The following is a 144,179-nucleotide window of genomic DNA, read 5'->3' on the forward strand; positions in this document are numbered from 1 at the left end:
CAACCAAAAAAATTGTATCTATGAACATTACCCCATTATTAAACAACATCCAAAATGAACTGAAAAATTTAAAGATGACTGAAGTTTCATGGATGGGAAAGGTCATATCATATAAATCTATTATTTTGCCGAAAATTCTATACCTATTCCGATGTTTAACAATAACAATTCCTAAGCCCTGGATCCAGAAACTACAATCTCAGTTATCACTATTCATCTGGAAAAATAAGAAACCTAGAATTTCCCAAAAAATGTTATGTAAACATAAGAGTAATGGAGGCCTAGGTTTACCGAATATTTATTATTATTATTATTATTATTATTTAACTAAGAACTAACAGAGTTAAATAGATGGGTAGAGTGGTGAAAAAGGGACTAACATGTAATCTCAACCCTATTTTAAAATGTGCAATTTTTATTAATATTCAATAAAATGTACCCACAAACAGACACACAAACATATACAGTCATATTAAAAAGTTTGGGCACCCCTATTAATGTTAACCTTTTTTGCTTTATAACAATTTGGGTTTTTGCAGCAGCTATTTCAGTTTCATATATCTAATAACTGATGGACTGAGTAATATTTCTGGATTGAAATGAGGTTTATTGTACTAACAGAAAATGTGCAATCTGCATTTAAACAAAATTTGACCGGTGCAAAAGTATGGGCACCCTTATCAATTTCTTGATTTGAACACTCCTAATTAATTTTACTGACTTACTAAAGCACTAAATTGGTTTTGTAACCTCATTGAGCTTTGAACGTCATAGGCAGGTGTATCCAATCATGAGAAAAGGTATTTAAGGTGGCCACTTGCAAGTTGTTCTCCTATTTGAATCTCCTATGAAGAGTGGCATCATGGCCTCCTCAAAACAACTCTCTAATGATCTGAAAACAAAGATTATTCAACTTAGTTGTTCAGGGGAAGGTACAAAAAGTTCTCTGAGATTTAAACTGTCAGTTTCCACTGTGAGGAACATAGTAAGGAAATGGAAGAACACAGGTACAGTTCTTGTTAAGCCCAGAAGTGTCAGGCCAAGAAAAATATCAGAAAGGCAGAGAAGAATGGTGAGAACAGTCAAGGACAATCCACAGACCACTTCCAAAGACCTGCAGCATCATCTTGCTGCAGATGGTGTCACTGTGCATCGGTCAACAATACAGCGCACTTTGTACAAGGAGAAGCTGTATGGGAGAGTGATGCGAAAGAAGCCGTTTCTGCAAGTACGCCACAAACAGAGTCTCCTGAGGTATGCAAAAGCACATTTGGACAAGCCAGTTACATTTTGGAAGAAGGTCCTGTGGACTGATGAAACAAAGATTGAGTTGTTTGGTCATACAAAAAGGCGTTATGCATGGAGGCAAAAATACACGGCATTCCAAGAAAAGCACTTGCTACCCACAGTAACATTTGGTGGAGGTTCCATCATGCTTTGGGGCTGTGTGGACAATGCCGGCACCGGGAATCTTGTTAAAGTTGAGTGTCGCATGGATTCAACTCCGTATCAGCAGATTCTTGACACTAATGTGCAAGAATCAGTGATGAAGTTGAAGTTACGCAGGGGATGGATATTTCAGCAAGACAATGATCCAAAACACCGCTCCAAATCTACTCAGGCATTCATGCAGAGGAACAATTACAATGTTCTGGAATGGCCATCCCAGTCCCCAGACCTGAATATCATTGAAAATCTGTGGGATGATTTAAAGCGGCTGTCCATGCTACCATCAAACTTAACTGAACTGGAATTGTTTTGTAAACAGGAATGGTCAAATCTACCTTCATCCAGGATCCAGGAACTCATTAAAAGCTACAGGAAGTGACTAGAGGCTGTGATTTTTGCAAAAGGAGGATCTACAAAATATTAATGTCACTTTTATGTTGAGGTGCCCATACTTTTGCACCGGTCAAATTTTGTTTAAATGCGGATTGCACATTTTCTGTTAGCACAATAAACCTCATTTCAATCCAGAAATATTACTCAGTCCATCAGTTATTAGATATATGAAACTGAAATAGCTGTTGCAAAACCCCAAATTGTTATAAAGAAAAAAGGTTAACATTAATAGGGGTGCCCAAACTTTTTCATATGACTGTAAATGAGAATGGATCACATTATCCTTGTAAATAACCAAGGAGTTTTATATACAAACTCACTTTAGGAAAAGGAAGGGAAACTAATATAGCCCTATAAGGCTAGTGTATCCCTACGTAACAACGGAGGGTATGACACCATAAGTTACCGGGCGCCCCATTCCACGTCGGCTCTCCCTCTCCCTGACCCTGATATAGGGGTTTGTCCAGATCAGCGCCATCTTTGTGAAGCTCACAGCGTATGCTGTGTTCTCCACTTTCCCCCTGTCACCCACCAGGATGGATGGGGTGAGTACCGATGCCGGCCAGCAGCACAGTATATGGGGACGCGAGATACAGTGAGGCATTGGTAAACAGCAGGGCATTGGGATACAGTCAGCGGGGCATAGGGATAAAGCCAGTGGGGCACTGGGATACAGCCAGCAGGTCATTGGGATACAGCCAGCGGGGCATTGGGATACAGGGCGGCGCGGGATACAATGGAGCACTATGCAGCTGTCCTTGGTGACACTTTAGACATATTAAAATTACTTTGCGGCCACCAACAAAATGGCTCCGCACTGTGATACTAAACTTCATTTCCCTTATCCTTTTGGAAACACACAGAATGGGAGGGGGAGGTGTGACATCACACACAGGAGAGCAGATTCCACTCACTTATACTGCAGTTGTAATGTGAGCTAGTTCTACGGTAGCTCTACAGCAGGATTTCAGCAGCTGCTCCCCCTAGTGTTTAATAGGGGAAAATATCAAACTTTAATTTTTTTTTATTTTTCCTCAATTAAAAACAAATATTATTTAAACATAACATTAAAATATTAATATTTTATATTTTTTCAGTTATTGAGGTTTTTTTTTGTGATGACACCTTCCCTTTAATGTGTAAAAGTGCCAAAACATTAAAAAAATTATATAAATGTGGTATCGCTGTAATTGTACTGACCCAAAGGATAAAATCATATTTTTCACTTTTACCACATGATAAAAGGCATATAAGAAAAAAACAATTTCTGAAATTGCTGGCTTTTGTTCACTCTGCATCCCAAAAACTGGAATAGAGAGCGATCAAAATATAGAACCCAAAAATGGTACCAATAAAAACATTAACTCATCCCGCAAAAAAACAAGCCCTTTCATGGCTCTGACGGCAGAAAAATGGAAATATTATAGCTCTCAAAATAAGGTAATGCAAAAACTTTTTATTTTGCCAAATAAAGTGTAGTATGATAGTAGCCAAGCATAAAAAATGATATAAACCCAGTATTGCTGTAATTGTACTGACTTGAGGAATAAACCCGCCTAATCATTATACCGTACTGTAAATGGCGTAACAAATAAATGTTCATTCTTTCACCCATAGATCATAGTAAGGCTCAGCTCACATTTATCCTGCACTCTATGCTGAGAACTTATATCTGGATTTCCGTGTAAATCTCTGAAATTACACGATTCAGTTGGAACCCCCAATGGAATTGGATTCTGTATAATGAGGCATATAGAGTCACCTTAGACTATGTGTCCATGCTGCGGAACATTCGCAGAATTTGCTACAATTTTTTCATGGAAATTCCGTGGATTTCCCTGCGGAAAAATCTGTAGCAAGTCAATTATTCCTGAGGTATTTTCCTCGTGATCCTATACTTACCTGCCTTGATTGAAGACACTGGAATCACTTCCTCTGGTGCAGAGGAGCGCGGTGGAGCCAGAAGCGGGCAGCAGAAGGTGGGCGGGGCCTGCACAAGCTCCGGTCATGTGACAGCCGGAGCTAGTTCAAGCCCGCCCACCTTCTCCTGCAAAGTGCAGACAGACACGGCGGAAAGTGAAGTGCTGCGTGATGGAGGTAAGTATGAACTCCAAGATCACTCCAACACTTGTTCTGCATTTAGGATGCAGTGCCGAAGCCATGAAACTGTATCCTCAATGCAGAATGCCAGCAGCATAAAATAGACAAAGGATACAGTTAGGTCCAGAAATATTTGGACAGTGACACAATTTTCGCGAGTTGGGCTCTGCATGCCACCACATTGGATTTGAAATGAAACCTCTACAACAGAATTCAAGTGCAGATTGTAACGTTTAATTTGAAGGTTTGAACAAAATATCTGATAGAAATTGTAGGAATTGTACACATTTCTTTACAAACACTCCACATTTTAGGAGGTCAAAAGTAATTGGACAAATAAACCAAACCCAAACAAAATATTTTTATTTTCAATAGTTTGTTGCGAATCCTTTGGAGGCAATCACTGCCTTAAGTCTGGAACCCATGGACATCACCAAATGCTGGGTTTCCTCCTTCTTAATGCTTTGCCAGGCCTTTACAGCCGCAGCCTTCAGGTCTTGCTTGTTTGTGGGTCTTTCCGTCTTAAGTCTGGATTTGAGCAAGTGAAATGCATGCTCAATTGGGTTAAGATCTGGTGATTGACTTGGCCATTGCAGAATGTTCCACTTTTTAGCACTCATGAACTCCTGGGTAGCTTTGGCTGTATGCTTGGGGTCATTGTCCATCTGTACTATGAAGCGCCGTCCGATCAACTTTGCGGCATTTGGCTGAATCTGGGCTGAAAGTATATCCCGGTACACTTCAGAATTCATCCGGCTACTCTTGTCTGCTGTTATGTCATCAATAAACACAAGTGACCCAGTGCCATTGAAAGCCATGCATGCCCATGCCATCACGTTGACTCCACCATGTTTTACAGAGGATGTGGTGTGCCTTGGATCATGTGCCGTTCCCTTTTGTCTCCAAACTTTTTTCTTCCCATTATTCTGGTACAGGTTGATCTTTGTCTCATCTGTCCATAGAATACTTTTCCAGAACTGAGCTGGCTTCATGAGGTGTTTTTCAGCAAATTTAACTCTGGCCTGTCTATTTTTGGAATTGATGAATGGTTTGCATCTAGATGTGAACCCTTTGTATTTACTTTCATGGAGTCTTCTCTTTACTGTTGACTTAGAGACAGATACACCTACTTCACTGAGAGTGTTCTGGACTTCAGTTGATGTTGTGAACGGGTTCTTCTTCACCAAAGAAAGTATGCGGCGATCATCCACCACTGTTGTCATCCGTGGACGCCCAGGCCTTTTTGAGTTCCCAAGCTCACCAGTCAATTCCTTTTTTCTCAGAATGTACCCGACTGTTGATTTTGCTACTCCAAGCATGTCTGCTATCTCTCTGATGGATTTTTTTTTTTTTTTCAGCCTCAGGATGTTCTGCTTCACCTCAATTGAGAGTTCCTTAGACCGCATGTTGTCTGGTCACAGCAACAGCTTCCAAATGTAAAACCACACACCTGTAATCAACCCCAGACCTTTTAACTACTTCATTGATTACAGGTTAACGAGGGAGACGCCTTCAGAGTTAATTGCAGCCCTTAGAGTCCCTTGTCCAATTACTTTTGGTCCCTTGAAAAAGAGGAGGCTATGCATTACAGAGCTATGACTCCTAAACCCTTTCTCCGATTTGGATGTGAAAACTCTCATATTGCAGCTGGGAGTGTGCACTTTCAGCCTATATTATATATATAATTGTATTTCTGAACATGTTTTTGTAAACAGCTAAAATAACAAAACTTGTGTCACTGTCCAAATATTTCTGGCCCTGACTGTATATCCGCAGGACACTTTCCCTGTGGGCACATAGCCTTAGACGCTCTCTGTCCTATGATCCGTTCGTGCCCGTCGTTTTAGACGAGCATAAAAGTGCAGTTGACCACCTCTTTTGTGCACATCTTAAAAGCCGTACACTGCTAAACCAAAGCCACACAAAGTCCAGAGTATCTCTGCTGACTCATTAGTTGGGATAGGGAAGCACAAACCCGAACTGTAAAGTTTGGGGTCCTGGCACAGATCCAGAACACAGACTTCTCAGGGAATTCTGTGTTACTAGTCGGGTTCTGCCACCCGGATATTGATAGAAATTTTAAAAACAGGAAAAAGAAAGAAAATAAAGAATAAAGCAAGACAGTGTTACTTACCGATCTTCCCCGTGGCTGTAACACTGCTTTCCAGTCCAATCATTAGCTCTCATGCATATTCACTGCTTTCCACGCCCATTGTCAGTCCCGACATCTGTAATTAGTTGCAGTCAGACCGCGCCTCCATCCTCTGTGACAGCGTCTCTGATTGGTTGGAATCACACGTGCCTACTTTTTCTGCTGACTTGCCGTTCTTATAGTGGTGTAAAAATAAATTTAAAGAACGGTGTAGGGTCCCCCATATACTGATATTCAGCACAAATAAAGCAGACAGCTACAGACTGCAGCTCCAGCTGTGCACCAATATACGAAGGACCCCATGGGGCTTTTTTAAATTTAAATTATTTAAAAAAAACTGCATGCTGTTCCGCCAAATTTTGATACGCAGCCAAGATAAAGCGGACATCTGTGGGATGGCATTCTCAGCCTAGGGAGGCCCATCATTATTGGGCAGTCCAAGCCTAAAAATAGCAGCTCTAAGCCGCCCCGGAATTGTCACATCCACTAGATGCGACAATTCCGGCGCTTTACCCGGCTCATCCCGATTACCTTGGTGCGGTGGCAATCGGGGTAATATAAGGGGTTAATGACAGCTGTGATTTGTCAAAATTCACAACTGCCACTGAGGCTTTGATTAGTAGTGGGGAGACCCCTATTACTAACCCTGTAAGTCAAAAGAAATAAGCACAAAACACAGGGAAAAATCCATGGTCAAGTTCGGCTGCTGAACCTGATTTTTTTTGTTAGTCCGTGCTGGTTAACCCAAATATCCACAGGATCGCTCATCACTAGTCGGGGTGTGTCACTTGAATCACGTATTTTGGAGATGTAGATGGAAACTCTGATGTAAGCGCTCAGTGTAGTGCGTAGGATAAATGTGAACTGATCCAAAATGTTGTGGACTTCAAATTGCCACCAATAAAAACTTCTACTGAACCCACAAAAAAACAAGTCCCCACTCGGGTCCATCTACTAATTGGACAACCCCTACTCATTCCCCTTGTTTGCTCCAGTAAAAATATATAAGCCTATACTTGCCTCCGATGCAGCTGTGGTCCAGTAATGTCTGAAGCCAAGATTCCGGGGCCCACGTGACATTCTTATGACATGCGAAACTTACAACCAATCAGCGCCTGGGGTCTGTCTCCCTGCCTTCAGACATTTGAGCAGCATGTGAGCGCTGCAATAACTTCCTGCTAAAATCTCTGAAGGTGGGGAGACAGACCCCAGGTGCTGATTGGTCACGGGGCCTGCGTGTCATAACAGTGTCACATGGGCCCCGGGAAGGCGACTTCAGACATCACTGGAACTGCAGCCACATCACAGGTGAGTAAAGGCGTAAGGCTGGTTTACATGCTTCAATTTCTCGTGCGATCGCATTTGCGATCGCACCCGCCCCCATCGTTTGTGCGATATGGGCAATTTGTTGCCCGTGTCACACAAAGTCGTAAACCCCCGTCACACGTACTTACCTTCCAAACGACCTCGTTGTGGGCGGCGAACATCCTCTTCCTGAAGGGGGAGGGACGTTCGGCGTCACCGCAACGTCACATGGCGGCCGGCCAATAGTAGCGGAGGGGCGGATATGAGCGGGACATACCATCCCGCCCACCTCCTTACTTCCGCATTGCCAGCGGGACGCAGGTAAGCTGCAGTTCAGCGTTCCCGGGGTGTCACACGGAGCGATGTGCGCTGCCCCGGGAACGATGAACAACCAACACAGAGAAGGACGTGCGATTTTTAGAAAATGAGCGACGTGTCAACGAGCAACGATAAAGTGAGTATTTTTGCTCGTTAACAGACGCTCGTAGCTGTCACACGCTACGATATGTCAAACGGCGCCGGATGTGCGTCACTTACAACGTGACCCCGACGACATATCGTTTGATATATCGTAGCGTGTAAAGCCCGCTTTATTTATTTTTACAGAGACGAACAAGGGGAAAGAGTAGTGGACAACCCCTTTAACAAAAATATAAGGGGCTTCCACGTTACTGGTACCACAAAGGCTTTCGAAAAGTGCTTTGCCCCTCCACCCCCCCAAAAGAAATCCAGAAAAATCTGCGCTCCCAAATCAAATGCCCCCTTCCTTCCGAGCCCCTCAATGAGCCTAAACCACAGTTAACATCCACATATTTGGCATTGTTGTAGTGAGGACTGCCCGCTAAACTCACACGGTGCAGGTTTCCAGAAGAACGAGTTGAGCACAATGTACGGGCACTGCAATGTACTGGGCACTGCAAAGGCAGATTTCCATTTTCACTCAGCAACATCCATTGGTGGTGATTTCTGAAAAACATCCATGAATCAAAATCATCACTACACCCATAGATAAATTCCCAGAGGGGTGTAATTTCCAAATTGGGGTTACTTGAAAGGGGTTTTCAGCTCTTCTGGAAAAAGCTGTTTCCATGCTGCCCACTCTCATAGCCTATAGGGGCTGGGATAACCACCCTTCTAAGGGTACGGTTCTACTTGCGTATAGCTTCTGATGTGACAGCATTGGAAGCAATATGCTAATGACCCTCTGCTGCTAACGTCAGCCGAGGGTCATACGACTGGGATGCGATCTTGCGATCGTATCAAAGGCATGGAGAAGAGGGAGGGAGCACTTTCTCCCCATCTCCTCCGCTGCCTGTCTCTCCGTACATGGCACTGCAGATGTTTCACACGCTCCCATAGAGTTGTATACGGGTGCGTGAGCCCAGAATCGCTGCAAAACGCACCATGCTGCGATTAATTTCTCATGCCGATATGGCATAAGAAATCAATTGCAGATGGACACTGCCCCTTAGGCTGGAGTTACACATGCGTGTTACTCGTGCGAGTATCGGATCGCACTGCCCGGCTGGCTTCTCTTCTGCCAGGAGCGGCTCTGCTGTATGTATTTCTATGATGCTGACTCGCTCCTGTCAGGAGAGCCGCGGCCGGTCCGGGCAGTGCGATCCGATACTCGCACGAGTCACACGCAAGTGTGACCCTGGCCATAGTTTTGTACTACAGTGAGAGCAATCCGATGTTTTATCAGATTGCACTCGTCCGTGCAAAACGCAAGTGGAACCGAGGCCTTAGGCCAAGTGCACATGTTGAGTATTTGGTGAGGTTTTTTACCTCAGTATTTCTAGCCAAAACCAGGAGTGTGTGATAAATACAGAAGTGGTGCCGTGTTTCTATAAGGCTAAGTTCACATTTGCGCTAAAATGTATCAGTCACAATCCGCTGCTCTTGTAAACAACGGAATCCGTTTAGCGGATTCCGTTGCTCCCATTGACTTGTATGAGCAGCGGATTGTGACTGATGATGCTGCGTTGCACCCTCCGCCCGACTGATCAGTCGTGGAACAACTGACCGCCGGGCGGGAGGAACGCAGCATGTAACGTTTTTTGAGCAGCGCGATCCGTTGGATTTCGCTGCGCATGCTCTCTGGCTCCCTGCACACGTAACCAGCTTTGGTTGGTTACCTGATATTTACCCTGGTTACGGTGCAAGGAGCCAGCGCTAAGCGGTGTACGCCCGTAACCAAGGTAAATATCGGGTAACCAAGGTAAACATCGGGTGCTTTGCTGTTACCCGATATTTAGTCTGGTTACGTGTGCAGGGAGGCCGACGCTTCCCCGCTCGGCCCCGCCCCCTCCCGCACTCCGCACATGTGTGTACACACACACACACACCTGTCCCCAGCCATGCAGACAAGCACTGCCACTGACACCCTCGTCTGGCTCCGCCCCCTCCCGCACTTCGCATGTGCACACACACACTCACTCACTCACACATACACTCACCTGTCCCCAGCCATGCAGACCGCAGCACTGCCACTGACATCCTCAGCGCCTGGCCCCGCCTTCCGCTCGGCTCCGCCCCCTCCCGCATTCAGCATGTACATCCTCAGCGCCTGGCCCCGCCCCCCGCTCGGCTCCGCCCCCTCCCGCATTCAGCATGTGTATACACACACTCACCTGTCCTGGAGTCCCTGCGGCACTGACGTCCTCAGTGCCACGGCCCCGCTCGGCTCCCCCCCCGAACTCCGCCCCCACACACAACGGAATCCGACAAAGAATTCTGTTCTTTTTCATCCGTTGTACAGCGTTGTACAGCGCATCAGTCACATGCGTCAAGCGACGCATGTGACTGATACAAATCAACGGAAATGTGAACCTAGCCTTATACTTTTCTTCTGATTGTCCCACTCCTAGTTTTGGCTACAAATACTGAGGTAAAAACTCACCAAATACTCAATATGTGCACATGGCCTCAGTAGCAGGATTTCCTATGGATCAGTCGTCTCAGCAGGCGCAGGGCCACCAGGGGGTGCTGTGACGGAGGAAGAGGAGTACGACGCTGAGCCACCAGGGGGTGCTGTGACGGAGGAAGAGGAGCGCTGCGCTGAGCCACCAGGGGGTGCTGTGACGGAGGAAGAGGAGTACGACGCTGAGCCACCAGGGGGTGCTGTGACGGAGGAAGAGGAGCGCTGCGCTGAGCCACCAGGGGGTGCTGTGACGGAGGAAGAGGAGTACGACGCTGAGCCACCAGGGGGTGCTGTGACGGAGGAAGAGGAGCGCTGCGCTGAGCCACCAGGGGGTGCTGTGACGGAGGAAGAGGAGCGCTGCGCTGAGCCACCAGGGGGTGCTGTGAGGAGGAAGAGGAGTACGGCGCTGAGCCGCCAGGGGGCGCTGTGAAGGAGGAGGAGTACGGCGCTGAGCCACCAGGGGGCGCTGTGACGGAGGAAGAGCAGCACGACGCTGAGCCACCAGGGGGCGCTGTGACGGAGGAAGAGCAGCACGGCGCTGAGCCACCAGGGGGCGCTGTGAAGGAGGAAGAGGAGTACGGCGCTGAGCCACCAGGGGGCGCTGTGACGGAGGAGTACTGCGGCTCTGCTGCCAGGGAGAGGCCTGTGTGCTGCCGCCATGGTGCTAGAGGTCTTAGCCCGGGTCATTAAGGTGCAGCTGCCCGCCTATCTAAAGAAGCTGCCGGTCCCGGACAGCCTCGCCGGCTTCATCAGGCTGACAGGTAATATGGCGGCGGCCGTGCGCTCCTGTGTGAGCGGTAATGCTCCTCCTGTGCCCGGTGTTACTCCTGGGCCTCCGCTGCGCTCCTCGTTCTGCTGCTGGGTTATCTCTGGTGAGTGGAGGAGCCGGCTTGTCTGGTGTCCGCATTGTGGCAGCGTCCCTGAGGGATAACAGGCTCTGTGCCTCAGTTCATTCTCTAGAATGAGCTGAACTTGCTCGGAGCTTTCTTCTCAGGTCTCTGACACCTCTGGACTGTCCCATATCTATACATGTAAAAGCATCATCTTTTCTCTGGAGTTTTGTAACCTCAGGAGCCTTTATCTCGTTTCCCCAGCACTTTTGTGTTTTTCTTAAGCAGTTTTGGGACGTCTTTTACTTAGAGCCATTAACAATATGGGTAGGGTATGTTTTTTTTATTTAATAAATAACGCTGACAATACTCCCAAATAGACGCCTCAGTGCGTCCTTCGCCTTCCCAGTGCACAGAGCCGGAGACCCCTGGTCAGCTTCTTCATGTCTGAAAACCTGAAGCCTGAACGTGTGAACAGTCGTTTGCACATAGGAATGAATGGGAAAACTCTTGACTGTTTTGGTAGCTGTTTTTCCACCATGTTGTGCTTTGTTTTTTTTTGTTTTTTTCTTTTTTTTATTTTGTAAGATGCTCCTGATTCAATAAGCAGCGCACACGTGTTAACGAATTGGAAAAGTGGTGTGCACCACGGCAGAATTGTCATTCCAGACCCTGACTGGAGTAAGATATCTGGTATAAGTAACGCTGCAGCCTGTCATGATTAGACAAGCCGAGGTGTTACGCTTCCCTCATTTTGTGGAGCTGGCAGAATCTAGCTTGAAAATTTCTGAACAGGTAAAAATGCTGCAACTTTTCCAAGCAATATATTCCAGAATGCTGCCGACATTGTGATGGTGAATCAGGGCTATAGTCTACAGCTGTGTGTCTGAGACAGGAGAGATCCTCCTTAGAGGGACCCGGTCACCAGACTTTCCCAGTATAATGCATAGTCACCCAACTGAGGCCAGACAGCCCCTCTTCTGGCTGCGTAAGGGTAAGTTCACACTTCTGTTGTTTTGCATCAGTCACAATCCGTCGCCTTGAGGAATTACGGTATCCTGCAAAATTCTTAGCAGGAATCCATTTTTCCCATAGACTTCTATTAGTGACGGATTGTGACTGATGGCCCTGCGTTGCATCTGCCGCGTGACGATCAGTCGTTTACCGATTGACCGGCAGGCGGGAGCAACGCTGAATGTAACGTTTTTTGTGTGCGGCAGATCAGGGGTTTTTTACTGTGAGCATGCACACAGTAAAAAAAAAAACACCATGATCGACTGTAAATTCAGTTCCATTTCCAGCAGCCGGAATGATCAGCTGACCGGCCAGCGGTTGTGAACGATCAGCTGATGATCGGCTGGCGGTGGTGAACGATCAGCTGATGATCGGCTGGCGGTGGTGAACGATCAGCTGATGATCGGCTGGCGGTGGTGAACGATCAGCTGATGATCGGCTGGCGGTGGTGAACGATCAGCTGATGATCGGCCGGCGGTGGTGAACGATCAGCTGATGATCGGCCGGCGGTGGTGAACGATCAGCTGATGATCGGCCGGCGGTGGTGAACGATCAGCTGATGATCGGCCGGCGGTGGTGAACGATCAGCTGATCGTTCACAATAGCCAGTCGCCGGTAAAACAGTAAAAAAAAAAAATGGATATTTTTTTTTCAGCATCAGTCACATCAGTTGTGCCACTATCTGCATTGCATCTGTTGCATCAGTCACACAACTGATTGTGACTGATGCAAAACAGAAGTGTGAACTTAGAAAAATGCAGCCTTAGGCATCTGAGCTTTTCCAGCATATGCACGGATTGTACGTTTCAACCACAATATGAACGCCTTAAACTTCCTCCTTTGGCAAAATCACCTTTTTTTGACATATGTATTTGGATCACAATGAGTCAGTGAATTATCCTCCATAAATAAAGAGCCATGCTCCTGATAGTAGCTAGTCTTTCAAATAACAAGAAAAGTCATCGGATTTGATTTATCAAAGCCATTAACTTTTCTTGCTGAAATTGATGAGGTGGCATGGTGGAGTCAGGTGCTTTGGGTTCTGCACGATCCTGAAATCTTACTCCATACGGGCACTGGAGGGAGATTTCTGGTTTATGTAGCGCTCCAGCTCATCATGAATTAGAGGAGCTGTGGAGTCACACTCTGCTGTACCCCCTATTCTGCCCAAGCTCTACCCATTTCAGCAGAGCTGGGAGAAACAAGTGTGAAAACGCCAAATCTCAATTCTGAGGTAAAATCTGTCTTCGGCCTCCTTCACACATCTGTTTATAAAAAGTACGTGTTGCACAGTCCGTTTTGAACATCCATATGGCCATTCGTGTGACATGTCCGTGTAAATAGGAGCAGAAAAAACGCATGGTACTGAAATTAATGTTTTGTTTGTGTTAAAGATGTTCAAAGGCAAAAAAATGATAGATAAATGCGAGAGTAGATAGCTTGTACAGCTATTTAGTAGAGTCAATAAATAATTTACGGGGAAAAAAATTGGGGTTCCCCCTAATTTTCCTAACCAGCACAGATACAGCAGCAGCAGCTGCGGGCTGCAACCCTCAGCTGTACCTTGGCTGCTTTTGAAAAATAGAGGGGATCCCACACTGTTTTTTTTTTTTTTTAATTATTTGAACAAATAATAAAAAAAACGGTGTTGGGTCGCCCTCATTTCTTCAAAACCAGCCAAGGGACAGCAGACAACTGGGGCCTGATATTTTTAGGGTGGGAATGGCCATGGTTTTTGGCCCTTCCTAGCCTAAAAATAGTAGCCTGCAGTTGCCCCAGAGGTGGCGCATTTATTAGATGCGCCAAGCCTGACGCTGTACTTGGCTCTTCCCGTTGCCCAGGTGTGGTGGCAAACTGGGTGATATATGGGGTTGATGCCAGCTATTAATTGCCAGATGGCATCAAGCCCTGCAATTTTTAATGCATGGGCGTTTATCAGACACCACTAATCCAGTGGAAATATTAAAAAAAAAAATCTGAACATACACCCTCCGACTACAGCCCCCATTCACTAATATATTTAAAATGTATTTAAAAGAAAAAGTCCGCCGTAATCCATAGCGATGTTCCACGACGTTCCCCCAAAATCGAATTTGAAAGACATAAAATGAGAAAATGAGTAAAGAAATATAGACTAGACACCCTTCTTCACCAATTTATTTCCCTGCATAAACCCTAATCCAAGGTCAAGTGTAATCCAAAAGGGGGTCCCACAACTTTCCAAGAGTCGCTGTCCCAGATAATGAAGAACAGATCGTTCATCATTGGCAGGGAGAGCAGTCACTGTAGGCTCACACACTTTTGTGCGAACTACTACAATGAGCTGAGATGACCTCATTAAGTCAGCCCAAGTCACTGCAGCGGGTCACACAGTAGTGTATAATCCGCAGCCGGCATTGACGAGCTGTGACAACATGAGTGAACCACATATGGGCTTGTGCGCACGTTGCGTAATTGCATGCGTCCTGCGTCCCTAGTACAATCTATGTAGATTGTGCATGAGACGTGCACACAATGCTATTATGAACAAAGCGTTTTGGGTGCTAAAAGTTTGACCCAAATCCGTGCGTTCATAAAATGAGCATGTCAATTATTCCGTGCGCTATGGATGCAGATCCCACTCTGTCTATGGTGGGGGCAGCAGCCAGAGCGCATGAAATCGTCATTTTTCTACAAAAAAAACTGCATCCATTATGCAGTCTTTCTGCAGCAATTTGAAGCACACGTGTCAAATCGCTGCAGAATATTCAGCAGTTACGTGCGCATGGGCTCTATGAGTGCCCACGGTTCTCGCGCCAAGTATGGTGAGAGCCCGCGGCAATGAACTTTGGCAAACTCATGAGTTCAACTCAGTTAACTGCTCGCAGTTCTCACACCAAGTATTGCGACAGGGCTCTCGTGGTACTTTGTGTGTGAACAAGCATGGGCGCTGACCTGGGGTGAACACATGCTGTCACTGCCTGCTGCGGCTCACAATCTACTGTGTGACCCGCTGCAGAGACCGGAGCTGACCTCATGAGGGGATTTCAGCTCACTGCAGTAGTTCTCGCACAGATAATTAAAAAAAAAAAAAATTTAAAAAATCAGCGTGGGATCCCCTCAATTTTTCAAACCCAGCCAGGGGACAGCTGTACTTGTGCTGGTTATGAACATTGGGGGGAGACCCCACATCGTTTTTTGTTTTTTTTGTTCAAAAATTATTAATTAATTCTGCTAAATAGACAAGCTATCTCTCTATATCATTCTTTACCTGTTCCATCTATCATTTTTCTAGCTTTACACATCTTTTACACACATAAAACCATTTAATACAGTAATAGCCATTTTATTCCAGAATGCGTCACACACAGCTGTTTCACATGGACGCGGCCCGGGTGAAAGCACTGAGGTGTGAGGATCTCCATTGACTTTAATATGTGTGTGAAAACTGACACCGCATGTACTGGAGACACAGAGGTGTGAAGGATGCCTTCAGTGAAGACTGTCCCATTACTGAGATAGATGACAGTTGTTAGGCTACGTTCACACATCAGTTTTTTGGCTTCAGGCACAATCCGGCATGTGCCTGATGCAACGGATCCGGCGCAGAATATGCAAAAACGGATGTGCCTGATCCTTTTTTTTTTTTTTTTTTTATGGATCCGGTATACCTGATCCGTCAAAAGTCCATTTTTTTGCTGGATCCATTTTTTTCAATAAATTGGAACATGCTCAGTTTAAAAAAAAAACGGATCCAGCGGCCACATCCGGTTTTTGCCGGATCTGGCGTCCATAGTAAATCACGTTTTTTTTCCAGAGACAAAAAAAGTTCAATGAAACGTTCCATCCGGCCGCCGCATTGAGTAATTATGCTGGATCCGCCAAAAGCCGGATGCAACGCAAGGCCATCAGGCACAATCTGGCGCTAATACAAATCAATGGGGATAAAACGGATCCGTTGCCGGATCCGTTTTATCCGGTTTTTTTTTCCGGATTGTGCCTGATGGAAAAAACTGATGTGTGAACGTAGCCTTACTGATGAGATTCTATGAATGAGGGAGGAGTTAGAGGCAGAGCTCCGCCCCCTCCTCCCTCTTTTATCTACATAGAATCTAGTATTTTAGTAATGGGAAAGTCTACACTGAATACAGATTTTACCTCAGAATTGAGAATTTTGATAATGACTGATCAATCCTGGTAGAGAAAGACGCAGATTTCTCTAAGATATATTACAAAGGTGCTTATTTTCATGTGTACTATTGATATTTGAAATAAAACCAGCGGCTACGTGTAGTTATGCTATAGCATTTTTTTTGGGAACTGGAGCTGTATGGCGGCTTATTTTTTTTGCGGGACAAGATGACATTTTCAGCAGCACCATTTTTATTTCCAAATGGCTTTTTGATCGCATTTTATTCTACGTTTTTTTTTTCTGCCCTATGAAGAACAGATATCTTTGCAATTTTTTTTTTTTTTTTCACTGAAGGGATTTACTAGTGATCGTTTTATAGATCGGGTTTTTCCTGATGCAGCTATACCAAATATGTACGTGTTGTATTTTTTTTTACATAAATATACATATTTATTGGCATGTTTTTTCATTTTACTTTTTTTATTTTAATACTTATATTTTTTTTCACTTTTTTTTTTCTTTTCACTTTAGTCCCTATATCAAACATTGACTTTTCTTAGTGTGATCACTGGTGTAATGTATTGCAATACACCAGCAGTGTAAAACATTATACCTGTCAGTGCTGCACTGACACAAGCCTCTTAGACCATGCTCCTGGCATTGTCCAATGGGCATGCTGTAGCTGGCTATCTGAGGTCATCATGACGACCTCGGTTTGCCACAGGGCTGTGGAGTCTGAGTCGTGGAGTCAGAGTCGGAGCTCATTTGGGTGGAGTTGGTATAAAATGCACCGACTCCAACTCCTAAAATATATAATAAATTGGGGACAGTAGTGCAATGCAGAATGTGCTGAATATTTTACTAAATAACATTTAGTATAATGCTTATATTTAAGTGAAAAATGTATTGTAGTACAATGTGAACAGTAGACATTTATTTTTTTTTATGATTTAATAATCAAGATATTTAGACAGCATAAAATATATTTATTGGAATACAACTTTAGAACACAAACTAATAAATTGTAAATATGTAATACACTATGTAATATATATTATACTTACACACACAAGATATATATGTAATCTACTGTATATTACATAGTGTATTACATATTTACAATTTATTACAGTTTGTTCTAAAGTTGTATTCCAATAAATATATTTTATGTTCTATCCAAATATCTTGATTATTGTATCATAAAAATTATTAAATGTCTGATGTTCACATACACATGTTCATGTATTAAAATAAATTTTTCACCTAACTATAAGCAATATATGTCGGAGTCGGAGCAAGAGATATTGAGGAGTCGGAGTCGAAGGTTTGGTTTATCGACTCCACAGCCCTGGTTTGCCATGGCTACTATTGGGTCCCTGTAATCATGTCGTGGGGGACCCGATTGGGTCAGAGAGGGAGTGCGCTCTCTCTTCCAGTCCCCTATATGCTGAAATCGCTGTTGATTGTGGCATTTAGGCCTAAGCCACACAGCATGAAAATTGGTGCGAGTGGAGTGCGAGAAAAAATCGCATTCCACACAGACCAATTCTAGCCTGTGTGTCAGCGCACATGAGCGATTTTCTCAGCCCTAATCGGACCGAGAAAACAATCGCAGCATGCTGCGGGTGTAATGCGAGACTCTTTCTCTCGCACCCATTCAAGTGTATGGGCCGAGAGAAAAACGCACTGCACTCGCGGTACCCGCCCCCCGCAGCTGAGGTCCGTTCGCACTGTCGGACCTCATTCGCAGGGACACTCGCATGACACTCGGCTCTGCTGTACTGCCAGCGTGAGCCGAGTGTCATGTGAGGGGATCACAGTAATCCCCGTGTGGCCCCAGCCTAAGGGGGTTAAACAGCCAGGAGTGGGTTGTCCCTGAGTGTGATAGCCGAAGCGTGGCTACAAGTTATGCCCCTGTGCCCGCATGATCGCCATGATGTGAATTTACTTTATTTTGTGGGAACCCCCTTCCCAAGCGTGTGTGTTAAACTTGCATCAAAAGTTGAAATGGTGTAAGTCTGCAAACAGGGCTGTGGACTCGGTAAGCCAAACCTTCGACTCCGACTCCTCAATTTTCCTTGCACCGACTCCAACTCCACGACTCCGACTCCCACATATATTGCTTATAGTTAAGTGAAAAATGTATTGTAGTACATGAACATGTGTATGTGAACATCAGACATTTTAATAATTTTTATGATACAATAATCAAGATATTTGGATAGAACATAAAATATATTTATTGGAACCTTTTACAACTTTAGAACACAAAAAATTGTAATAAATTGTAAATATGGTAATATATATATATATATATATATATATATATATATATATATATATATATATATATATATATATATATATAAAAATTACATTACATATTTACAATTAGTTTTTGTGTTCTAAAGTTGTATTCCAATAAAATATATTTTATGTTCTATCTAAATATCTTGATTATTGTATCATAAAAAATTATGAAATGTCTGATGTTCACATTGCACTACAATAAATTTTTCACTTAAATATAAGCATTATACCAAATGTTATTATTTAGTATGTTTTTGTTGAAAACTGTTTTTTGCCACTTACACTATGTAATACACTATGTATTACATAACACTATATAATAAACTATAAGTGACAGAAAATAGTTTTCAACAAAAATATAGTAAATAACATTTGTGCACTCTATGAATTTGTTGTAAGACATAGAATTGCCTCCATCAGATCCTCTTTCGCAGATGACCTCAAATCTGACCTAATAATTTTAAGGCTAGAGAAGAACCTCTCTACATTAACTTGGATTTGAGGCAAAGCCGTAACCACATGGGCAACATCTCTAACAATTTCCAGGTATAAAGGAATTGCCTCATGCGCAGTCAGTTTTGATGAACGGTTGAATTTTTCTATTTCTTTGACAGCAAGTGAAAAATTTTACTGAAATCTGGTCAATCTGCTTGCTATAGGAGACCGAGTAAAATCTTTTTCCTTGCGGCAATGCTTTGCCTGCTCCATGTCATCCAAATACTTGTCAAAGTTAAACTCCTCATCTGATGAGGATGAAGATATGGCAGCAGTAGCACTGTCCTCTTGCGCCTGGCAGTCCTGTAGCCACTCGTCCTAACTGCTACCTCACTCAAAGCTTCTTTTCCTTTAGTAAGCTGTTGATCATCAAGCAGTATACGATGACTTGGGTCCACAAACAGCTGCCAGAAGAATTTGATTTTCCAATAGCTGTGTCTCTCTCCGTTTCGTTGAAGCAGAAATGCCATCTGCGATTAAACCTCCTCTTTGGGACAGGCAAAATAGCAAGTTCTTCCACTCCCTTATGAAAATGCCAGGAGTTAAATCCTCAGCTTGTAATTTTTTAGTCACGGTAAATGGGTGATTAAGCAATTCTTTCGATTCAGCCACCTGTGTCCATTGACCTTCAATTAATGTTACTTGAGGGTTCACCATATCTATAAGAAACGATTTTAGTTCAAGCAATCGCTCAGTCATTAAATAAGTGCTGCCTCACAGAGTGGCTTGATCAACAATTGCCCTTTTCCCAGCACGTTTCTTCAAGATGGAATCAATTTTAGGGGTTCTGGGGGCAATAACCAATTTCCTCACTTTTCCAATTAGATTTCAAGCATGTCCGCCCAGTTTCACACATCCGGCTTTTTGCCGGTTTGACGGATGTGGCGCACGCCAATACAGTACAGTGGCAGCGCCACAACTTCCGGGTCACATGAAAGCATGTGAGCGGCGTTTGTCACACTGCCACTGTACTGTATACATTGTACTGGAGTGCGCCGCATCCGCCAAACCGGCGAAAAGCCGGATGTGTGAAACCAGGGTCCCTCTTGCAGACTATATCTCTTATTGCCAGCTGCAGCGTGTGCACAACACAGCGCATGTGATGAATATGAAAGTGTTTTGAAGCAGCTTCAACAAGATCATCTAATCCTAAAGTATCATTTTGCTGTTCTTCTGTTGTAATATCTGTTTGTTCCTCAGTTACATGAACAGCACTGTGGCCTTCCATCCCTAACATACTAAATCCTAAATTTTCTTTTAGCTGTTGTTCATTACTCTCATTCATTAGTGTAATTGTACTTATCATGTTTGAAGCATTGTTCGTTACAATGGCAAGAACCTGTTCTTTTTTGAGTTCGTAATCTTGCAGAACTTTTTCCACTAAGGCCTGAAGAAACTGGCTGGTGTGATGAGCTTTACTATCTTTTATTGCCAGTGTCTTACTAACAATTTCTTTCTTGTTACAAACATATCGAACATTGATGTCAAAATAATTCAGTGAAATGCAGTGACTCTGGCATCCCAACAAAGGCAATGGGTGAAAAGATAGGACATTCAGACACAGCGTTTTGTGAGGATCCTCACAAAGAATGAGCATCTCAGTTTGCGTGGCATTTTTCTAATCTGCTTGTGCTATTGAAAGCATTATTTATGTGATGCGGTTTTTTAAAAAGCTGATCTGCATTTGCAGCTGACAAACGTATCCTCAAAAAACGCAGCGAAAACGCTGTCTGTGAATGTAGCCTTGGATCAGGAATAGAACAGCCATTTATAGGACATTTTATAACTTTCCCAAATTCCTATGAAAAAAAACATTCAGCACATTCTGCATTGCACTACTGTCCCCAATTTATTATATATTTTAGGAGTCGGTGCATTTTATACAGACTCCGACTTCGCCAAAATGAGCTCCGACTCCACAGCCCTGTCTGCAAACAGGAATGAAAAAAGGTAAAAAAAAAAAAAGTTGTAGTTTTTTTTTTTTTTTTTACTTTAAACATTTTTTTTTTAGTTAGACATTTTTTTAAAAAGAAGCATATTTGGTATCGCCATTTTTTGAAAATATAATGTGAATGACATGAGGAGAAAAAAAATCAAGACAACAGAATTGCATTTTTTTCAATCTCTACCTCCCTTAAAAAAAATCAGAAGTTTTTTGTACTAAAAAATGGTATCAATAAAAACATCAGCTGCTATGCTAAAACCAGGTCCTCATAACTGCTAATAAAAATGAGACTCAGAATATGATCTGTGTGTATATGTATACATCTCTGAAATTTGTAAAAAGGAAATACATTATTTTTTTTTCTGCAATTTCACCTCACTTAACGTTTCCCGTTTTCCCAGTACAATGCATTGTAATATGGTTTCATGCAGAAGTATAACTCGTCCCTCCAAAAATAAGCTGTCAAGGCTATGTCGATAGAAGAATACAAAAGTTACAACTCTCACAAGGAAATACGCAATTATTACATTGTGTATAGATTTTTCTTGGTTTGGAATTGTGAATATTGATGCTGTCTAGTGCAATTTTTTAATTTTTTTTTTTTTTAATTATTTTTAGGGTTTTGTGAAATTTGATTCAGAATGACTGTGAATAATCATCTTCCAGTTTACCATTGTGCTTATGTTCTGTCTTTTCTTCTTCAGTTTCTGAATGGCTGCGGTTACTGCCTTTCCTGGGTGTCCTCGCTCTGCTAGGCTACCTGGCAATTCGACCATTCCTGCCAAAGAAAAAGCAACAGAAGGATAGTTTGATTAATCTCAAAATCCAAAAGGAGAACCCAAAAGTGGTGAATGAAATTAATATTGAGGACCTGCATATTGCCAAAGCTGCCTACTGTCGATGCTGGCGTTCTAAAACGGTAAGCTCTAATTATTCCCATCAGCTGCCGGGGTAACGCCAAGTGTCAAGATAATGTACTAGCATATAGATATAGGCTACTATGTTATAGTAAAAAAACAATTGGGATCTAAAAAAAAAAAAAAAAAAAAGTATAAGAAAATTGCAATGAGTTTTATGGTTTTTTTTTTTTTTTTTTAAACCAAACTTTAAATCAATTTTGTAACATCCTACAACCTTTAAAAAAAATGTGCACACTTAAGATTGCTAATGTACATTTTTATTTTTGCCTGTTACCAAAAATGACAATGTAAATTAAATAACAGTAATGTACAGTACATTTTCAGATAAAGTGAACTTAATGGAAACCTGTCAGAACCATGAGCAGTTCTGGGTGCATATTGCTATTCCCTGCCTAAACGTCCCTGTATACACTAGCATAGATAAAGGGATCTTTTGAAAAAGTATTTCTAAAGATCTTTTATCTTATGCTAATGAGCGTGGGGACTAGTCCCAAGGGCGTTATATCCCTCGACTAGTCCACCCTCTTAGCATGTTAGTACACCCACAGGGGTGTACTAACATGCTATTCAATTCAATTCAGCATCACCAGCGCTCGCTGTGACCGCTCTTCTGAATGCAGCGGCACTTCCAGTCATGCGCACTATACCTCTTTGAAGCTGGGACGCGTACACTCGGCTTCATACTGCGCATGACCGGAAGTGCCCTCCATTTAGAAGCGCGGTTACAGCAAACACGGGTACGTGCATCACCGCTGGTGATGCTGAATTGACAAGCATTTTACGCCCCTGTGAGTGTACTAACATGCTAAGAGGGTGGACTAGTTGGGGGATATAACACCCTTGTGATTAGTCCCCGCGCTCATTAGCATAAAATAAAAGATCTTTAGAAATAGGTTTTCTAAAGATCTCTTTATCTATGCTAGTGTATACAGGGACAGTTAGGCAGGGAATAGCAATATGCACCCAGATCTGCTCGTGGTTCTGGTTGCATATTGCACCTGACAGGTTCCCTTTAAAGGGAACCTGTCACTGGATGTTTATTATACTTACCTAACGGTCGGTGCAGAGCAGACTGGTCAGATGGGCATCTCCGTTCTTCGGGTGCCGTGCCTCCTGTTTCGGCCATCTTTATCCTCCTTCTGAAGCTAGTGTGGATGGCGCGTTCTACGACATCTACACTAGCCGACAATGAGGTCCTTAGCAGGCGCACTTTGGTCTGCCCTCAGGGCGGAATTAGTGCAGGAACTAATGCCCTTGCTACTAGTCCCTGGCCTCATTAGCATATCATATAGGATCTACTAGATGCAGGGATTAGAAATAACCCAGAACTGCTCGAAGTTTCCTGACAGGTTCCCTATAAGGCAATGTTGAGGCAACCACAGAAACGTTATTCTGGTGTGTTTTGATTAATTTCTTCTCGCTACGCAGTGTACCAATCAAATTGATTTTATAGTTTGATCGGGCATTTCTGAACGCGGTAATGCCAAATATGTGTTTTTTATTTTATTTTCAATGGGTCAAAAGGGGGGTGACTTTAACTTTTTAGGTTTTTATGTTTTTGTTTCTTTTCCATATTATGTTTTATTTTTTAATTGATTTTACTGTTCCCTCTAGGAGATTTTATGGCTACACACTTTGATCGCTTCTGCTGATCAGAGTAATGCTTCAGCTCGCTCTAATCAGGAGAAATGCTGTTGTGAGTGCTGGAGCTCACAGGAAACACGTCATGGCAGTGACAGGGGTCATCGTCTGACCCCGGCACGGTCATGGAGACCCTTTGGGTCCCGGTATCGCGACACGGGGCCGCCGATGCTGGTGGGAAACTGCACGATCCCCGCCTGAGTGTATTAGATTGTGCTGTCAAAGTTTGACAGCGCGATCTAAGGGATTAACCGACAAGGATGGATCTCCGATCCACCTGCACCTATTAGCTGCACATGTCTACAAATCAGATTCGCAGGCATGTGTGGGGAATAATGCGAGCCTGCATTAAGAGAACAGACACGGCCAAGGACGTACAGGTACATCATTGGTCATGAAGGGGTTAAGGCAGAAAGACACACAAACAAGTAACAACTGAAGACGACAGAGGACGGCAAAGCATCGCAAAGGAGGAAACCCAGCGTTTGGTGACGTCCATGGCTTCCATACTTCAGAAAGGAATCCATTGCCTGCAAAGGATTCTCTAGAAAGTATTAAAAATGAACATTTTATTTATGGTAAATTTGTCCAATTTCTCTTGACCCCTGACATGAAATGAAAGAATGGTTGCAAATCCTAATTTTTACGGAATATTTAGGTTCAACCCCTTTAATTAAACCTAAAAGTCTCCACTTCAATTACATCTCAGGTGTTTAATTTTAAATAAAAAAAAAAAATAGCGTCATGCAGAGCCAAATCATGAAGAGTCAACCACTGTCCAAATATTTCTGGACCTAACTGTATTTTGTGTTTTTCATGGGTTGCTATAGACCACAGACATTTTCCTTTTTAGTTCTTAAATTTCTCCCATTGTCTTGGGAGATGTTAGATTCACAGAGAAAATGCACTATTCCGTGCCCAAAGTTCAGGTTTGTTTTTTTTTAATTTATTTGATGTGTCTTTGTTTCAGGACTAATGGTGAATTGGACCAACATTTCTATTTTGAGACTTCCTGAAAGAGCAGCAGCTACTAACATGCCAGCACAATATTGCATTGTCATAACCACACTGCTGTTTAACCACTTAATGACCCATGATGAAAATGTACTTAAAGTAGCTGTCATATTGCACACCGCAGTATACATTTTCATCATGGTTCTGCATGGTTCATCACTGTTTTCGATCCCGCTGTATTACTCAGCCCCACTTCTACACAACTCTCATGATTGAGGAAAAACTCCCGCTCTGGAAGTTCACACCCTCAGCAAGCTGGATTAACAGTGTGAAATAGTCCCAAACTCAGAATAGCCCTGTAGACCTTTGTGTTTAACTGTTTAAACCTTAAGGTAATCTGTCAACAGATTTTTACTATGCAATGTGAGAGCAGCATGATGTAGGGTCTGAGTCCCTGATTACAGTGATGTGTCCTTTACTAAGCTTTGTTGCTGTTTAAATAAAATCATTGTGTTATCAGCACAGGACTAGTTGTCTCATGCCATGTAGTCCTCCTGCTCTGTGTAACCCCACTCCCACCACTTATTACTACAGTGCTTCTAGAAAGTAGCCACGCACCCACAGTGATGTCGGTAGGGTCATACAGGGCTCAGCATTTTGAGCACTGCTTGTAATGCAGCAGAGAATACAGTGATTGTATCAAAGTAATACATTGCAGACTGTCAAGTGACACATCACTGAAAGCGGGTGTCTGCCCCACATCATTCTGCTCTCCGACTATGTAACAAAAACCTGTTGACAGATTCCCTTTAAGCTGGCCATAGACATTAGATGGCTGCCATTTTCCAAGACCCATAACTCTTCAGTTTTTTTGGTCGAAGTAACTGTTATGGCTTATTTTTTTTTTTTTTTTTGTTGGGTGAGACTGTTTTTGATACAGTTTTTTGATGTTGCATTTTAACTCCTTGTTACATCTTCTTTTTTTTTTTTTTTTTTTTTGCAGTATTGCAGCGATCAGTAAAAAAACGTAATTTTACCATTCTTGAATTTTTTCCGTTCACGATTTAAAATTATTTTTATATCTTAATAGATCTAAATTTTGTGAACTCGGCGATATTAGATCTGTATTTTTTTTTAAAATATATTTAATGGGGGCAGAAGGGGAATCATTTGAACTTTATTTTTTTTAATCTTTTGTCTCTGTATTTTTCAAGGCCCCTAAGACAGAGGTGTATCAAGGCTTTCTGGCACCCAGGGCAAGAATTCAGTTTGGCGCCCCCCACACAGTTTCGGTAGTTGTCATGTGACCGCTCATTCTGTATGATTTGCACACTGTCACATGTGGATGAGCTGCTCTTACTAACCCTCTCAATATTCAATGAAAATCAGAGAAGTAGAAAGAGAAGCGAATTGTCACATGACTAAATATGAAAATCACACATGAAAGGAGAGGCCATGTGATGACTGCTGGAACCAGAATGCAGAGCTGAATCCTGATGGGAGTATATTACATGCTGTTAGGATTGGGCTACAGAGCTCAATATTATAATTAAAGGGGTTGTCCAGGTGTATGATGAAAGTCTGTAGTCACGCTAGGTAACTGCAGACTTCTGAATTCTCTCAACACATGCTCTGCACACTTTTAGAGGTAGAGGGACTTTTAGAGGGAGGGGGGGGGGTAACTGGTGAGTAATATTTGGGTGTAGTGATGTAGTATATGGCAATGTAGTTTTACAGGTCTAGTATATAGGGGTCTAGTGATGTATATGTGGATGTAGTGATGTATATTACAAGTGTATATAGGGGTGTAGTGATGTATATTACAGGTGTATATGGGGGTGTAGTGATGTATATTACAGGTGTATATGGGGGTGCAGTGATGTATATTACAGGTGTATATGGGGGTGCAGTGATGTATATTACAGGTTGTATATGGGGGTGCAGTGATGTATATTACAGGTGTATATAGGGGTGTAGTGATGTATATTACAGGTGTATATGGGGGTGCAGTGATGTATATTACAGGTGTATATGGGGGTGTAGTGATGTAGTATATGGGGATTGTTTGTGTATATATGTATATAGCGTGTGTGTATGTATGTGTGCGTGCGTGCAGAGAGAAAAGCCCGTAACTGCGAGTGGTACTGGAGTTACATCGGGTACCACGTGCTCTCTCCCCGCCCCCTGCAGCGCCATACCGCCATTACAGGGCCTGATTGCGTTTCTCCGGTACCTGTTTGCATACATGTGACAGGTACCGGAGAAAACACGAGTCTGTGAAATAAAAAGATTTTCCATATTTACCTGCTTTCTTCAGCTCTGCTGCCTCCCGCTCCTGACCACTGCTCATTCATTGATTATTCACCGCACTCAGGACCTGGAAGCCGGAGCATCGCGATGACAGCACCGGGCACAGCACCGTTGAGGACATCACCGCAGGGACAGGTGAGTATTCTGCAAGCACAGTGACCTCCAGGAGGTCATCAGAGTTTCCAATGAACTTTGATGACCATCCTGCGACACCCACGCTACAGCTTCATGGGTTCATCAGAGTTCATTGGGAACTGTGACGAGTCCCCGAGATGCTCCGGCTTCCAGGTTCTCAACATACACACACACACACACCTGTATACTCACCCAGCGATGCGGTCCTCAGCGCTGTCCCTGCTTTCAGCTGCTCACTGCAGTGATTATTTAGTGAGTATAATTACCAGCGATAAGGAGCGGGAGGCAGCAGAGCCAGAGACAGCAGTGCTGGAGAGAGGTAAATATAGAAAATCTTTTTATTAAAAAGACCCGTGTTTTCTCTGGTATTTGTCACACTGATGTCACACAGATCACATCAGTGTGCGATCCGTGTGACACCCGTGCTGCCAGAGACAAAAAGGACATGTGTACGTGCAGGGCCACGAGGGGTCACACAGTCCGTAACTTACTGTTTGTATATGAAGGGATAGTATATATGCTATATACAGTATTGGGTAAAACTGAGTTAATTATATTAGTCCGGCCCTCTAAAACCATCCCAATTTCTCATGCGGCCCCATGGGAAAATTAATTGCCCACCTCTACTCTAGAGGCTCTCCGGGTCACACTCCACTCTACACAACACAGAAGAGGTTTTTACAACGTAAGTCTATGTAGTGTCAGAATGAGGCCTAGAACAAGGCTCCATTGACTTACACTGAGAGAGAACAAGGCTTCATAGACTTAAGGCCGCTTTACACGCTGTGATCTCGCTAGCGTGCGTACCCGCCCCCATCGGTTGTGCGTCACGGGCAAATCGCTGCCCGTGGCGCACAGCCGCACAACATCGCTCGGACCCGTCACACTACTTACCTGCCTATCGACGTCGCTGTGACCGGCAATCTGCCTCCTTTCTAAGGGGGCGGTTCGTTCGGCGTCACAGCGACGTCACTAAGCGGGCGCCCAATAGAAGCGGAGGGGAGGAGATGAGCAGCCGTAACATCCCACCCACGTCCTTACTTCCTCATTGCCGGTGGACGCAGGTAAGGAGAGGTTCCTCGTTCCTGTGGTGTCACACATAGCGATGTGTGCTGCAGCAGCAATGATAATTGGGAATAGGGGAGCATGTCAACGATTAATGATTTTGCAACCTTTTTCAATCGCTCATAGGTTTCACACGCAACGACATCGCTAAAGAGGCCGGATGTGCGTCACGAATTCCGTGACCCCAACGACATCGCTTTAGCGATGTCGCTGAGTGTAAAGCGGCCTTTACACAGAGAGAACAAGGCTTCATAGACTTACACTGAGAGAGATCAAGGCTTCTTAGACTTATGCGGGCGTCACACCATGCGATCTATCGTGTGATCGCATGTGCGATCATACCCGCCCCCATCGTTTGTGCGTCACGGGCAAATCGCTGCCTGTGTCGCAAAAAGTCATTTAACCCCCGTCACACGTACTTACGTGCTGAGCGACGTCGTTATGGGCGGCGAACATCCTCTTCCTGAAGGGGGAGGGACGTTCTGCGTTACAGCAACGTCACACAGCGGCCGGCCAATAGAAGCGGAGGGGCGATGATGAGCGGGACGTAAACATCCCGCCCACCTCCTTCCTTCCGCATAGCCGGCGGGAGCCGCGGGACGCAGGTAAGATCTGTTCATCGTTCCCGGGGTGTCAAACGGAGCAGTGTGTGCTACCCCGGGTACGATGAACAACCGGCGCAAAGTAAAATAAATTTTTTTTTTTTTTAAAATAAACGACGAATACACGATTTGTCACAGATTTGCGATCGCTCGTAGGTGTCACACGGGACGACATCGCCAACGAAGCCGGATATGAGTCACGAAAACCGAGACCCCCAACGACCTATCGCACAATAGATCGTCTCGTGTGATGCCCGCATTACACTGAGAGACGTCACTCACACACAAGCAAAGTGATCCACAGAGTCTGAACTAACGTCATGTGACTCAGAGCAGTGCAGCGGTGCTGGACACCGGAGTAGGCACTAGGGGAATATATTAACGCACTGACACTGCAGTACACTAACATTTACACAGGATATAAGGGGGCGGGAGGAATATACTATGCTATGATCACAGACAGTAAGAGGTCATCTTGTGCATATAACACCGGATGTCTGTAGTCACAGCAGATCATATACCAGTCATCTATTCTCCTGTACTGGATGTAATATACTACCTTATGTGCACAGACATCAAATGGTATGTACAGGATAATATGCACTGGTAATATCTGATATTCTGTACTCAGTATAATATGTAACAGTCACATATCCTGTATATAACTTGAAATCCCTGGATACCACATTCTCCTTCAGAGATAGATCAGTCATGCGATGTAATACCAATATGTGATGTCTGAATCACAGTATGTCATATACCAGTCATACACTAATCTGCGTGTGTGAGTGTGTATATATATATATATATATATATATATATATATATATATATATATATATATATATATATATATATATATATATATATATATATATATATATATATATATATATATATATATATATATATATATTAAATATAATTTATTTTTTTTTTATTTACTGATCACACCTGGCCCTGGTTGCAGGACGTCACAGATATAATGTAAGGCACTGTGTATGATGTATAATGTCCTGGAGCCGGGCACAGGAGTTAGATGCTGTATGCTGGTGTCTGCTGTCCCTCACTGAGTTATTGAGCTGGCTGGCCATGCGACCTGATCTGTGCAGAGGCTGGAGCCATAACTCACCAAATTCAAATATGCTTTGTTGGCAGGACCAAAATACAATTAGTGTTGCCAAAGCAAGAGAAATACAGTAAGTGTGGTGGGAGGGGATCAGGGTTATGGGGAGTTGGGGGCACAATTTGGGCTCTGAAAGTCCATTTAGGGGCCTTATGTTCCCCTCAGCTTATGACATGTGGTGACATATTGGGCGGCGATCTCCACTATTGATTCCTCTTCCCCCAGTAGGAAGCGGAGTTTCATGTCTTCGTCCATGGATGGAAAGTCCGGGGTATGGGTGGTAAATTTCTGGAAGTGGGAGGCCCTCACTGCTGAGTATTTGTCACAGTGCAGCAGGAAGTGCACCTCGTCCTCCAGAGCCCCCTGCTGGCAGTGCTGGCACAGTCTGTTCTCTCGCGGCTTGTATGTCTGTCGGGGCCGCCCTGTTTCCACCTGTAGGCTGTGGGCACTCAGTCTGTACAGGCTCAGTGTCTACCTGTCTTTGGGGTGGCGTAACCTTTCCAGATATGGGGCCAGAGTGTAGTCCCTCCGCAGTGACCGGTAGATGGTGAGTTTCTGGGAGTTCTCTAATTCACTCTTCCAGTCCTCTATGTATTGCGTCTTGCAGCTGTCTGAGATCTTTTATTTGGGCTTTTGTCAGGGTGTGTTGCTGACTTTGGCTGTACTGGCTGCCGGGGTTCCTGGCTTGCTCTGGCTCAGCAGGGCTTAATGATGGTAGGAGCTGGGGTTGCTGTTTTGTATGTGCGCCTGGTGTGATAGCGCCCTCTTTTGTATACTGAACCATAAGGGGTATCGGCCCAGCTCTGCCCGACAGGCTATGTTTGAGGTGCTGCGATGGACTTGGAGGAGATATTTACAGAACTCCATGTGGAAGACTTCAGTTGGGCTGGAATCCCACTTTGTGTGGTCTGGGTAGGTCACTGGGCCGCATACCTTGCTGCCATGTAGCAGTATAGGGGTGATGACGCTGTCAAATATCTTGAGCCAGACTCTCACAGGTGGTTTGAGGTGGTACAGTTGTCTTCTGATGGCGTAGAAGGTTCTCCACATCTCAGCGCCTCCACAGACACACAGGAGCCGGCCCTGACCTCCTGCACTGACCATGCGACCTTTTCTCTTCTGTTCTCTGATGAGGAAGCAGCATGGCCGGTGCGCTGGGGACGTCAGGTCAGCAGACGCCCACACAGCACTAAGTATGGCTCTGTCTGAGGCACTAGGCAGGCCTGCAGCAGACAGTCGGGCAGCCTGAAACTGCTGCTAGGGGACCAGCACGGGCGTATTTATCTTTCTGTCTCCCAGGCCAATCTGCCTCTCCAAAGAATAGCAGTCTCCCACCAGGGAGGGCGGCAAACGCAGCTGCCAGGGAGACTCTCAGAGCGCTGCATCAGGCAGCCTGACAGCGTCCCCCTGACAGTTGCGCCCAGGGCAGATGGCCCCGCCAGCCCCCCCTAGATACGCCTCTGCCTAAGATGACTATAACTGTTGATTATCTGATCACTTGAGCGATACACAGCAATGCTATATCGATGTATATTTTAAAAATCATGGTCAAAATCTTGCAATACATGACCCCATGCATCTTCCTTTCAATATGGTGTAGTCGTCCTGTTGTCCCCTTTGTAGAAATGCACCCCCCAAAGTATGTTTCCACCTTTTTGCTTCACCGTTGGGACAGTGTACTTGGGATTGTACTCATCCTTCTTCCTCCAAACACGGCTAGTGGAGTTGATACTAAAAAGTTCTATTTTGGTCTCATCTGACCATATGCCTCCTCTGGATCATCCAGATGGTCATTGGCGAACATTAAAAGGGCCTGGACATGTGCCAGAGTGAGCAGGGGGACCTTTCATGCCCTGCAGGATTTTAATCCATGATGGCATAGTGTGTTACTAACTGTAATCTTTGAGACTGTGGTCCAGACTATATTCAGGTTATTGAGCAGGTCCTCAAGTGTAGTTCTGTGCTGATTCCTGACTTTTCTCAGAATCATCATTACCCCACGAGGTGAGATTTTGCATGGACCCTCAGACTGAGTAAGATTGACAGTCATCTTGTTTCTTCCAATTTCTAATAATTGTTAAACAGTTGTTGCCTTCTCACCAAGTTGCTTGTCTATTGTACTATAGCCCATCCCAGCTTGTGCAGGTCTACAATTTTGTCCCTGGTGTTCTTGGGCCGGCTTCAGACGTCTGTGTTTAATCGGGTACAAGGCGCACACATGATTATGGTCATGCGTGTGTCACGCATATGTCACACGTGTGACATCTGTGTTTGCATACATGTCACATGTACCAGAGAAACACGGGTCTTTTTAAATAGATTTTCTATATTCACCTGTATCCAGCGCTGCTTTCTGTACAGTAGATCTGCTGTCTCCCGCTCCTGACCGCCACTCATTAGTCTCATAAAATATTCACCGCAGTGAGGAGCTGGAAACCGGAGCATTGAGGGGACAGCGCTGGGTACAGCACCGACGAGGACAGCATTACGGGGACAGGTGAGTATTCACAAAGCAGTGTGACATTGGGAACTCTGAGTCCTCGATGCTGTCGCCATGCTCTGGCTCCCAGGTGTGTGTGTGTGTGTGTGTATATATATATGTATATATATATATATATATATATATATATATATATATATATATAATATATATATATATATAATAATTTATAATATTATACACACACACACACACACACACAGACCCCAGACAGGCACACATGGATACACCAATCACGCACCTGGATACTCACCTGTCCCCGGCGATGCGGTCCCTGGCACTGAAGTCCCCGTGTTGCTCCTCATTGCAGTGAATAATGAGCGGGGATCAGAAGTGGGATGCAGCAGAGCCGAAGAAAACTGCGCTGGATACTGGTAAATATAGAATATCTTTTTATTTCAGAGATCCGTGTTTTCTCCGGTACCTGTCACACTGATGTCACACAGATCACATCAGTGTGCGATCCGTGTGACACTCGTGCTGTCTGAGAATAAACTGACATGTCTCCGTGTGTATGTGCGGGACCACGAGTGGTCACGTGAAAACACGACCGTGTTAAAAACGGATGTGACACGTACCTGAAACATGGACGTCTGAAACCGGCCATAGGGCTCGTGTGCACGTTGCGTACTTACATGTATTTACGCTGCGTATTGCACTGCAGTGTAAATTCATGCATCCTGCGTCCCCTGCACAATCTATGTAGATTGTGCTTGAGACGTGCGCACGTTGCTTTTATGAACGCAGCGATTTGGGTGCTAAAATTTTGACCCAAATCCGTGCGTACATAAAAGCAGCATGTCAATTATTTCTGCATTCTGGATGCAGCTCCCACTCTGTCTATGGTGGGGGCAGCATCCCGAGCACATGAAATCGGATTTTTTTTTTTTTTAACAAAAATACTGCATCCATTATGCAGTGTTTCTGCAGCGATTAGAAGCGCACATGTGCTGTCAAATCACTGCAGAATAATCAGCAGGTACGTGCGCATGAGCCCTTAGACAGGTCTTTGGTCTTGGCCATGGTGAAGACGTTAGAGTGTGATTGAGTGTGTGGACAGCTTGTCTTTTATACAGCTTAATAGGTTCACACAGGTGCAATTAATACAGGTAATGAGTGCAGGGTAGAAGGGCTTCTTAAAGAAAAAATAACAGGTCTGTGAGCACTAGAATTCTTCCTGGTTGGTAGGTGATCATATACTACATGCAAATAAAAATGCTAATTAATTATGTAAAAAGCATCATGTGATTTTTTTTTTTTTTTTTTTCTGGGTTTTTTTTTTTTATTATTCTGTCTGTCACAGTTGAAGTGTACATATGATAAAAAATACCTCTCCATTTTTCTTGTAGGTGGGAAAAGTTACAAAATCATCAGTATATCAAATACTTCTTTTCCCCACAGTACGTTGTATTTTGATTGGTGACCTGCTTCAGTTATGCACTGTTTCTGAAAATGTGTTTTCTCTTTTTTCATCCACAGTTCCCAGTCTGTGATGGCTCCCATAACAAGCACAATGAGTTAACTGGAGACAACATTGGTCCACTTATTCTCAAAAAGAAAGAAGTATAATTAATGTCAGCGTGCCATCATTTAGGAATTAGTGACCTGGTCCTGTATAAATCGAATTTTTTTTTTTTTTTTTTTTAAATAATTTCAAGAGTGTGAGTTGTTTCTGTCCACCCTGGCTTGGATCCCTAGCACATTAATGATGGACTGTACCTGGAAAACTCTCTGCCTTATAAAACCTGATACACCGTGCCTAGCCTAAAAGCCATGAACCCCAATTACTGGAAAACTCTGTCCTATCGCTTGCACTTGTAAAATTCTTACAATTTCAAAATGAATCAGAGGCCAGATTTTTTTCTTTACTTACGTCTATTATTATTTCAAGCAGTGAACAACTTTGCATTACAATGAGGCTGATTTCAAGTGATAATATTAAGCACTAATGTAAGTGAAAACTGAGGAATAGATGGTATCTGAGAGCACACAGGTCCTGGTGCCCGCTGCTCTCCCTTGTCTTTTGTAAGTGTGCAACACTTTATGCTTTTAAAGGAGTGTATCATTAGAAAATCACATTGTTTAAAAATCAGGTTTTTGTGCTACATATACTATTTTTTTTTTTATTTTTTTTTTTTTTTTAAAGAATGTGACATGAAAAAAAAAAAAATAGTAATCTTGCAACTTCCACCATGGCCAGTAGAGATTTTTTTAGACTGTGGCTTCCTGTTTTTTTTTTTTTTTTTTTTCTTTTCAGTAAGAGTTTACAGCAGTCTGCCTATCCTTAGAGCCAGGATCTCGCTGACAGGTAACACCTCTATACACAGCTGATAACATTGGATCCACCAACCAGCATAGCTGACCCTGCTCATCCTCCTTTCCAATGACTTATTTTTTATAGAAGATTATTAGATGCTTAAAAACAAATATTACAGGAAGTTGGAGAGAAAATTGCAGTCTAAGGCTGCTTTCACACATCCGGTTTTTGTAGTGCGCCTCAATACGGCTCAAAAACCTATGCAACGGATGTGGCGAAAAAAACTGATCCGTTGCATAAGTTTTTCCATGCGGCCCGTCCGTTTTTTGACGGATGCGGCTTGATACTGAGCATGCACAGTGCAAAAAAAACGCATCCGGCGTCCATAGGCTTGCTTTGTAAATCGCGCCGGATCCATACAAAAAGCGTTCCAGGCAACGTTCCATCCGGCCGCCGCATGGGATAAATATGCCACATCCGGCAAAAAACGGACGCAACGCAAGGCCATGCGGCACAATACGGTGCTAATGCAAGTCTATGCAGAAAAAACGCCACCGGCGGTAAAAAAACCAAAACGGTTGCGTTTTTTCTGTAAAGCGCCGTATTGTGCCGCTCAGCAAAAAACGGGTGTGTGAAAGCAGCCTAATTCTTATTTTTCATAAGATTGTGGTATGGACAAAAATACATAATTAAAGAAATATTAACACAAAAATATGATTTAATAATTTACTGATGACACATTTGTTTTTTTCCTGGGGATAACTCAAAACAGAGGCTTTAGGTAATTATAGTTTTACAGCAATAAGTAGTGGTACAGTGATCAAAGCCAAACCATTCAGGCAAGTAAGTAGGACGTATACAATGCGCGCCATGGCTACTTGTGGTCAGAACTTCACGAAATGGCATACAAATTCCTATATTGCATTTGTGTGTGCAGTGAAAAAAAAAAAAAAAAGCTTTCCTTGTTGTGATCTACAGAGGGTATCAATTACCAGTCGTGCAATGGATACTGCCTTTTGTTTAACCTATTTTTCTAGGAGTTTAGTAGACTAGCTGCATTGTTCCTGAAGTCAGCACTACGTGGTTTATTCAACCGCCGGCTGTTGTCAAAGTGCCGCATCAATAAGTGGGGTTACATTTTTCTAAATGTGTTCTATAATGATGGATTAATATGTAGGAATTTGCTGTTTCTATTATGTAAATAGAATTGTCATCTTTTTTATATTCTAGACCGAAGAGGTTAAAATAAAGCAAGCACCAAAACTGATCATCTTCTGTATTACGACTTTCTTTCTCGCCATGAACAGACATTTGTATAGAGATAGTCTTTAACCCCTTCACGACCTTTGACGGATCTAGCCGTCATGGTGCCCTGGTACTTAAAGACCCATGACGGATACATCCGTCATGGCGAAATCGCGGCCTCAAAGCCCCGTGCACCGCGATCGGTTTTCAAAAACTGTAGATTCGGGAAGGAGAGGACTTGTACCTGACCTCAGGAGGGGTGGTGTCTCCTTCCCGGACCTACGGAGGCTGTGATTGGCTGAGCGGCGTTCGTCAGCCAATCACAGCCAGTGTAATGTTTCAGCCATTTAAAATGGCTGAAGCATTGAAATCCAGCTATGTCAGTGCAGCTGTAGCACTGGCCATTGGCTAGAGCTCGGTGAGCTTTACTGCACCTGCCCCCAGCTCTGATTGGAGAGATCGGCCTTGTGACCGATCTCTCCAAGCACCGTGCATCTGGGACCGGGTGAGCTCGCTGTAGGAGATCGCTCTCCTCAGCTTCTCCCTCTGTGGAATCTGAGGAGAGCGATCCCTGCGGGTCCCCATCTGTGAGTCACAGCCCCCGATCCACCGCTGCCCTCCTCCATCTGCTTCGCCCCTGCTCTCCCGCTGCGCCCCTGCATGTGAAGCCGCTACTCTCCCTCTGCGTCCCTACATGTGACGCTGCTACTTTCCCGCTGCGCCCCTGCATGTTACGCCGCTACTCAGCAGAAAGAGCAGCGGCGTCAGATGCAGGGGGTGGCGCAGCGGGAGGAGAGCAGCGGCGTCAGATGCATGGGGGCATCTGCGCCCCCCCTGCATCTGACGCCGCTGCTTTCTTTCTGCTGCCTCCTTGTATCCGCCGCTGCACCGCCCCTGCATCTGCCGCCGCACTCTCCCCATCCGCCGCCGCCGCACTCTCCCCTTCTGCTGCTGCGCCTCTGCATTTGCCACCTCACTCCCCCATCAGCCTCTGCCCCCTCCCTGATCTGCTGCCTGCTCTCTCCCATCCTCTTAATCCTCTGCCCCCTCCCGAATCTGCTGCAATCCTGCTGCCTAGATCCATTCTGTAAGGTAGCTATCCCCAATCTCCATTCCCACTCTCCTTCCATCCTTCCCCTCTCCCCCCCCTTCCTCCGCCGCTCCTCCATCCGCCGCGCCCTCTCCCATCCTCTGCCGCGCCCTCTTCCATCCCCCATCCATCCTTTTTTTTTTTCATCCCACCTAGTCTCCACCCCCCCCCCTTTTTGCAGCACATCCGTGCGTTCGTCCTGATTTTTTTTCTGTAAACTAAGAAAGAAATACAAATAAACTTAGTCTAGGGCCAGTAAAATTATACTGTAGTAATCGTCAACTACAGTATTTCTTACTGAATATTGTAAGGGTCAGCCCAGTGCCACACATAAGAGCGATGCACAAGTCTCACACCGCATCATCCGGCACGGTCGCTCTCTTCCAGACAGGAGTGAGCGGCTGTGCCGGGTGATGCGATGCGAGATTTGTGCATCGCTCTCACGTGTGGCACTTGCCTTAGTATCAGTTGCAGGCGAATATATATATATATATATATATATATATATATATATATATATATATATATATATATATATATATATATATATATATATATATATATATATATATATATATATATATATATATATATATAATTTATTTTTTTTTTACTGAGGTCTGTATTTTTTATTTTGTCAAACTAATATTTCTTTGTATGGGGGGTATAGTTTCCAACATGGGGTCACATGTGGGGGAGCTCCACTGTTTGGGCACATCAGGGGGATCTCCAAACGCAACATAGTGCGGCTAACGATTCCAGCTAATTTTCCATTTAAAAAGTCAAATGACGCTCCTTCCCTCTGGAGCTCTGCCGTGCGCCCAAACAGTGGTTTTCTGCCACATATGAGGTATCGGCGTACTCAGAACAAATTGCCCAACAAATTTTGCGGTCCATTTTATCCTGTTACCCCTGTACAAATTAAAAAATTGAGCCTAAAATAACATAACATTTTTGTGGAAAAAAAAAGTACTTTTGTTTTTATGCCTCAATGTATGAAGCACTTGAGGGTTCAAAGTGCTCATTACCCATCTAGATTTATGCCATGGGGGGGTCTAGTTCCCAAAATGAGGTCACTTGTGGGGGAGCTCCATTGTTTAGGCACCTCAGGGGGTCTCCAAACGCAACATGGCGTACGCTAATAATTCCAACCAATTTTGCTGTGAAATGGCGCTCCTCTTCTGAGCCCCACAGTGTACAAAAACTATTACTTTCCACCACATATGAGGTATCTGTGTACTCAGGAGAAATTGCACAATACATTTTATGGTGCATTTTTTCCTGATACCCTTGTGGAAAACGAAGCTACCTGGTTGAAATAACAATTTCGTGGTAATTTTTTATTTTTTTATTTTTTTTTTTTTATTTTCACGGCTCAAAGTTATTAACTTTTGTGAAGCCCCCAGAGGTTCAAAGTGCTCAATAAACATCTAGATAAATTCCATGAGGGGTTTAGTTTCCAAAATGGGGTCACTTGTGGGGGAGCTCCCCTGTTTAAGCACCTCAGGGGGTCTCCAAACACAGCATGGTATCCACTAACGATTCCAGACAATTTTGCGTTTGAAACGTCAAATGTCGCTCCTTGCCTTCCGAGCCCTGCTGTGCGCCCAAACATTTGATTTCCACCACATATGAGGTATCTGTGTACTCAGGAGAAAATGCACAATACATTTTATGTTGCAATTTTTCCTCATACCCTTGTGAAAAAAAAGCTACCTGGTTGAAGTAACAATTTTGTGGTAATTCTTTTTTTTTTTATTTTCACGCCTCAGTTATTAACTTTTGTGAAGCCCCCAGAGGTTCAAAGTGCTCAATAAACATCTAGATAAATTCCATGAGGGGTCTAGTTTCCAAAATGGGGTCACTTGTGGGGGAGCTCCTTTGTTTAGGCACCTCAGGGGGTCTCCAAACGCAATATCACATATGCTAATTATTCCAGACAATTTTGCTTTCAAAAATTCAAATGATGCTCCTTCTCTTCCGAGCCTTACCATGCGCCCAAACAATTGATTTCCCCCACATATGAGATATCGGTGTACTCAGGAGAAATTGCACAATTTTATGGTGCATTTTTCCTGATACCCTTGTGAAAATGCTAAATTTTATGGCTAAAGTAACATTTTAGTGTAAAAAAAGTAAAATTTTCATGTTTTCCTTCCACATTGCTTTGGTTGCTGTGAAGCGCCTAAAGGGTTAATAAACTTCTTCGATGTAGTTTTGAGCAGTGTGAGGTGTGCAGATGGGGTCACTTTTGGGTATTTTCTGTCACCTAGGCCTCTCAAAGTCACTCCAAATGTGATGTGGTACCTAAAAAAATTGCGGAAAAACGGAAAAAAAATTTGTTTTGAAAATTGCGCTGGTATAAAGTAGACAAGTGGGAAATGTTATATAGTAACTATTTTCTCATATCTGCACATATAGGGGTTAATTTGTAGGTAAAGGGTTCTTTCACTAGTGATGAGCAAGCACTACCATGCTCAGGTGTTTTGTATTGTGAGCAGGTTGGACGCTTGGATGGGCTCAACTCGAGTACCAAGCATAATGGAAAACTTGAGCATTTTTCCAGAAGGTCTCAAGTTTCCCATTGACTTCCATTATATTCGGAACTAGAGTCGAGCACGTCCAAGCGCCTTACCTGCTCGTGTCTACTACAGAGCATGGTAGTGCTCACTCATCACTATCTGTCGCCACTGAATGACTGATCAAATCAAGCGCAGGTGCTTATTGCATCATGGCATGGCCGTAAACCTCCCCAGCTGCCTATTTTCCATCTATCTCCTCCCTTCTCTCTGTATGAAGCTACAGCCATCAATCAGAGGAGAGGTCGGTACTGAAGGAAAACGCACAGTTGGGAGGGTGTATTTAGTGTGACCACACCATGAAGCACAGAGTGCCTGTACTTGGTTTGAACAGTCATTATGTGCTGGCAATTTGTTCAAAAGATGGTCTGGCTCACTAATATGGTGCTCAGGAGAAAAAAGTCAATATATATAGAAAAAACTCCGGCACACTATGATGTATCAATTATATTTTATTTTCATAAATTGATAGTTCAGATGTAAATAACGTTTCGGCTACTGCCTTCTTCACAACTGAAATTCATATAACAAGACATAATAGAAAAAATCAGTACCAATATTCATTCATTTTTCATATTGATATCTGTCAAATAACATGTAACATTACAATAAATCATTTTACCTAATTGATGTATTTGAATAATATCTGAGAAGAACATCAGACGCATGAAACCATTTGTATCTGGAAAAATAATAATAATGCCCACATTTCAGGAATCATAAGCATCAAAAAGGATATCCTAATATATGTATTAGGAAAAAATTCATATATATTATATATATCTCTCAGAGAGCGTATCACCAATGTCGGTCTGTAAACTCCACAGGGACATTGTTTATGAACCAAATGATTAATCAGAATAAAAATGAAAAAGCGTCATTACCTTCATTTTGACAAACAATATATGCTTATAGTTCTCAAGGGGGAATTGATGAACCGCTATAGAGCTGAAGAAATAAGGTGAAAGAGATACTATCAGTATACCAAAAGAATCAAATGATTACAAAGAAAACCACAGCAGATCTCATAAAAATAGGATCCAGAGTGACAGAGTGCCGCTCAACAAGGGGTTAACAAGGAGAATGAACGTGACATACCTGTTTAGCTGGGGATCAGCGGTGAAGTGCGAGGTGAAGTGACCGCGCTGGGGTTTAAATGTGCTGAAGGGGCGGGCATAATTAATTAATTTCCTGTGTGTGGAACGCATGAGGGTGAATGGCACGCAAGCCGCGCGTGCGCAGTGTACCCGGAAGTGCGCGCATGCGCTGAAGTGCAAATCAAATGGAAGTGAATTACGGCTCCCGGAATTTCATTATAAAGCGAAATTTATCAAGTGCGCATCTGAAAAAGAAAAGAGAAGGTGGATAGGACTTGTTATGACCACAATTAATTCTATATGTACATGCTTATAAAGCAATTTGCATAATCATTAGAAATGAACTTGTATAACTAAATACGTTTAGCCAATATATATGCATATACTATAATGCGATATAAAACAATACATGTCATACATGATAATAAGGAATATGTGCACATATGAGTGTGCAGGCACTTTATGCGTCCGCCCACCCATATGTGCGCCCATGATTCTCATCAACATATCAATAATTATCTAACAAGATTCCACAATAAACTGTACAAAGGCCTCCCATACTTATGAGAAAACCTCAGCAAAAAAAGGTAGAAAAAAGATAGGACGGACCCCACATCAATAATTCTCATACTCCCTATTAAGACCAGACGGGAAAAGGGTATTCAGAGTGTGGATCCAATAGGATTCTCTTTCTTTAAGTTTCTTAATCCTATCACCCCCACGTCTCAAAGGTGGAATATGCTCCAAAACCTGAAATCTCATCTGAGAAATTGTATGTCCATACTGGATGAAATGATGTGGTATGGGCAACATGACTAATTTGCAACGAATAGTGGACTTATGTTTCCCAATGCGGTCTCGGACATGCTGGGTGGTCTCCCCAACATATCCGAGACCGCACGGGCACTTTATCAGATATACTACATATGATGTGTCACAGGTGAAAAAGTCCTTAAGAAGAAGACCCTACCAGTACGAGGGTGGGTACATTGGTTGCCTTTAATAATGTTGGAGCAATGGGGACAATGTAGACAGGGATAATTACCCTGTTTGGGTGTAGATAAGAAAGTTTGTCTGGATTTAACGATTTTTGATCCTATGTCCGCCCTTACCAACATATCTCTAAGATTAGGAGAGCATTTATAGCTAAAGAGAGGGGAAGAGGAGAATTCAGTTATCTGTGGATAAGAATTACGCAGTATTTGCCAATGTCGAAGAATAATGCCTTTTATAATAGGATGAAATGTGTTGACACAAGTTATAAATGGTCCTACCCTTTTTGATCTAATGATTTGAACTGTAACTTGAATGATATGCAGAATCCACTATAGGCAAAGGATAGCCACGTTGTAGAAATTTATTGGACATTTCCTTATGTCGTTCAAGTCGTTGATCCTGGGAAGAGACAATCCTGGCCACTCTTTTATGCTGAGATATTGGTAATGCGTTCTTCAAATGTCGTGGGTGACTACTGGTATAATGTAAAAGGCTATTACGGTCTGTTGGTTTCACATAAATATCCGATGTAATGATACCCTGTGGATTCATATGTACACGTGTATCAAGAAAATTGATAGTAGATGAATCAACATGTTGGGTAAAGGATAAGCCATCAACTCTAGTATTTAGGTGACACAGAAACTCAAAGAGTAATTGGGAACCAGAGAAGACAATAAATATATCATCAATGTACCTTTTGTACATTAAAATATGATTTTGAAATATGGGGTGTTATATACAAATTGGGATTCAAAATGCGTCATGTAAATGTTCGCATAAGGTGGTGCAACATTTGAACCCATAGCTGTTCCTTTAGTCTGTAAATAAAATTGATCTTGAAATAGAGAAAATTTTTTGTGTAAAACAATATCCAGCAAGTCCAGACAAAATTGTGTTTGTAATGAAGAAAAGTCGCTGTGATGCTCCAAAAACCACGACATTGCTTGTATACCAAGATCATGTTGTATACTAGTATACAAAGAATTAACATCAAGAGTGGCGAGGAGTGTATCAGGAGGAAGTGGGCCCAAGGATTTCAATTGCTGTAGAAAATCATCTGTATCTCTTAAATATGAAGGAGTCTTGGATACCAATGGAGTCAAGATACGATCAAGTGTAATAGCTAATGGGGACAATATTGAATCTATTGAAGCCACTATTGGTCGTCCAGGTGGTTGCCATAAATTTTTATGTACCTTTGGCAAGGTGTAAAACAACGGTATAACTGGATTCACTTTGTTTAGGTAGCTAGCCAATTTCGTATCAATTTCACCTGTGACACATCATATGTAGTATATCTGATAAAGTGCCCGTGCGGTCTCGGATATGTTGGGGAGACCACCCAGCATGTCCGAGACCGCATTGGGAAACATAAGTCCACTATTCGTTGCAAATTAGTCATGTTGCCCATACCACATCATTTCATCCAGTATGGACATACAATTTCTCAGATGAGATTTCAGGTTTTGGAGCATATTCCACCTTTGAGACGTGGGGGTGATAGGATTAAGAAACTTAAAGAAAGAGAATCCTATTGGATCCACACTCTGAATACCCTTTTCCCGTCTGGTCTTAATAGGGAGTATGAGAATTATTGATGTGGGGTCCGTCCTATCTTTTTTCTACCTTTTTTTGCTGAGGTTTTCTCATAAGTATGGGAGGCCTTTGTACAGTTTATTGTGGAATCTTGTTAGATAATTATTGATATGTTGATGAGAATCATGGGCGCACATATGGGTGGGCGGACGCATAAAGTGCCTGCACACTCATATGTGCACATATTCCTTATTATCATGTATGACATGTATTGTTTTATATCGCATTATAGTATATGCATATATATTGGCTAAACGTATTTAGTTATATAAGTTCATTTCTAATGATTATGCAAATTGCTTTATAAGCATGTACATATAGAATTAATTGTGGTCATAACAAGTCCTATCCACCTTCTCTTTTCTTTTTCAGATGCGCACTTGATAAATTTCGCTTTATAATGAAATTCCGGGAGCCGTAATTCACTTCCATTTGATTTGCACTTCAGCGCATGCGCGCACTTCCGGGTACACTGCGCACGCGCGGCTTGCGTGCCATTCACCCTCATGCGTTCCACACACAGGAAATTAATTAATTATGCCCGCCCCTTCAGCACATTTAAACCCCAGCGCGGTCACTTCACCTCGCACTTCACCGCTGATCCCCAGCTAAACAGGTATGTCACGTTCATTCTCCTTGTTAACCCCTTGTTGAGCGGCACTCTGTCACTCTGGATCCTATTTTTATGAGATCTGCTGTGGTTTTCTTTGTAATCATTTGATTCTTTTGGTATACTGATAGTATCTCTTTCACCTTATTTCTTCAGCTCTATAGCGGTTCATCAATTCCCCCTTGAGAACTATAAGCATATATTGTTTGTCAAAATGAAGGTAATGACGCTTTTTCATTTTTATTCTGATTAATCATTTGGTTCATAAACAATGTCCCTGTGGAGTTTACAGACCGACATTGGTGATACGCTCTCTGAGAGATATATATAATATATATGAATTTTTTCCTAATACATATATTAGGATATCCTTTTTGATGCTTATGATTCCTGAAATGTGGGCATTATTATTATTTTTCCAGATACAAATGGTTTCATGCGTCTGATGTTCTTCTCAGATATTATTCAAATACATCAATTAGGTAAAATGATTTATTGTAATGTTACATGTTATTTGACAGATATCAATATGAAAAATGAATGAATATTGGTACTGATTTTTTCTATTATGTCTTGTTATATGAATTTCAGTTGTGAAGAAGGCAGTAGCCGAAACGTTATTTACATCTGAACTATCAATTTATGAAAATAAAATATAATTGATACATCATAGTGTGCCGGAGTTTTTTCTATAATTATGTGCTGGCAGTCCCTTTTAACAGTGTTCCAAGGCTGAGTGGAGGCCATACTGAAAGGCCAGCTATGGGGAGGAAATGCACTTTATTCCTTGTGGCAGCGCCCGGCTTTCAGGCAGAGGCGTGTCAGCATGGCTTCACTCACTGCTCAGTATACTGTAAGCGGAGGCTGTAGCATGCCCTAGCACATCGACTGACGGCTCGCTCTGCAGAATATCATTGTCAGTCACTGTGTACTGAACAGTGATTGAAGCTGTGCCAATATGCCTCTTTCTGAAAACCGGAGTTATGTTAATTATCCCCTGATAGCCGTGCTTTTAGTATGGTGGCCACCCAGCTTTGGGACTAACCCCATAATCTGCAGGTTCATAACATTTGGGGATTGTCAAGATTTGTATAGACTAGTAGTTTGCTATGAAAAGTGCTAATTACCATTTTATTTCAATTAGGAAAACATAACCCCTTTTAATTTGATCAGTTTCCACCTTAAATACTGTGGATTATGTGTCACACTCTGCACTTCACTTATAGGCTATGTGCGCACAGTGCGTTTTTCGGGTGCGTTTTTAGTCTCAAAACTGCAGGACTTTGCTTCCCCAGCAAAGTCTGAGTTTTCATTTTTGCTGTCCGCACACATCTGTTTTTTTACCTGCGTTTTTGAGTAAAAAAAAAAAAAAATGGACATGTCAGTTCTTTCCTGCGTTTTCCCCCCATGCAATGCATTGGAAAAACGCAGCAAAACGCAGAGATCAAAAACGCAGCCAAAAACGCACCAAATCGCGGCAAAAACGCATGCGTTTTTGATGCGTTTTTTCGACGCAGGTGCGTTGTTGTGCGTTTTTAGCGGCCAAAAACGCAGCGTCAAAAAGACGCAGTGTGCGAACCTAGCCATAGAGTGAACTTATTTCCATGTAGTTCAGACTCTTATTTTTTCCCTTTTTAGTCTCCATCTTCATGGCTATTCCTCGATACTGTTATAAATCTCATGTATCAGCACAGTACAGCATTGCATCACTAATTGGAGCCATTATCATCACCATATGCTGGGAGGACGTTAATTATCCTTCACTACAGTCTTCTAAATAAACTAATATAAGTATATAATCCAGTGAGGGAGGCTGAACTGTAATCTCATGCAGTCATCATCATCTGTGATATGACCTTCTGCGCAACACCTGTAGAGAACTTCGGTGTACAGTCCATACAGTTGCATCATACAGGTAGTTATTGAGTTACTGAGATTGACTGTCTTTTTTTTTTTTTTGCCCCCCCCAAAAAAGCACTAGGGCTTACATTTGGAGGAGGTCTATTTCTTGGAGAAACACGGTTGGGGGTAAGTTTACCCCCCCAGAAAAGCAGACACCCCCCCACTTCCCGGGAGACTCATACTTACCTGACCCGGACGTCTGCATGGCTCCCAGGTCCTCCCTGTGATCTCCGGTCGGTGCTGCATGCCGTTCTCCCCTGCTGCTGACTGACCCACACAGCCGATCGCAGGCACACACAGCCGATCGCAGGCACACACAGCCGATCGCACACAAAACATCCAGCGCTTACAGCCACAGGGAATGATGAGAGCAAGTCACGTGTCCCGCCGCAGGTCCTGTTCGTTGCGCTCCACTGCACTGCCTCTCAGGATTCTGCAGGCGAGAAGACATCTGTGTCGCTGGATGAGGTGAGTGTGTATGCGATCCGATGTTTGTGTGTGCAATCTGACTGTGTGCAATCTGATGTTTGTGAGTGAGATCTGATTGTGTGTGTGTGAGAGATCTGATAAGTGCGGGTGTGTGATCACTGCAGGTCCTGCCGCTGAGCATCGGGTGAGTGTAATTGCCGGGTGCCGCTGCCTATAATGAAGTGTCCTGCAGTATTTGTAACCTTTTTTAGCTGCATGGAGACATCATTATTGATCCAGGACTAAGGCTTATTTTCAGGGGAGGGCTTATATTTAAGCCTTGCTCCGAAAATGCTGAAAATCCCTGCTAGGGCTTATTTTTGGGGGAGGTCCTATTTTTGGAAAAACACGATAGTGTTGCCTGTTATTTTCTCAGCACTCTAGCCCATAGAATTTTATTGAGCCGCAGCATCTCAGAGTGCAACATACATGGCTTTGATCATTCAACCAGTGCCTGATCCTTGCTGCACACTGTTTGGGCAGCATGTACCAGCTGACAGGTTCTCTTTACACAATATGACCACTTTTCAATGAAATGGATGGGCTGCTCATTTGACCACCTTTTGTTCTTGATTTACAAGGACATGCTGATGACAAACGCCTGGCTCCAGGATTACATGGTCCTATGATGACAGTGGTTTCTTGAGGGCCTTTTCACACATCCAGCTTTTCGCCAGATTGGCGGATCCGGCGCACTCCAGTTCAGTGTATACAGTACAATGGCAGCATGACAAGCTCCGGTCACATGTCATGTGACCAGAGCATGTGACCCGGAAGTTGCCTCGCTGCCATTGTACTGTATACACTGTACTGGAGTGAGCCGGATCCACCAATCCGGCGAAAAGCTGGATGTGTGAAACTAGCCTAAGATGTACTGAGTCTTTATAGATTTAACAGTAATCTTTGTTTCCTCCAAAGATTAACCACGTTGCACATTAAATATCAACTTTTTACAGCGAAATGTCAGAGGAAGCAAGATTTACAGGCATGTAATCAAGGGCTGCACTTAGCAGACTGATGCCATATTTATGAGAATGCAGTCTGTAAGGTCGCCATCCTGAACTTTCAGGGTCTAGGAAACATTGACAAGGAGTTTGTATGTTCTCCCTGTGTTTGCGTGGGTTCCCTCCGGGTACTCCGGTTTCCTCCCACACTCCAAAAACCTACTGATAGGGAATTTAGATTATGAGCCCTAATGGGGACAGTGTTGCCAATGTATGTAAAGCGCTGTGGAATTAATAGCGCTATATAAATGATTATTATTGACATCTTTACTGTATATATTGTTGTTTGCTTGTTACAGCAATTGATGAAGTATACATGGTGTCTTAACGAAAATCAGTTAGGCAATGTTAGAACAAGGCAGCCATCTTCAATGCCACCATCTTTGATTGAAATGTGTTTTTTCCACATGGGAAGGTAGGTGTGAGACATCAAACTGATATGTATCTATATATATAATTGCCTTATTCTGTCTGTCTGTCTGTCTGTCTGTCTATCTGTCTGTCTGTCATGCTCCGAAATTGTGTCCTTACGGTGACACAAAGCTGATTGGCCGCTGGGCTCGCCATGGCCCCGCCCCCCCACACGGATTGGCCTCTCGCCCCGGCTCTCTGCAGGCCCCGCCCCCCTCACGCAATCCACGCTCGCTCTGGCCCAACTGACACGGAGCCCCGATTCCCAGGTGAGTACACACACACACATCAGATCACACTCACTCTCACACTCACTCTCACACACACCTCACACATCACAACATGCTGGGATATCGCTTGCTTCTACACCGGCTCCGTCAGGATCCCGGCAGCGCCAGACATAACCTTGCGATGCTGGGATCTTCACGGAGGCCGTGAAAGCTGGTAACCATTATACACATCGGGTAACTAAGGTCCCTTAGTTACCCGATGTGTATCATAGTTACCAGTGTACAGCGGCTCACACTCACTCTCACACACACCTCACACACACATCACACACACATCACATCGCATCCACACATCAAGGTCCTGCAGCGCCGGAAAATACAGACACATAACAGCACACACATAACAGCACACACATACACACACACAAATCAGATCACACTCACACACACACACATCACATCGCATCCACATACTCACAACATCCTGGGATATCGCTTGCTTTTCGGCGGCGATATTGTGCTGTTGTGAGCTTCCAGGACCTGACGGAGGATCACATGGCCAGAAGCATGTGATATCCCCGGATGTTGTGAGTATAAGCGCGTATGTGCGATATCGTCAGTGTCTGTGTGTGTGAGTGGATGCGATCGGGTGTGTGTGAGTGGATGCGATCGGGTGTGTGTGAGTGGATGCGATCGGGTGTGTGTGAGTGGATGCGATCGGGTGTGTGTGAGTGTATGCGATCGGGTGTGTGAGTGTCGGCAGAGGAGCACGGCGTGCTGGAGGAGGCTGGGAGCAGAGAGGCTGATCATGGGGAAGGCTGGGAGGAGAGAGGCTGATGGTGGGGGAGGCTGGGACGAGGGAGGCTGATGCTGGTGGAGGCTGATGCTTGGGGAGGCTGGGAGCGGAAGGCTGATGCTGAGGGAGGCTGGGAGAGGGAGGCTGGGAGGAAGGAGGCTGGGAGGAGAGAGGCTGATCCTGGGGAAGGCTGGGAAGGGGAGGCTGATGCTGGGGGAGGCTGGAAGGAGAGAGGCTGGAAGGAGAGAGGCTGATGCATGGGGAGGCTGATGCTGGGGGAGGCTGGAAGGAGAGAGGCTAATGCTGGTGGAGGCTGATGCTTGGGGAGGCTGATGCTGGGGGAGACTGGGAGGGGAAGGCTGATGCTGAGGGAGGCTGGGAGGAAGGAGGCTGGGAGGAGAGAGGCTGATCCTGGGGAAGACTGGGAACGGGAGGCTGATGCTGAGGGAGGCTGGAAGGAGAGAGGCTGATGCTGGGGGAGGCTGGAAGGAGAGAGGCTGATGCTGGTGGAGGCTGATGCTTGGGGAGGCTGATGCTGGGGGAGACTGGGAGCGGAAGGCTGATGCTGAGGGAGGCTGGGAGAGGGAGGCTGGGAGGAAGGAGGCTGGGAGGAGAGAGGCTGATCCTGGGGTAGGCTGGGAAGGGGAGGCTGATGCTGGGGGAGGCTGGAAGGAGAGAGGCTGATGCTGGTGGAGGCTGATGCAATGGGAGGCTGATGCTGGGGGAGACTGGGAGCAGAAGGCTGATGCTGAGGGAGGCTGGGAGGAAGGAGGCTGGGAGGAGAGAGGCTGATCCTGGGGAAGGCTGGGAAGGGGAGGCTGATGCTGAGGGAAGCTGGAAGGAGAGAGGCTGATGCTGGGGGAGGCTGGAAGGAGAGAGGCTGAGGCTGGGAGGAGAGAGGCTGATGCTGGGGAAGGCTGATGCTGAGGGAGGCTGGGAAGGGAAAGCTGATGCTGGGGAAGGCTGGGAGGACGGAGGCTGGGAGGAGAGAGGCTGATCCTGGGAAGGCTGGGAGAGGGAGGCTGATGCTGGAGGAGGCTGGAAGGAGAGAGGCTGATGCTGGCGGAGGCTGATGCTGGGGAGGCTGGGAGAGGGAGGCTGATGCTGAGGGAGGCTGGGAGGAGGGAGGCTGGGAGAGGTAGGCTGAGAGAAGAGAGGCTGATGCACACACACACACACACACACACACACACACACACACACACACACACACACACACACACACACACACGCGCGCGCGCGCACTGCACAACACACCACACACACACACACACTGGGAACCACAAACAACTGCCCTACACAGACACCCACACATACAGACAACGCTGCACACACAAACACCGCGGCACACACAAATATACGCACATACCGCACAACACACACATTGCTCAAAACATACCTCCCCCCAAAACACACCACACACACACAAACCGCGCAACACACACACAACGCTACAGACACACAGCGCTCCACAAACAACGCAACACACGCAACACACATACAACACCGCTCTCACCCCCCGTCACACCCAGACAACACCCAGAACATGTACAGCGCCTACACAAACACTTGGTAACTACAGACAACAACATCTCTCTATATATATATATATATATAACAAAAATCATACATGAACTACACAATACGTAAATTCTAGAATACCCGATGCGTAGAATCGGGCCACCTTCTAGTGTTAATATAAAGCACACCATTGTTATTGTGGTGGAATTCTCATTTTTCTCTGTAAGGCTGCGCGCACATCAGCGGTATTCTGCCGGATCAGTCAGAAATGCAGTACACTTGAATACAGTTAAATGGAATCGCGGCAAGATAGTCACATGTAACCTTATCTTGCTGCAATTCCATTTAACTGTATTGAAGTGTACTGCATTTCTGACTGATCCGGCAGAATACCGCTGATGTGCGCGCAGCCTTACTAGTGATTTACAGTTAATGAATAACGTTTATTGAACCCTGTGGATTTTGGGCGGCCAGTCACTGTGGCCTGCTATATTTGACTTTGTGTTGTCTTGGCACATAATTTAACAGGCATAAAAAGATGGGACAGGAGACTAACGAATTGAGAGTGTAGTGAGGTCCATCAGTAACTAGCGTAGTAGCAAATTGCTTTCTATGTAACTTACGTCCAAGCTTGATGTACACAAATTATTACGTGGGTCCAATAACAAACCTAAACTAGTATTTTTGGTGTAAAGTGATTCATTTGACATTTACAAAAAAAAAACAAACAAAACTTTGTGTGATTCATAGGAAACTTTAATTCTAAAGTCGTGACCAATATAACAAAGTAACCAAAATCAATGTGAATAAAATACAAAAATGTAATTTTCATACAATCTGCAGCAAGTAAAAAAAACAAAGTCCATAATGATTCTTGTGAGCCTTAACTATAACACAGTGTATATAATCAATCTTTGCTTAGCACTGAGAGCAGCAGACATGGCAAGATGGAGAGACAACATAAATAACCCTCAACTTGGGTACAGAAAGTATTCAGACCCCTTTACATTTTTCACTCTGTTTCATTGCAGCCATTTGGTAAATTCAAAAAGTTCTTTCTCATTAATGTACACTCTGCACCCACTTGACAGAAAAAAAACCAAATGTAGAAATTTTTGCAAATTTATTAAACAAGAAAAACTGAAATATCACATGGTCATAAATATTCGAACCCTTTGCCATGAGTCTTCTTCGGAATGATGCGACAAGATTTTCACACCTGGATTTGGGAATCCTCTGCCATTCTTCCTTGCAGATCCTCTCCAGTTCCGTCAGGTGAAATGGTGAATGTTGGTGGACAGACATTTTCAGGTCTCTCCAGAGATGCTCAATTGGGTTTAGGTCAGGGCTCTGGCTGGGCCAGTCAAGAAGGGTCCCAGAGTTGTTCTGAAGCCACTACTTTGTTATTTTAGCTGTGTGCTTAGGGTCATTGTCTTGTTGGAAGGTGAACCTTCAGCCAAGTCTGAGGTCCAGAGCACTCTGCAAGAGGTTTTCTTCCAGAATATCTCTGTACTTGGTTGCATTTATCTTCTGTTCAATTGCAACCAGTCATCCTGTCCCTGCAGCTGAAAAACACCCCCATAGCATGATACTGCCACCACCATGTTTCACTGTTGGGATTTTATTAGGCAGGTGATGAGCAGTGCCTCTTTTTCTCCACACATACCGCTTAGAATATCACCAAAAAGTTCTGTTTTGTCTCATCAGACCAGAGAATCTTACTTCTCATAGTCTGGGAGTCCTTCATGTGTTTTTGTTTTTTTTTTGCAAACTCTATGCGGGCTTTCATATGTCTTGCACTGAGGGGAGGCTTCCGTAGGGCCACTGCCATAAAAGGTCCAACTGGTGGAGGCCTGCAGCGATAGTTGACTTTGTGGAACTTTCTCCCATCTCCCTACTGCATGTCTGGAGTTCAGCCACAGTGATCTTGGGGTTCTTTACCTCTCTCACCAAGCCTCTTCCTCCACAATTGCTCAGTTTGGCTGGACAGCCAGGTCTAGGAAGAGTTCTGGTGATCCTAAACTTCTTCCATTTAAGGATTATGGAGGCCACTGTGCTCTTAGGAACCTTGAGTACTGTAGAAATTCTTTTGTAACCTTGTCCAGATCTGTGCCTTGCCACAATTCTGTCTCTGAGCTCCTTGGGTAGTTCCTTTGAGCTCATGATTCTCATTTGGTCTGACGTGAGTTGTGAGGTCTTATATAGACAGGACTTTATTTGGAAAGGTACACACCTATCAGTTTAGTTAATCCTAGAACGCATACCTGGTGCCTCGCAGGCCTGCTAGGTCACTTGTTTTCTATGGTAGATTTCTATGGTTGTGCTTTCTAGGGTTAAACACAGTTGAACTCCAATGAAGGAGTAGAAACATCTCAAGGAGGATCACAAGGAAATGGACAGCATGTGACTTAAATATGAGTGTCTGAGCAAAGGGTCTGAATACTTATGACCATGTGATATCAGGTTTTCTTGTTTAATAAATTTGCAAAAATTTCTACATTTTTTTTTTTCTGACAAGATGGGGTGCAGAATGTACATCAATGAGAAAAAAATTAACTTTTTTTGAATTTACCAAATAGCTGCAATGAAACAGTGAAAACTTTTAAGGGGTCTGAATACTTTCCATACCCACTGTACATGCATGCAACACTTCAAATTTATAAATAAACCTTGTAAGTTTATATTTTCATAAATATTTATCTTTAGATTGTTCATTAAAGGATTATCCCCATCTTCAAGATTGTATCCCAATATATAGTAGGTGTAATAATAATGTTACTTTAAAAGGGTGGTTCACCCATTTTTTTTTATTTTCTAGATCGATATTCTATTGAGAAACGTTTCTCTCAAATACCTTATGTTGGTAATAGTGCCTGTGAAAGGCGCTATTGCAGACCACTGTTCCCCATGCCTGACCCCCGGGCTCCGTGACCTCGGGGATCCGGTGATATCACGTCAAGTTCCTGTTGACCTGACATAATAGCGGATAGCTGCAGTCTTCCTGAGTCACTGGGCTGTGGGCGGAGTTTCACTGCTCATCACAGCCCAGCGTGTCTCCTGCTTGCAGCGCTCTGCTGTGAGGGAGGAGGGAGCAGATGGGCTGTGATGGGGCTGTGTTTCACCACTCACCACTCACCGACACTGCAGCAGGCCGCGGTGATGTCAGGTTAACAGGAACTTAACGTGACATCACTGGATCCCTGAGGTCACAGAGCCCGGGGGTCAGGCATGGGGAAGAGTGGACTGCAATAGCGCCTCTCACAGGCACTATTGCCAACTTAAGGTATTTGAGAGAAACCTTGTTTCTCAACATATCGATCTAGAAAATAAAAAATATGGGTGAACCACCCCTTTAATGCCCTGCGCATGAAGTAAGCAACATAGCTTATCAATATTATTACTATACCTACTACACATTGGGATAGGATCTTTGAGATGGGAACAATCCTTTAAAGGGAACCTGTCATCAGAAATTTGGCTTTCAACCTAAATGTTTCCCCCTCTGCAGCTTGTGGGCTGCATTCTAGTAAGGATTCTATACTTTTTGTGCCCCCTTTTAAACCAAAATAAATACTTTATAAAACTGAGGGATGATTTGGAGCATGGGGGACGGAGTAAGATACAGCAATGGACGCCACACGGCCCGCCCCCATGGATAATTTACAAGATTTTCAAGCCGAAACGTACAGTTTTATAAAGTATTTATTTTGGTTTAAAAGGGGGCACAAAAAGTATAGAAACCTTACTAGAATGCAGCCCAGGAGCTGCAGAGGGGGAACATTTAGGTTGAAAGCCAAATTTCTGATGACAAGTTCCCTTTAAATACTAAATGAGCTAAAAGATTAACACTACCATTTTACAGCCGAGGAAGTAAACACAGAGGAGTACTGAGGAGGAAGCCAGACCTGGGTAATGCAAATCTTTTTACTCATTTCTATTAAATATATTTCATAGAAAAATAAAATAAAATTACTGCTGGAGATGAACCATAAATCTTTAAAAAAAAACAAAAAAAACCCCCCCTCTCATTGACCAGCAAGAGCAGGTTGTATGTCAGACGGGCCCGCAGGCTTCGGTCCTATTGTCTGTCAATTCGGATTCCTCTGAACCTATGCATGGGTTTGATTTCTGGAGCATTTTTGGTCCTGTCATGCCAATGATTAGAGCGCCTATTGGTGCAGTGATTAAAATAGCTAGGAAAGCTATGGTGAGCACATTCATGCCATAGTCTTCAAACTGTTTGTTTCCTGTGTGCCTCGCCATATCCAGGGCTACGGAGCCAATAGCAGCCTGAAAATAAAAATACAATGTCTAAAAATTGTGTTAAATCAAAAACAATGCAACAACCAGCATTTAGAACACAAAATAACACTTAATTGGTTTAAATGTGTTCTACTCAACTTCAATAGAATATGTTTACATTGTCCCACAATGAGATGGTTAGCTAAGACGTTCGCTTCAAGCCTCATTCATATGTTTCATATGTTCTATAAGCCAACATTGGGAGTGGATTCCTAAAAAAAAAAAAATAAAATATGCCCAAAAGTATAAATGGCAAATGTTGCTTTTTATTTTATTATCCACTCCTGATCCTTTTTCGATTAGGTGGGCTGCCCAGTCCTGTCATGTCATTGAACCCCACAGGACCCCAATGTCTCCCCTCAATACTACAGACCATGACTGCATCCTTCAGAAAAAAAAAAAAAAAATACATGAGGGAGGTTTTACACCACTGCTGCCACTGCCTTTATTATGGGGCCCAGTGCACCCTGAAATGCTTTAGTTTTGTGGCCAGCAATTTCTATCCTTTTTCAGTACCATATAGCATTTCTGATCTTGGCTTAAAAACAAACATGAAAAGTAGTGATCAAATGCAAGGAAGGCTTATCACCAAAAATCTAGTTTTATTTAAAAATAAAACGTAATTATTAGGGATGATCGAATACCTCAAATATCTGTCTTTGCGAATATTTTCCGAATACCTCGCCACTATTCAATTATTCGATGTGCAATGTTAAGGCTGCTTTACACGTGTCGATTAAACATGCTATCGCACCCGCCCCCATCGTTTGTGCGGCACAGGCAATTTCTTGCCCGTGTTGCACAAAGTCATAACCCCCCGTCACACGCACTTGCCTTCCAAACGACCTCGCTGTGTGCGGCGAACATCCACTTCCTGAAGGGGGAGGGACGTTTGGCGTCACAGTGGCCGCCCAATAGAAGCTGAGGGCGGAGATGAGCGGGACATAACATCCCGCCCACCTCCTTACTTCCGCCTTGCCGGCAGGACGCAGGTAAGCTGCAGTTCATCGTTCCCGGGGTGTCACATGGAGCGATGTGTGCTGCCACAGGAACAATGAACAACAGGACGTTCGATTTTTAGAAAATGAGCGACGTGTCAACGAGCAACGATAAGGTGAGTATTTTTGCTCGTTCACACTTGCTCGTAGCTGTCACACGCTACAATATGTCAAACGATGCCGGATGTGTGTCACTTACGACGTGACCCCGACGACATATCGTTTGATATATCGTAGCGTGTAAAGCCCGCTTAAGTCTATGGGAAGCCTGAATAGTTGTTATTCGGGTTTACCATAGACTTACATTGTGCATCAAATATTCAAATAGTCTAATAGCAGCGAGGTATTCGGAAAATATTCGCGAAGCCCAATAATCGCAGTATTCGATCATCTTAGTAATTATGTGTTCACTTATTTTAGATATTAAGACCTTAACGACAGCAGGCAGTAATATTACATCCTAGCTGTCATCGTGTTAATTCCCGTGGGCTGCTGCGATCAGCGCACATCTCAGCTGATTTATACAGCTGACATGTGTGCCTAACAGGCATGATAGGAATTGCTATCCACCCGTACCTTTTAACCCCTTAAATGACGCTGTCAAGATGTGACAGCGCCATATTATCGACTATCGCGGTAGATCAGTACTCCCAGGACGTGATCACGTCGATCCGGTGGTTGTCATGGTAGCACAGGGTCATGTGATGACTCTTGTGCTGCCATGACTCAGGTCCTGTAAGAAACATCCAAGTGCTGCTTGTTACAAGAGATGATCATTTCTCCCAGTCTGAGCGGTGGTGCTCTGATCGTGAGAAATGAATGAGCAATCACACTGCTGATCGCTATAGTCCCCGAGGGACCCTAATAAAAAAAAAAAAAAAAGAATTTTTTTTTTAAAAAATACAAAAATCTTAAGTTCAAATCACCCCCCTTTTGCCCCAGTGAAAATTAAGGGGTTAAAAAAAAAAGAAAAAATACACACATTTGGTATTGCCATGTTCAGAAACGTCCAATCTATGAAAATATAAAATCAATTCATCTGATCGGTGAACGGCGTGGCGACAAAAAAGACTCCAAAAGACAAAATTACGTTTTTTGATCCCACAAATTTTACGCAAAATGCAATAACAGGCGATCAAAACGTAGCATCTGCGCAAAAGTGGTACCGTTAAAGCAGTCAGCCTGAGACGCAAAAAATAAGCAGTCACTCAGCAATAGATTCCGAAAAATGAGAACGCTATGGGTCGCGGAAAATGGCACAAAATAAATGCCACTTTTTTTCGGACAGACCAGATTTTTTTTAAACCCCTTAGATAAAAGTAAACCTATACATGTTTGGTGTCTATGAACTCGCACCAACCTCAGCCATCATATGGACAAATCAGTTTTACCATATAGTGAGCACAGTGAATAAAATCTCAAAAACAATAGTGCAATCGCACTTTTTTTTTTTTGCAATTTTTCCGCATTTGGAATTTTTTTGCCTTTTTTTCCAGTACACTATATGGTAAAACTCATGGTTTCATTTAAAAGTACAGTTCATTCCACAAAAAACGAGCCCTCACATGACCATATTGACTGAAAAATAACGTTCCGTCTCTCGGAAGAAGAATGGTGGAAAAAAAACAAAAAACAAACGGAAAGCGCAAAATCGGTCGGTTGTGAAGGGGTTAACTTTTCAAAGCAATCAGTATCTAAAAATCTTTTTTTATGCTGCACCTATTTTTCAATTTAAGCATTCTCCCTATTTATGGATGGCATGGCTTCTCACTGATCCCGCTGCACCACTCATGTAATGAGGCATGTGCAGGCAGAGCGACCAAAAGAGCGCTGCTCCTGAGGATATAATGCTACTTTATTAGAAGATTTTTCCCTGCTGCTCCTCGGCTTCACCATCTATCACTGTCACATGGATCTGTGAACCAATCTGCTTGAATACGTGGCAGGGAACACTAATAATATACAGTCATATGAAAAAGTTTGGGACCCCTATTAATGTTAACCTTTTTTCTTTATAACAATTTGGGTTTTTGCAACAGCTATTTCAGTTTCATATATCTAATAACTGATGGACTCAGTAATATTTCTGGATTGAAATGAGGTTTATTGTACTAACAGAAAATGTGCAATCCGCATTTAAACAAAATTTGACTGGTGCAAAAGCATAGGCACCTCAACATAAAAGTGACATTAATATTTTGTAGATCCTCCTTTTGCAAAAATAAAAGCCTCTAGTCTCTTCCTGTAGCTTTTAATGAGTTCCTGGATCCTGGATGAAGGTATATTTGACCATTCCTGTTTACAAAACAATTCCAGTTCAGTTAAGTTTGATGGTCGCCGAGCATGTACAGCATGCTTCGAATCATCCCACAGATGTTCAATGATATTCAGGTCTGGGGACTGGGATGGCCATTCCAGAACATTGTAATTGTTCCTCTGCATGAATGCCTGAGTAGATTTGGAGCGGTGTTTTGGATCATTGTCTTGCTGAAATATCCAAAAAATTGATAAGGGTGCCCATACTTTTTGCACCGTTCAAATTTTGTTTAAATGCGGGTTGCACATTTTCTGTTAGTACAATAAACCTCATTTCAATGCAGAAATATTACTCAGTCCATCAGTTATTAGATATATGAAACTGAAATAGCTGTTGCAAAAACCCAAATTGTTATAAAGAAAAAAGGTTAACATTTATAGGGGTGCCCAAACTTTTTCATATGACTGTACTTACCAGTGGTGAAGAGTGATGGAGTGGCGCAGAGTGGTCTTTTAATAAAGTGGAGCCATGCCCTGGGATCTCTCTGCATAATAATGCGGCTGGGAAGTCACCACGCTGCTTTTTCAGGAAATGGCAGTGACTTTTTACTTCTGGTTGAATTGGCAAATAATTTGCATATATTTTCTCATGGCATTAACAGCCCTTTACTTTGCCATTTCATTATTTTAATTATATTTAGAATTTGATCTTTTTTTATCTATTAAAAAAGGGGAGGGGTGTATTTTTGTGATCGGTACTTCACATTGTCCTGATTATGCGCGGTGGCTGTGGTTAGCACTGCAGTCTTACAGCGATGGGGTCCTGAGTTCAATTCCCACCAAGGACACCATCTGCAAGGAGTTTGTATGTTCTCCCCGTGTTTGCGTGGGTTTCCTCCCACACTCCAAAAAAACATACTGATAGGGAATTTAGATTGTGAGCCCCAATGGGGATAGTGTTGCCAATGTATGTAAAGCGCTGTGGAATTAATACCGCTATATAAATGAATATTATTATTATGAATAATTATTTGCAAGCAGAAGCTTAAAATGGGTTGAGGATGTAGAAGAGGTGCAAACTTTCCCGATCTAGCTTTTGTCTGCAATTGTTCCACGTCGGGTTTTGCTTGCAAATACTGAGCCCAACTGTAGCAATCTGCCTTAAGCCACTCTCCAATGGTATGATGGCAGACAAGAAAAGGAAAACGGGTTGTCTCGCCTTCTTAACTATAATAATGGGTAATATGGCAAAGCAATTTTACCTACATTTTCTTGATATTATTAATCCTCTTCAAAACAGAGGAATGTTTTAACTATTGTTTACTGCTCGTTTCCTAGGTTACTGGCCAACTATGCAAACAATGAAGTGCTTAGAAGCATTTTTCCCATAGAGCCTGTAAACAGGGTTCAAAGCCTCCCTTGATTCTTCCAACTTGAGTGCCACTGGTCTCCTCTGTTGCTGCAGAGGCAAAGCCATCAAATTGGAGAGCACACAGTTCAGGCTGACGGTGTAACCATGGTGTGAACACCCTGCCTCCGAAGGCTGAACATGAGACAGCCTTTTTTAGACACCATCCCTTTATCCCTTAGAAGGGTTTTAGAAATTTGGAGTTATCGAAATGATAGGGGCTAACTTCCTGGTCACTGGGTTTTAAGAACCATATGCATAGCCACTCAATTCTTAAGGGTGCTTTACACGCTGCGACATCGCTAGCGATCTCGTTAGCGATGTGACACTCCAGATCGCAGATAAGATTTGCCGAGATCGCACATAGGTAATTTTTATAGCGCCGGTCACATGTGCGATCTCAGCAAATCGTATGTGCACTCTGGCGTGTTACATCGCTAACCAGATCGCTACCGATGTCGCAGCATGTAAAGCGCCCTTTAATGGGAGTGCCAAAGTCAAGCAGAACGCTCTGCTCAGCTATCTCCCGTGGCACCATTAAGACTGAATGGAGCAGAGGTGAGCAATATTGTTAAATCACTCCATTCACATAGGGCTCTTTATTGCCCCGGTTCTGGGGAGTGGTCGGGAACCACTCTATACATAATATCCTCTATACATAATTTACTACCCATTTAAGAGGTTCTGGTTCTACACACTGCTTACATTTGGCCAACGCTGAAGCTTGTGGGGTGCCAGATGCTGAACCACAACCAATGTAATATGGATTATGTATGTTGGATGATAAATTTTGTGCATTTAACACTTTTTTTTTTTTTAGCCAGCTTACTCTACTGTCCAAAAGCCTTAAGAAATGCAGCACATGGCTTGTATGACAGAATGTTGGCTCATTTTTCTTAATAGATTTCCTACCTCTCAAACCACTTACATTGTTCTAATCAATTTTATAGTTTAGGCTAGTTTCCTAATATAGCCGTCTCTCCACTGGATCACACTGCCTGGTTCCTATAGCTTCATAGGTTTTAGTGGCCATATAGTAAACACTGGGTCTACACTACATAGCCATTTATATAGGAATTATGAGCTAGATGACCAATAACATGACACGAATGTCCATATTTATCAGAACTGGTATCTTGTTTTACAGTTTAATTCACACTTCTCAATGACCCTACAAGGGTGAATCCTTTCCCAACAACAACATATGACCATGATTGGCTTCAAACGGTGCATAATTATAGTGTGCATCAATATTTATTCATAGGCAAAAAAGGTGGTCAATTATCTTGAAATGCTTTCAAGATCAAATCAGCAAAGTTTGATAGTTTGTGTTTTTACTTACGCCAGGTTCACACTAATTGAAGTAACAGAAAATGTGAATTTCTGCAAGAAATGCATCCATCCTATAACACAAGGGTGGGGAACCTTTTTTCGGCCGGGGACCATTTGGAATTTTCTACCAACCTTCGGGGGCTGCACAAAATGATCAACTTGAAAATTACCCGGCTATATTTGATCAAACAATTAACTCACCCCTACTATGGTGGCAGGAGCGGCTTCTCTTTGCTGCGGCTGTGATGTTACGTGGTATTGATCATGTTGCTTCTCACAACTGTTTTTCCAGGTTTGTCTCGGTCTGGAGAAGCTGGGGGCATAGACATCACAGGAGACACTGGGGCATACACATCACAAGAAACGTTGGGACTACACACATCACAGGAAATGTTAAGGTGCATAAATTACAGGAGATGCTGGGGCACGGTCAGCACTGGCGAGGGACAGACAGGACTGAGGGACAAGGACAGCACTGGTGGGGGCATGGACAGCACTGGGGAAGCATAGACATCACCAGGGGGCACGGACAAGAGTGGCGAGTACACAGCACGGGGTGGCACACATCACTGGGGGGGCATGGACAGTATTAGGTGGCACAGACCGTACGAGTGGGGGCACAGACAGTACGTGGGGAGCATAGACATCACCAGGGGAGCACGGAAAGCACTAGGGGGTACGTGGACAACAGTGAGGGATACACAGCACTGGGGGTGGTGCACACACACTACTAGGGTGAGGAATCACACAACACAGGTCCTGGAGTCATGTGCAGCAGAGAGGCTGGTAAAGCTGCTGCTCTTCTAGTTCTTCTGTGGGACAGGAGCACTCACCCTTACCCTGTCCACAAGAAAAGCCCTAAACATGCTGGCACAGGCCAGCATCAGGACCTCTTGGTATGTTCACACAGCTGCGTGCGAGTCCTAGTCGCATCACCATTGGGATTTAAAGGACCGGCAGCCGGTATGCCCACAGCTTCCACCCGAGTATTTGTGTCCCTGGGAATGTGCCCGGGGGCCGCAGGAAATGTCATCGCATGGCGCAAACACCCCACGGGCTGGAGGTTCCCCACCCCTGCTATAACAGATACAATCTGTGCCATACAGATCCCCCTTAGCTCTAATTTGGTATGTTTAGTTTTCGGTTAATCACTGTAACAGAAAAATAACATGAAAATGATGGATTTTACAATGGAGCTTTCAACGCAAATAATGAACATAATTAACCCTTTTTCATATGCCTGGGGCCTCATTCAAACGTTCGATTCCTGTGTAGGAATGCTATCCGTGGTTTTTATGGATAGCACTTATAAATGTAATGGTCTATGGAGCTATCCCCATATCCGTGATTTTTTTGCCAACCATGCAGCAGTTCGCAGAAAATAGCAGCGACATGTCCGATTTTGATTCAAGGGTCGGATCAAAATCCGCAATGCAAGTCTATGGATCTGTGAGAAAAAAAAAAAACCACGACCTTTTTCACAGACTTCTTCACATATGAAAAAAACTGATGCCACACTGCTCCAAAAAAAATCAACAGTTTTTCTCATGCATGAAAAAATTGGACGTCTGAATGAGCCCTTAATGTGTATTAGGCTGCTTTCACACATCCGGTTTTTCCTGTGCGGCACAATCCGGCGCTTTGCAGAAAAACTGCAAACTGTTTTTTTTGCCGCCGGTTGTGTTTTTTTTGCATAGACTTTCATTAGTGCCAGATTGTGCCGCATGGGCTTGCGTTTGGTCCGGTTTTTGCCGCATGCGGCAGATTTAGCTGATGCGGCGGCCGGATGGAACGCTGCCTGGCACGTTTTTTTGTCCGGCAAAAAAAAAACCGCATCGGCGCTGCGCCGCGATTTGCAATGCATGCCTATGGACGCCGCATGCGGCGTCCTGCGGCAAACACCGCATCCGGCCGCCGCATACAGTTTTTTCCACTGCGCATGCTCAGTAGCGTGCCGCAAGTGGCAAAAACCAGACGGGCCGCATGTCAAAAACTTATGCAAAGGATGCGGTATTGTCGCCGCATCCGTTGCATAGGTTTTAGAGCCGGACTGGCCGGCTCTGCTAAAACCGGAAGTGTGAAAGCAGCCTTACACAGTCCTAACTTCTGCATTATTCTACTCAGTATACCTACAAATACAACCCTTACCTGAACTGTAGCTTTAGGCATCCACGCCAAAGAAATAAATACTTTTTCTTTCATATTGAAACCTGCGCAGGACACCATCCCGAAAGTGAAGAATATTCGTATGATGAGTGCAATGCCAAGTGTGGCAATACACAATCCTTAAATGTAATTAGAGAAAATATTGTGGAAAGTCACGAAAAAAAAAACAAAAAACGTTCACACTTCCTGAATAAGACTGACATCTGTTGTTCCTGTTTCCTGGAACTTATGATGACTTCTGTGCTGATTTCTTGGTTTGTCTTAAAAGCTGTCTCTATGCTGAAAATTAGACTATCACAAAAACAGCTCCACATGCTCTGGATGAGGTTCACGTCACTGCCACTCAAAGGGCTTATAACATTATCTAGTTGGCTTACTCAAGTGGAAGCTTCAGGTTGCCATTTATTAGAACTGAGCAAAAAGAGTTGCAGGACCCTGGTCCAGTGGGCCACATCGGTCGTCTGTGGGTGCCAGCTCAGAGCACTGCGACCCTCCTACCTGGGACAGCCCCAGATAAGATAGTATATTTTGGCATGAAACACATGACCTGACAGACTCCTCCTAATCAAAAAGGGAGCATTAGGTTGTCGCAGCTAATGGGAGGTTTGCAGTGCACTGGTCCAGCAGCCACGAGCGTTAGACATTCCTGCTGCTGACCAGGAGTGACCTATGGAGCCCCGCTCTCAGAATTAAGTTACACCACTGGATTATGTCAGAACTTCGAGAATTAATTTTTAATTAATAAACTGGTGAACAAGAGAGTGTGGGGGTAATCTATCTATACTAGTACTACAACTTTATCTTAGTATTTTTTCCTGTGTGTGTTTGTAAACTACACGTACCAAGTTAGTAATAAGGATGTCTAATATACTCCTGTGTTACTAACCTCTGGACTATCATGATGCCAGCTGTCAATTCACAGCTGACATCAACGTCAAAAGTATTATCCCGATTGCCACTGCACCAGGGCAATAGAAAAGAGCTAGGCAAAGCACCAGAATTGGCACATCTAGGGACTGCTCCACTTTTTGGGCAGCTGCGGGTTGCTACTTTTTAATCTAGGAAGAGCCAAATAACCATGGGTCTTCCCACCCTGATAATACCATTCACCAGCTGCCTGCTTTACCTTGGCTGGTTATCAAATATAGGCAGATTTTTTTTTGTTATTTAAATGTAAATAAAAAAAAAAAGCGTGGGGTCCCCTGTATTTTTGATAACCAGTCAAAGTAAAGCAGACAACCGAGGGCTATAGCCTGCACCGGTTATCAAAATTTGGTGGAACCCCACATCAATTTTTTTATTTATTTTTGTTCAGAACAGCACCCAGTCACCTTCACCATGCCGAAAAGCTTGTTGATTAGCTGTGCAGCAGCCTTTTAACAAACTTTACTCAGCATCCGAACAACTTTACAGTTTGAGTTCACTCATCCCTAGTAATAAGAAAAGATATCCACAGCTTCTGCAATAGTTGTTTACGGTCTCTGGTTTCTTATTTTGTTACAGTAAAAGGGTAGGTATGGATCATGTATATTGTGGCAACTAAAAAGAGAGGAACATATATGAACACAGGTTAAATGTAATTTTTGGGATGCACATTAGGATAAAAAAAAGTTTTGCAGAAACAATATCCATACTTAGACCTAGATTTACAGTGCCTTCCAAAAATATTCACCCCTTTGGCATTTGTTTGGGTTTTGCTACCTCACAACCTGGAGTATCAGTTTTTTTAGGATTTGCATCAGTTCATATAAAGAACATGACTGCAATTGTGAATATATTGGGTTTTTTTTATTGTAAAGCAAACAACACATAGGACAAAATAGCTGAAAACTTCAGTGTGCATAACTAATCACCTCTAAAGTGAGTACTTTCTAGAGCCTCCTTTTGTGGCATTTACAGCTGCAAGTCTCTTTGAGTACATCTCTATGAGCTTTCCACATCTTGCTACTGGGATTTTTGCCCATTCTTTAAGGTAAAAGTGCTTCAGCCATATAGTTTCCTTTGGAAAACAGCAATCTTCAAGTCTGACCACAGATTCTCAAATGGTTTAAGGTCTGAGTCTTGTTGGAAGGTGAACCTTTGTCCCAGTCTCAAATCACTGACAGACTGAAAAAGGTTTTGCTCAAAAATAACCTGGTATTTCACACCACCGATTTTCCCTTCAACTCGGAGCATTTTCACTGTTCATGCTTCCGAAAAACCACCTCACAACATGATTTTGCCACCACCATATTTCACTGTGGGTTTGGTGTTCTTGAGGTGATGAGATGTGTTGGGGACTCTCTGTAGATCCTTCAGGGTTACCTTTGGTCTCTGTGCTGCCTCTCTGATTAATGCCCTCCTTGCCTGGGCAGAATGTTTTGGTGGGCGGCCCTCTTTTGGTAGGTTTGTTGTGGTACCATGTTCTTTCCATTTGATGATAATGAATGGATAGTGCTCCAGGGGATCATCAGAGATTGGGATATTTTTATTTTAGAACCCAACCCTGACTCGTACTTTTCACCAACTTTGTCTCTGACCTGTTTGGAGATTTCTTTTGTTGTCATTGTGTTGTTGGTTAGTGCTGCCTTTCAAAAAAGGTGTGTGTATATAATAACAGAACATGTGAGACTTAGGGGGGCTTTACACGTTGCGACATCGCTTCCGAAATATCGCCGGGGTCACGTCGATAAGGACGCACATCCGGCTCCGGTAACTACATCGCAGCGTGTAAATCCTAGATGCGCCGATAAACCATCGCAAAAGCGTCGAAAATCGGTGATCTGTGTAGCGTCGTTCATTTTCATAATGTCGGGTCGACCGCAGGTACGATGTTGTTTGTCGCTCCTGCGGCAGCACACCTCGCTGTGTGTAAACCCGTAGGAGCGACAAACATCTCCTTACCTGCGTCCCGACGGCAATGCAGAAGGGAGAAGGTGGGCGGGATGTTATGTCCCGCTCATCTCCGCCCCTCCGCTTCTATTGGCCAGCCGATTAGTGACATGGCGGTGACGTTGCTGTGACTCCCAACGCACCTCCTCCTTGCAACTCCTCTGGCACTGTGGGGGCCAGTTCTGACATTGTGCTGGTGTGTGTGGTTTTGCCACACACACTGGCACCTGAGCTGCCCTTTTACTTGCAGTTGTCAGCCTTGCGGCATGGGAGCGGTTCTGACACTTCTCAGGTAGGTGGTGTTCTTAAATGGTCCTGCGCATTACACGAGTCCTTATGGTACGTATATAAATTATATAGTGTAGGGCCCCCCCTTATAGAGATTTGCCGTGACGGGGCAGGGGGGCTCAAATCATTGATCAATTATTTGCCAAAAATCTCATTGAATTGTTACAGTAGGAATGAATTTGTGAATATTACACTTTTTATTTTGTCATTGTTGCATGCCACTCAAACAGTGCTGGCTCCCCTCCTTTTTTGCGTCCTACTTGAAGGAGGGATAGTTCGGCAGTCACAGCAACGTCGCCGAGCAGGTATATGCATGCGAAGCTGCCGTAGCGATAATGTTCGCTACGGCAGCAATCACCACATATCGCATGTGCGACGGGGCCGGGTACTATCGCGCTCGGCAACGCTAGCAATGTCGCAACGTGTAAAGTACCCCTTACACTGCGCACAGGTGGACTTCCATTCACTAATCTCGTGACTTATGAAGGTAATTGCTTGCACCAGACATTTTTAGGGGCTTCATAGCAAAAGGTGGGAATACATATGCACATGGTAATTTTAAATTTATTTTAACTCAAATTAAATTTGTACCCATATTTTTCTTACTTCACTTCCCCAATTTAGATTATTTAGTGTTGATGCATCCCACACAAATCGGATTACAAAAAAATAAATATAAATACCGGTTGTAATGTAACAAAATAAGTAAAAAGCTAAGGAGGGGGTTGAATACTTGGAAGGCACTGTACATTAAGTACCCTATACTGAACTAAAAATTACTCACAGTTTTTCCAATAAATATGAAATGTACCTGACTGATATTTTTTAAAGGTCATATTTACCTACAGTGTCTGGCTTTAATGAGGAAACAGATATTTCTGCGCCAATCAAGCTGAAAAGCAATAACTGGAAAATATCCCACCCGACTGCAATAATGTCTTCAACTACTGTCTGTAAGAGAGAAATGTACAAGGTTAGAACTGTCACAAGGCAGCCTAGAAAATAGGAACAAGGTACATAATATAACCAAATGCAGGTGAACCTGCTATGCCTTAGCTTCGGGCATTGCAGCCACACCTATTACCAGCAGGTGTACACAAATCAAGTATACAATCATGAAGTTTCCATAGACTAACAGTAGAGGAAGAATGGGTTGTGTGAAACAGCTGTCACATGATGCCATCTGTCCAAATAGTAACAGTTTCATATGATCATTGCTTTCTCTGTAGAGGTGTACGAGTACACTAAGCAGAAACCACCAGGGGTAATAGCTATGCTGTGACGTGCCAATGTAGGTAAGACACATTGCCTTGTTTGCAGCACTCAGTACTGATCTGCATTCAGTCTCTAGCAGCAACATTGGACGTTTCAATCACTGAGCTAAAGCCCGCTTTACACGCTACAATATATCTTACGATGTGTCGGCGGGGTCACGTCGTAAGTGACGCACATCCGGCATCGTAAGGTACATTGTAGTGTGTGACAGGTACGTGCGATTGAACGTTAAAACGTTCATCGCATACACGTCGTTGAATCCTGACGAATTGCACGTCGGGTTGTTCAATGTTCTCGAGGCAGCACACATCGCAGTGTGTGACACCCCGGAAACATTGAACAGATCTTACCTGCGTCCCGCAGCTCCCGCCAGCAATGTGGAAGGAAGGAGGTGGGCGGGATGTTTACGTCCCGCTCAGCTCCGCCCCTCCGCTTCTATTGGCCGGCTGCCGTGTGACGTCGATGTGACGTCGAACGTCCCTCCCACTCCAGGAAGTGGACGACAAATTGAACGTGCCGCACATACGATGGGGGCGTTGCAAATCGCATACGATATCGTATGTGAAATTGCAATGTGTAAAGCAGGCTTTACATGGTGAAGCAGCCATAGACAAGTCTGATATTAAGAATCCTAATGCCCAAAATAGTGCTAACACATTCTCAAAAATTATAAACATTGGAACTCCAACAGGAAGGCAGAATGCCACATTTGTTTAGTCAGAGGCCATAAGAAAATTCTCTCACATAGGTAATGAGTGGAATTTTTTTCTAGTTGTAGTTCTGGATTCAGATGTCTGCATACTCTTAGAGAGCTTTTCCAAATAAATACAGTGGAACCTTGGTGTTGTGAATGTCATGCGAGGGGGTGATGGTTTGGAGCTACCTCTGGTGGTCAGGACTGGAGGTAAAGCTGACTGTGACTCAACAGGCGTGGGAGTTAATTTGGAGTTTGGGAAGTTCAATTGCAGATCAGCCTGGGCTATACAGAAGAGCAATATCTGGGGCCGGTGATAAATGTTTATCCTCAGTCTCTTAATTGGCTTGGAGTTTGTCCTTCCATTTATCCTGTGCCTGTACCATTCCAGATAAGTTGCAAGTTCTTTGCTTTATTGCCTGATCCACACCTAAAGGTACCGTCACACTAAGCAACATCGCTGCTGAGGCACCTGCTGTGAGGTCGTTGGTTGTTGCTGAATGTCCTGGACCATTTTTTAGTTGTTGCTCTCCCGCTGTGAAGCACCCATCGCTGTGTGTGACAGCGAGAGAGCAACAACTAAATGTGCAGGCAGCCAGCTTCTGCGGACGCTGGTAATCAATGTAAATATCGGGCAACCAAGAAGCCCTTTCCGATATTTACCTTCGTTACCAGCGTCCGCCGCTCTCAGCTGTCAGTGCCGGCTCCCTGCTCCCTGCACACGTAGCTGGAGTACACATCGGGTAATTAACCCAATGTGTACTGTGGCTAGGAGATCAAGAAACAAATGGGGACGGCACCACCTTGAATAAATAGATTATGGAAGTGTGCTCCAACCCATAAATAGAACATAGAACACAACACATGGGAAAGAGTGGGCACAACTACACCAAACATGTACTGGAAAATCCAGAATAATGGAATGAAGCAAGAGGAGTCCCTTGTTGCATGCAAAAAGTGTGAAAAAGTTTATTAATAACACAGAGAAATATTTAACACTGTGGCTAGGAGTGCAGGGAACAGGGAGCCGGCACTGACAGTGTGAGAGTGGCGGACGCTGGTAACGAAGGTAAATATCGGGTAACCAAGGGAAGGTCTTCTTGGTTACCCGATGTTTACCGTGGTTACCAGCGTCCGCAGAAGCCGGCTCCCTGCTGCCTGCACACGTAGCAGAGTACACATCGGGTAATTAACCCGATGTGTACTGTGGCTAGGTGTGCAGGGAGCCAGCACTAAGCGGTGTGCGCTGGTAACCAAGGTAAATATCAGGTTGGTTACCCGATATTTACCTTAGATACCAAGCGCAGCATGCTTCCATGTGTAGCGACGCTCCAGCGATCCCTGCCAGGTCAGGTTGCTGGTGGGATCGCTGGAGCATCGCTTAGTGTGACATCTCACCAGCGACCTCCTAGAAACTTACCAGCGATCCCTATCAGGTTGTATCGTTGTTGGGATCGCTGGTAAGTTTAGTGTGACTGGGCCTTTAGGGTGTTTTGTGTTTTTCATTTTGCTTAAGGTCTGTTTTCTTGCAGGAGGGGGAATTGTCTGTTTTGATGAGAATGGGGGTTCCCCCTCCGCAAGCCTCACTGTAGGAAAAGGGAGATTCTCCCTGTTCTACTTGATTATTGCACTTTTGTATTTCTTGTGTTTTTTAGTATTTTGTTTCTCCCGTTATTTACAAGAGTACCTGATATAATGGGGGAGAGACCCAGTGGTCTCAGGGTTTTTTTCTATATCAGGAGATTGGCATTTTTCCGCAGGGTTTTTCACTGACCGCAATCAGTTATCTGTCCTGTCCTGTTCTAGCTAGGAAGTCGGGCCTCGCCTTTGCTAATCTATATTTCCTATCTGTGTATTGTGTATTCTTACATCACAGTTGGCTCTATATGTTGAGGGCTTGGTATTCCTTTGGGGACTGCTCTGAGGCAAGATAGGCCTCCTAATTTCTATCTGAGGTGTAGTAAGTTTCTATGGCTGTGACGAGGCGTCTAGGTGTGTTTAGGAACACTCTACGGCTACTTCTAGTGTGGTCTGACTGATAAGGGATTGCAGTCAGCTCAGGTTCCAACTACTAGTGTTTTTTTGTGTTTTTCTGTTGATGGGATTTTTGCGATCGTCCACAGTTACCAGATCATAACACTTGGTTTACGAGAACAGTCCATTTTGGGAGTGTTCTCGTAAACAAATTTTCTTGTCTAGGAAAGCAAGATTTCCCTTAGGAAATCATTGGAACGCAGATAATTCGTTCCACAACTTGCAGCATGTCCCATCCTGGTCCCCTATTGTGCCATTACACACATGCACAGACACGCGCACACACGCACATTATGCTCATTTATTCTCCGTTCTTGCAGTCCGCCAGTACACACAAACACCTTACTGAGCTGCCAGAGCAGGGACGTAACACGAGAAGAATGGTATTATTTATTTATTAGCAAAATAATATATTAAATTGTTGGTTACGCTTGCTAAATTTTAAATTTTTTATTTTACCCGAAAGTTGACATTTCCAGCATTTAAAATTAGTTTTTTTTCAAGTTTTGTTAGTTTGGCATTAACAATTTCAGCCAGTTTTGATTCAGCCAGTCTCATCCATTTCCTTTTAAAGTGCACCAACCAAGATTTTCCTATATAACCTAAAGCCAGTGCTATACTGGCACTAACAGGCCGGGGTCACACGGGATCTAATGCGATCCTCGCATGACACTCGGTTCGCGTTGGCAGCACAGCAGGAGCAGAGTGTCATGCGAGTGTCACTGCGACTGAGGTTCGATCATGCGTACATTTTAGAGTGTCTTTTACGGTGTGATTTGATATATTTGACATGCTAGGTATATAATTTTCTCGGTGATACATGTTCCATGTTTAAACACTAGGGGGAGTAGCTGCTGGTATTTGACCTGAAACCCTGGTGTGCAGCTAGCTCACATTACATCTGCAGTAAAAGTAAAATCTGCTTTTCTGTGTCTGATATCACACCTTCCCTACTTTTCTGGGCGTTTGCAAAAGGATAAGGGAGGATGAAGTTTAGGATCACAGTATGGAGCCATTTTGTTGGTGACTGCAAAGTGATACTGAACTGTGGAAAGTGTCACCGAGGACAGCTGGCATAGTGCTCCATAGTATAATGTGTCCTATATAGTGTTCCATAACTGTGCTCCCTAATTGTGCCCATGTAGTAGAGCCCCATATCTATATATGGCCATATAGTACGTCAGAGCACATAGCGGTGTCAGGAGGAGCTGCCGGGACACCAGGGTGACAGGAGGAGCTGTTGGGAGCAGAGGTCCAAGGTGAGTACATATGGCGGGGAGCGGTGATTGCAGCCTATCATCATTAGTACAATACCAGGCTCTGGCTGCAAATCACTGCTCGCCGCCATGCTCAAGGGGAAAGTGGAGGACACAGTATATACTGTGGGCTCTACAAAGATAGCACTAAACTCCTCTCTATGCTTTGATAGGACAGCCCAATGGGCATGTCCAAGTCACAGCAGGAAGCAGCTACAGTGCAGGAGATAGGATTAGACGCTGACTGTTATCTCCTGTGCACAGGAGTTGCCATATTTGCGGTGTGTAAATGTTGTTACACACTTCAAATGCAAGATGGCGGCCCCAAGTGTTTGAATAAAAATAAAATTAAATAAAAACTAAATAAACAATTTAATTTTGTATTGAAAATGATTGATCACATAATTATTAATACAAAATTAAACTGGTTAAACTGCAAATTTCATGTTCACTGCTGTTTTGCAGACAAACTACAATGTGCTGTTTTGAATTCCGTTCATTTTCAGGCCAGAGTCACACTTGCGAGTGCCTCGCGTGTAACTCGCGCGAGTCTCTCATTGCATCACCCGGCACGGCCGCACACTCTCCTGACAGGAGCGGGTCAGTTGCATGTATCTCTATGCACCTGAGACGCTCCTGTCTGGTGAGTGTGCGGCCGTGCCGGGTGATGCAATGAGAGACTCGCACGAGTTACACGCGAGGCACTCGCAAGTGTGACTCTGGCCTCATACAGGACCGTAAGCTTACCTTTTCTCCAGACCATCCAATGCCTGCCAGAAAAGCCATCACCAATGTACACAGTCCTCCAGACCCAGGAAAGCCAAAGAAAAGACTGCCAAACACTGCAAACACGGACAGGGCCATAATGAGATAAGACCTTTTCCACTTCAGTTTCTCCTGTGAAAGAAAACAAAAAAAGGGTGAATTTTAAACATATTAGCAAGACATATATATTATATACAATATTATATATATATATATATATATATATATATATATATATATATATATATTTATTACAGACACACACACACAATCTATTTCCTTTAGAATAAAGCTGAGTTCCTAATACAATAACTAGAATGTACCTCTGTATATGCAGTAAAAAATAAAAAAAAATAGGGTGCAGTCCCCACCAATTTTAATACCCAGCAATGATGAAGCCCAACACCGAGCCGAGGGTGAAGCAGTGCATATGCATGAAGGCTACTGAGCAGCTCCAGAAGTAGAATGAGCGGCCAGGAGTTAAGGGTGCTTTACACGCTGCGACATCGCTAACGATATATCGTCTGGGTAAAGGTGTTCGTGACTCACATCCGGCGCCGTTGGCAACATCACAGCATGTGACACCAAGGAGCGACGATCAACGAGCGTAAAAACGTGAAAAATGGTTGCTCGTTGACACGTCGCTCCTTTTCAAAATATCGTTGCTGCTGCAGGTACCATGTTGTTCGTCGTTCCTGCGGCAGCACACATCGCTATGTGTGACGCCGCAGGAACGACGAACATCTCCTTACCTACGTCCACCGGCAATGAGGAAGGAAGGAAGAAGGTGGGCGGCATGTTCCGGCCACTCATCTCCGCCCCTCCTCTGCTATTGGACGGCTGCCGTGTGACGTCGCTGTGACGCTGCACAAACCGCCCCCTTAGAAAGGAGGCGGAACGATGGCCAGAGCGACGTCGCAGGGAAGGTAAGTCAGTGTGACGGGTGTTAGCGATGTTGTGCGCCACGGGCAGCGATTTGCCCGTGACGCACAACTGACGGGGGCGGTTACGCTCTCTAGCAATATTAGTACCGATATTGCAGCGTGTAAAGTTCCCTTTACAGCAGCGCCGTAGACTCGGTAAGTATAGCGGGCTTGCTCCAATCACCCTATCCTTCCTACCACCAGTTTTAAGTGCCGGATTCAGGTCCCCATGGACTTACATGGGAACCGGCGTCCGGACAGATACCCATAATTAATCGTGGGTATCTGTGAGTCCGTCCATCACTACTTGTAAAGTGATAAACCTTGGCAAAAACGCTGAAAAGAATTGATATGCTCATCTTTCAAAATGATTGATTGCTCTCAGTGAGAGAAACAAAATTAAAATTTTGTAGTTGTGATACCTTTTAATGGCTAACTAAAATAAAATATGATGTTATAACTCTCACTGAGAGCAATCAATCATTTTTCAACTGGCTAACACAGTACCAAAACCTTTTTCTTTTTAACATTCTTTCAAAAACATAGCAAAACCCAAGGAGGTTGACAAAAGTCAAGAAAAAAATGCAGGTGTTTGTGTGTGCATGAGATTTCTGGAATCTCAGACTTTGCTGGGACTGTGAAGGCAGGGTTTTATTAGCACGGATTTTAGCAAAGCAAAAACCATGCTAAAAAAAACGCACCAAAAATGCAATGTTTGAACATAGACTTAAGGCTGCTTTACACGCTGCGATACCGCTAGCAACATCGCTAGCGTGCGTACCCGCCCCAATAGTTTGTGCGTCACGGGCAAATCGCTGCCCATGGCACACAAAATCGCGCGGACCCGTCACACTACTTACCTGCCTAGCGACGTCGCTGTGACTGGCGAACCGCCTCCTTTCTAAGGGGGCGGTTCGTTCGGCATCACTAAGCGACCACCCAATACAAGCGGAGGGGCGGAGATGAGCGGGACGTAACATCCCGCCCACCTCCTTCCTTCCTCATTGCCGGCAGCTGCAGGTAAGGTGAGGTGTGCTGCCGCAGGAACGACGAACAACATCACACCTGCAGCAGCAACGATAATTGGGAATAGGGGGGGCATGTCACCAATTTTGAACGTTTTTGCGACGATTCAAACTCGCTCATAGGTGTCACAAGCAACGACATCGCTAACGCGGCCGGATGTGCGTCACAAATTCCGTGACCCCAACGACATCGCTAAAGCATGTAAAGCGGCCTTTAGGCTCGTGTGACATTGACAGAAGCCCCGGCCTCACTTATTGTGCTGGTGCAGAAGGTGAGTGTTTTTAAGTTACAATGGGCTTTACTTCATGTAATAAGGCGTTCATGTAACTATAACACTGGGCAGTGCAAACAGTGTCCTCTTCAGTGAGCCTTTTTTTTTTTTTTCGCTGTATAGAAAAGCGAGCAAAATGGCACAAAAAAAGTACACCTGTATGGGCAACATATGCCACTGTATGACTGTATAATGCATTCATCCGAACATACCATCCATCATTTGTCAATAAATCTGCCAAACTTTTATTACGGATGTATGGTTTAGGCACTATGTGCACAAGACCCAAGTATTTTGTAATGGACTCAGATTGTTTACTTCATTACAGTGAAGACTGTAGTATTTGTAATACAATTACTTAGTTTAATAAAGTTGACAGTCTATCATGTTACATAATGTGCAGACCGCTCAGGAGCAGCTGCACATACTGGAGATGCCAGTGGAGATAGACTGTGCCTACGGGTGGTGGATTGTTGTATCCTACAAACATTCAGCTTGTATTTACAATAAATAATTCACTTATACAAATATTACTAAGGCCCCCTTCACATGTCCGGGTTTCTAGTACTTGTGGTGTCCATTTTCACACGAACTGGAGACGCACTCACACGCATTCTCAGTCTGTGTGGATTTCCACACCTCTGTGTTTTCTCTGTGTGTCTGTGTGAATTACATGCATGTCCATTTCATCCACATGGACACGTCTGTTTTTTAGCATCAGCACGGATGACAAGCGCCAACAGAAGTCCATGGGTCATGAAAAACACGTACAACACACGGATGTTACCGTTCATCATAAGCGCTGGGTCTCGTGCAGCACAGTGTAACCCTGAGTGACTTCATGCACTTGCCTATGTGAGCATTGTGTATGTGCTGCATGTGCCTGATATGTGAGCATTGTGTGTGTGTGCTGCATGTGCCTGATATGTGAGCATTGTGTGTGTGTGTGCTGCATGTGCTTGATATGTGAGCATTGTGTGTGTATGTGCTGCATGTGCCTTATATGTGAGCATTGTGTGTGTCCTACATGTGCCTTATATGTGAGCATTGTGTGTGTCCTACATGTGCCTGATATGTGAGCATTGTGCGTGTGTGCTGCATGTGCCTGATATGTGAGCATTGTGCGTGTGCGCTGCATGTGCCTGATATGTGAGCATTGTGTGTGTGCGCTGCATGTGCCTGACAGGTAAGCACTGTGTGTATGCTGAATGTGCCTGATATGTGAGCATTGTTTGTGTGCTGCATGTGCCTGATGTGAACATTGTGTGTGTGCTGAATGTGCCTGATGTGAACATTGTGTGTGTGCTGAATGTACCTGATGTGAGCATTGTGTGTGTGCTGCATGTGCCTGACGTGAGCATTGTGTGTGTGCTGCATGTGCATGATGTGAGCATTGTGTGTGTGCTGCATGTGCCTGATGTGAGCATTGTGTGTGTGCTGCATGTGCCTGATATGTGAGCATTGTGTGTGTGCTGCACGTGCCTGATATGTGAGCATTGTGTGTGCTGCATGTGCCTGATGTGTGAGCATTGTTTGTGTGCTGCACGTGCCTGATGTGAGCATTGTGTGTGTGCTGCATGTGCCTGATATGTGAGCATTGTGTGTGTACTGCATGTGCCTGATGTGAGCATTGTGTGTGTGCTGCATGTGCCTGATGTGAGCATTATGTGTGTGTGCTGCATGTGCCTGATGTGAGCATTGTGTGTGTGCTGCATGTGCCTGATGTGAGCATTGTGTGTGTGCTGCATGTGCCTGATGTGAGCATTGTGTGTGTGCTGCATGTGCCTTATGTGAGCATTATGTGTGTGTGCTGCATGTGCCTTATGTGAGCATTATGTGTGTGTGCTGCATGTGCCTTATGTGAGCATTATGTGTGTGTGCTGCATGTGCCTGATGTGAGCATTGTGTGTGTACTGCATGTGCCTTATATGAGCATTATGTGTGTGTGCTGCATGTGCCTGATGTGAGCATTGTGTGTGTGCTGCATGTGCCTGATGTGAGCATTGTGTGTGTGCTGCATGTGCCTGATGTGAGCATTGTGTGTGTGCTGCATGTGCCTGATGTGAGCATTGTGTGTGTGCTGCATGTGCCTCATGTGAGCATTATGGGTGTGCTGTATATGCCTGATATGGGAGCATTATGGGTGTGCTGCATGTGCCTAATATGAGCATTAAGTGTGTGTCATTAAATAGAATAGGACCCGAGCTAGGCAATAATGAGCAGAATTTCATAATTTAGCTACTGCTTGAATACAGATGCCATATTATTGCAACACAAAGCAGCTTAAGGGACGGGCCCATGAACAGGATCAGCTGCGTCCTGGCCTGTGGGGCCATGAGTCTCCTTCGCGTGAGACCGCAGGAGACCGCAGCTGTTCATGCCCATGGTCCGGGCTTGGGCAACTGTGGTCTCTTTCTTCTGTTCTCCTTGCGGAGAATGCTTGCGACCCTACAGCAAACAACTGACATGCTGCGGCTTGGAAAGCTGCACCGCCAAGTCAGTTTACGCTGCTGGCTGTACGTGCACAGTGGGCATGGGATTTCTAGAAATCCCATCCACTGCGCTTGTACTGTACATCGCAGTATTTTGGACGCAGCTGAAGCATGCGGTGTCTAAAACGCTGTGCACACTGATCATGAGCACGCACCCTAAGTTTTATTGCAGCCCCTTAAAGTGGAAGATGACAATGCGGCCCTCAGACTTGAAAAGGTATGCAAACCCTGATCCAGTGACGAGCTCCCTTAAAATAAGAGAAAAACATGGCTTATCTAAAAAGTGTCAAATTATACTATAATCACAAAAGTGAGTACACGCCTCACATTTTTGTAAATATTTAATTACATCTTTTCATGGGACAACACCAAAGATAAGACACTTTGATACAATGTGAATAGTCAGTGTGCAGCTTGTATAACTGTCAATTTAGTGTGACCTCTAAATAACTCAACACAGCCATTAATGTCTAAACCACTGTCAACAAAAGTAATTACACCCCTAAGTGAAAATGGCCAAGTTGTCCCCAAATTTTCCATGTATTGTGTGTCCACCATTATTTTCAAGCACTGCCTTAACTTTTGGCTATGGAATTCACTAAAGCTTCACAGGAGCCACTGGATCCTCTTCCACACCTTCCTTTGACATCATGGAGCTTGTGGATGTAAGACACCTTGTGCTAATCCACCTTCCATTTGAGGATGCCCCACAGATGCTCAATAGGATTTAAGTCTGGAGACATGCTTGGCCAGGTCAGAACCTTTACCTTCAGTTTCTTTAGCAAGGCAGTAGTCCTCTGGGAGGTTTGTTTGGGGTAATTATGTTTAAACACTGCCCTGTGGCCCAGTTTCCAGAAGGAGGGGGATTATGCTCTGCTTTAGTATATCACAGTCCATATTGGCATTCTTGGTAATCCTCAAATGTAGCTCCTCACAGCCGACACAACACGTGCAGCATCATACTATCGCACTCCCACTACCATGCTTGACTGTAGGCAAGAAAAACTTGTTTTTGTACTTCTCACCTGATTGCCACCACACACGCTTGACACCACCTGAACCAAATACATTTATTTATTAACAGACGACAGGACATTGTTCCAGTAATCCATGTCCTTAGTCTGCTTGTCTTCTTACTTGTGCATCATCTGTCATGTTAAAATGCTGTATGGTCTTAGCCACCGTGCTGCAGCTCAGTTTCAGGGTGTTGGCAATCATTTATAGCCTAAGCCATCTTTATGTAGAGCAACAATTCTTTTTTTCAGATTTGCCATGAGGTGCCATGTGGAACTTCCAGTGACCAGTATATAAGTGTGTGAGCCATAACACCAAATTTAACACACCTGCTCTCCATTCACACCTGAGGCCTTTCATTAATGAAACAGGAGGCAATTGGAAGAAAGTTCTAGCCCAAAAGGAAGTACACTGGACCACCATCTTGGACATCATGACTCCAGGTGGCTTAACTGAAACGTTAAGCTTTCTCCATTTATTATAGGTTTTTGTGTCCTTTTTCTAATGTTTTAAATCTTCCTTTTTCCTCTTGTAGTTCTTTTCTCACGTTCATTCGCCTTTAAGTGTTGGAAATGGACACCGCAATCCTGGGATTCACACCCTGATTTTTTTTCCAGTGACACACCATTTACGTTTTCCTTATATTACACTGATACACTTCATTTGCTATTTTTTTTTGTATGCATGTATAGTATATTTTATCATAATGTTATCACATTATCTACCATGCATTTGTCACCTTAGGATATTATCCTTTTTATTGGATTTTATGTCATCAAAAAATTACTTGTGCTAAAGAAACTTTTCGAACTCTTCTTTTGGAAGCCTATGGAGTCATTGTAAAAGAAATTGTACGTAATGAAATTTGTTCGATATTTTTACTGAGTTCAGCAATGGAAAGTGTATAAAAACCACCTCTGAAGGCCGCTTTACACGCTACGACATCACTAGCAATTGCTAGCGATGACGAGCGCGAAAGCACCCGCCCCCATCATACATGCGATATCATATGATCGCTGCCATAGCGAACATTATCACTACGGCAGCGTCACACGCATATACCTGCTCTGCAACGTTGCTGTGACCGGCGAACCGCCTCCTTTCTAAGGGGGCGGTTCGTTCAGTGTCACAGCGTCGTCACAGCAGCGTCACCGAACCGCCGCCCAATAGAAGCAGAGGGGCGGACATGAGCGGGACGTAACATCCCGCCCACCTTCTTCCTTCCTCATTGCGGCCGAACGCAGGTAAGGTGAGGTTCCTCGTTCCTGCGGTGTCACACATAGCGATGTGTGCTGCCGCAGGAGCGACGAACTACTTCGTACACTGAGCAGCAGCGATATTCGAGAATAGGGGGGCATGTCACCGATGAGCGATTTTGACCGTTTTTTGCGACGATTCAAAAGCGCTCATAGGTTTCACACGCAATGACATCGCTAAAGCGACCGGATGTGCGTCACAAATTCCGTGACCCCAACAAGATCGCTTGAGCGATGTCTCAACGTGTAAAGCGGCCTTTACGTTTCAAACAATTTTACCTTTGCAGACCTGTGATATTTCCAAAAATGTGAGGGGTGTACTCACTTTTGTGATATACTGTAACTATCACTCTGTAGAGTAATTGAAATGTGCACCATGTGCATCATATAGCTGCTATGGTAACTGTGAGGCCCATTATACTATTTGTGCATATCCACAATGTATGGACAGGCTCGAAAGTATATCACACAGTATATGAATGAAGATTAGGTATAAAAATAATCCTATTAAAAGATAGTTACTTGATCTTTGCTTGGAAAGTAGTGAAGGAAAAATCCCAAGAGGATTCCTGCTGCAATGCCTATAACAACTTCCAACACCCCTCGGATGATGCTGTTAAATGTGGTGCCTAGAAAACAAAGCAGAGTGATTGCCATCATACAGTTTACTGCAGAGTAAAGCAGATATCAAGCAAAACTCCTCCTAAAACAAATTCATTAAAATAACAGAAAATTACTTAGCCACAAAAATGAGCATCTGTTCAACTATTAAAACATGTATTACACTTTGGCAGGTTTCCGTTAAAGGGTTCTCCAAGAAAGTAATAGAATGGCAACCATAAGGTAACTCAAATGGCGGTCCGTTCAAGCCATGTCAGGATGGCTTCAGTCTGAAGAAACACTGCTCTCGAGACCTGTGTCTCAACTGACAGAAGAGCTGTATTGGAAGCATACATACTGATGATGCTACTTTTAACTTGTTTTTTAAGTACCATTTAATTTTGATGTGCCTATGTATCACAAAACTAGATCAGACCTTAAAAACTGCTTCCTCAATTTATTCCAAAAAGCAATTAGGAACTTTAACCCTTAACCCTTCAGGCATTTCACAGAAATTAACCCATAATGTCAGTAAAGTTAAAAATCAATAAAATTCTGTTTTATCCATTTCTCCTTCACAAAAATAAAAAGAGAAACTCCAACACCACAATTTGTTATGAAATTTCTCCTGAGAACAACAATACCCCATGTGTGGTCCGAAATTACTGTTTAAGCACATGGCTTGGAATGGAAGGAGTGCTATTTACCCTTTGGACTACGGATGCCATGTCACATTTGCAGTGCCCCCAAGGTGCCAAAATTCCAGAGACCCCACCCTATACACACATAGACAAATGACTCCATTTTGAAGACTACATCCCTTAAGGCCTCTTTCACACATCAGTGATTCTGGTATGTATGTGACAGTTTTTATAAGTACCAGAATCATTGACAAACGCAGACCCATTAAAATCAATGGGTCATCGTACACATCAGTCATTTTTCACTGACCGTGTCTCCGTATGGCGTACATGTGTGTCTGTGTGCTCTGCACTTAGACATGTCCATTTTTTTCTGGCATCACTGATGTCCCACGGGCCACACTATGGTGTGATTCGTGAAACACGTACCAGAAAAACACGGATATTGAAAATAGAAAGCTTTTTATACTCACCTTCTCCAGCGACGCTGTCTCCGTCCTCTGCTGTCTGCTGCTTCCTGCCCGGATCGTTATGGTCATATGCATTTATGCATGACACTGCGACCCAGAAGTAGCTGCAGTGGGGGCGGAAACACAGCAGAGCCAAAGAGTTCAGCACCACGGATAGCAGGAGCAGGGACAGGTGAGTTTATCACCATATGCAATTACGGATAACGGATCATGTATCACGGATTGCACATGAACAACCCATGTGTGCCGTGAATCACGGCACACGGAGGGACATATGCGTTTTTAACATGTCAGTGACAAAGTCTGTTTTTCACTGATGTGTGAAAAAGGCCTAAAGGCCGCTTTACACGCAACGACATCGCTGACGCGATGTCGTTGGGGTCACGGATTTCGTGACGCACATCCAGCCTCGTTAGCAGCGTCGTTGCGTGTGACACGTACGAGCGACCGCTAACGAGCAAAAATACTCACCTTATCGTTGCTCGTTGACACGCTGTCCAGTTCCCAAATATCGCTGCTGCTACAGGTACGATGTTGTTCGTCATTCCTGCGGCAGCACACATCGCTATGTGTGACACCGAAGGAACGAGGAACCTCACCTTACCTGCGGCCGCCGGCAATGAGGAAGAAAGGAGGTGGGCGGGATGTTACGGCCGCTCATCTCCGCCCCTCCGCTTCTATTGGGTGGCCGCTTAGTGACGCCGCTGTGACGCCGAACGAACCTCCCCCTTAGAAAGCAGGCGGATCGCCGATCACAGCGACGTAGCTAAGCAGGTAAGTAGTGTGACGGGTCCGAGCAATGTTGTGCGCCACGGGCAGCGATTTGCCCGTGACGCACAACCGATGGGGGCGGGTACGCACGCTAGCGATCTCGCTAGCGAAATCGCAGTGTGTAAAGCGGCCTTAAGGAATTCATCTGTGGGTGTGGTGATGAACTTAAACTCACAGATTAGGCCTCTCTCACATGAGCATATGAATCGGATCTTGCATTGCACTCGGACCAATGTTAGTCAATAAGTTGGAGCAGATGGTCAGTTTTTTTTCTTATCCAGATTCTGGATAAGAAAAAGGTTGCAGCAGTCTGCAAGTGTGTGCCGAAATCATGCGAGAGTAACCAATACAAGACAATGGGTGCGAGAAAAAAAACGGACGCCACACGGACCATCCAAGTGACGTCCATTTTTTATGCATACATTACTATTCTGTAGCATAGAACACTGTAAATGGTCCATACAACTATATGGTAGTGCGTGTATATTTCTTTATCGTTCCTTTGGGAGACCCAGACCATGGGTGTTTAGCTTCTGCCTCCGGAGGACACACAAAGTACTACATTTAAAAGTGTAGCTCCTCCCTCTGAGCTTATACACCCCCTGGTAGCCAGTCCTAGCCAGTTTATTGCTTTGTGTCAGGAGGCATACATCCACACATGCATTCTCATCTGATTTGTTTGACTTTTGGAAAGAGTGAAGAAAAGCGGGTCCATGTCTGGACTCCCGGCATGTCCCTTCTCACCCCACTTTGTCGGCGGTGTTGTTAAGGTTGATTTACAAGGCTGCAGCCTTACATGCCGCGCTCCTTCACCATCCCTTCTGGGCTCTGGCTTGAAGTGGGAGCCAGCACGGTCTCCATGCCTGGCAGGAGTCCGGTCTTCATCCACAGCCCCTTGAGGATTCTGTTGGACCGGAGCACTCATCCCCAGGGACATGGCCCTGCGTCTCAGCAGCTAAGTACCTGAGACGTTTATGTTGGGGGTCCCGGTTCTTTATTGTAAGGGGAGAGTATGCTGTATGTGATTGTTTTAACTTTTCCGGCGGGTTCTCTAGCTTTTGCCTGAGAACCGCGCCGATGGTGCCTGCTTGTCGGCCTCGCCGCTTAAATTTAGGCCCCGGCTTTGCCGGAGGCCTAGTTTCATTTTCCTGCCCTTGCATGTCACTCATGCAGAGGGACAGGTTCGGCTCCTCCCGGCGGCCGTTCTACACAGGGGAGGGACACTCCCCACTGCTGGGGCGTCCCTCTTTCCCTGCAGGTCTCTATAGCCCTCCAGTTCCCGCTCTTTTATAGGAACGCCCTCTTCTCAGGCAGTTCACTCTGCTCTGGGACATCCTGCATTCTGCATCTCTGCTGAGGTGCTGCGACTGGGGGACCGGGCTTCGGGATCTGGAGGGCACACAACACCGCGCTCAGCAGTCTGGTAAGCCACAGCCGGTCTCCAGTTGTGGACCTCTGTATATTCTCCCTGGGGTTCATTCTCTGCAAAGCCCCCACTCCAGCAGCATGTCTCACACAAGGAGCAAGGCTCCAAAGCTTTATGCTGTATGCGCTGCAGGCTCTAACTTGGCGGTGCCACAGCCTGGAGTCTCACCCCCAGTGGTCTCTCAGGCTGCTGCTGCTGCACCTGTGATTGAACCCCCAGCCTGGGTAGAGTCCTTTTCTAGGTCCATATCCCAGTCATTTTCTGAGTCCATGGGACTTTTGTCCAGGACTTTGATGAATATGCATCAGCCCCCCCTCACAGGGTGCCTCTAATACTCTTAACAGAGGACTCCTATCCTCTGACCTCCGTCCATCGGAGCTCACGGAGGATTCATCATCTGATCCCAGACCCCGTCCTTCTAAGAGAAGGCGCAGGGTTTCCTCCCCCTCCCCATCCCATGGCTCTGTCTCAAGAGCTGACTCTCAAGATGAGGAGGATGCCCTCACTGGGGGCTCGGAGGCTATGTATCCCATCGATTTCTCTGAGGGTGACTCAGATCTTAGTGATTTGATTGCTTCTATTAATTCTGTGCTGGATCTCAATCCGCCAGTGTCAGAGGAGCAACTCTCTTTGGCAGAAAAACATCAGTTTACCTCGCCTAAGAGAGTAAAGAGTGTGTTCTTTAACCACTCCAGTTTTCAGACCGCTGTGACCAAACCCAGGGCCTGCCCTGACAAACGCTTTCCAAAACGTGGTTCTGATGACCGGTTTCCATTTCCACCTGAGGTGGTCAAGGAGTGGTCTCACTCCCCAAAGGTAGACCCCCCCCCGGTGTCTAGGCCCTCAGCCCGGACCGTTGTGTCAGTGGCTGACGGCACCTCACTTAAGGATTCCACTGACCGTCAGATTGACCTTCTGGCCAAATCTGTGTATGAAGCTGCGGGGGCCGCGTTTTCCCCGACTTTTGCAGCAGTGTGGGCTCTCAAAGCCATCTCTGCTTCTCTAGAGGAGATGCATTCCCTCACCAAAGAATCTATGCCTGAGATGGTTACCTTAACTGCTCAGGCTTCAGCTTTTTCATCTTATGCCATGTCTGCCATGCTAGAGGCTGCTCACCGCACTGCGGTGGCTTCAGCTAATTCTCTTGTTATCCGCAGGATTTTGTGGCTTCGAGAGTGGAAGGCAGATGCTTCTTCCAAGAAGTTTCTTGCTGGGCTCCCTTTTGCTGGTTCACGGCTGTTTGGTGAACAGCTGGATGAAATCATTAAAGAAGCTACTGGCGGGAAGAGTACTTCCATGCCACAAACCAAGACCAGGAAACCCGCCCAGAGTAGGAATCAATCGAGGTTTCGTTCCTTTCGTTCCTCCAACTGGTCATCCTCTAAGCCTTCCGCCTCGTCCGCTAACTCAGCCAAGGATCAGAAATCCAACTGGCGCCCAAAAGCGCGTCCGCAGAAGACCGCAGGAGGTTCTGCCACTAAGGCAGCTTCCTCATGACTCTCGGCCCGCTCCAGCCACGTCCTTAGTCGGTGGCAGGCTCTCCCACTTTGGCGACGCTTGGTTAAAGCAAGTCTCCGATCAGTGGGTGAGAGACATCATATCTCACGGCTACAGGATAGAATTATCTTCCAGCCCTCCAAACAGATTTTTTCTCTCAACTCCCCCCTGCTCCAAGGCCGCTGCCTTCTCGCATGCCGTGGCGTCCTTGCAGGCAAACTGAGTGATTGCCCCAGTTCCCGCTCAGGAACGGTTCAGAGGTTTTTACTCAAATCTCTTCCTAGTTCCAAAAAAGGACGGTACCTTCCGGCCCATCCTGGATCTCAAGCTTCTCAACAAGCATGTCCGGGTGCGGCATTTTCGCATGGAGTCTCTGCGATCAGTCATTGCCTCTATGACCCAAGGGGAGTTCCTGGCGTCCATCGACATCAGAGATGCCTATCTGCATGTGCCAATCGGAGTGTCACATCAGCGTTGGTTACGTTTTGCGATAGGAGAGGATCATTTCCAATTCGTGGCTCTCCCCTTCGGGTTAGCCACGGCCCCTCGGGTATTCACCAAGGTCATGGCGGCAGTGATTGCGGTCCTGCACCTCCAGGGGTTAGCAGTGCTTCCTTATCTGGACGACCTTCTGGTCAAGGGTACATCCAGCGCAGACTTTCAGCGGAGTGTTTCGCTCACTCTCGCCACAATAGCCCAATTCGGGTGGATTGCCAATCTTCCCAAATCCACTCTGACTCCAACCCAGAGTCTCACGTACCTAGGGATGCAGTTCGAGACTTTGCCGACACTTGTGAAGTTGCCCTTAATCAAACAGCAGTCTCTCCGGCTAGCGGTGCGCTCTCTCCTGAGGGCCCGCCGTTATTCCCTCAGGCGCCTGATGCAGGTGCTGGGTCAAATGGTGGCCTCCATGGAGGCGGTTCCCTTTGCCCAGTTCCATCTGCGTCCTCTGCAGCTGGACATTCTCCGCTGTTGGGACAAGCGGCCTTCCTCCTTACAGAGGTTAGTGGCTCTGTCTCCACGGACCAGGAGCTCTCTTCAGTGGTGGCTTCGACCCCTCTCCCTGTCCCAAGGGCGCTCCTTCCTGACTCCGTCCTGGGTGATTCTCACCACGGATGCCAGCCTATCCGGCTGGGGAGCGGTACATCTCCACCACAGAGCACTTGGACTCCGTCCGAGTCAGCCCTTTCAATCAATGTGCTGGAAACCAGAGCTGTGCTTCTAGCTCTCCTAGCCTTTCACCACCTGTTGGCGGGCAGGCACATTCGAGTCCAGTCAGACAACGCGACAGCGGTTGCCTACATCAATCACCAAGGCGGGACACGCAGCCGCCTGGCAATGTTGGAGGTCCAACGCATTCTTCAATGGGCGGAGGACTCCAAGTCCACCATATCCGCAGTCCACTTCCCTGGCGTAGAAAACTGGGAGGCAGATTATCTCAGCCGTCAATCCGTGGACGTTGACGAGTGGTCCCTGCACCCGGCAGTGTTTCAGTCAATCTGCCACAAGTGGGGCACTCCGGACGTGGACCTAATGGCATCCCGTCACAACAACAAGGTTCCGGTTTACGTGGCTCGCTCCCACGATCCTCAGGCCTTCGCCACGGACGCTCAGGTTCAAGACTGGTCCCAGTTTCGTCTGTCCTACGTGTTTCCCCCTCTAGCTCTCTTGCCCAGAGTCCTGCGCAAGATCAGAATGGAGGGCGGTCGAGTCATCCTCATTACACCGGACTGGCCCAGGCGAGCTTGGTATCCGGACCTGCTCCAACTGTCCGTGGAGATGCCGTGGCATCTTCCGGACCGTCAAGACCTGCTCTTGCAAGGTCCGTTTTTCCGCCCGAATTCTGCGGCACTCAAATTGACGGCGTGGCTCTTGAGTCCTGGATTTTGACGGCTTCTGGTATTCCTCCTGAAGTCATCTCCACTATGACTCGGGCCCGTAAGTCTTCCTCCGTCAAGATCTATCACAGGACTTGGAAAATTTTCCTGTCCTGGTGTCGCTCTTCCGGCCATTCTCCTTGGCCATTCTCGTTGCCGACCCTTCTGTCTTTTTTACAGTCCGGTCTGCAGCTAGGACTGTCCCTCAACTCTCTCAAGGGACAAGTCTCAGCTCTATCAGTGCTGTTCCAGCGGCGTCTCGCCCGGCTGGCTCAGGTCCACACCTTCATGCAAGGTGCGTCTCACATCATTCCGCCTTATCGGCGGCCCTTGGATCCCTGGGACATTAACTTGGTCCTCACGGTATTGCAGAAACCCCCCTTTGAGCCTCTTAGGGAGGTTTCTTTGTATCGTCTTTCTCAAAAGGTGGCTTTTCTAGTTGCCATAACTTCTCTCAGGAGAGTCTCTGATTTGGCTGTGCTCTCCTCGGAGTCACCTTTTTTGGTTTTTCACCAAGACAGGGTAGTTCTCCGTCCGACCCCGGACTTTCTTCCTAAGGTGGTCTCTCCCTTCCACCTTAACCAGGATATTTCCTTGCCTTCCTTCTGTCCGGCCCCTGTTCATCGCTTTGAGAAAGCGCTGCATAATCTAGATCTGGTGCGTGCTCTCCGGATTTATGTGTCTCGCACCGCTGCGCTTAGGCGGTGCACCTCTCTTTTTGTGCTAAACATAGGGCGGCGCAAGGGTCTCTCTGCTTCTAAGCCGACCTTGGCCCTTTGGATTAGATCGACCATTTCGGACGCCTACCAGAGTACTCAGGTGCCTCCCCCGCCGGGGATCAAAGCACACTCGACCAGAGCTGTCTGTGCCTCTTGGGCTTTTAGGCACCAGGCTACGGCTCAACAAGTCTGTCAGGCTGCCACTTGGACTAGACTGCATACCTTTTCGAAGCACTACCAAGTGCATGCTCATGCTTCGGCAGATGCGAGCTTGGGCAGACGCATCCTTCAGGCGGCTGTCGCCCACTTGTGAAGTTAGGCTCCGCCTACTTCTTAGTTTTTTCTGTTTATTCCCACCCAGGGACAGCTTTGGAACGTCCCATGGTCTGGGTCTCCCAAAGGAACGATAAAGAAAAAGACAATTTTGTTACTTACCGTAAATTCTTTTTCTTATAGTTCCGTATTGGGAGACCTAGCTCCCTCTCTGTTGCCTGTTGGCAATTTTCTTGTTCCGTGTGTTATCACCGGCTGTTGTCGTGGACCGAGTCTCCGGTTGTTCCGGTTCTTACTCGGTTCTACTTGTGGGTGGCTATTCTCCTTCAGCTTTTGCACTAAACTGGCTAGGACTGGCTACCAGGGGGTGTATAAGCTCAGAGGGAGGATCTACACTTTTAAGTGTAGTACTTTGTGTGTCCTCCGGAGGCAGAAGCTAAACACCCATGGTCTGGGTCTCCCAATACGGAACTATAAGAAAAAGAATTTACGGTAAGTAACAAAATTCTCTTTTTTTACCTGATGAAAAGGCCATCCCGAAACAGGTATTGAAACCAGTTATAGCAAGGACATCATCAAAACTTCCAGCCGCCATAAGCAGTGTTGGGATCCCCTTATCTACCCCATATCCTTCTTTCTGCAGTAGTAGCATAGAAGGTACAACAACAGCAGGGGAAACGGCACCTAAAACAAAACTAGTCAAAGCCAACATAAGGCATCGTGTAGTACATAATCAGGTGTACCATTACATATGGAACAGAAACTAACAAATTATATGGATATGGCAGCAAAAAGATACTTCATTTTTATTTACTGGGGTAATGATACAAGAAATTAATTATTTAGCACCATTTTACTCTCCTAAAGGGAAAGTGTCACATATATATTGTTATATTTTATATTCAGCTTTTATTATCTGCTTTTTTAAATTCCATTTTCTGCCCGTAATTATAGAGGCAGCCTTCTTGCCTGAGCTACTGCCTAATTTGCTTTAGGGAATCTGTTAGCAGGTTTTCACCGTTTAAACCACAACCAGCAAAACGTAGGGGCCGAAAGCACAGTTCCAGGGATGTGTCATTTACTAGGCTGTGTGCAGTATTTTCAATACAATCAGTATTTTACCAGCTGGAGATTATCACTGCCAGACTAGGTTTCACTTGCCGGCCAGTCACGCTAATGTGTGTAACCCCACCTCCGTCACTGATTGGCAACTTGCGGACAATGTACATAGAAAGCTGCCAATCACGTGTGGGCTGGGTTATACACAACTCTGACCGCTGCTAAATCTACAACAAGAAACTAGGGATTTTATCAAAATACAGAAATCAATCTGGTAAGTGATATATTGCTGGAATTAGGTTCTCTGCCCCTTCATCTTGCTGCTCTCAGATTACATAGTAAAAACCTACTGACAAATTCCCTTTTAAGCAAATAAATGAACACAATAAGATGGAAGACTGGAGTGCTTTATTGACATCTAAGAGAGCGCATTCTTGGAATATTCTGTGACCTGTGCGGAAGTCCCAAAAAGAGGGGAGCCATGACCTTGCAATTATTTGCCTCAACCTTGATATTAGGTGTGTTATATTGTAATCATAGTTGTGATGAGAATTAGATGACTAATGAGAACGACTAGTGGCCAGTGTGAACACTGCAATATATAAGATCAATTTATTTTAATTGGACATAAAAATTACCAAAAAATCTTAAAGGAATCTCTTATGTCAAAAAACACTATTAACCTGAAGATGTGGGGTTGATCTACAACTGAATAGCGTTCTGCATTGATTTACTTCTGAGCTGACTGTCAGTCAGTGTCGCGGTGTAGTTACACTTACTATGTACACAGCGGTGACTGAAGCCTCTATGACTGAAAGCTCGAGGCTGCTGGGAGGAATAAAGCTCATATCCTCCCACCAACTTTTAGTGTGGTGGCTGTACAGCTTCAGAATACTACTAACCTGCAAATTAACCCCATATCTGCAGGTTAATAATTTTTTTCAAATGACAGGTTCCCTTTAAAAAAAAACAAAACAAAAAAAAAAACCGTACTTTAAACAATGTTATTATTTGATGACCTATTGATTGATGGAAGTTACCAATGTGAGTTAAGTATTGATACTTTGTAATATACAATAACTCACACAATGCTAGGATAGAGGAGGAATGAAAGGTTCAATTGTCTGTTGCATCCGATGGCACTGCAGAGTCAATTGCCCAGATTTATGAACACTAGCTTTGTACAAGCATGGCGGAGTAAGAAGAACCCGATACATTAAGGGGCGCATGCAAGTGGTGTGAGCCTTTGTAGACCTTGCCAGTAATGCTTCTCCAGTCAGGTATTGTATTGAGATTTCTGGCATAAATTCAACAGGTCTGGTAATTAGACGATTGCGCTTTTCTACTCCTCCGTTTTGCCCCAGCTCCACCCATGGTGAGATAGCTGGCCGAATGTGGGGTGAAAATGCTCACAACTGCAACATTTTCAGAGTGTTTTACACCAGAGAACCAGCGTAAACACTTTGATGTATTGGCTCCTTAGAGCACCTTGGCTGTCAATGTTGAAGCAAACCAAGCGTTGCAATGTCAGCACTTAGGCTAAAAGTGATTATTTAGGGTAAATTATTGAATCCGTCCTTACATATAAAAAAGATCAGTGAATTAATGTACATTAAACAAAAGAAGCTTTACCCCAACATAAATCCCCATGTCAAAGGCAGTCCTATCAGAAGGTGAGAGAATAGAGCAGCCGAACAAGTCTCAATGGCGCAGGGACCAAAGGAAAGTCTTAAGCACACGGCCTTCAATTTCCTTAAGGCCTAAAAAACACAAAAGGGTGTAATACAATGTGATGACATCTGGTTATAAAATATAAATATACACAGTAATATATCTCTATATCTCTCTCTAATATATAAAGCTGAGTGTATGTGTGTGTGTATGTCCGCTAAAAGAATCCGCACCGCCGCCTTTACAATCAAATATATTGCACAGACACCTCATGTGATTCAGGGAACGTCAGACTATGTTCTGATGGAAAAAATGTAACCCTGCCCTTTACAGTTACTCTCCAAAAAACCTGCCTCCATTAAAGTCAATGGAGCTGGAAGCCACAGGTTATTAATAGCAGCTCTGATTGGTTGTTATAGGCACGAAAGTCATTCATAGTATAACAAGCTTATGTGTGTGGTAATATGATGTCGGTGGGGAGATGGATAGAGAGAGACAGAGACAGACAGACATAGACACATACAGAGTAAAGGCCGCTTTACAAGCTGCGATATCGTGACCGATATTGCTAGCTTGCGTACCCGCTCCCATCGGTTGTGCGACACGGGCTAATCGCTGCCCGTGGCGCACAACATCACGTGGACCCGCCACATTACTTACCTGCCTACCGACGTCGCTGTGACCGGCGAACCGCCTCCTTTCTAAGGGGGCGGTTCGTTCAGCGTCACAGCGACGTCACAGCAGTGTCACTGAACCGCCGCCCAATAGAAGCGGAGGGGCAGAGATGAGCGGGACGTAACATCCCGCCCACCTCCTTCCTTCCTCATTGCCGGCGGCCGCACACATAGCGATGTGTGCTGCCGCAGGAGCGACGAACTACTTCGTACACCGATCAGCAGCGATATTTGAGAATGGACCCCCATGTCACCGATGAGCGATTTTGAACGTTTTTGCGACGATTCAAAATCGCTCATAGGTGTCACACGCAACGACATCGCTAAAGCGACCGGATGTGCGTCACAAATTCCGTGACCCCAACGAGATCGTTCGGGCGATGTCGCAGCGTGTAAAGCCCGCTTAAGAGGCAGACAGACAGAGAGAGACAGGGAAAAAGACAGCAAGAGAGAGACAGACAGACAAAGAGACATAGGCAGACAGACACAGACAGGGAAAGAGACAGGTACAGACAGACAGACAGGGAAAGAGACAAGGAGAGAGACACAGGGAAAGAGAGAGAGAGAGACAGGGAAAGAAACAAAGAGCTACAGACATGGAAAAACAGACAGGGAAAGGAGGAGGGGAAAGAGACAGACTGGGAAAGAGACACAGAGATAGAGACAGGCAGATAGGGAAAGAGACAGGCAGCAAAAGAGACAGAGAGACAGACAGAGACAGACCTGGGAAAGAGACAGACCTGGAAAGAGAGAGAGAGAGACAAACAGACAGAGATAGGGATAGACAGATACAGAGAGACTGATACAGAGACGGACACAGAGACAGACAGGGAAAGAGAGACAAACAGAGAGACAGACAGACAGACAGAGACTGGGAGAGAGACAGAGACAGTTACTATCCCGGGCAACACCGGGTGCTACAGCTAGTGTATATATATATATTATATATATATTCTACTTCAGCTGCGGTCTAATTCTACACAAGGACATTTTACATCTGAGTTTCATGGGTATGTTAGTCAGAATACAGATGTTCTAGTGTTCAAGTTTTAGGTCAGTATTTTAACATGCTATATCTTCTGTCTTATTCATTTTGATATCTGTAGAGCGTTTCTGTATTAAACAAATATATTATACAATCTCATGTTTCCTGCATTAGAGGCATATTAACATATAATTCTGTAGAGGGGCAAAATACAAGTGATTATAATATGGACATATGCTGTATATGTCAAAAGAAATGTAGACAGGATAGTGCTGTAAGGTTTACCTTTGGGTCCAGTCCCAGCCCGGCCCGTGTCAGTATGATCGCTAAAGCAATATTTCTTAAGGCAGCAGACCACTTATAACTGATTTGCACTTGGTCTGTGATGAATGGAATATTTCGTATTAGGAAGCCAGCAAGTAACATACCTACGGAAGAAAACACAACCACTGTCACAACTTTTTATACACTTAAAAGGAACTCTGTCAGCAGGTTTCTGCAACATAACCTGAAGACAGCATCTGCAAGAGTTAGGCTGCTTTCACACTACGTTTTTTTAATATGCGTCATGAAAGTTTTTTTAACGCAAAAACGGATCCAGTGCAAATGCGCTTTCATTTCAATGCATTTGCAATGGACTCGCGTCAACATGCGTTCACCTGCGTCTGCGTGCGTTATAGTGAGGATCCAGCGACTTGCAGTTTTTTAACATTTTTCAAAAACACTACTTGTAGCGTTTTTGAGCTGCGTCCAAATACTGCAAATTGCTGGATCCTGACTATACTGTATGCAAACGCATGTGAACGCTGGCATGCTGATAGACAGGATCCTGCTTGCTCTACTGAGCATGCCCAGAAACCAGCCTCGCGTGATCAGTCTCTCTCTCCTCCTCCTTCTCTGTCTCTCTCCCCCTCCCTCTCCTCTCTCTCTCTCTCACCCCCGCCTGAGACCTGCGGACACTCGTAACCAAGGTAAATATCGGGTAACCAAGCAAAGCGCTTCTCTTAGTTACCCGATGTTTACGTTGGTTATGTGTGCAGACGCTCGTAACCAAGGTAAATATCGGGTATCCAAGCAAGTTACCCGATGTTTACCTTGGTTACGAGCCTTCGCAGCTGTCAGATGCCGGCTCCCAGTCTGTCACGTTCAGTTATCATCACTCCCGATCATATGATTCCAATGCCCGCCCATAAACGTCAAGTGACAGGATCCTGCAAAATAACACATGCGTTTGCATGCGTTTTTTTGCTGTAAAAGCAGGATCCGCTTTTACAGCAAAAAAACGTTCATGACGCATGTTAAAAAAACGTAGTGTGAAAGCAGCCTTAAAACTTAAAATTCAGTTCTGCCTGCATTATTTCAATATCTGATTTTGTTTACCTGCAATGTTAGTTTAAGCCTGTTATCTTTATCATTAGTGGGTCTCAGCAGGGTGAGCTCTAGATGACTCCGCCCCTTCTGTGATTAACCGTTTCTGTCTATGGAAATGATATAACACTGAAAGCCTCGTGTTGGCAGGGGCAGGTCTATCAGCACTGCCACAAACAAAATCTAAAATCTTTCTATGTGTCAGAACGCTTGCACACAGTAAACTCAGGATTTATTTGCCTACATCATGCTGCTCTCAGATGAGGTAGCAAAAATCTGCTGACAGTTACCCTCTAATGCTCAGGTGATTTTTTGTGAACAGCGGCACAAGTTATTGTTTTTGTATAGGACGAGCTGTAGTTTTGGATGATACCATTCACTTTACCATAGAATGTACTGAAAAAAGTGTGTGGGGGGGGTCCCAATGGAATGAAATAGTAAAAACAAACATGCGGTTCCACCAGTTTTTTGGGTTTTGTGTTTAAAATGTTCATTGTGTGGTATAAATGACATGGAAACATGATTCTTCAGGTTACTACAATTATGACAATGCCAAACTTTCATAGATTTTTTTTTATTATTTATATAGTGAAAAAAAATCTGAAATTTGTAAAAAAAAAAAAAAAAGTAAAGTAAATAAAAATAAAGAAATAATTGACTTCTGACATTTTCTGAGATCTATAACATTTTTCCTTTTGGAGCCGAGTGTCGGCTTATTTTTTTTACATAGCGAGCTGACTGTTTTATTGATACCATTTTTAGGTACAGATAACATTTTGACCTCTTTATTGTATTTTGTCATGGTACTGTGGTGCTAATTTCATATTTTGATAGACCAGAATTTTACAGACTGAGTGATACTGGGTGTGGTTTCCTTTTAGTATCTTTTTTTTAAGGAAGAATTTTAATTTTAACATATTTATTTAAATTTATTTTTTAGTACCGCAGGGGGACTTAAACCTGCAATTGCATGATTGCTTATACCATATGCAGCAATACCATAGAACCAAAGGAGGGTTAACAGGGCTGCGACTGGAACTTCAGCAGACCCCCAGCTGCCATGACACCCTGCCAGTGTGTGTGAGCACTAGGACTAGGGGCACCTACAGAACCCAGTTTCCACGAAAACTGTTCGTCGGGAGCAGCACAAATCTGGATTCCACGGAACAGCTGCAAATAGAAAACCGCTGCTCTCAATGACAAATTGTCCAATTGTTTAGAGTGGTTAGAAACCTCCAGAATTGGTCACTCGAGCAGTGGAAACATGTGATATTCTCAGACGAATCATCGTTTACCCTTTTTCCGACCTCCGGCCGAGTGTACGTTTGGAGCAAGCCAAAAGAAGCATTCCATCCAAACTGCCTTCTCCCAACCGTAAAACATGGCGGAGGTTCTGTGATGATCTGGGGTGCTATTTCGTGGAGATCCGCCAGGCCAATGATATCCCTTCATGGAAGAATTAACAGCCGAGATTATTTAGGCATTTTGGGCGACCAAGTGCATCCCATGGTTCAAGCACTGTTCCCGGAGGGGAAAGCCATCTTTCAGGATGATAATGCACCAATTCATACAGCTAGAAGCGTTAAAGCATGGCACGAGGAACATTCTTATTAAGTTGAGCATCTTATCTGGCCCCCACAATCCCCAGACCTCAACATTATTGAGCATTTATATTCGATTATAGAGATTCAAGTTAAACGTCGATTTCTGCCACCATCGTCGCTCAAAGAACTGGAGGGTGTTTTAACTGCAGAATGGGCTAAAATTCCTTTGGAAACAATTTAAACCTTGTATGAATCCATACCTCGGAGAATTATGGCTGTAATCGCCACAAAAGGTGGACCTACACCATATTAAACTAAGACGGGCTTTACACGTTGCGACATCGGTAACGATATATCGTCGGGGTCACGTCGTTAGTGACGCACATCCAGCGCCGTTACCGACATCGCAGCGTGTAAACCCTAGGAGCGACGATCACCGATTGCAAAAACGTCAAAAATTGTTGATTGGTGACACGTCGCTCCTTTTCATAATATTGCTGCTGCTGCCGGTACGACTAGCATCACTGTGTGTGACACCGCAGGAATGACAAACATCTCCTTACGTGCCTCCACCAACAAAGCGGAAGGAAGGAGGTGGGCGGGATGTTATGTCATCTCCACTCATCTCCGCTTCTATTGGCCGGCCGCTTAGTGACGCCGCGTTGACGTCGCTGTGATGCCGAACGCACCTCCCTCTTGAAGGAGATATTGTTTGGCGGTAATGTTCGCTATGGCAGCAATCACCACATATTGCATGTGCGACGGGGGCGGTTGCTATTGCGCTCGACTTCGCTAGCAATTGCTAGCGATGTCGCAACATGTAAAGCCCGCCTAACTTTTATTGATGTTTTCAGGTGTTTCCGTTATTTTGTCCAACCCCTGTATCTGTCATGGAGAGTTAAGTGGGGAAAATCAAGGCCCAAAAAATGCTATACGAGGACAATGGACAAAAGTAACTAAAAAAAAAAAAAAAAAAATACAGTGGAACCTTGGTTTATGAGAACAATCCGTTCTGGAAGTGTGCTTGTAAACCAAGTTACTCGTCTAGAAAGGCAAAATTTCATATAGGAAATAAAGCAAGCTCAGACATTCGTTCCACAACTTGTTCAATGTCCTATCCTGGTCCCCTGGTCCCCTATTCCACACGTGCACAAACACGCACAAACATGCACATTATGCTCACCTTACCTTCCGTTCCATTGCCGGCCTCCAGGTTCTTGTAGTTTGCCAGTACAGGATGTGTATTGGGTAACTATCGCGACCGATGCCGGAGCTTCCGCTACCAGAGTGCTGATGTCAAAGGCATGAGCCGTTTGCCTCTGATTGGTCAGCGCGCTGCCTTTGAGAAGAGGCTGACAGCAGAAGTTGCTCCAACTTTGCGATGGTTACCCGATACACATCCTGTACCGGCGAATTACAAGAACCGGGAGGCCAGCGATGGAATGATAAGGTGAGCATAATATGTGCGTGTGCGTGCGTGTGGACTTCAAGAGCGGGTCAGAGTGCGGTGAAAGTACGGAACTGGAAGTGTGTGCGGTATTTGCTCGTACAGCAAAGCTTGCTCGTAAACGGAGTTACAAATTTACAGCAAGCTTTGCTCATATAGTGATACACACTAAGTTACTCGTAAACCGAGCTTCCACTGTAATTTAAATTGTTTCTTTCTATAGTGCCTAGATATTCCCCAACAATCATTCAGAGGGGACATATACAAATAATATAAGACATCACAGAGCAACACAATTAATTCAACATTTACCGAGAGGAGTGAGTTCCTTGCTTTCAAGAGTTTACAAACAATGAGGATATAGAAGTGACACAAAAGGTAAAAAAGTGCTTGTACTGAATTGTCCAGGGTAGTGTATTCCAGAGAACTGGTGTTGGGCAATGATGGTTTATGGAGGATGCTAATCTTAAGTCATTCGTAGAATGGAGAGCACATGTAGGATTTTAGTCAAAGCTGAGGGAAGAGATGTATGGCATTGCAGAACTGTAGAGAGCTTTGTGGGTAAGAGTGATATGCTTATATAGTAAGCTGTAGCAGATAAGCAACCAGTGCAATGACTGGCACAGGGTGGAGTCGTTGATGTAGCGACTGAACAAGAATATGCCCCTGGCTGCTTCAGCCAGGATAGACTGGAAAGAGAAGGGTTTAGTACGAGGGAGGCAGATTAGTAGTTACAGTAGTCCAAAAATGGATGAATAGGAGCAATAGCAATAGTTTTTGCAGTTTCAAGGCAAGAAATGAGGCGGATTCTGAATTGTTTTTTGAGATACAGGTGACATGGATATAGTAAAGATCTAAGACAAATATAACACCAACACAGGGAAAGTGTGGCTTGAGCATTATAGTGGAACCACCCATGGGAATGGTAATATTGGGTTATGTAAATTAATACAGGGAGGAAACAGTTCAGTTTTGGATTCAGACACACGCAGAGGACAGTTTCATAGTTTTTAAGATTGAAAGTTGATATAAGCCCATTGAGTTCAACCTATAACCTAACATCATAATAGTCGGTAATAGCAGACAATTACTGGTATTTTGTAGTAATGCCGTTATGATATCAGAAGATGATCAGCATAGATATGGTACTGAAGGCCAAATCTACTGATTGTTTGTCCAATAGGGGTGGTGTATAGAGAGAAAAGGTGGCCTAAACTTGATCCTAAGGCTATGTGCATACGTAGCGTTCTACCCTGCAGAAATTTCTGCAGAGATTTGAACAGCACACATGCGCTTCAAATCACTGCAGAAAGAGTCCGTAATGAAAAAAAAAAAAGCTGATTTCATGCGCTCTGAGTGCAGCCCCTCCCATAGAAAGAGCGGGGGATGCATGCAGAGCGCAGGAAAGAAGTGACATGTCACTTCTTAGAACGCATGCTTTGGGCAGCAGCCGAAGCGCTGCGCTCTAATACGCCACGTGCACACGTCTCCTGCATAATCTTCATAGATTATGCAGGCGACGCAGGACGCATGCAGTTACGTTGTGGTGCAGATCGCAGCGTAACTGCATGCAAATACGCAACGTGCGCTCATAGTCTAAGGAACCACGACAGTAAGGGGAAGAGGAAAGTAAGAAGAGCCAGCAATTGATACAGTGAATGAGTAGTCATGGAGATAAGAGAAAGATGTCCTTGAGCGGAACATAGTATGGAGGACTTGGTGATCATTAGGCCGGTTTCAGACATCCGTATTTAAATCAGGTACAAGCCACACGTATGGTTATGGTCATATGTGTGTCACGCGTATGTCACAAGTGTGACATCTGTGTTTGCATACGTGTGACAGGTACTGGAGAAAACACGGGTCTTTGAAATAAAAAGATATTCTATATTTACCTGTATCCAGCACTGTTTTCTTCGTCTCTGCTGTTTCCCTACTTCTGACTGCCGCTCATTACATTCAATGATTATTCACTGTACTTAGGAGCTGTAAGGTAGAGCATCGTGGGAACCGCAATGTGTACAGCACCGCCGAGGGCAGCATGGCGGGGACAGGTGAGTACTCAGCAAGCATTGTGTGTGCAGTGACGTCTAGGAGGACATTGGAGTTCCCAATGAACTCTGATGTCAGGATGGTGACTTCACTGGTTCATCAGAGTTCATTGGGAACTCTGAGTTCTCGATGCTGTCCCCGCGATGCTCCGGCTTCCAGGTCCTCAACATGCACGCAGGCACACACACACACACACACACGCCTGTCCCCAGCGCTGCTCCGGCTTCCAGCTCCTCAGTGCAGTGAATAATCAAAGACTAAAATGAGCGGTGGTCATAAGCGGGAGGCAGCAGAGCCGGATAAAACAGAGCTGGATACAGGTGAATATAGAAAATATTTGTATTTAAAAGACTCGTGTTTTCTCCAGTACGTGTCACACTGATGTCACACAGATCACATCAGTGTGCGATCCTTGTGACACCCGTGCTGCCGGAGAAAAAAAAACGGACATGTCTGTGTGTATATGCAGGGCCTTGAGGGGGTCACACGGTCCATGTAAAAACACGGATATGTGTGTAACTCCAGAGAATAACATAAGTACGTGTGGCATCAGTGTTAAAAACAGATGTCACACGTACCTGAAACACGGACGTCTGAAACCGGCCTTAGATATACCTTGCAGTACATCGTTTGAGACTTTAGTAAGGGCAGTTTCCGTATATTGTAAAGAGTGGTAACCAAATTATAAAAGGTCAAGAGACTTATCTGAAAAAGTATTAGATAGGTAGACAGAGTGCTCAAGAAGTTTAAACATGAAAGTGTAGAGTTTTGGTCAAGGGATTTTAATTTTTTTTATATTATTATATAGCAAGCAATGGTGTGCTTGAAGGAGCAGGGAAATATATAGGTTAAAGCACCACTCTAGCATTTGTATCCTTATGATACAGTGAGTGGCTGATTCGTAATACATACATTCTCAACCTTCATAAAAAACGGACACCTGTACTAGAGACAATCTCAGACACTTGGAACCTGCAGCTCTACAAAAGGCTCTTCTTTTTCCTTTCTTTAGAAATTCTTGAATATATTTGAAATATTGAACTATAATGTGACCAATATCACCGCAATACAAACAGAACCGAGTAGATGCTCCAAGTACAGTCTCTCCTTTGATGTCTTTGCACGCACCAGTTTTACATACGTTCAAGATGCCACTGAAAAGCCTTTAAGTATGGCTCTCTCTCAGGTGTCTATATAATTGAACAACCAGTGTCACATCTTCCTCCAGGGACTGCAGGTAGGGACTGTAAGCCATCATGTCTATAATCTGACCTGAAAGTCCTTGATAGAACTGACTCTGAAAAGCAGAGTCACTCAAAGAGATCTCTACTGCCCAACGTCTAAACTGTGATCACTAGTCCTCAAATCTACAGCCTCCCTGAACCAACTTACAGATCTTGCATTCAGCAACATCGACTTTGTCAGGGTTGTTAAAAATGAGGTAGAGAGATAGGAAAAAAAACCTTAACAGGGGAAAATGCCAGGGAATACTAAGCTAGAGGGCTCTTGTCCACTTGCAATTTCCATGTGCGAGTGCGATCCGATAAAAAATAAAAGTCGGATCGCACTCGCATCAGTGTTAAGCTATGAGGCATTGTCCACTAGCTTAATTTTATACGTTACGACTCGTGCTCTCGGTGAAATCTCAGCATGCTGCAATTTGCACCGAGTCTCAGCTCTTGCACCCCCATGCCAGCCTATGGTAGCGAGGAAAAAAAGAAAATCAGAATACGGGTGGCATTCGCATGTCATATAGATGGCATACGAATGTCACACGGATCCTTAACAATCTACACACTTGCATACAGCGGTGGACTGGCTACCGGAGTAATATCCAGTAATACCAGGCCTGGCCGCGGTTACATGCACTGAACTCCGGAGCTCTCACCTGAGCTCCGGAGTGCAGACTAGACTGAACAGCGAGTGCCAAGTGATTGATTCCCCGGCAATTGTTGTTCAGTTCATGACAGCTGCGGACAGACCAGGCTAAACTCTGAAGCTCAGGTGACAGCTCCGGAGTTCAGTGCAGGTAACCGCGGCCAAGCCTGGTATTAGTGGAGATTTCTCCGGTAGCCAGTCCACCGCTGCTTGCATAGCACTCACATAGCACTCGCATGACGCTCGCATGTCATACAGATGCTATGTGAGGAAAAAAATACACACACCAAACGCAGATCATACACAGGACACTCGACTCACTTTTCTGGCCGACTATCGCAGGGATTTTTTACTCGCAAGTGGACAAGAGCCCAAACAAAAAGTCCAGGCCTGAGGATCCTCAAGGAGCAAAGACAAAATAATGTCCGTTCGTTGATTCTCACACACAGATGAGACAGGACAGGGTCAATAGTACACTTTGCATGTGGCAGAAAAAAAATTGAGAACATCTATCCCTGTTGATGCAGTCCGGTAACTGTACCTTTGGTTCCACTACGCCATCAGGACTAATGAGTTGTTGTTGTTGATGATGCATGATGTCCGCAACTTTCAAAGACAAAGATGGAAATTGTGAGGGCCAAGGTTCATGATGACGCCCCAGCGCACACTAATGGGCTTGCTATGTTATGAGCATATAACACTTGCACAAAAAAGTAATGGAGAGGGGAAGGAGTGCCCTGTACAGACTAGAAGACCCCAGTTGCACAACTAATAGCACCGCTTCAGACCAGGTTTCCCAAATGGCCATCAAAGGGTTTCTCGTTCCTTCTGAGGGACCAGAGGGAAGGTCACAAAAGCACTGCCTACAAGGGGGAAGGAGTGCAGTAACAAAAAAAATTTATGTGAAGTAAACTGAAATAGAGACAAATAAGGTGAAAGGATAAAAGAGCTGAAAGGAAACTACACAGAAAAGAGCAGACCCTCAACTTTCTTCAAAAGAAAAATACTAATAGAAAAAGAGCTACAGATCCGAGGAGCAGGTCCACAAAAAAACTAAAGCCAGCAAGGAAATTAAGTGAAGAGAGAACATTTATATCCCCACTCAGGCTGTGATAGGACAAAGCAAAACAGGACAATGAAAAACACCTGAGGAGGATAAAGACCAGAATGAGCAAACAAAGGTAATAGTAACCATCAGCATTAGGACCGAGAGGATAAGGACGACTGCTCAGCAGCAGGAGAACCGACCACAGAGCAAGAGATCACCGGAACGATTGATGAAACTGAGGAGTGACAGGTATATCACAAAAATCCCAATGAAATACATTTAAGTTTGTGGGTGTAACATAAAAAGATGTGGAAAAAGTCACAGGGTATGAATAATTTTTCAAGACACTTTATAGCTACCGTATATAACATAAATTGGCAAATAATTAAAAAATACATTGTATATATTTTAGAAGGAAAAGTGTACATACCTAGCAGCGGTGGTAATGGAGGTAGATTTCTTATCCTAACGAGACCAACAAGTTTGCCACCAATAAAAGCAGCAAGAAGTAGAGCTAAAATTCCAAACAGATTTCCCCCAGGTAAACACTCGGGACCAGTTATGGACCATACGACGGCCCAGACTAGTACTATCATAATAACTGCAAAGAGAAAATATAAATACAGTTTTTATCTGTTACAATAGCAGAAAATCTACAATATAATATTGAGCGTCACATATCTGTATACCATTGGTGACTATAAAGGGCAGAAGTCCTTGAGGAGGACAAGCACAAAACTTCTTTATTCTCAGACATGCTTTGGCTTTAGGATCCTGATGCGGGGGATGGCTTTCACTGTTTATCAGCACACTTTCTTCATTAGGAAGGGTCCCATCAGTTGTCTTTGTTGTATCCAGATTCTCCTCCTAGCCAGAAAAACAGAAAGCATATTATCTATATATATAATTGCCTTATTCTGTCTGTCTGTCTGTCTGTCATGCTCCAAAATTGTGTCACGGTGACATGTCCTTACGGTGACACAAAGCTGATTGGCCGCTGGGTTCGCCATGGCCCCGCCCCCCCCCCACGGATTGGCCTCTCGCCCTGACTCTGCAGGCCCCGCCCCCCTAACGCAATGCACGCTCGCTCTGGCCCCGCCCCCCGCACGCATTCCCCCAACTGACACGGAGCCCCAGGTGAGTACACACTCACACACACACACATCACACTCACTCTCACACACACCTCACACACACATCACATCCACACACTCACAACATCCTGGGATATCGCTTGCTTCTCGGCCGCGATACTGTGCTGTGAGCTTTCAGGACCTGCCGGAGGATCACATGGCCAGAAGCATGTGGTATCTCCGGATGTTGTGAGTATGAGCGCGTATGTGTAATATCGTCAATGTGTGTGTGCGTGAGTGTATGCGATCGGGTGGGTGTGAGTGTATGCGATCGGGTGGGTGTGTGTGTGTGTGTGTGTGAGTGTATACGATCGGATCTGTGAGTGTCGGCAGAGGAGCACGGCGTGCTGGAGGAGGCTGGGAGGAGAGAGGCTGATCCTGGGGAAGGCTGGGAGGGTGGAGGCTGAGAGAAGAGAGGCTGATGTTGGGGGAGGCTGAGGCTGGGGTAGGCTGGGAGGAGAGAGGCTGATGCTGGGGACAGAAAAGGCTGATGCTGCGGGCATAGAGGCTGATGCTGCGGGCACAGAGGCTGATGCTGCGGGCACAGAGGCTGATGCTGCGGGCACAGAGGCTGATGCTGCGGGCACAGAGGCTGATGCTGCGGCCAGCATGGGGGATGGAGCACGTTTTGGAGTCCGCAGCATGGCGGATGGAGCACGTTTGGGAGTGCGCAGCATGGCGGATGGAGCACGTTTGGGAGTGCGCAGCATGGCGGATGGACCACGTTTGGGAGTGCGCAGCATGGTGGATGGACCACGTTTGGGAGTGCGCAGCATGGCAGATGGAGCACGTTTGGGAGTGCGCAGCATGGCGGATGGAGCACGTTTGGGAGTGCGCAGCATGGCGGATGGAGCACGTTTGGGAGTGCGCAGCATGGCGGATCGAGCACGTTTGGGAGTGCGCAGCATGGCGGATGGAGCACGTTTGGGAGTGCGCAGCATGGCGGATGGAGCACGTTTGGGAGTGCGCAGCATGGCGGATGGAGCACGTTTGGGAGTGCGCAGCATGGCGGATGGAGCACGTTTGGGAGTGCGCAGCATGGCGGATGGAGCACGTTTGGGAGTGCGCAGCATGGCGGATGGAGCACGATGGGGAGTGCGCAGCATGGGAGATGGAGCACGATGGGGGGTGCGCAGCATGGGGGATGGAGCACGATGGGGGGTGCGCAGCTTAGGGGATGGAGCACGATGGGGGGTGCGCAGCTTAGGGGATGGAGCACGATGGGGGGTGCGCAGCTTGGGGGATTGAGCACGATGGGGGGTGCGCAGCATGGGGGATGGAGCACGATGAGGGATGGAGCACGATGGGAGGTGCACACCTCCCCCCAACACACACACACACGTGCACTGCACAACACACACACACTGGGAAACACAAACACCGCCCTACACAGACACCCACACACACAGACAACGCTGCACACACACAACACCCAACACACAAACACCGCGGCATACATAAATATACGCACATACCGCGCAACACACACATTGCACAAAACATACCTCCCCCCAAAACACAACACACCCACACAAACCGCGCAACACACACACACACACACACAACGTGACAGACACACAGCGCTCCACAAACAACGCAACACACATACAACACCGCTCTCACCCCCCGCCACACCCAGACAACACCCAGAACATGTACAGCGCCCTACACAAACACTTGGTAACTACACACAACAACATCTATATATATATATATATATATATATATATATATATATATATATATATATAACAAAAATCATACATGAACTACACAATACGTAAATTCTAGAATACCCGATGCGTAGAATCGGGCCACCTTCTAGTATAAGATAACAGCTTTGTACTTGGGAGTTTTTATGTTCCATCATCACAATCATGACCATTTAATCTATACCTAAATATAAATTAAACCACCCCCTTGACTTTTACCTATTTTGTTACATTACAACCTGTGTTTAAATATTTTTGTAATCTCATTTGTGTAATCCATCAGCATTAAATAGTCTAAGACTGCTTTCACACATCCAGTTTTTGCAGTGCGGCTCAATCCGGCTCAAAAACCTATGCAACGGATGCGGCGGAAAAACCGGATCCGTTGCATAAGTTTTCCCATGCGGCCCGTCCGTTTTTTGACGGATGCGGCTTGATACTGAGCATGCGCAGTGTAAAAAACCGCATCCGGCGGCCGGATGCGGTTTTTGCCGCAGGACGCCACATCCGGCGTCCATAGTCTTGCATTGTAAATTGCGCCGCATCGCGACAGATCCGGCGCGATGCGTTTTTTTCGCCGCACAAACAAACGTGCCAGGCAATGTTCCATCCGGCCGCCGCATGGGCTAAATATGCCGCATCCGGCAAAAACCGAACGCAAGGCCATACGGCACAATACGGCGCTAATGCAAGTCTATGTGGGAAAAAACGCAACCGGCGGCAAAAAAAACGGTTGCGTTTTTTCTGCAAAGCGCCGTATTGTGCCGCTCAGCAAAAAACGGATGTGTGAAAGCAGCCTAAGGCTTTGTGCACATGCTGTGTTTTTTTATGCGGTTTTTTTTCTTGGAGAATTTATGCAAGCTGCAAGGTAAACGCATTCCAGCAAAGTCTATGAGGATCCTGAAGAGCACACGTTCCAGATTTTTTTCCTTAAAGATTTCGGTGCTATAAAAAACTGCACCAAACAATTGACATGTCAATTGTTTCAGCGTTTTTTTTTTACAGCATCTTTCCTATCACAATGCAATTAAAAAAAAAAGCATCTAAAAGCGAGTCAAAAAGAACACGTTTTTTTCTGCTGCGGTTTTATTGCCAAGAGATGCAGTTTTAGGTGCAGAAAAACTGCACACAAATCTGCAATGTGGGAACATACCCTAAGTTGGGGAAGTGAAGTGAAAAAAAATAGGCAAAAATTAAATTGATGGGATAAAATAAATAACAATTGCCATGGTCAGACAGTCATGGCTGAAAGTGTTGGCACCCTTGAAATTTTTGCAGAAAATGAAGTATTTTTCCTTGAATACAATTACACATGTTTTGCCATATACATTTATTTCCTTTGTGTGTATTGGAACAACAAAAAAAAACGTATAAAAAAGGCAAATTGGACATAAATTTCACACACAACTCCAAAAATGAGAAGGAAAAGACTGTTAGCAATTTTTTATTCCAGCATGTGAATGCTTGTACAAATTTACCAATGACAAGTAACAGATGCGGACAATATGAAAATCACATCTGAAACCAGATAAAAAGGGGAGAAGTTGACTCCAACTTTGTATTGTGTCTGTGCATGTCACACTAAGCATGGAAAACATAAAGATAAGAGAACTGTCGGAGGACTTGAGAACCAAAATTGTTGAAAAATATCAGCAATCTCAAGGTTATACATCCATCTAAAGAGATCTTGATATTGCTTTGTCCACTATGTGCAACATAAATCAAGAAGTTTACAACCCATGGCACTGTAGTTAACTTCCCTGGACGTAGAAAGCAGAGAAAAATTGATGAAAGGTCGCAATGCAAGGTAGTCCGGATGGGGAATACGCAGCTGCAATCAAGTTCCAAAGAAATTCAAGCTGCTCTGCAGGCTCTGGGTGCATCGGTGTCAGTGCAAACTGTCTGTAAACATTGTAATGAAATGAAACACTAAGGCAGGAGACCCAGGAGGACCCCACTGCTGACACAAAGACCTAAAAAAGCTAGACTGCAGTTTGCTAAAATGTACTTAAGCCAAAATTCTTTTGAGGAAGTGTCTTGTGGAGAGATGAGACAAAGATTGGGCTTTCTGGTAAAGCATGTAAATATACTGTTTGCCAAAAACAGAATGAGGCCTACAAAGAAAAGAACACAGTACCTAACATCAAATATGGTGGACGTTCCAAGATGTTTTGCTGCATCGGGAACTGGGTGCCTTGACTGTGTGCAAGACATCATGAAATCTGAAAATTACCAAAGAATTTTGGGTCTCAATGTAGTGCCCAGTGTCAGAAAGCTGGTTTGCGTCCTAAGTCATGGGTCTTCCAGTAGGACTATGAACCCAAACATGCTCCAAGAAGCACTCTGAGTTGGATGGAAGCAAGGTGCTGGAGAGTTCTGAAGTGGCCAGGAATGAGTTTGGATCTAGATACCATTGAACACCTGTGGAGAGATCTTAAATTTGCTGTTGGGAAATGGCATCCTTCAAATAAGAGAGACTTTGAGGAGTTTGCAAAAAAAGAGTGGTCCAATATTCCAGTTGAGAGGTGTAAGAAGCTTTTTAATGGTTATAGGAAGCAAATTATTGCAGTTATTCCAAAGGATGTGGAACCAAATATTAATTTGAGGGTGCCAACAAATTTGTGCAGCCCATTTTTCGGAGTTTTGTGTGACATAATGTCGAAATACTTAATTTTCTGAAACAGTTTAAAGGTGCCAACACTTTCAGCCAAGCCTGTATGTACCTTTTGCTATGAAACCCCTTAAATTCTAGTGTAAGAAATTACCTTCATAAATCATGTGTTTAGTAGAAGGAGGTCCACCTCTGTGCAATGGTCTGTCAGTATATACACACCTTTTCTAAAAGGCCACAGAGGCTGAAACACCATTAAGCCAGAAGCACCACTACCCAAACACCATGAAGACCAAGCAGATCTCCGAACAAGTCAGAGACAAATTTGTTGAAAATTACAAGTCAGATTTGGGTTCTAAAGAAAAAAAATAACAATATCCCCATCTCAGCTCCCACTCTGTCTATGAGAGAACTACGATCCATAGCGCATGAAATCGGCATGTAATCTGCTGAAACACTGCATCCATTATGCAGTGTTTCTGCAGCGATTTGAAGCTTTGTGCTGTCAAATTGCTACAGAAATTTCAGCATTTACATGCGAACAAGGCCTTATGGAAGAGTGGCCAGAAAAAAAAGCCTTTACTTACAGCCAAAAATTGCAAGGCTTGTTTTGATTTTGTCAAAAGACACGTGGGAGACTCCTCAAATGTATGAAGGTGCTGTGGTCAGATGAGACCAAAATTACTTCTTAGCCACCAAGGTAAATGCTATATATGGCGCCAAAGCAACACAGCTCATCACCCCACATATATCCCAGATTTACTGCCAATGATTTACCTGATACATTTTTACAAGTGGTAACTCTGAGGACATACAAGATATGGCTACTAAGGGCCATATCACATCCTGGATCACAGGAGCAATTAAGAGCTGGGATTCTCAGCTTCAGGGTTCACCCGAAACTGTTTTTTCCAACAGGACAATGCACCATGCCACGCAGCTAGTTCAATCAATGTGAGGATGAAGGACCACCACATCAAAACAATATCATGGCCAGCCCAATCTCCAAACCTGAACCCTATTGAGAATCTCTGGAATGTAATCAAGAGGAAGATGGATAGTCACAAGTCATCAAACAAAGAAGAACTGCTTCCATTTTTGTGCCAGGAGAGGCATAAGGTCACCCAAAAGCAGTGTGAAAGACTGGTGGAAAGCATGCCAAGACGCATGAAAGCTGTGATTAAAAATCATGATTATTGCACAAAATATTGATTTCTGAACTCTTCATGAGTTAAAACATTAGTATTGTTGTTTCTAAATAATTATAAACGTGTTTTCTTTGCATTATTTGAGGTCTGAAAGCAATACATTTTGTTGTTATTTTGACCATTTCACATTTTCAGAAAAGAAATACAAAATTTATTGCTTGGAAATTCGGAGACATGTGTTCACTAGTTTATAGAATAAAAGAACAATTTACATTTTAATCAAAAATATACTTCTAAAGAGAAAAATCAGAAAAACTGACAATTTGGAAGTGGTCTCTTAATTTTTGCCAGAGCTGTATGTATGTATTATATATACATATACACACATGTACGAAAAATACGGTATATATACTCATATATATATATATATATACACACACTCATATATATATATGAGTATATATACCGTATTTTTCGGATTATAAGACGCACTTTTCCTCCCAAAAATGTGGGAGGAAAATGAGGGGTGCGTCTTAAAATCCGAATGTAGCATACCGGGTGCTGCCGGCGCCACTCTGCTCGGCGCGCAACTGCTCTGTTCTGCGCGGCTGCTCTGTTCTGCTCGGCGCGCGGCTGCTCTGTTCTGCTCGGCGCACGGTCATTCTGAAGATGTTGGCAGCCATGGATTCAAATAATGGCGCCTAGAGTCAGCGCCTGCGCAGATGGAGCTATCAGCTCAAGCTCTCATCTGCGCACGCGCCGACTCCGACCGCCATTATTTGAAGCCCTCACCGTAGACCGCCAACTTTTTCAGAATGGCCGGTGACTCACCGCCCCACCTCGCACAAAGCAAGGCAGCATCACTAGCCCCGCACAGAGCGGCGTCGCCAGTCCCGCACAGAGCAGAGACCACAGTGAGTATCTAGGCCTCCCTCATCACATACTCCAGTACTGCCTCTGCCCCCTGTGACTCCCGCTCCGCTGCTACCCTCTTACCCTGGTAAGAAACCAGCAGATTATAAAACAGACCCCATGTTTTGTTTCTTTTCACCTTTTTTTCCCTCCAAATTTGGGGTGCGTCTTATAATTCAGTGCGTCTTATAAAGTGAAAAATACGGTACATGTTTTTTTTACTAAACAAACTAATATTTAAAAAATAAAAAAAACTCAATTATTTATGATTCTATTATTAATTATTTTACCCCTTTGCTGTTCACGGCGGCGGTTGAACCACAGGCGGCCATGCTCCGCACCTCAAATACTGTGAAGGGGTTTGAGATCGGGGGCTTGGAGCATAAGGTATCCCTCTATGCGGACGATATGTTGCTGTATTTGCGAGAGGTGGGGACGTCCCTGGGTCCAGCTGTTAATATTATTAGAGAATTCAGGAAACGTTCAGGGCTACTAATAATTTGGGAAAAAAAATCGGCCTGCTCCCTATAGACCCACTTTCATTTGATCTCGCCGCTTTGGGGCGTGGCTGGATACGCCGAGTCTTCCCTCCCCAACATTGTTGCAGGATACCATGGGAAATCAAGTCCTTCTTCTTATCACTTGTTAACTAATTTTTGCTCTAGGGTGATCTTCTGAATAATGTTGATTTTCATGTGGTGGGTGGGGAAAGATGTGAAATGGCTCGGTAGAGAGGGGTGTGATAAAATGAGTCATATATTCCGTGACGTGTATTGATGGTGGATGTGGGTTACAGGTGCACTGTTTATTTGCTTATGTTACTCCATGTTATTGGACATAACCAATGTTATTCTGGCGACCGGAGACCGTCTTATCCCTTTTCCGATTTGTCTTCCCAGTGGAAGGGACTGTTACGCATACCATGTGTTTTTACTGATACTACTACTACTACTACTACTACTGATACTACTACTACTACTACTACTGATACTACTACTACTACTGATACTACTACTACTGATACTACTACTGATACTGATACTACTACTACCGTACTACTGATACTGATACTACTACTACTACTACTACTACTACTACTACTACTACCGTACTACTGATACTGATACTACTACTACTACTACTACTACTACCGTACTACTGATACTGATACTACTACTACTACTACTACTACTACCGTACTACTGATACTGATACTACTACTACTACTACTACTACTACCGTACTACTGATACTGATACTACTACTACTACTACTACCGTACTACTGATACTATTACTACTACTACTACCGTACTACTGATACTGATACTACTACTACTACTACTACTACTACTACCGTACTACTGATACTGATACTACTACTACTACTACTACTACTGATACTACTACTACCACTACTGATACTACTACTACTACCACTACCACTAAAAATGAACCTGATTAAAAAAAAAATATTCATTATTTTAGAGTCTTTTTGTACACCTCAAAAGTGCAACAGTCATTTTGCTACCAGAGGTGCAAGATGAGGTGTGAAAGTAAAAACAATGAGGAAAAAACAAGCAAGGGTTAAAACACAAAATTCAGGGATGCCTGTCTTGCCAAGGTTTGTTTAAGCAGCAGGACTTATTGCTCGGACTACAATGTCACGTGCACGGCAGTCCATCACGCCTCCTTCTCTGATTGACACCTCACTGTCAATGTACAATCTCTATTGAGAGCCTGGTGTCTGCGGGAGCAGCTCTCTCAGCTCTGCTACATGGCTAAATGTAAAAATTCCTATTTGTGTCAGATCAGCTACAGCCAGTAATCTAAGTGATACATCCTTGGATTCAGGATCTCTTTTCCTAAATCATGCTACTCTAAGATGAGGTAGCAAAAACCTGCTGACATTCCCTTTAAGTGGTTGAATAATAAATCCACCAGAGGCCAACAATAAAATAAATGTTCCCATAGGTACCTTAATATTGTGGTTATTTGCAGCAGTGGATTCAGTGTCTGCACATGGCCAGATCTCAGATTCAATGTCATTGCTTGGTCTTGTTTCATTATCATTGTGATGTTCAGCCATCTCCGGAGCCGGCAGAGAAATATATAAATTCTGTAACAACGATAGAAATAATGTGAAAATAAAGTATCACAAAAAGATTAGAGGGTATAGATGTTATCAGCTTTAATGCGTACCCAAAAGAATAGGCATTAAAAACTTCCCAAGTATCAAAAAACATAAACTTAAGTAAGGTAAGATGAGACCCCTCCTCCCACCTTCCTAGGTCTATCAGTTGTTGTTGGGCTAAATTCGCATGTCCAGTAATCATCCGGTAGAACGGATTCAGCAGCAATCTGGACAAAAAAGTTCTGCAAATACAATTTTTTTTTTGTCCGTTTTGAAAAACTGATTTTTGCAGGATACATTTTTATTAACATGGGAGACTATGGAAAACGGATCCATTAATTGATTGCCATTTAGCCATCCGTTATTCATTTGTAACAGATCCGTTTTTTGCTTAATGGATACTTTTCAAAAGGAAGAGAAAAAGCAATCAGTTAATTGATCCGTTTTCCATAAACTCCCATGTTAAAAACGGATCTTGAAAAAATCAATTTTCGAAGATGGACAAAAAAGTTGTCTGCAGAACTTATTGTAAATGGATTGCTGCTGAATACGGTGTAACGGACGATTACTGGACATGTGATCTCAGCCTCATCCATGCGGTTATCTGACCAAGTGTCCCAATGCCCTGCAGTTATGTTGTAAGCTAAGAGACATTAAGGCGGGCTTTACACGCTGCAACATCGCTAGCATCAGCTAGCTATGTCGAGCGCGATAGCACCCGCCCCCATCGGTGGCACGATATGTGGTGATCGCTGCCGTAGCGAACATTATCACTACAGCAGCGTCACACGCACATACCTGTGCAGCGACGTCGCTGTGACCGGCGAACCGCCTCCTTTCTAAGGGAGCGATTCGTTCAGCGTCACAGCGACGTCACAGCAGCGTCACTGAACCGCCGCCCAATAGAAAAGGAGGGGAGGAGATGAGCGGCCGGAACATGCTGCTCACCTCCTTCCTTCCTCCTTTTCAGGTGTACGCAGGTAAGGAGATGTTTGTCGTTCCTGCGGCGTCACACGTAGCGATGTGTGCTGCCGCAGGAACGACAATCAACATCGTTCCTGCAGCAGCAGCGATAATTGAGAATAGGGGGGCATGTCACCGATGAGCGATTTTGAACGTTTTTGCGACGATTCAAAATCGCTCTTAGGTGTCACATGCAACGACATCGCTAAAGCGGCCGGATGTGCGTCACAAATTCCGTGACCCCAACGAGATCGCTTTAGCGATATCGTAGTGTGTAAAGCCACCCTAAGGCTGTGGCCACACGGGGATTACTGTGATCCCCTCGCATGACACTGGGCTCACGCTGGCAGTACAGCAGAGCCGAGTGTCATGCGAGTGTCCCTGCGACTGAGGTCCGATCGCGTGAGCGGACCTCAGCTGCAGGGGGGCGGGCCGGCACTGAGGAGGGGCGGGCTAGTGCTGAGGAGGGGCGGGCCGGCACGGAGGAGGAGAGGGAGGGATTTATCTTACTCTCTTCTCCGTAGCCATCTATTGCCATTCTCGCACTGCACTCGCGATACACCGATGTACTGCGAGTGCAGTGTGATTTTTCTCTCGCCCCATAGACTTCAATGGGTGCGAGAGAAACAAGGATTGCATTACACCTGCAGCATGCTGTGATTGTTTTCTCGGTCCGATTAGGGCTGAGAAAATAATCGCTCATGGGTGCTGACACATAGACTAATATTGGTCCGAGTGGAATGTGATTTTTTTTTTTTTATCGCACTCCACTTGGACCGATTTTCATGCCGTGTGTCTTAGGCCTAATGCTGGCACTAGCAATTCAGGGCTTTTCCGATGGTTGTACAAAATGAATACAAGTTCTACAATATCTAGTGCAAACAGAACCACCTACACAAATCTGGCACCCAACCCTCCATATATCACATGCATCTCAGATTACCCAGCTCAGGCCCCATTCTAGGTAAGCACCACCTTTCACTAACACATGCGCTACGTCTCTACTGGACTTTGTCCAGCCCTTGTCTACCCATTTAGTATGGGTTCACATAGGTGGCATATTGTGTAATGGAACTATCAGGTTATGTTCATTTAGAGAAACAGATTTAACATGGATGTGTTGTATAACTGATATAGAGCGAGAGGGGCCCATAATTATTATGGGGTCCACATGGGTCCCGCATTGTGTCTGAAGGGACGATGCGCATTATGACTATTTTTTCCTTCCATGTTGGGCTACCCTCCCATAATGAGCTTTTGATGGTGCACAATTTTTCCACAATTCCTTCACCTATTCTGTAAATTAGGCTACTTGTGTTATTTTACATGCATTTTCATTGCTTTTTCGACGCCTTAGTTTTTGACTATTTTTGATATGTCATGCTATAAATAAACTTGCTTTGTTTTTGATACTTATTGGCATTTGGCTTCTGAAAATGTTATTGCTTTCCCAAGAGAAATTGACATGCTGCAGATTTGAAGCCCACAATGCATTACACCAAATAAAACAGCACAGTAAGCAGGAGATTTCTATAAATCCCATCCACGGTGCTTGTACTGTACGATGCTTCTTTGCCACAGTTATATTTCAAAACTTTTTATTTTAGTGACTATACCATGCCTGATGAAGAGACCTGAGTAGTCTAGAAAGCTTGCTATTATTACCATCTTTTCAGTTAGCCATTAAAAGGTATCAACCACTGAGGACTCTCAGTTCTTTTAAACAATTTTTTATCTCTACTGGCTAACACGGTATAAAGATATATTTTATTTGGATTCAGACGATCTTTTATTCTCTTTAAGTTCCCTTCTTCTTCCCCTTTTTCCTTTCCCCCTTCTCCCCTTCCTTATCTTTTCTCCCTTGTTGTCTAGACTTTCCCTTTTTCCTTTTTGGTGGTTGATGATATGTGAATTGTTATATTTAGACTCTTAAAAAGGGTATTAATACTGTTGTTGTTTTCCTTACTTTCCTCCCTTTCCTTACTTCCCAGTTATTGTTTAAAATCCTAAAATAAAAATACCTTTGAAAAAAAAAAAGCAGTGAAAATGCAGAACGGCACAAACGCACCAAAAGTTCATATTGGGAACATAGCCCTATCACTGACACAGAACAAAACCCATTGGCATCACATTGAACTCCTCTAAATGGAACACAGGTAGGAGCGAGCGCCTGACGCTATCCACAGGCTTCTACATAGGAAACTTCCATGAAAAAATAAAACCTGTTTCACCTGTAATAAAAAACGGTCAATAACCGCACCACTGAACTGGTAAATTCATGTGATAAAATTAATGGTGGACAGTTCCGTGCCTGGGAACCTATCCCATACATGTGAATGGGGTCATTTCTGCACCGTGTACACGGATTTCTGCAGTTAAGATTATTCCCATTTTCATAGATGGATCTTGTTGGATAGTATGTGTAAAAACAAGCACTTTTGCCATTTGCCGCTTATTAAAATTTGCAGCTGTTCTTGAATTATTCAAAGTTATTTCTTTTGTTTACAGCTTGTTGCCTAGGAGACCGACCACCACCACTACTATTACTGACTAGCTTGTGTGCGCTCCGTGGAGACAGTCGGGATTAAAAGGCCTGGCAGAAAACAGTGCTTACAAGCTCAATAGAAAACAGCTTGTAAACACTGCCTATACTCTTCTGTCTAGTAGCAGTGGTCGGTCTCCTAAGCAACAAGCTGAAAATAAATAAATAATTTGAAAAAAAAAAAAAGTTAATGTCTCAAGAACAGATAAACATTTGAATAAACAATAAATAGTAAACTTGTTTGTCTTCACAAACAGGATCACTATGAAGACGGGAATAACCCAAATCAACAAATCCCTTCTCTAATCACGTTTTAAAGGGACAACGTTCAACAGTGTAGAGAGCACAGCTTCATGTGCCTGGGGTGCAGGGCATAATGTGCCAGGGGTGCAGGGCATAATGTGCCAGGGGTGCAGGGCATAATGTGCCAGGGGTGCAGGGCATAATGTGCCTGGGGTGCAGGGCATAATGTGCCTGGGGTGCAGGGCATAATGTGCCTGGGGTGCAGGGCATAATGTGCCTGGGGTGCAGGGCATAATGTGCCTGGGGTGCAGGGCATAATGTGCCTGGGGTGCAGGGCATAATGTGCCTGGGGTGCAGGGCATAATGTGCCTGGGGTGCAGGGCATAATGTGCCTGGGGTGCAGGGCATAATGTGCCAGGGGTGCAGGGCATAATGTGCCTGGGGTGCAGGGCATAATGTGCCTGGGGTGCAGGGCATAATGTGCCAGGGGTGCAGGGCATAATGTGCCTGGGGTGCAGGGCATAATGTGCCTGGGGTGCAGGGCATAATGTGCCTGGGGTGCAGGGCATAATGTGCCTGGGGTGCAGGGCATAATGTGCCTGGGGTGCAGGGCATAATGTGCCTGGGGTGCAGGGCATAATGTGCCTGGGGTGCAGGGCATAATGTGCCTGGGGTGCAGGGCATAATGTGCCTGGGGTGCAGGGCATAATGTGCCTGGGGTGCAGGGCATAATGTGCCTGGGGTGCAGGGCATAATGTGCCTGGGGTGCAGGGCATAATGTGCCTGGGGTGCAGGGCATAATGTGCCTGGGGTGCAGGGCATAATGTGCCTGGGGTGCAGGGCATAATGTGCCTGGGGTGCAGGGCATAATGTGCCAGGGGTGCAGGGCATAATGTGCCTGGGGTGCAGGGCATAATGTGCCAGGGGTGCAGGGCATAATGTGCCTGGGGTGCAGGGCATAATGTGCCTGGGGTGCAGGGCATAATGTGCCTGGGGTGCAGGGCATAATGTGCCTGGGGTGCAGGGCATAATGTGCCTGGGGTGCAGGGCATAATGTGCCTGGGGTGCAGGGCATAATGTGCCTGGGGTGCAGGGCATAATGTGCCTGGGGTGCAGGGCATAATGTGCCTGGGGTGCAGGGCATAATGTGCCAGGGGTGCAGGGCATAATGTGCCTGGGGTGCAGGGCATAATGTGCCTGGGGTGCAGGGCATAATGTGCCTGGGGTGCAGGGCATAATGTGCCAGGGGTGCAGGGCATAATGTGCCTGGGGTGCAGGGCATAATGTGCCTGGGGTGCAGGGCATAATGTGCCTGGGGTGCAGGGCATAATGTGCCTGGGGTGCAGGGCATAATGTGCCTGGGGTGCAGGGCATAATGTGCCTGGGGTGCAGGGCATAATGTGCCTGGGGTGCAGGGCATAATGTGCCTGGGGTGCAGGCATGATGCACGGACACCTGTGTGATACATGGCAGCGCTAGTCTGGGGGAAGGGATGACACAAGACGGTGAAGTCACACAGGGACTCATCCCTAGAATAGGTATAGTGATCTGCTGCCGGGGGACTGGTCACCGCTCAGCTGCTGCCCCCACAGGTCACTGGGTAACAGGGGGCACAGCCTCCCAGCTGGGCAGCGGCACTCACCAGGCACCGTCACCGCATGGCAGGGAGCCGCAGGGCATCGGGTCTCCGACTGTCACCACCAGAATGAGAGACTATAGGGGGAGGGGCGGCGCTCCAGATAAAGTACTCCGTGCACGGCCGGCCTGTGTAGGGGAGAAGCGGGGGGATGTACTGGAGGCCCACCCATCGGTGGTACAGCTCTGTGTGTCTGCCTGCAGCTAGCTCCTCCCCTTCAGTGTGTCAGAGCGAGGTTGGACCGGTCCGCGCTGAGTGGGGATGGGGAGCGCTGCCGCGGAGGGAGCCGGGATCTGACCGATCAGAAGAGGGAGCGCTACTATAGGGGGAGTCTGCATCGGACCAGTCATCAGAGAGCCCTACTACAGAGGGAGCCGGGGTCTGAGATCAGAGCAGAGTGCTGCCGCGGAGGGAGCCAGGGTCAGATCTGCTTAGGCTATGTGCGCACTAGAAATGTGAAGTTTCTCAAGAAAATTTCTTGAGAAACTTCTGCCAGTGAAAGATTTCCGGACCTGCGGAAAAAATCCGCATGCGTTTTTGCCGCGGATTTGCCGCGGATTTACCGCGGATTTACCGCAGGTTTGTCCCTGCAATAAATAATAAAGATAATCGATAGACAGATAATGGATAGAGGGAAAGATGGATAGATGAATAGATAGATAGATCGAGGGATAGATAGATAGATGAATAGATAGATAGATAGATAGATAGAGGGATAGATGGATAGATAGATGGATAGATAGATAGAGGGATAGATAGATAGATAGATGGATAGATGGATAGATAGAGGGATAGATGGATAGATAGATAGATAGATAGATAGATAGAGGGATAGATAGATGGATAGATAGATAGATAGATAGAGGGATAGATAGATAGATAGATGGATAGATGGATAGATGGATAGATAGATAGATAGATAGATAGAGGGATAGAGGGATAGATAGATAGATAGATAGAGGGATAGATGGATAGATAGATAGATAGATAGAGGGATAGATAGATAGATAGATAGATAGATGGATAGATAGATAGATAGATAGAGGGATAGATAGATAGATAGAGGGATAGATAGATAGAGGGATAGATAGATAGATAGATAGAGGGATAGATAGAGGGATAGATAGATAGATGAGAAAAACCTATATAATGTTCCACCTCCCTGCATTTTCTAAGCTGGCACCCTTTAGTGACTTTCATGTGGCACTTAGGCTACTTTCACACCTCCGGTTTTTGCTATGCGGCACAATCCGGCACTTTGCATGAAAATCGCAACCGGTTTTTTTTGCTGCCGGTTGCGATTTTCCTGCATAGACTTTAATTCGTGCCGCATTGTGCCGCATGGCCTTGCGTTCCGTCCGGTTTTTGCCGCATGCGGCAGATGTAGCCGATGCGGCGGCCGGATGGAACGTTGCCTGGCACGTTTTTTCGTGCGGCAAAAAAAACCGCATCGCGCCGCATTCGGCCGATGCGGCGCATTTTTCAATGCATGCCTATGGCGGCCGGATGCGGCGCGATGCGGCAATAACTGCATCCGGCCGCCGCATGCGGTTTTTGCCACTGCGCATGCTCAGTAGCATGCCGCAAGCGGCAAAAACCGGACTGGCCGCACAGGAAAAACTTATGCAAAGGATGCGGTGTTTTCACCGCATCCGTTGCATAGCTTGCACAGCCGGATTGAGCCGCAGAGCTCAAGCCGGATGTGTGAAAGTAGCCTAAAGGGTGCTTAGCCTTGTATTTAGCCATAAAATAAATAAATAATTAAAAAAAAATGACCTGAGGTCCCCCCATTTTTTGTAGCCAGCTAGGGTAAAGCAGACGGCTGCAGCCTGCAGACCACCGCTGGCAGCTTCACCTTGGCTGATAATCCAAAACAGTGGGCACCCCACGCTGTTATTTTAAATTATATAAATAATTTAAAACAAAAAACGTGGGGTCCCCCCCATATTGGATCACCAGCCAAGGTAAAGCGGACAGCTGGGGTCTGATATTCTCAGACTAGGGAGGTCCACTGTTATTGGACACTCCCCAGCCTAAAAATAGCAGGCCGCAGCCGCCCCAGAAGTGGCGCATCCATTAGACGTGCCAATCCTGGCGCTTTGCCCCAGCTCATCCCGCGCCCTGGTGCGTTGGCAAACGGGGTAATATATGGGGTTGATGCCAGATGTGTAATGTCACCTGGCATCAAGCCCTGGGGTTGGTGAGGTCAGGCGTCTATCAGATACCCGACATCAGCAACCCAGTCAGTAATAATTAAAAAATAGACAACAAAAAAAGTTTTATTTGAAAAAACACTCCCCAAAACATTCCCTCTTTAACCAATTTATTGAAAAGAGCACAATCAATTCCACGTCCGGCGTAATCCAATAAGGGGGGGGGGGGGGCACGGCGATCCATACCATAGTCGCTGTCCCAGTCAATGAAAAACAGAATGTTCCCCATTGGCTGGGAGAGCAATGCAGTGACCTGAGCTAACATCAATAGGTCAGCTCAGGTCACTGCAGGGGATGACGAGCGCTGCCATCAGGAGCATAGATGAGATCATTACCTTCTGTGATCATCTCCTGTACTGCTGACGTCAGCGCTGTCACTGACTTATCGCGAGAGCCCGTGACGTCACCGCTAGTGACAGTCTCGGGCCGCTTGCGAGACGGGCATAGACAGCAGTGACCGCGGTGACGTCAGGAGGCAGGAGATCGTCACAGCAGGTAATGATCTCACCTCCTGACAGCAGCGATCGTCATCCCCGCGGCTCCCAGCACTGCAGGATGTCAGTGTCTGCCTGCGCTGTGACAGGCTGCTGACACTGCGGGCAGACACTGACACCCTGCAGTGCAGGCAGCCGCGAGGCCGGAGCAGGACACACACTGCACGGGCACCTGGAGGTCGCACGGAAGTGCTTCTGTGCGGCGTCCAGGGAGTGTGACGTGTGTTTACTCTGCTCCTCTTCCTGGCATAATGACATCGCTTCCTGCAAAACCGCAGGCAGCGATGGGCATTACCGCAGGTAATTCGCGGCTATTCCGGTGGTATATTGCACATCATTGCTACCTGCGGAATACCCCCGGAATACCGCAGGTACCTGCGGAAATTAATGGACATGCACATTTTCTCAAGAAAGTTTCTCGAGAAAATTTTCTCAAGAAATTTTCTTGAGAAAAATCCGCACAGTGCGCACAACTATTTTTTTTTTCTCATTGAATTTCATGGGAAATGTCTGCACAAAGATTGCAGACATTTCTCAAGAAATTTCCGGGGCAAATCCGCGGGTAAATCCGCAGGTAAAAAGCTCTAGTGCGCACATAGCCTTAGGGAGCACCACCATGACGGGGAAGGACTCAAGGGTGATGGGTGGTGCAACGGTTCTGCTTTTAACCCATAATATCTGTGCGCCAAAATGCTGTGGTTTGTACCAGACCGGTCACACTTGTTTTATTCAGTTCAAAGTTGCTGGTCAGTTGTGGTGTGGTTTTTTTTAGTATACAATTTAGGGTGACTGCCTCCATATTCGATTGAGCTTCTCCCATAAGCCTAAGGAGGTTTTTATTAATGCTGGATCCTACCTGCCCACTAGACTTTTACGAGGGATAGATTATAGGTCTACAAACCCATCAAAGAAGATTACGCCTTGTCATGGCTGATGGGCTACCATTAATTGCTTTCTATATCTATGTATCTATCTATATATATGCTGAGTGCCCACTAAAGGAATCCGCACCATCGAATTTACAAAAAAATTTCAAATTAAGCCCATGTATTAGTTATTTGCAAAAAAACTTGCTTACATTAACGTTAATGGAGCTGGAGCTACAGGTCATTAATAGGAGCTCTGATTGGCTGCTATAGGCAATGAGGGACATTCGTAGTATAAGAAGCTTATCTGTGTGGTAATATGAGTTTGATGGAGACATGGATAGAGAGACAAAGAGAGACAAACACAGGGAGAGAGGCAGACAGAGAGACGGAGCGATAGGCTATGTGCCCACGGGAGCTTGTTTCTGCGGATTTTGCCGCGGAAAACCTGCGGATTTTTCTGGATTTTCCAGATAAATCTGCAGATTTTAGCATGTACAGTCACTCCCCATGTTATCCTATGGGACATGGGGAGTGCTGTGTCCATGCTGCGGAAAGTGCGGCTGCCAAACATGCTGCAGACGTCCCGCAGCCTCACGTAACTGCATGTCAATTATTCATGCGCAATTACCTGCAGAAATCCCGGCCCTCCGCTATGGAGATACAGGCTGGGACGTCCGCAGGTAAGCTGCATGAATGTCCGCATGTTTCCCGCAGCTATTCTGCTTGAATCTCGCAGCTAAAAATAGCTGCGGACGCCGGCGGGCAGCTTCGGGAAACATGCGCTCATACCTGTAGATACATCCGCAGGTACGAGCGCCCGTGGGCACATAGCCATACAGTGACTTTCAGGCTCCATATCTCATCATCCACTACAGCTTGAAATCTGAAACTACCTTCATTTGATAGACATTCCTCTTGAGTACCTCATACATAAATTGACTTGCAACTATTTAGCATCTGATTAGTTATGTAGATTCTTGTCATGTCATGGGATTGTTGCTGTTTTTCTTCTAAACATCTAAATTTTTGTTTTTATTATTTTATTGGTATTTTGTAAATCCACCTTTTGGCTTTCAACTTTGCCTGAATCCTTCTGGGCATGATCTCATTCAGATTCAATCATGTTTTGACTGAAATCTGATCTGAGGTATTTTCTACACGTTCCCCATGTTGGTGCATACTGGTCAACTCACTTGGGTATGTATACAGCTTTTTCTTCAACTCTACCCACAAGTGTATGATTGGGTTGAGGTTTGAAGACTGCGGACTAATTCAGAATGTTTACTTTATTGTCATTGAACCATTTGTTCACCAATCTCCACGTATGCTTCATATTAATGTCATACTGAAACACTATTTCTTTGTCGCTCCATTGGGAGACCCAGACAATTGGGTGTATACCTTCTGCCTCTGGAGGCCACACAAAGTATTACACTTTTAAAAAAGTGTAACCCCTCCCCTCTGCCTATACACCCTCCCGTGGATCACGGGCTCCTCAGTTTTATGCTTTGTGTGGAAGGAGGCACACATCCACTCATGCATCTCATACATAGTTATGACGGATGGAAGAAAAGAGGACCCCGATGGGGTCCCCGGCATGTTCCCTTCTCACCCCACTATGTCGGCGGTGTTGTTAAGGTTGAGGTACCCATTGCGGGTACAGAGGCTGGAGCCACATGCCGTCTCCTTCACCATCCCTTATGCGGCTCTGGGAGAAGTGGGATCCTAAGCGGTCATCCACGTGCTGGGACCGTGCTCCATCCGCAGCCCCTGGTGGAACCTGCCGGTCCGGAGCTTCTTCACCCCCAGGGACCGGGCCCTGCAACTTGAAGGTACTCTGTGTCCCCATGTGTGGACTGTACAGGGAGGGAGGTCGCTCCTTCTCCCCGGAAGCCGCGGTAGTTTCGTCCGCAGTTTTTTTCGGCGGACTTCCGCGCCGACCATGCCTGCTTGTCGGGCACGGCCTTAAATTTAGTCCCCGGCTTCGCCGCGGCCTAGTCGAGCAAAATCCCACCACCGGGCCTGCCTGTCAGGGGTTAGGGCGGGATTACCGACGTGACGTCGGCTCTGAGGGCTGGAGCATCTTTGCATGTCTCCCCCCACCCTCATTGACCACTTGGGGACTCCAGATTCCCGCTCTTTGCTGGCGCCGCCCTCGGCTTCACACCCCCCCTGAGAGCTCCGGCAGCCATTTTTAGCATTCTGCCGGTGGATGCTATTCAGCGGCAAAGCTCTGCAGCTCTGAGGGATCCACGACAGGGAATCTGGAGGACACACTCCGCTCGTTAGCGGTTGGTAAGCCACACCGGTCACCCGGTGTTGGTCCCCCTAGGGTGCCGGGATATATATAGATATATATATCTGTTCGGAAAGGCTGTATACCCTTTTCCCATATACCCTCAGTGGTCACTCTCCTAAGAGACAACAGCATGTCGTCCACAAGGAGCAAAGCTACTAAGGCACAGACTTTTTTCGCGGCCTGTACCTCTTGTGGGGCTATGTTGCCTGCGGGATCCACCTACCCCCACTGTGATCAATGCTCGACTCCTGCCACGCTTGCTCAGCCAGAGCCTCGGGCACTTGTGGGCCCCTCGGCTCATGTAGATCCCCCGGCTCCCCCTGAGCAGTCTGCAGGGACAGAGTCACCGTCGTTGGCCTCTTTCGCTGCGACACTCTCCCAGTCACTTTCTCAATCCATTGCACAGTCTATGGACAAATGGTCATCTAAGCTCCTTGAGGCTTTGCAGTCCAGACCGGGCCCTTCACAGGCCCCGGCCCCTGTTAGTTTGTCTCCTCCAGGCCCCTCTCGGTCCGCGCCGCAGCGCGCTCCCAGGATAGCCTCTAGGTCCCAGGCGGAGGACTCCTGCCCGGATCGCAGCCCCAGGTCGCCTAAGCGGCCTCGCTGGGACTCTTCCCCGGCCTCCTCACGCTGCTCTGGATCCCAGCTTGATGACTCTCAGGAAGACGAGGCGGACGTGGGAACTCAGGGCTCTGACCCTGACTTCATCCTTAACCTTGATGCCCCTGAGGGGGACGCCTTGGTAAATGATATTATCTCGTCCATCAACCAGGTGCTGGATCTCTCACCCCCACCTCCTCCTGCAGAGGAGCCGGCTTCTCAGCAGGAGAAACACCAATTTCGATTCCCCAAACGTACGCGCAATACGTTTTTTGATCACTCTAACTTTAGGGACGCTGTCCAGAAGCCCAGAGCGGTCCCGGACAAGCGCTTTGCTAAACGGCACACTGACACGCGTTACCCCTTTTCACCTGAAGTCGTTAAGGGCTGGGCGCACTCTCCCAAGGTGGATCCTCCAGTCTCTAGATTGGCTGCTAGGTCCGTTGTGTCTGTTGCCGATGGCGCATCCCTGAAGGATGCTACTGACAGACAGATAGAGCTCTTGGTGAAGTCTATTTATGAGGCCACGGGCGCGTCTTTCGCCCCGGCCTTTGCGGCCGTGTGGGCTCTCCAAGCAATCTCGGCATGTCTGACTGAGATTAATGCCGTCACGCGGAATTCTGCTCCGCAGGTTTCTTCCTTGACCTCTCAGGCATCAGCATTTTCGTCCTACGCCATGAATGCCGTCCTGGACTCTGCTAGCCGTACGGCTGTGGCATCCGCTAACTCCGTGGCAGTCCGCAGGGCCATGTGGCTGCGCGAATGGAAAGCAGACTCTGCTTCCAAAAGGTTCTTAACTGGTTTGCCTTTTTCTGGCGACCGTTTGTTTGGCGAACGGTTGGATGAGATTATTAAGGAATCCTCGGGAAAGGACTCCTCCTTACCCCAGTCCAAACCTCAGAGACCTCAGAAGAGAAAAATCCAATCGAGGTTTCGGTCCTTTCGTCCCTCCGCCAAGACCCAATCCTCGTCGTCCAACCGGCCGGAGAAAGGCCAAAGGAATTTCTATGCGTGGCGATCCAAGTCACGCCCCCAAAAGGCTGCGGGAGGCACTGCCTCCAAGACGGCCTCCACATGACTCTCGGCCTCATCTAACCACAACCTCGGTCGGTGGCAGGCTCTCCCGCTTTGGCGACGCCTGGTGGCCACACGTTCAAGACCGATGGGTGAGAGACATTCTGTCTCATGGTTACAGGATAGAGTTCAACTCTCGTCCTGCGGCTCGTTTCTTCCAAACCTCCCCACCCCCCGCACAGGCCGACGCACTTTTTCAGGCAGTGGACGCTCTAAAGGTAGATGGAGTTGTGATTCCCGTTCCCCTTCAGGAACGTGGACGCGGATTTTACTCCAACTTGTTCGTGGTGCCAAAAAAGGACTGGTCATTCCGTCCCGTTCTGGACCTCAAGCTGCTCAACAGACATGTGAGAACCAGACGGTTTCGGATGGAATCTCTCCGCTCGGTCACCGCCTCGATGTCACAAGGAGACTTCCGAGCATCGATCGACATCAAAGATGCTTATCTCCATGTGCCGATCGCACCCGAACATCAACGTTTCCTGCGTTTCGCCATCGGGGACGAACACCTCCAGTTCGTGGCATTGCCTTTCGGCCTGGCGACAGCCCCACGGGTTTTCACCAAAGTCATGGCATCCGTCGTGGCGGTCCTGCACTCTCAGGGCCATTCGGTGATCCCTTACTTGGACGATCTCCTAGTCAGGGCCCCTTCTCAGGTGGCGTGTCAACAAAGTCTTACCGTCACTCTGGCGACTCTCCAGCAGTTCGGGTGGATCATCAATTTCCTGAAATCCAAGTTGACGCCGACCCAATCACTGACTTACCTCGGGATGGAATTTCATACCCAGCCAGCGTTAGTCATGCTACCGTGGGACAAACAGCTTTCTCTGCAGGCGGGGGTGCAGTCACTTCTTCGGAGTCAGTCACACCCCTTAAGGCGCCTCATGCACTTCCTGGGGAAGATGGTTGCAGCTATGGAGGCAGTGCCGTTCGTGCAATTCCATCTACGGCCACTCCAATGGGACATTCTTCGCAAATGGGACAAGAGTGCTGCTTCCCTCGACAAGAACATCTCTCTTTCCCTCGCAACCAAAACATCACTTCAGTGGTGGCTCCTACCCACATCTCTGGCCCGGGGAAAATCCTTCCTACCCCCAACCTGGGCCGTGGTCACCACGGACGCGAGCCTGTCAGGTTGGGGAGCGGTTTTTCTCCACCACAGGGCTCAAGGAACCTGGACTCCAATAGAATCGTCCCTTCAGATCAATATCCTGGAGATAAGGGCAGTATATCTAGCCCTATTGGCTTTCCATCGGTGGCTGGAGGGCAGGCAGATCCGAATCCAGTCGGACAACGCCACTGCCGTCGCCTACATCAACCACCAAGGCGGCACTCGCAGTCGTCAAGCCTTCCAGGAAGTCCGGCGGATTCTGCAGTGGGTGGAAGACACAGACTCCACCATCTCCGCAGTTCACATCCCGGGCGTAGAAAACTGGGAAGCAGATTTTCTCAGTCGTCAGGGCATGGACGCGGGGGAATGGTCTCTTCACCCAGACGTGTTTCGAGAGATCTGTCGCCGCTGGGGAACGCCGGACGTCGATCTCATGGCGTCACGACACAACAACAAGGTCCCGGCCTTCATGGCACGGTCTCAGGATCACAGAGCTCTGGCAGCGGACGCTTTGGTCCAGGATTGGTCGCAGTTTCGACTGCCATACGTGTTTCCCCCTCTGGCGATGCTGCCCAGGGTACTACGCAAGATCCGGTCCGAATGCCGTCGCGCCGTTCTCGTCGCTCCAGACTGGCCGAGGCGGTCGTGCTATCCGGATCTGTGGCATCTCACGGTGGGTCAACCGTGGGCACTTCCAGACCGCCCAGACTTGCTGTCACAAGGCCCGTTTTTCCATCTGAATTCTGTGGCCCTCAACCTGACTGCGTGGCCATTGAGTCCTGGCTCCTAGCGTCTTCAGGGTTATCTCAGGATGTCATTGCCACCATGGGACAAGCCAGGAAACCAACGTCCGCCAAGATCTATCACAGGACTTGGCAAATCTTCTTATCCTGGTGCTCTGATAACGGTTTTCCTCCATGGCCGTTTGCATTACCCACATTTCTTTCATTCCTACAATCTGGAATGGACAAGGGTTTGTCCCTCGGCTCTCTCAAGGGCCAAGTGTCGGCACTCTCCGTGTTTTTTCAAACGCGTCTAGCCAGGTTTCCGCAGGTCCGCACGTTCCTGCAGGGGGTTTGCCACATGGTTCCACCTTACAAACGTCCGTTGGAACCTTGGGATCTTAACAGGGTCCTGACGGCTCTTCAAAAGCCGCCTTTTGAGCCGCTGCGGGATGTCTCTCTCTCCCGTCTTTCTCAGAAGGTGGCCTTCCTGGTGGCAGTCACATCACTTCGCAGAGTGTCTGAGCTTGCAGCGCTGTCATGCAAAGCTCCCTTCCTGGTTTTCCACCAGGATAAGGTGGTTCTGCGTCCTGTCCCGGAATTTCTCCCTAAGGTGGTATCCCCGTTTCATCTAAATCAGGATATCTCCTTGTCTTCCTTTTGCCCTAATCCAATTCACCAGTGTGAAAAGGATTTGCACTCTTTGGATCTAGTGAGAGCACTCCGGGTCTACGTGTCTCGCACGGCGCCCCTGCGCCGTTCAGACGCGCTCTTTGTCCTTGTCGCTGGCCAGCGTAAGGGATCTCAGGCCTCCAAGTCAACCTTGGCTCGGTGGATCAAGGAACCGATTCTCGAGGCCTACCGTACTTCTGGGCTTCCGCTCCCTTCAGGGTTGAAAGCCCATTCTACCAGAGCCGTAGGTGCGTCCTGGGCATTGCGGCACGGCTCAGCAGGTGTGTCAGGCAGCTACGTGGTCTAGTCTGCACACTTTCACGAAGCACTATCAAGTGCATACCTATGCTTCGGCAGACGCCAGTCTAGGTAGGCGAGTCCTCCAGGCGGCGGTTGCCCACCTGTAAGAGGGGGCCGTTTTCGGCTCTTTTTATTGAGGTATTGATTTACCCACCCAGGGACTGCTCTTGGACGTCCCAATTGTCTGGGTCTCCCAATGGAGTGACAAAGAAAAAGGGAATTTTGTTTACTTACCGTAAATTCCTTTTCTTCTAGCTCCTATTGGGAGACCCAGCACCCGCCCCTGTGCCCTTCGGGCTGGTTGTTCTTTTGTGTACACATGTTGTTGATGTTGATTTGTTCTTTGGGTTCATGGTCTTCAGTTCTCCGAACATCCTTCGGATTGAATTTACCCTAGACCAATTTATAAGTTTTCTCCTTCCTGCTTTTGCACCAAACTGAGAAGCCCGTGATCCACGGGAGGGTGTATAGGCAGAGGGGAGGGGTTACACTTTTTTAAAAGTGTAATACTTTGTGTGGCCTCCAGAGGCAGAAGCTATACACCCAATTGTCTGGGTCTCCCAATAGGAGCTAGAAGAAAAGGAATTTACGGTAAGTAAACAAAATTCCCTTTGTTGTCCTTTCCATACCCATAATACTCGATTGAGTCTACGAAGTAAATCGTTTTGTAGGATACCACATATAGCTCAGCATTGAGACCACCATCGATCTTGGTCAACTATCCAACGCCTTTAGCTGTGAATCAACCCCTTATCATCAGGCTTTCCGCACTGAACTTAACAGTTCTTTCAATTTCTTGGTTCGTTGGTCCATTTTTCTCTTGTTTCGTCCAGACCCATTTGCTCCCATCAGAGTCTAGTCTATTGACTTTCGTCTCATCACTCCAAAGCACTCGTTGCAATCTTCTACTGTCCACTTTTCATACTTTTTTGCAAACACGAGCCAACACTTGTGATGATATTGAAGTTGAGGGTTCTACAGCTTTTTTCTGGCCACCATTCCAGACTTGTGTAACGTGCATCACATAGTGCTTGCATGTACATCTGTGATTTCACTCTAATGGAGCATGTAAGCCACCTCCACTGCCGTGTTTGTCACAACAGAATTGATAGACATTGTGGTGAGCTGACTTGTTGAATATGATATTTTGCCTGGGCGTCTACCTCTTGGCTTTTGAATGGATGGGCAGACTTCATTTTGCATTCTTCCAATTGTCATGACACTCACCTGATGCAGTTTGGCCATTTTCTTGGCCCAAAGACTGAGCGATTACCGTAATATTTGTAATCATTACATTCGTAACGAGTACTTTGTAATACTCGCATATTTGTTACGGATAGCGAATACAATGCAAGTTAATAGGAAATATGAGTAATTTTCTGCTGGACCCAACAAAGAGGTCTGGGGGCCTAGGAAAAGGCTGAAATGAATGGGAAAGTGATGAAACTGAATGGGGAGAGCCCGGAAAATATGCCTGCATGCATTTCTGATAAATAGTTTCTAGGAATGAGGATGTCATGGTATTAGGCCACTTTTACAGGTACACAGGAACACCTACCAAACCTAACCTAAATTGCAATTTACAGGCCAAAGAGGTTAAGAAACAGTTTTTCCTGCATAATCACTTAAATTGAAGGCTAAATAAACCGGAGGAAAAAAAAATATCCTTTAAGTGTTTGTTGACAGGTAGTATTTGGTTGGGGTTTTTTTTTTTACTTTTTTTTACTTTTACAATTGGGAGGGCTGTGACATACATTTTGTAGGTCCCTCTGTCATACATAATTTCTAATTAGCTATTCCCCAGCACTTTACAAGACCAGCTAGAATGTGCCTGTTGGTATATTGATGTTTGTCCTGAGGGGTCTCAAGTGGTTCTGTAACTTACAGTATGTTTTGGAGGGACTGCTGTTACTTTGGGCGGTCCCTTCCTTGTGAGACTCAGATAGTGGAATACATATTCCATAGCAGTTTACAATGTGCCCATTGGGGCAGTGGGCTTTTCCCTCCTCCTCCTCCACAAATTTCCCGTTCTGGAACGTAAACGTGTGTGTAAACCAGAAGAGCAAGAGCAGATTCTGTCTTGGATGACAGACCACAAGGTTTCTTTGCATTTCTCAAGCAGTAATAAATCTTCCATGATCAGTGTACTGTGGATACACAGAAGGCTGGCCCATCCAATCCTCAACCTGGTTCTCCCCCCCCCCATCATCAGTCACAGGAAACCTAGATCCTCAGAGTGGCCAAGCTTAGGATCATGTTCTGTATGTATCCTTTGGTTGGCTCTGGCCTCACCGTGCAGTGTTGAAGAGGGACGTGAGGAGGTGGCGTGCTTTGATGCGCAAGTATTTGAGGACTTATGACCAGAAGAAAGCCAGTTTGAGGAACCTAATTTACAGTCTCCAGAGGTGGAGGCTGATGATGATGAGACACAGTTGCCATCAGGTCAGCCTACAATCTCAACTGGGAAGGAGGATGAGATGAAAGACGAGGTGGTTGATGAGTCCACTGATCCGACCTGGATTGTTTACATGTATAGCAAGCACAGGATCACAAAGGAAGATGAATATGGCACGAAGGGGTTGTGGTTTGCCCAGAGTGAGAACTGGGTCAACTGTTCCGAAGAGCACCCCCACTGTGGCCCTAGTCAGAGCAAGGAGGCGTTCAGCCGCTGTCTGGAAGTTTTTTTTCTGACAGTTCTTAAGAGAAAAACATTGTAATCTGTAGCATCTGCCATACCAAGTTGAGCAAAGGCCAGTGCAAAGGCAACCTGACCACCATCAGTATGTGGAACCACATGGCAGTCAAGCACCCCATTAATAATAATCTTTACTTCTACAGCGCCAACATATTCCGCAGCGCTTTACAATTCAGAAGTTCATATACAAGCAAGTAAGTTGTAGGAAATACAATAATTATAGCAAAAAAGACAACCCTGCTTATGAGAGCTTACATCTACAATGAAGTGGGGGGGACAAGGTACAGGTGCACTGCTCATATCCAATGACAATCCAGCCATCTCAAAGAAATGGGGGATAGATAAAGCCTCAAACCTCAGACTTCACTACTTTTTCATAAAAACATATAATTTTATTGATATCAAATTCACATACATAAACAAACATTTAAGTTTAAAATGAGGAAAGAGATAGGAGAGAATATATCCCTGTCCTTTTCCCTTCCTAGGCTACGGGGGTCGGCGTCCTAAATGTGGTGACGCCCCCGTTCCACGACAGCTCCGTCCCTAGATGATGGCCTCCCTAGTTTGGCTGGGTGCATTCCCTCTAAAAGATAGAAACACCCCAAAGCAGTAACACCACAGTGAGGAAAGAGTGCACAGTCAACAGTGACTAATTTGTCTGTATCATCACCACGACATATAGGGATTAGGGGCTTAGGGGTCGTCAGATATTTTTAAATCAGTCTTGTGTGCTCAATAGCAGATAGATAAAACACACAATTTTCCCTAGATGATGGCCTCCCTAGTTTGGCTGGGTGCATTCCCTCTAAAAGATAGAAACACCCCAAAGCAGTAACACCACAGTGAGGAAAGAGTGCACAGTCAACAGTGACTAATTTGTCTGTATCATCACCACGACATATAGGGATTAGGGGCTTAGGGGTCGTCAGATATTTTTAAATCAGTCTTGTGTGCTCAATAGCAGATAGATAAAACACACAATTTTAAGACACAAGATTTGCTATTCAAGAAATGCCCCATTTAAGTTTAAAATGAGGAAAGAGATAGGAGAGAATATATCCCTGTCCTTTTCCCTTCCTAGGCTACGGGGGTCGACGTCCTAAATGTGGTGACGCCCCCATTCCACGACGGCTCCGTCCCTAGATGATGCCCTCCCTTCACATGCATTCACCTGCCCTGCGACCGTCGCTCTGGCCGGCGACCCGCCTCCTTCCTAAGGGGAAACATATACATGGGAAACACGGGAAACATGTAAACATCCCGCCCACCTCCTTCCTTCCGTATAGCCGCTGGCGGCAGGTAAGGAGATGTGTGCTGCCGCAGGAAAGAGGAACTACATCGTACCTGTCGCGGCACCGGCATTATGTCGAAGCCTGCACCGATGATACGATAACGACGCTTTTGCGCTCGTTCATCGTATCATCTATGATTTACACACTACGACATCGCAAGTGACGCCGGATGTGCGTCACTTTCGATTTGACCCCACCGATATCGCACCTGCGATGTCGTAGTGTGCAAAGCCGCCCCAAGGGTGATAGACAGAGATGAGGGTGGAGTTGTAGGAAGGTGATGCACTTTGGAGAGCTTTGTGAGTGAGAACAAGCAATTTGAATTGGATCCTGTGATATATGGGCAGCCAATACAATGACTGGCACAGAGCAGAAGTATCTAAGTAATGGTTAGCCAGATAGGAAACCCTGGCTGCAGCATTAAGGATGGACTGTTGAGGAGAGAGTCTAGATAGGGGGAGATCAATTAATAGTGAATTGCAGTAGTCAAGGCGAGAGTTGATCAGGGCCACAATGAGGGTTTTTGTAGTTTCCATGGTGAGAAAGGGGCACATGCTAGCAATGTCCTTGAGGTGCAAGCGACAGGAGCGGGCAAGAGATTGTATATAGGAGGTGAAAGAGAGATTGGTGTTGAACATAACCCCCAGACAGTGAGCCTTCCGCCTAGGAGTTATTATTGTGGTACCACACACAGAGAGGGAGATGTCCGGTTTAGGGAGGTTAGAAGAAAGAGGGAAGAGAAGAAGTTCAGTTTTGGAAAGGTTAAGTTTCAAACACAGAGCAGACATGACTTTGGAAACTACAGACAGACAGTAGGTGGGCAGAACATCAGGGTTAAGGGTGATGCACACGCTGCGACATCGCTAACGATGTATCGTCGGGGTCACGTCGTTAGTGACGCACATCCGGCGCCGTTAGTGACATCGCAGCGTGTAACACCAATGAGCGACTATCAACGAGCGCAAAAACGTGAAAATTCGTTGCTCGTTGACACGTCGTTCATTTCCTTAATATCGTTGTTGCTGCTGCAGGTACGATGTTGTTTGTCGTTCCTGCGGCAGCACACATCGCTATGTGTGACACCGCAGGAACGACAAACATCTCCTTACCTGCGTCCACCGGCAATGAAGAAGGAAGGAGGTGGGCGGCATGTTCCAGCCGCTCATCTGCGCCCCTCCTCTGCTATTGGACGGCTGCCGTGTGACGTCGCTGTGACGCTGCACGAACCGCCCCCTTAGAAAGGAGGCAGAAAGCCGGCTAGAGCAACGTCGCAGGGAAGGTAAGTCCGTGTGACAGATGTTGTACGCCACGGGCAGTGATTTGCCCGTGTCGCACAACCGACGGGGGCGGGTACGCTCGCTAGCGATATCGGTACCGATATCGCAGCGTGTAAAGTACCCTTAACAAATTTGTGTCTGCAGATCAAACCACTGCCATGTCGCCTGTGCTACATCCTTCACAATCTGCTGTCCAGAAAGCAGGCACTCATACATTCTGCCCACAAGCTGTGATTGCACTGACACAGCAAACATCAACCACATCCACTTTCTTGTCAAAGCAAAGCGTCCAGTTGTCTGTGCCTGAGAACTTGGTAAGGAAGTGTAAATACCCAGCCACGCATCCACAGGCAAAAAAACCTAAACTCACACATTGCCATATTGCTAGCCGTAGAGATGTTGCTGTTTAGGCTTGTGAGAACAATGTTTCCATGATCTCTTGGCTGTGACTGCCCCATGATGCAGTGTTCCCAGCTGCCACTATTTTTCCCGGTGTGCTGTCCGCGTGTTACACAAGTACGTGTTAAATAATCTCAATCATGCTCTTACCAACGCTGAAACCCGGGAAGGTCCACCTAACAACAGACACATGGACAAGTTGTTGTGGACAGGGACGATACATATGTCACGGCACACTGGGTGAACTTGGTGGAAGCTGGGACAAAGTCGCAAACTGGAACATCACACATCCTACCCACACCAAGAATAGCGGGCTCAACTTCTACCAGCATTCCACCTCATCATATGCTACTTCCTGTCTCCCCTCCTCCTCATCCTCTCCTGAATTACCCTTGTTATCACTGCAAAGCAGGGGGCTGAGCAGCAGCGCTTTGGCAAAGCGGCAACACGCTCTGCTGAAGCTGATCTGTTAAGGTCAGAAACCACACACTGCAGCAGAGCTGTGGCAAGGTAGAAAAGAGCAGACCGATCAGTGGCCCTCCCCGCTGCACCTCAAACCCGGTCAGGTTGTCTGCGATAATGGGCGTAACCTGGTGACGGCTGTAAAGGTCAGCAAGCTGGTACACGTGCCATACATGTCTCACGTGCTGAACCTAGTTGTTTCGAAATTTCTGAAAACATACACTGACTTGCCGTACCTACTTGAGAAGTGAGCCAGAGTATGAGTTGGTGTACGTGCAATATGTAAGCTCATGTTCACTTGAGAAGGTGCGCTGTATTAGCGCCCATTTCTTCTACTGAATACTAGCTTCAACATGCCCTTCAGATTGAGAGTCAGCCACCACACATAACAACTGTTGAGTGGGTGTGGATCGCTGACATTTGTGAGGTTCTTGAGAATTTTGAGTACTGCAGCAATCTCGTAAGTGGTGATCAGGCTATTATCAGCTTAACCATCCCGCTGCTGTGTCTCTTGAAACAATCACTGCATAATCTCAAAGAGGAAGCTTTGAGTGCCCAGCATGTGGCTATGGAGCCAGATTTTCCAATGGGTGATAGGTGAGGAGAGAGAGGACTTGTTTTTCTGTGCTACCCAGGGGACTCCCAATGCTACAGAGGGGACTCTCAACCCTAGCTTCATGTCTGTCAAGCATGGATGGGATGGACAGGAGGAGGAGGAGGCGGCAAGTCAACGTGAGTAGAGGATGGGTATTGCTCTCCTGGTGGGGATACAGAACCTTTGCCTGTTTGCTGCTTGGCCCACATGGCACAGTTCATGTGTAAGTATCTGTGGCAAGACTCTCGCGTGATACACATTTTATCCAACAACCTTTACTGGTTGGACACCTTTCTGGACCCACGGTACAAAGAGAAATTTCCTTCTCTCATTTTGGAGTCACCAAACGGTTGCACAATGGAAGCCTTTAAAAGGAAGGTGTCGTCCAAAAAAAAAAAAAAAAATTTCAATAACTGAAAAATGTAAAGCTTTAATGTTTTGTATAAATATTATTACTTGTTTTTAATTGAGCAAAATATATAAAAAAAAAAAAAAAAGTTTGATATTTTCCTCTCTTAAACACTAGGGGGAGCAGCTACTGAAATCCTACAGAAATCCCACTGTAGAAATAGCCTGGATTACAGCTGCAGTAAAAGTGGGCAGAATCTAATGTCACAGCTCCCCCTCCCAATCTGGGTGTTTCCAACAGGATAAGGGAAGATGAAATGTAGGGACACAGTGCGGAGCTATTTGACCACAAATGTCTAAAGTGTCACCAAGGACAGCTGCATAGTGCTCCCCACAATGCTCTGCCGCATGCATGCCCACCCGCAATGTTCTGCCACATGCACGCCCACAATGCTCTGCCACACGCATGCACACAGTGTGTGTGTACTGTGTTTATATACTGTATGTGTGACCGAGCAGCATGAGGGCAGCAGAGCCAGTGTGTGTGTATGTACTATATACCGTGTAGTATGTGTATATATTGTGTGGTGACCGAGCAGCATGAAGGAGGTGGAGCCAGTGTGTATATATACTATATACTGTGTGTATATACTGTGTGTGACTGAGCAGCATGAGGGAGGCAGAACCAGTGTGTGTACATACTATATACCATGTGTATAATGTGTATATACTGTGTGTGTGACCGAGCAGCATGAAGGAGGTGGAGCCAGTGTGTGTGTATATACTATATACTGTGTATACAGTGTGTATATACTGTGTGTGTGACCGAGCAGCATGAGGGAGGCAAAGCCAGTGTGTGTATATACTATATATAATGTACTGTGTGTATATACTGTGTGTATGACCAAGCAGCATGAGGGAGGCGGAACCAGTGTCTGTATATACTATACACTGTGTGTACTGTGTGTATATACTGTGTGTGTGACCGAGCAGCATGAGGGAGGCGGAACCAGTGTCTGTATATACTATACACTGTGTGTACTGTGTGTATATACTGTGTGTGTGACTGAGCAGCAGGAGGGAGGCAATGCTCTGCCACATGCATGCACACAATGCTCTGCACACACCCTGCCTGGCTGTTAGTGTGATATCAGAGCGTGTTTTCAGTTCTGCTGGGGCAATCATCACTGATAGGCGCTCACACCTCTCCACAGAAAGTGCAGATAGACTTACGCTTATTAAATTCAACAAGGACTGGATTTCTCCACAGTTTGCAATCCCTCAAGATGAGAGCAAGCCAAACTAAATTCCCCCAAAATGTTGATTTTGACTACTGCTGTTAATGTCCACCCCTTCCCATATAAAGCTGTTTCCTTACTGCGTCAACCACGACTCAGCCCATAAGGCTAATTTTTGTAAACACTATGCACATTGTGCAGTGGTGGACAAACCAATACAGTACTCCTACTGCAGCCTAACAACTATTTCTCATTAGAGGCCCTTGTGATGGTTACTCCCTGCGTCAACCATAACTCAGGCCATAGGGCTAATTTTTGTAAACAATGCACATTGTGCACTGAACAAACCTGGACAGTAGTCCTATCAAACTAATATTTGTCATTGGAGACCCCTGTCATGGGTTGTCTCACATTGTAACTGAAATAGGGGATACGTATTTGAAAGGAATTTACAATTCCTGTTGATGAAGAACTTATGGCCCTCTGAAAACTTGAATTGAGGGCTGCAGAATGACATGGAGGAGGAGGAGGGTAAAGTCTAGAGCTACAATGGGCGCATTGTAAACTTCTATGTAATATGTATTCCACTATCTGAGTCTCAATGAGGGAGGGACCACCCAAATGTATAATTAAGAGCAGTCTCTCCCAAACGTATTTTACTGGGCCACCTCTGGCCCAGCTGAAAACGCTCTGACCTCACACTAGCAGCCAGGCAGGCCTGCACCTCCAAGGCGTATAAGGATAGGTGCGTTTAGTGTATCAGGGAGCACAAAATGCTAGTACTACTACTTTGTATTTGGCAAGCCCCCTAGCAACATTGTCATGTGGCTGATGTGGACAGCACAAGTCAGGCTGTGACCCCTAAATATTGTGAAAACAGTGTATCAGGCAGCAGTAAATGCTAGAGTACTGCTTTGTAACTATTTGAAAAGGCCACTAGCAACATATTAATATGGCTGATGTGGATGGCACAAGTCAGGCTGTGAAACCCCTAAATATTGTGGAAACAGGTCCCGATTCCCTACCTAATCCACAATCTCTCCCTCTCTGCTGTGACCTTGTTCAGTGGTTTCAGCTCTTAAAAGAGCTATTGTATTCTGGACGGTACTATGGAGGTAGTGATACGCTTTATACTCTGTCCCTGCTCTAAAATCTGTCCCTCCGTACGCTACACTGACCTATACACTGCAGGTAGCCCTGAAAAGGACTTTTTGTGTTAATAGGCCTACACTCTCCCTAACAGCTGCTCACTCTATCCCTATACTCATACAACGCTGTCTCCGGATGCAATGCGCGCAAAATGGTGGCAGAAGGGCTTTTATAGACTCTATGATGCTGTGTGGCCAGGCAGTCACAGTAATCCCACAACCAAGATGTTTGTGGCATTACTGTGATTGGTTAAGAAGCCCAGCATGTTTAGTGGCTGCAGATCAGGCGCTAAAACGGCTGGGCGGGATATCCGAATATAGCGAGGTGAATACACAAAAACTCGCAATATAATGAATTCCCCGAATACCATACTATTTGTGCAAGTAGCAAATAGTAACAATTACACTCACTCATCACTACCAGAGACCTCTATCGATGAGCTGGATGATGCTGTTTCTCTTTTCTTAGGAAATATTCATGGCTGCTCCTGGATTGAAACCAGTGACTTTCGCTTGGGAATCAACCCAATAAGTCACTGAGCTATTAGGGAATGTGGGAACAGGTTGTAGTTTGTGGTATACAGGAAGAAAAATATTTTTAAACCTCCAGGAGCAAAACAGTAACAATGCAGTGACATAACAATAATCAGCATAACTAATCAAATGCTAAATAGCTGGAAGTCAAATGTATATATTACATATCCAAGATTATGTTCTATAATTTGCAGTTAGTACCACACTCAAAGCTGTAGTAGATGGTGAAATATGAAGACTGAAAGTCAATGTGTATATATATATATATATATATATATATATATATATATATATACATATATATATATATACATATATATCCTACAAGAATTGTGCAATAATCACACATAGGAATATATATCAAAAGGTGATTAAAGGTATAACAGATGAGTTCAGAAAAAGTGCATATGTACAGTGTAAAAAGTATTATAATATCATGATACACGGACATAGACAAGATCTGATAACATATACCAGTTAAGATATATATAAATCTCTATGAGGGATCTACAGTTAGGTCCAGAAATATTTGGACAGTGACACAAGTTTTGTTATTTTAGTTGTTTACAAAAACATGTTCAGAAATACAATTATATATATAATATGGGCTGAAAGTGCACACTCCCAGCTGCAATATGAGAGTTTTCACATCCAAATCGGAGAAAGGGTTTAGGAATCATAGCTCTGTAATGCATAGCCTCCTCTTTTTCAAGGGACCAAAAGTAATTGGACAAGGGACTCTAAGGGCTGCAATTAACTCTGAAGGTGTCTCCCTCATTAACCTGTAATCAATGAAGTAGTTAAAAGGTCTGGGGTTGATTACAGGTGTGTGGTTTTGCATTTGGAAGCTGTTGCTGTGACCAGACAACATGCGGTCTAAGGAACTCTCAATTGAGGTGAAGCAGAACATCCTGAGGCTGAAAAAAAAGAAAAAATCCATCAGAGAGATAGCAGACATGCTTGGAGTAGCAAAATCAACAGTTGGGTACATTCTGAGAAAAAAGGAATTGACTGGTGAGCTTGGGAACTCAAAAAGGCCTGGGTGTCCATGGATGACAACAGTGGTGGATGATCGCCGCATACTTTCTTTGGTGAAGAAGAACCCATTCACAACATCAACTGAAGTCCAGAACACTCTCCGTGAAGTAGGTGTATCTGTCTCTAAGTCAACTGTAAAGAGAAGACTCCATGAAAGTAAATACAAAGGGTTCACATCTAGATGCAAACCATTCATCAATTCCAAAAATAGACAGGCCTGAGTTAAATTTGCTGAAAAACACCTCATGAAGCCAGCTCAGTTCTGGAAAAGTATTCTATGGACAGATGAGACAAAGATCAACCTGTACCAGAATGATTGGAAGAAAAAAGTTTGGAGAAGAAAGGGAACGGCACATGATCCAAGGCACACCACATCCTCTGTAAAACATGGTGGAGGCAACGTGATGGCATGGGCATGCATGGCTTTCAATGGCACTGGGTCACTTGTGTTTATTGATGACATAACAGCAGACAAGAGTAGCCGGATGAATTCTGAAGTGTACCGGGATATACTTTCAGCCCAGATTCAGCCAAATGCCGCAAAGTTGATCGGACGGCGCTTCATAGTACAGATGGACAATGACCCCAAGCATACAGCCAAAGCTACCCAGGAGTTCATGAGTGCAAAAAAGTGGAACATTCTGCAATGGCCAAGTCAATCACCAGATCTTAACCCAATTGAGCATGCATTTCACTTGCTCAAATCCAGACTTAAGACGGAAAGACCCACAAACAAGCAAGACCTGAAGGCTGCGGCTGTAAAGGCCTGGCAAAGCATTAAGAAGGAGGAAACCCAGCGTTTGGTGATGCCCATGGGTTCCAGACTTAAGGCAGTGATTGCCTCCAAAGGATTCGCAACAAAATATTGAAAATAAAAATATTTTGTTTGGGTTTGGTTTATTTGTCCAATTACTTTTGACCTCCTAAAATGTGGAGTGTTTGTAAAGAAATGTGTACAATTCCTACAATTTCTATCAGATATTTTTGTTCAAACCTTCAAATTAAACGTTACAATCTGCCCTTGAATTCTGTTGTAGAGGTTTCATTTCAAATCCAATGTGGTGGCATGCAGAGCCCAACTCGCGAAAATTGTGTCACTGTCCAAATATTTCTGGACCTAACTGTATATACTACAGAGAAGTGTATAATATATATTAAACTAAAATTGACTGGTAAAAAAAAGTGGTAATACTGGTATTAAATACCACGACATATAGTGCAATTTAGTCAGGTGAATAACTAACAGTGATAAGATCAGATCATATGTATGTAAATTGGACACAATATCTGTTTGTACTGAGGGACCCAGACTGATCTTATCACTGTTAGTTACCTTTTGATATATATTATGTGTGATTTTAACTTGTATTATGCAAAATAAACAAAGGTTTTTAATAATTAGTCTTGAGTAGCACAATTCTTGTAGGTTATATAGTATGTAGCACTGATTTATGTCCAGAATTGTTTATACTGATTTTTATATTACAGAACTATTTTGGTACAATTTTGAATAATATTTATATACTAGCTGTAGTACCCGGGCGTTGCCCGTGATAGTAACTGTCTCTTTCTCTCTCCCAGTCTCTGTCTGTCTCTCTCTGTCTCTTTCCCTGTCTGTCTGTGTCTATGTCTCTGTTTCTATCTCTCTGTCTCTGTATCAGTCTCTCTGTCTCTCTCTATCTCTATCTCTGTGTCTGTCTGCGTGTGTATGTCTGTCTCTATCTCTGTCTCTATGTCTCTATCTGTCTCTCTCTGTCTCTTTCCCTGTCTATCTTTCCCCGTTTCGCTCTTTCCCCATCTCACTCTTTCCCCGTCTTGCTCTTTCCCCGTCTCTCTCTTTCCCCGTCTCTCTCTTTCCCCGTCTCTCTCTTTCCCCGTCTCTCTCTTTCCCCGTCTGTCTCTTTCCTCGTCTGTCTCTTTCCCAGGTCTGTCTCTGACTCGCCCACCCCAGGGCTATGGGACACCCGGTGCCGGGCCAGACTAGTCCGGGGGTCGTCAGTGGTGGCGGGGCCCGACTCCGTGGCCCTGGTGGGTGTCAATTAAATATGGCTGGTGACTTGGGGTTTGTGTTCGTGACGCCACCTGTGGTATGCGGCTATTAAGCCGCCGCTGCTGTGTAAGGCCTCCGGGGTGATGATATGGCAGCAATGGTGGTACTGCTCCCCACAGGTGGAGCGGTGCCCCGGGGACACTGTTGGTGCTCGTGAGAGTCTATGGTGTTGTGTGGATAACACGGTGGAGGGCCGACAGGCAATGAAAGAAACAGGCACAAACAACAGTCTCGTTACCTTCTCCTCTTTTACTTCAGAAACGGTTAGTCCTGGGAGACCGTTACAGGTGGTAGAGGGCTCCGGCCGGCCTGAAAGTAACGGAGATGTCGTTTTGGCCAGCTGAGTATGAGGCCTACTCCTGTTCCTTTCCTTACTGTGCTAGGACCCTGATCTCTGGATTTAGCAATGGCCCTCTTTCTGCTGGGACCGGTGGTACGTCCCTTTCCCTCTGTGGTAGGCTGCACAGACCCTCTCTGGTGCTTCTCCGCTGGATTCCACACTGGGCCCTGATGATGCAGCTGTACCTTCGGGCTGTTTATGGGCCAGGTGCTTGCAGCTCTCCTGCCCTTCGGATTCGGCTACCAGGGAGTATTTTAGGCCCTGGTGGCCACAGACTCCGATGTCCGAGTCTCTTCTGTGCCTCTCTGCTCCTCCTGTTTCACTGGGCCAAGCTGCTCCAGCTCTAGGCCCCAGTTCCACAGGACAGCACACTCTGCGTCTGCACTCCTTGCTTTCTCCTACAGACTGAACACAAACTCCTCCCTCAGGCCAGACTTAAGGAATGCTCCCTGGAACTCCAGGTTCAGAGCTCCCCCTGCTGGCCTGAGGGAGAACTGCGTTGGATGTTAAACTTACTGGCCAATAGACCTCCCAATTACCTCCAGGCTCAGCATTAACCCTTTGGAGGGGCAATGCTGTTGTGGCGACCAGGTCCTGGGGCGCCACACTCCCCCTTAGTTAAACTCAGTACTCCCGGACTGAAGAAAACAAAACAAGACATAACATGTTACATCCTTAAACAACTATAAGAGTCCAGTGTGGCTCCCTGCCGGGTGTCCATTACACTGCTCCATGGGGGACCCGCCGCGATAAAACCCCCAACGTAGGCTCTGGGCGTGCGTCAGAGCATTGCTGACCCCACTCTATGCACGCCGGACGGGTTTGTCTTCAGGGGTGTTGAGCACACTGGTGCTAACTATGTACAATTAGAGTGTTGGCCACCCATAGTCCAGTGGCCCAATTGTCCATTTACTTAATCATCTAAAACAAAACATTACATACAAGACATTTCAACTAACTATATACATTCTGTTAGGTATTTTACTTTTTATGTTCTATACCTTGGAGGGGGCTGTCCCCGAGTGCTACGTTGGGACCGGCGTAGCTCTGGGGTTTGTCCCTGACTACTTGGAGTGTCTGCCCCCTCCGTGTTACTGGTAGGCCTAACCCTGACAGGTATGCGTGTTGGTTGCCTACGGAGTCTCAGATTCGCCAAGGGTACGACAGGCTCACCACTGGCAGGGGGTTGATTCTCCTGTTCTACTGCTGGCGTGTCATCTTGTGTTGGAGCGGACAGTTCCTTAGATGGATCTGGAACCTCTTCTGTCTCTGGCTCGACCAACTGCGGGAACGTCAAGACTGGTACCACTTTGGCATTATTTATTCGGGTCCAAGTTTTGGGGAATTTGCCAAGGATTGTTTGTATCATCTCTTCCTCTTTTTCTTGAATTTCTTCCATTTCTTTTTTGATTTTGCACCGCTCAGGGCACGCTTTCAGGCGGTCTCTGGAAACTGTTTGATAGGTCTTGCCTTCATCCTTGCTTATGAGGCATACCTTACTATTGTCAAAGTTGGAGGGAATAATGGTGTAGGGTTCATTCTCCCACTGATCATCTAATTTATGCGCCCTCCTTTTTCTTAAGGACCTGTTCTCCAGGTGCTAAGGGAGTTGCTGGGGCCGTTTGATTGTAGTTCTGTTCTTGTCTCGTTCTTGCCTGGGACAGGCTCCTTTCTACGCATTCCTGAACTCTGCGGTACTGCTGTTGTCGCTCTGTATCCCAATCTTCTATCTCTTGAACTGCTTCAGGTGACACAGTTCCCATCTCCAAGTCTACAGGTAACTTGCCAGGTCTTGCTCGCATCAGGTAAGCAGGGCTGCAGTTGGTCGAATTTACTGGGATATGGTTATACAGGTCTACCAGATCTGGTAACTTCTCTGGCCATTGGTTTCTTTCTTCCAGCGGTAGAGTCTTGAGCATATCAATAACCACATGGTTCATTTTCTCGCACAATCCATTGGTTTGGGGGTGGTACGGTGTTGTTCTGATTTTCTTACAACCGTACATGTTACAGAACTTTTGGAACACTTCTGCCTCGAATGCAGGACCGTGATCAGTCAGTACCCTTTCAGCGTGATGTCGACAAAAGTATGCCTGAAATGCTCTAGCTGCTGTTCTGGCTGTCTGGTCTTTCACAGGCACTACTACCAGGAAACAAGAGTAATGGTCCACAATGGTGAGGGCGTAAACATAGCCTGACCGGCTCGGTGTTAACTTCACGTGGTCCAGGGCCACCAACTCTAGGGGCTGCTTCGTGACAATTGGCTGTAGGGGAGACCTCTGGCTGGCACCATCTTTCCGCCTCAGGTTACACGGACCACAGTCTCGGCACCATTTCTCGACTGTCTTTCTCATGTGCACCCAGTAGAACCGATCACGGAGTAGGGTCTCCAACTTCTTCCACCCGAAGTGTCCCGCTTTATCATGGTAAGCTGCTAGGACCATTGGAGCATCCCTCTGTGGGACCACTATCTGCCAGACGAGTTCATTCGTTCGCCAGTTGACATATCTCTTGCATAGCTTGCCTTGGTATGTGAACAGTCGTCCCCTCTCCTTCCACAGCTGCTGGGCTTCTTCTGGAGCATCTGGGCCAAGATGGGTCTCAGCTTGTGCTAGCTTTTCTTTGACCAATCGCACGGCCGGGTCACCGTTCTGTGTCTCTTCCCAATTATGGTGGAGTAATGGGTTGACCGAGACCTCGTGCTGGCTCGAGCGCTTCTCTCCTACAGCATGCTCACACTGGGAAACACCCTGGTGATGGAAAGCCGGTAACTCTATCTCTTCGAGTTCATCCAGGTCTTCTCCAGACTCAGGTAAGTGAGGCATTCTGGACAGCGCATCAGCATTGTTATTCTTCTTGCCAGCCCGGTACTTGATGGTAAAGTCAAAGTTAGACAGCCGGGCCATCTATCGCTGCTCCAACGCACCTAGCTTGGCTGTTGCCAGATGTGTCAACGGATTGTTGTCCGTGAAGATGGTGAACTTGGCCGACGCCAGATAGTGCTTGAAGCGTTCAGTCACTGCCCAAACAATAGTGAGGAACTCCAGCTTGAAGGAACTGTAGTTTTCTGGATTCCTTTCTGTGGGACGAAGCTTCCTGCTGGCGTAAGCTATCACCTTCTCTCTGCCTCCCTGCACCTGGGACAGAACTGCTCCCAGGCCCACGTTGCTGGCGTCTGTGTACAGTACAAATGGCTGGCTGTAGTCAGGGTAGGCCAGAATTTCTTCTCCTGTGAGAGCCCCTTTCAGCCAGACAAAACACGTTTCTATTTGGCTGTTCCATTCAAATGGAGGGCTTTGCTTCTTAGCCTTCTTTGGCTGGCCCACCAGGAGATCTTGAAGAGGCGCCGCTATCTTGGTGAAACCATCAATGAACCTTCGGTAGTAGCCCACCAGCCCAAGGAACTGCCGCACCTCCTTTAACGTGGTGGGTCTCGGCCAGTCCTTGATTACTGTGACTTTCTCTGGATCAGGTGCCACACCTTCTGCGCTGACCACATGACCCAAGTACTGTACCTTTGGCTTCAACAGGTGACATTTGGACGGCTTTATCTTCAGGCCATACTCCGACAGGGACTCGAACACTTCTGCCAAGTGCCTCAGGTGGTCTTCATAAGTCCTGGAGTAGACTATGACGTCATCCAGGTACAACAGCACGGTTTCAAAGTTGTGATGGCCCAAGCAGCACACCATCAACCTTTGGAATGTCCCTGGGGCGTTGCAGAGCCCGAATGGCATACAGTTGAACTCGCAGAGGCCCATTGGTGTCGTGAATGCAGTCTTCTCCTTGTCCGCCTCTGCCACGGGAACCTGCCAATACCCACTGGTGAGATCCAAGGTGGAGAAATACTTAGCTGACTTTAAGGCTGTTAGTGACTCCTCTATTCTGGGTAGTGGATAAGCATCTTTATGTGTAATGCGGTTAATTTGTCTGTAATCTACGCACATTCTCATTGTACCATCTTTTTTCTTTACGAGCACTAGTGGAGCTGCCCAGGGGCTACAACTATCTCTGATAACCCCAGCCTCCTTCATTTCCCGTAACATTTCTTTGGCACGCTGATACTGTGCTGGGGGTACAGGGCGGTATCTCTCTTTAATGGGATGATGATCACCCGTGGGGATTTGATGTTTAACCCCTTTTACCTGCCCAAAATCTAGGGGGTGTTTGCTGAAGACCCGCTCGTACTCCTGTACCACCCGGTAAACCCCATGCTTTTGGTGTGAGGGGGTGGAGTCGGTGCCCACATGTAATTTTTGGCACCAGTCTTCCAGCTGTCCCTTGGAGCCATTGTCTTCCGCCTGGTCGACGGGATCAAGGGTTCCACTGCTTTGATGGTATTGTTACTGACAGTGTACAGTTTTGCTACAGTGGCGTACCGGGGCAATTTGGCTTCCTCCTCCCCACAATTCAGGACGCGGACGGGCACTCTTCCCTTGCGGACGTCTGCTACCCCTCTGGCTATCAGGACACCAGGCCTACTTTCTGAATACACAGGTTCCACCAGGGCCTGGTAATCTTGACCCTTGAGGCCTATTGCTGCCCGACACCATATCAACATTTCACTTTTTGGGGGGAATTGCAATGGGAAGAGGGTCACTTACCCTTACACTGCCAATTTCTCCTCCGGCCAGCTCTACCTGCTGCCTCCTCATCAGGGC

The 144,179-nt window shown here is 45.4% G+C and overlaps 2 protein-coding genes across 2 annotated transcripts; one reads left to right on the forward strand and one right to left on the reverse strand.

The window, feature by feature from the left end:
- Window positions 1–10,890: 10,890 nt before the first annotated feature.
- Window positions 10,891–35,804, forward strand: CISD2 (CDGSH iron sulfur domain 2). The gene is made up of 3 exons (XM_075350178.1): window positions 10,891–11,083; window positions 21,732–21,946; window positions 33,760–35,804. The coding sequence occupies exons 1-3, from the start codon at window positions 10,981–10,983 to the stop codon at window positions 33,847–33,849; spliced, it is 408 nt and encodes a 135-aa protein (XP_075206293.1). The 5' UTR covers window positions 10,891–10,980; the 3' UTR covers window positions 33,850–35,804.
- An 18,058-nt stretch (window positions 35,805–53,862) lies between these two features.
- Window positions 53,863–115,954, reverse strand: SLC9B2 (solute carrier family 9 member B2). The gene is made up of 12 exons (XM_075336710.1): window positions 115,752–115,954; window positions 110,206–110,346; window positions 101,402–101,579; window positions 101,143–101,313; window positions 91,661–91,803; window positions 89,678–89,805; window positions 87,506–87,681; window positions 79,235–79,341; window positions 71,713–71,862; window positions 66,549–66,657; window positions 62,530–62,666; window positions 53,863–54,375 (listed from the first exon to the last, which is right to left on the reverse strand). The coding sequence occupies exons 2-12, from the start codon at window positions 110,314–110,316 to the stop codon at window positions 54,139–54,141; spliced, it is 1,647 nt and encodes a 548-aa protein (XP_075192825.1). The 5' UTR covers window positions 110,317–110,346; window positions 115,752–115,954; the 3' UTR covers window positions 53,863–54,138.
- Window positions 115,955–144,179: the final 28,225 nt, after the last annotated feature.

Source organism: Anomaloglossus baeobatrachus, chromosome 1 (assembly GCF_048569485.1).
Source record: "Anomaloglossus baeobatrachus isolate aAnoBae1 chromosome 1, aAnoBae1.hap1, whole genome shotgun sequence".
Classification (NCBI taxonomy): domain Eukaryota; kingdom Metazoa; phylum Chordata; class Amphibia; order Anura; family Aromobatidae; genus Anomaloglossus; species Anomaloglossus baeobatrachus.

Excerpts from the sequence above, each read along its gene's own strand:
- SLC9B2 (XM_075336710.1), bottom strand. The coding sequence starts at position 110,316 with ATGGCTGAACATCACAATGATAATGAAACAAGACCAAGCAATGACATT. Across the intron at positions 101,580-110,205 it reads CAAATAACCACAATATTAAG|GAGGAGAATCTGGATACAAC; the intron begins GTACCTATGGGA and ends TTTTCTGGCTAG. Across the intron at positions 91,804-101,142 it reads TCCATTACCACCGCTGCTAG|GTATGTTACTTGCTGGCTTC; the intron begins GTATGTACACTT and ends TTTCTTCCGTAG.
- CISD2 (XM_075350178.1), top strand. The coding sequence starts at position 10,981 with ATGGTGCTAGAGGTCTTAGCCCGGGTCATTAAGGTGCAGCTGCCCGCC. Across the intron at positions 11,084-21,731 it reads CGGCTTCATCAGGCTGACAG|TTTCTGAATGGCTGCGGTTA; the intron begins GTAATATGGCGG and ends TTTCTTCTTCAG. Across the intron at positions 21,947-33,759 it reads GATGCTGGCGTTCTAAAACG|TTCCCAGTCTGTGATGGCTC; the intron begins GTAAGCTCTAAT and ends TTTCATCCACAG.